The sequence below is a fragment of the Caloenas nicobarica genome, chromosome 5 (genome assembly GCF_036013445.1).
Source record: "Caloenas nicobarica isolate bCalNic1 chromosome 5, bCalNic1.hap1, whole genome shotgun sequence".
In the NCBI taxonomy this organism is placed as follows: domain Eukaryota; kingdom Metazoa; phylum Chordata; class Aves; order Columbiformes; family Columbidae; genus Caloenas; species Caloenas nicobarica.
Genome location: NC_088249.1, coordinates 8,188,443 through 8,332,621, shown reverse-complemented (window position 1 = coordinate 8,332,621; position 144,179 = coordinate 8,188,443). Strand labels below are relative to the sequence as shown.

Here is a 144,179-nt window from a genome sequence, read left to right as displayed (position 1 = left end):
CACGGGCTGCAGGATGTCGCCCTGAGCCTTTCTGCTTCCATGGCCCTGAGCTCACGCGTGTTCCAGCGGTGATAACAGTGCTGCCAGTAAGGATAATGACTGCAGAGCTCTAAGAGTATATCTGATGTTTTCACAGGTGATGTAACTTTTCTTGATATGGAGATACTGCTCAAAACTCTTCAGCTATACTTTTTATTACACTCCATTTTCTTCTATCACCCTTCCCTTTTTTTTTTTTTTTAAATACACTTCTGATTCTGGTATAAAGCAGCTGACACACACGTAGACAGACAAGTTTCCACAAGCAATTAAAACTTTGGATGCAGACGCTAGTGTCCTATAAATGACATTTCTTTTGAGGAAGGGAGGAAACACAATGGGAAAGAAACTATTTTAATTTTTAAAACAACAACAATAAAAGATTGAAGTAATTTCCGAGAAGAGAAAACAATTAAAAGCCAAATCACCACATTAAATACTATATAAATCCTTCATCAGTAATAAAAATCAAACAAAATATCTTGAAAACCCTGGGAGGCTAAACAGACCCTCAGCTGTGTGAGGATGAAGATGGCACCAGAGGGAAGAAGGCGCAGTCGCCATGCGTGATCCTCTCCCGGTGCCAAGGTTGCTATTGAGGCTGCTTAGAAATGTGTTAGGCTAAAGTGTGATCTCAGTTACAGCAGCACAGAGCTGGAGCAGCTACATTGACTTCAGCTACAAATGCTACTCCAAAATTTCTCGAGCAGGAGCTCATACTGTAACACATCACCTGCTGCCTCTAAAGAAATAACGGGAAAATGCACATTCTGCAAGTTTTTATGAATGTTGATGTGACATCACTTTTTGTGACCTCATGAATTCAAAGTTTAGGATATTTGATCTAAAATGTTTGCACTGAGATCTTTCGCTTTCAAAATTGGAAACAAAGCAAAATCCGTATTCTGTCACCTATAGAAAGAAACATGCTCCTGAGGAGCTGCTGGAGGGTGTAACACAGAGCAGGATCCCTCCCCATTGGAACCCGGGGGTAAGGCTGAAGTGACCGCTCTGGCACTAACAAGATGATCCCATGTCATCCTGGGATGAAGGAGAGCCAGCTTGGAGCTGCAGCCTGCTGAGATATCCACCCAGGTGGGTTCCCTTGGGTCTGTACCTCCGAGCCTCTTTGAGGACGTGCCACACACCTTTCATAGAACCATGGAATCATTTTGGTTGGAAGAGACCCTCAGGATCATCAAGTCCAAACATAACCTAACTCTAGCACTAAATCATGTCCCTAAGAACCTCGTCTAAACAACTTTTAAACACCTCTAGGGATGGTGACTCCACCACTTCCCTGGGCAGCCTGTTCCAAAGCCTGACAACCCTTTCCATGAAGAATTTTTTCCTGATACCCATCTGAACCTTCTCTGGCACAACTTCAGGCCATTTCCTCTCATCCTATCACTTGCTACTTGGGAGAAGAGACCATCCCCCAGGAGCCCCCGGGGGATTGCACCCTGTGTTTGGCACCACTGCCAGTGCTTGCAGGAAGCGCTCGAGACAGCGTGGGCAGGTGGCATGGGCCGGCGCGCGGGGGAAGGTATGGCCCCCACGGAAGAGGCTGGAAAGGTGTGCCAGCATGTTGGGCCTGGGCATGCCGGCTCCGTGCCGGGCTGGGGCTTGCTGGGGGCCATAGGGGCTCCTGGGAAACCCCATGGGAAGTGGTACAACGCCACACCATGCTGGACCAAAGCAACCATATGTTCAACCTCCACGCTTCCATGGAGGGGGACATTTAACAGCTTTGCATGGTGCTGTGCCTCTTCACGAAAGCCTGACTCTTTCCCCGGTTCAGTGTTCACCCCAGGTAGAGCCTGGGCATCGCGGCCATTGCAATGAGCCGAGCAGAGGCAACCCATGTCCCTGCCTCACCAAGGGACCCTGTGGCCATCCCTTGGACATCACGTCACCCCGCACCAGCATGTGCGACTGCTACCAGCGTTGCTTGGGCCTCACTCAGAAGCAGCCAAAACTGTGCCTTGAGGGAGCCCATTCCTCCTGTGAGCTCCAGCCAGCTGAGTAACCCCGCAGGAATCAGGCACCGGGATGTCGGCAGAGCTGCCGGGCACACGCCGGTGCCCCGCCAGCACCGTGGTGTGCAGGGCCCCTCCCCGGCACCCAAACGCTGCTGAGAGGGTGTCCCTACGGGAGCCAAGAGTGAATACCAGAGGCATGAATCTTGTCCTAACAGCTCCGGGTTTGCAGAGCTTAATTAAAATGATAAAACGGCTGCAAGGCCGGGCAGGCTCGTTGGCAAGCGGCTGGCGGCAGTGTCGGAGTGATTGGCTTGGCTGGTTTCTCACCGCCAAGGGGTGAGAGTTGGAGAAGGTCTGCTTGTGCCTGCTCCTCTGCTGTGCATGTCTCTGGAAGGAACTCATCTCCCAGTGACAGAGAAGGGTTCACCCAGTGCGCAGCTCCCAACCTTGCCCAGAGCTCGTCTGAACAGATATGATGGGTTTAGCCCTGCTTCTATAAATGCATCTTTGCTCACATGCACATCTGTTTGGGAGATCCACTGTGGTCTTCACCAAGGAACACCATTGTCATTTTTCTCTTCACCTTAGGAATGACCAACTTTTGATGTTGTAGGCTCAGGCCATTGTTGTGGAGGACAAAGCACTTGAGGGATTTGCCTTTTTGCTCATCCAACGCCCACGGCTGCACTGACTGAAGGGATTCAGCTCATCTCCCCTTGTTTTAGAAGAGCCTTAAGATCCACCTCTCCCCTTCCATCAAACCCATCTGCTACACTCACAGAGGTCCTACTCTTACATGCTGTGCCTCCAGTCCCCCAGGAGAGACCCCTTCCCTGGCCGTGGTCACCATAGCCAGGAGCAGCTCCTCTGAAGTTTGACGGCTCTCCTACACCTGAGCTTAAACTCACAGCCTGTTGCATGCACAAATACTTCTGTCCACACAAAATACCCACAAAGTAGTCTCAAGGATGAGAAAACTTTCACAGATCTGGGTGCTCATTGCCACCAGGTGAAGGTGCTCCTCTTCCACCTTTCCCACAGGAACTCCCCTCCCCTCTCCTCATCAACACTCATTTGTAGGTTTAGGAAATCAGGAGTAAATGCCATAGGAAGCATGCTCATGTGGCCAGAATATCTCTCTGAGCCCTCAGCTCTCTTTGTTGCCTGTCTATAGGAATAAATGTTATTGAAATGCAGGTGATTTACAAAGAGCTTGAATTGTTACTCATTTTATATCTGGATCCTTTGCTGTTCTTAAAACTTGGCTGTCTTTCTAACATTTAGCAAGATGTCACAGGAACCACAAAAGCACACATTTCAGTTTCCTGGAACTCGCTGGCTCTTACGGTGCCCTCAGATATTCTTGCTGATCTTCCTCCTCAGGGACATAGCTGAGCTGCTCCAAGGACAAAGATTCCAATTATAGATAAAGTAGAGAGCTCTGAGAGGCAGGTGTTAACATTTAGCTTATAGCTCCAGCTTTTCCAGTGCCTCTTTTGAGTTTTCTAGGCAGCATATATAATCCCCTCCAATTTCTGTCTGCAGGTCTCCTGGTGTTCTGAGTACACATCACTGTCACCTCCTGGTAAAACGGGAAACACCCAAATGACACCTCTGCAACATGAGAGAGGAGATAGAGGCACGACAGGTGTGAGGAGCATCCCAGGTTCACAGAACAGCAGGGGTGGTCACCCCAAAACCAGCCACCGGCCGAAGTAAGGGTAGGATTGCAAAGCTGGTGGCTGGGGAGAGCAGCCAAGGGACTCAGTCCTCATCTCCTGCTCAGCTGTCAGAGAACATCCCTGCAGCACTGGTCTCCACTCTGCCACAAGTGAGACGGAATACCATGGATTTAGCACTCCTACCTACGGGACAGCAATGGGGTCTATTAATACATCAAGCACTGTTGCAGTGAATCTCCCATCCTCTGCAGGTAACTACCGTTTCTCAGTGGCAGAAGAGAGAAAATCAAAATGGTATCAATCTGTTTTCATGGAGCAGAGAACCGTAAGGATTAGTTCCTCTGTAATAACTACTCCTATAAATAGGGATCAAGTAAAAGCCATTATCATTCATCAGTAATATTCTGTTCTGCCATATTTTTCATTTAACTTTGTCCACAGCCAGGAATAACAGAGCATCAGAACTGAGTGGACAAAGTATCAGACAGGGAATGGGGGATCAAGAGAGCCAGTTGCAGTTTTAATGCTATGACCTCAGGCAAATCTCTTATCTGCCTCACTATTTATCCTTCCACACTTTGTCTGTCTGTCTGTCCAGACTCTAAGTGCTTTGGGACAGACACCATCTCTCAAAATGTGTTTGCAACAATTTCCCTTGGAGGGCAATGAAGAACATAATAAGTGCTTAGTATGCTATAAAAATATTTAGTAAATAACAGGCAATTGTGAGTCACTGGCCTGTAACTCCGTGTCTGGTTCTTGGTAAGTATTTTTATACACAATTAAGAGATGTAAGGACCTACAGCTCATCTTCAAAAGAAGTAACCTAAGAGTCTTGACTCACGTGGAGTTAAAAGTGCAACGGCTGAGGCAGATAGACATCCTGCTCAGCCTCTGCAGCAGGAACACCTGTCTTGGATGGGGAACATGAAGAGGACAGCGGGGAGCAGTTCCTGGCTTCAGGGGTCCCCCTGTGTAGTGGTAACCACAAGACCCTGAACTCCCTTTATCTCAATCTTTTGAGTCACTTCTGAAAACATAGCTTCATTTCTTGACGCTTAAGAATTTACTGGTCTCTTGTCATTAAAATATGTACTTATTTTGATGTGTTTGTTTTGCCTTGGTTCTTTCCTGGCATGTATGCAGGACTTTGTCTTCTTTACAGTCTTTTTTCATGATTTAAAAAGTTTTGCTGGAGATCAGCTATGAATCAGCTTTGATCTGCAATGCACTTGAAAAACACGCAGCTGTGGGGACAGCTTCATCTGTGATCACCTCATAAGGGAAGAGTCCCATTGCCCCTTCCTTTCTTCAGCTGCTGCTCAACTTCCTTCATGAAGCTACCTGCTGCTTCCTCTTTATTTCTCTACAGGACCATCTGGCTCAGCAATACTGCAGAGGACGTTCAACTGGTACTATCATGCCAGATTTGGTGCTCCTGACCCATGCAAAGGAGAGCTCATATTGCTGAGGATGTGGTTCCTCACCTCCAAGCCCATCCACTCCTCCACTGCTTTGACTGCTGATCAAGTTTTTTGATAGCCCAGTGAAAAATCTCACACAAACTTGTCAAATGCACATCACAATAAGTTGGATGAGGCCCAGATGTGTTAGAAAGACTGTGCATGTACAGCTAATCTTTGAGTTTGACGTGCTCAAGAGCCATTTCCATACTTGATAATGTTGTTGGGTCTCTAGCTCCTGCTATCAGGTCTCTTTTCCATTGGTTGCCTCAGCAGTGCAAGTAAAACTGCTGCCATCTGAGACAGCAGGAGGTGGTGTAAAGCAGGGAATTTGGTTTGTCTTGGTGAGCACAAAGATCTGATGAGTGTGGCAGCTGGATCAGCCAGATGTTTAATCAGATATGGGTGATCATTAGAAGAGGTGAGATGAGAAAACAGTATGTTCTTTCTTAAAAGAGCTTTGCATGTATCCCCACAGATAAGGGAGTAATATTAAGCAATTACCTGTGATAATCTTGTCTGACCAATTAAACCAACCCCCAGCTTTTGTGTCCCCCCTAGGGACTGTGTTGAAATGAGGACATCTGTGAACTGTGCCAGCAGGAGGAAAAAAATCACTTCTGCCTCTTAGAAATGCATGGAAACATATGACGCAGTGAAAAAACAGGGTATTCAGAAAGGGCCTGAATGCAGGAGAAAGCATGCGCTTCCTGGATCTGATCTGTTCTTTGCCCTCCAAACATCCATGACATCAAATCTTTGATCCGGACCAGTCTATGGGGACAAATTTAAGAGAAAAATACTGCCTTTTGCAGGCCATTGCCACCTTACTCAGAGCCGTCACAACCTGATTGACGGGTCTCTGCTTCTCTGTGATGCCCTTGCAAAAATGCTTTGCAGAGAAAACTACAGATCCTGGGCCATCAGGTACATTTTGTTCTGACAAAACCAACAGGGCTGTTCATCTTGGATCCCAGTGAATTCCTCCTGCTGCTTCTCCTTAAATGGCATCACCCACCTGGTCTGGTTGTGAACATGAACTAAGCAGCCTCGTGCTCACCCTTGCATAGCAACTGCTGGGTAGTGACAGATTTTAAGGGAATTGGTGGTTATCTGATACATAGTTGAGCAGCCACGTTCAAGGCTATAATTGATCCTTGCCCTCTTTTCTTTGCCACAAGCCCACCTGCTAAACTGCAGCTCTTTCCATCAGGTTGTTCCCTAGGAAAAAAAAAAAAAGGATTAATCTTGTAGTATAGCTCAAATTACACAGGAGTTGTTTGACAGTAGTATCTGTGCACTGACCTAAAGAACTGATCTGGTAGTGAAAAATTAAGCAAGGCTGTTCTCTTAACGTTTAAAGCCTAGAGTCTGGACTTAACTGGTGTAAGAGATGATACAGAGGGCAGATTTGCATTTTTATTTTCATTTTCAAGGGGTTCTGTCATGCTGTGACGTGCTCCTGGCTAATGCTGCTTTACCTTAAACTGCTCCCCTTGGCTGAATTTAACAACTAACGACTTGCATGTTATTCCTGCTGTAGGTAATATGTGTGGCACTGTGCTTTTTATTTGAAAACCAAAGTCACATTGATGCAAATAAATGAGGCTGGAATTACTGATGTTGCAGATTATTTGCAGCTTGGGAAGTACATAAGGTTGAAAAAATACCTCATTTGTGAGCAGGTTGATGTGGCAGTAACGATGTGAAATAGAGTCATTGGCCATGTCCTATAGCTATGTTTGGTAACGTTTCTTGAATTACTCTTTCTAGACATAAAAACACTGCTTTCTTTTCTCCCTTTTCTGGTTTTGCGATCACAGAATACATTAACACATATTCATCTTTTTGCACTTTTATAGTTGCCTTTGCATGTTTATGAACATTAGTACAAAGGCGCTTGGAGACACAAACTCATTGATTTACCAGCTTAGAGATGAGTAAAATGACCTGGAGGTATATAGCAGGAAAGGAAAAAATGGCTGGAGGCAGCTGGAATACCAAAGAAGTCCTGGAAGATACAACATACTTCACCAAACTGCTGCCAGGATCTGCTGGTCACCAGCAACTGATCATGAACCCTGATGTCAGCACCAAGGGAAATAATTTGTGAGAGAAAGGATGATGAAACCATGGCCTGGGGTATCATAATTACCGCTGGGCTGCCAGTCCTGGCACACCCTGATGTCAGGGCAACACAACCAGGGGAAAAATCCCTTTGACTCTGGCTTGGACCATACTGTCACTCCATGTCTGTTTCCCCATCTGTAGAATTCCTCTTTTCACAGGTTCTATCTCAGAATCTCAGTTAATGCTCGTGAGGGCCAATGAACCTAGAATAATGGTGACCCAGGTACAACACAAGGATAGCGCTTTTTGAAGAAAAACGTTCTTCCTTTTGATAACCTTACCAACAAATTCACTGACAAGAGACCTGTTTGTTGAACAGGAGCTTGCAAACATTAAAGCCTGACAGTCATGACTATACGGGATGCTGATGCGGTTAATATCACCACAGTTCACAGCAACTGGGAAGTGAATTAAACCTCTGTTTGCAGAAGGGGCTGTGCATTTGTATGCCCCTATGAGCCAGGGACATGCCAATTTTCCAGGTGGAGTAAATTACTACTAAAATGAGAAGAAAGTTTTAAATAATTTTCTCATAAATGTAATGCCTGATTTAGATTTAGTGTTTTTTATAGTCAGTGCACCAGACTTCGAGATTAAAGAAGTTCCTGATTCATGTGTTGGGCTCCCCCATTTGTCATTGCAGCAGTGCAGCCTGTGATGTTGTATATGCTACATTGCAGAACTCATCTGCTTCATGGTCTATGAAAAATTCACTCATAACTGCTTAGAGGTTGTTCGCGCTTAAAACATTCTCTTACCTTTTGTAAAGTATCCAACTGCATCCTGGAGAATTTTAGAGAAGTAATGTCTATAATTTTACTAAATCTAATTTGTATTTTTTTGCTTAAAATGACCTTTCTGCCCTAAATTTGGAATTTCTGTGAAAAGTTTTATATTTTCCTCAATACAATATTTCTCAAAAAAAATCTCATTTTCTGACAAATGTAGAATTTTAGGTTTAATTTTTTTTTCCTTTCAAATTATAGCTTGTTTTTGTTTTATTCTTTCTTTTCTCCATTTAGGTCTAGTACCATACAGTTATTGGAAAGTGACAGATGACTGGACTTTGTCACTGTCCTTCTTCACTGTCTTAGAGGTAGATGTCTAGTGGAAGCTAAGCTCAGCCTTTTGCCCCTTCCTAGAGAGTATGGGATAAGCCGCCAGCTGGGTTTCTCTCTGCCCTCGGTAAAATGAGCCCAGAAGACCAGCTCGAATAAGTAGCTAACTCTCAGATGGCTAAAATTGCGTCAGAATATTTGCACCCAAAGTGACTAGAAGAGAAATGTGACACGGGCAAACAGATGATTGTAAGAAAGCTGAAAAGAAAATACAGCCTCAGATATCATAAAAATCTATGTGACATTGAGTGACAAGTGAGGAACAAAGGCACTTGGAATGAAGAGTAAAAGGGGAAAAATAAGGAAAAGATTGTACATGTCAAGCATTCTAATGGATCAATATCAATATTTTAAATGACTGATATTATTTTTGATACAAAACTCAATATTTCTCATAGGTCTGTCTTCATCATTTTGGGGCTCATTTCTAGTTTTTTCCAAGCTCTTACATTTATTGCTAAATAAAGGAAACTCCTGTGTCTAGCAGAATAGATTCTGGCAGCACAAAACACTTCCCCTGTCTTTCTCTGCTTCTCTTTTCCAGCTTCAGCTGTTATCATCTGCCTTCACACACACTATCTGCTGCTTTTCCTAATTCCAGATGGCCAGAGAGAAGAGACTCAGCCGACACAGTGTGGGCACTACGGGACATCCTCATCTCTCTATAGAAGACACAATCCATTTTTACCTTTCTAGGATCGCCCTGTTACATATCTCCTGATCATGCAGGACAGCGTGGCATGGTATAGCTTGTACTGGTCATTATACAAGGAATTACATGGATAACCCTGTCCTACTGCTTACTCCTACCGTCCCCTCTCTTTGCAGCACAGAGCATGTCCCCATATACTTGGCTTCTTACCAAGACATGCAATGCATAACCTCCATTTCAACCATTTCTTCATTTCCCTAAGGTTGCAGCAGATTTTCAGGAAGTCACACCATTTGTAAGGGTCATAGGAGTAAAGGGTCAACTTGTAGATCTATATTCAAGTCTGGAAGACTCCTAGGCCCATATGGAAAATGCAAGCAAGATGGACATGATTTTGTGTTGTGACAACAAGAAAGAAAAATCCCCCATTGGCACTATGACTTGCTGTTCTTCATAGTACAATGAATTTGGAAGCTGAAAGAAAAATAGGGAACTTTGGAAATCACTAATAGTTATTATGGGAAGTGGTATAGCTGTACTCAAACAAATGTGTCCAAGTTCCAACATTCTCATGTGTTTTCTAATTTTTCTGGAAGAGCCAAGAGAAAATAATCAAAATCAAGTTTTATTTTCTGTTGTTCATTTCTATCAGTTCTAGAAATATCTGCAGAAAACCCACTAAACCCAGCTACATACCCACACAGAGAGCTGTATTGGAGGTATACTTAAAAATACTTCAAGCCAACCCACAGGTTACATTAGCATTATGATATCTCCTACAGACACGAAGACTGGGCACATTGGTGTAGCCCTTCAATAAGTGTGTGTCGAAAATCAGTGCTTGTGCCACACAACTGGCAGCCCCAGTGTCCAAGAAAGTCTAACGGTGGGAAAGGATTGCGAAGCAGTATCCGAACAGGAGGCAGACAGTGTAAAGAGATTAAAACAAAATTCTAGTCTTAATACACCAGACTAAGTTGCCTACTCTTACACTTGTGTTATATGCCAGTCTGCCATAAAGCACTTTATCCTCATCTTCTTCCCTTTGAAATGGCTATAAACCCAAATATCAACAGACCCCTGCAAAGGATCTTGAGCTGTTTCTGCTGGTTTAGTAGCTTCTTCTGATGTATCAATGAGAGCAGTGCATGACTGATTTGATTTGGTGCTAACATGTTGCCACGACTTTTAGTTTCGCAAACTCTTTTCTTCTTTTCCCAAAGTCAAATATGGAAAAGCTGTGACAGCAGCATGAACAAAAGGATATTGGAAATAATCCTCTTCATTCAGCCTGCATGTGAGATTTAGTGGTGCGGTAGCATTGCAAGGATGATTTCCACGCATCTTATAACACTGTGACACCCTATAATAAAACGTATACCTTCTGTTTCATTTTATCCATTTAAGCCCTTTGAGCGACCAGCAGTTGTTGAGTTCCCCACTCCTACTATTAATAGTCGGGGCAGACCATGTCTGCCTACTTAGATTTATTACATTTTAACTAATCTTGATTGAAGTCTTGGTGTGGATAGGCTCCAGAGCAGTCAGTCACCATGGTTACACACAACATACACACACGCTGTTTTTCCTGAAATTAGCTCAGTAGATCTCATGTAAAAAACATCTTATCTGGCAAAAAAAAAAAAAAAAAAAAAAAAAAAAAAAGTTTCGATTCTCTCTTTTGCTTGTGAAACCTGGACAACTGAACACAAAAATCATCTCTTTCACCATCATGGATGAATTCTGAGCTTTCACCCATGTGAAAATCCCACTGAAGTCTATGAGGAGATTTCCCTGAGTAGGGAAACTTGTGCAACTCCACAAGTTTTGCCTTTACTGAGCAGTCATGATTCAAAAGAAATTACATGTGAGAAGACAGACACTTTCTTTTCTGAATATTTTCAATAACAGATTTCATGTTGAGGGATTTGTCAGTGACATGTGAAAATCCGCCCAGGGGAAAATTTGTGATGCAGGTTCTCAGCTGCAAGTATGAGCTCTAACAAGCTCCATGTACATGTTGCAGAGCGATGTTGCAAAGGGCAATGCTCTCCCTATGACTGAGAGAAGGAGATTTGGAGGCTGCCAGGTCCCTGTGTCCCTCTTTCCTCCCACAGGACTGCAAAAGTAAGCTGATTGCCTGGCTGAAAAAGGATGTCTGAAGACTGAACAATTTCGTTTAAAGGCAACCTTGCAATCCCTGTAAGTCAAAGTATTTTGTTTAATTTTCATATTTCAGTTTCTATTACTCTGATAAAAAAGCCAGTCATGCTCACTTCCTAAATGACATGTCACTTCAAACACTTCTCTGAAAAATGTCCAAAACCTAAAACTAAATTAAAATAAAAATACTTCCCATTCTGCGAAGGAGCAATGTCATTCGACCTACCATGAGTGGCTCAGGAACTGAATTTTACAGTGAACAAGCTCTGCAGGATCTGTGCAACACTGGAAGCTCCTGCCCTGGGAGAAAAGGCCATCTCCATTTCATAATCCCTCAGCTACCATTTCTTTTGCCTGAAGCGGATTTGCCCTCAGGGCAGGTGTAGATGCAGCTGCTGCTGTGCACGGTGCTGGATGAGAGCAGGGTGTCAGTGCCCAGGCCCATGGAGGAACCCTGGAGCCATCTCCTGTTCCCCAGACAAAGGAATACTCAACTGAGTAGGACATCTTGCTACAGAGCTCCAAAGTTTCCTGAGGCAAAATTCCAGGAAATCTGATGCCTTCAGCACGCAGGGAGATTTCTGAACATATACAAATCTCCTTCACCGTTTGTGCACAGCAGCTCCAAGGTGTCCAGGTTGCACTCAGATTATTCACTACGTGCAGCATGTACAGCTTGAAGGTGACCAAGGCCAGCCTGTGGGATCTGGGGATGCTGTCAGCACACTGCAGGGCCCTATGTGAGAGTGCACATGGACTGCAGAGACCTTCTTACCTATTTTTGGAAACCATGGGAAGAAACTGTGCTATCACCAATACTCTGCATTTGAGAAGGGGTAGCAAGAGACTGATAAGAAGCTGTTTTCTTTCTAGTTCAGCGAAAATCCCATGGTGAATGATAATCAGGGATGGGCTTGGGCAGTCTGAGGTTTGTTAATGGGATGTGTCTCAAAAGGGACATTTCCACCTATTTAAGCCCTCCTACTGTCTGGGTCCAGAACAAAGTTGACAACTTGTTTCCTCTTGTTTCCTTCCTCTGGCATGTTTGGGTTTCTGGTTTTCCACTGGAAACATGTTTTGAGTGTTGAGGACAGCCCTGACCCTGTGCCGCATGGCCAGGGCATGGAGAGATGGTACTAGAGAGCTGAATGATGCTCATGCAATCGTGGAGGCTGGATTAGATAGTCCCAAATGCCTTCCCATCCTGTGTTGGGTGCTCTCCTCTGCTTTGGACATCTGCTTTGACCTGCGAGCTGCGGGATGGACCTTTGTGCTGCTCTGATGTGGCAGAGAGGTCTCTGCTTGTGCAAGGTGCCTCTGCCTGCCTGGCTGGAGGAGTGTTTCGTGAAGAACTGGTGGCAGGTGGCATTTGTCATCAAGAAAAAAGTAAAAGGGAGATGACAGAGTCAGTGTTAGGTGTGGAGAGGTGATGTGATCATTGCTCCAACTCTAGCATGGATGCTTTAGAGAAAGCAACTGGGTGGTTCAGTGATTTCTGCCAGGAGTAGCACAGTGTGTTTGGCTTGTGGCAATGGCATATACCATACGTAGCTAAATGGACCTCTGCAAATCCACTTGAATCTTAAAAACGTCTGCTGCATTTAATGTCTTTCTTGGCTCAGACAGATCCACAGCTCATCACCATCAGGGAAACCAAAACACTTCTATAAGCGATTTCATAAAAAGATGCTTCTCTGAGCCCACATACGACAGAAGCTGAAACATGGAGATACAAGACAGTGATGAATCCATCCATCACCCGCAATGTATTTGGGACATTTCATGTCTTTTTCTGCCTCACACACTTCTTGAAAAACTCTGTATCTTATCAGTTCTAAACAGTGTCCAGATTTTTTCTGTAAATAATTTTTAATTCACAACCATCACTTTGTAGCTGTTAATGAAATTATTCACAAGACATTTTTATAAGTACCAGCAACTTGACATATATATATGCCAGGGAAAAACTAAGTGAGCAGCAGATGAAAATTTGGAGATTAAAATGTCATTTTAAGAATACTGAGGCACAAAACAGAAGGGAGAAAATCTAAGTGGGAGAAAGGGAGAAACTCTCAGTGACTGTTTGGGAGCAAAGGCTGTGGCTGTGTTCCCTGATGGAGACGCCATGCTGCGGAATGAGCTTTGCTGTTTTCAGCTGGCCAGGAAACCCTCTCCTTTTCCCTTGGTATGGATTTTGCTGAAGCAAGCCTTTGTGAATACAGTCTATTCTCCCAGGGGTTTGCATCGAAGGTGGGAGCCCATGAAGTGATGCTGGCACTGCAGCCCTTCCCCAGGTAGTGGGCTGCCCCAGTTTGGGAGCAAGTGGCCACCCCTGATCCCAGCCTGCAGGGACTCACAGCAGCACCGAGCCCGTGGGCAAGCCAGACCTTGCTCAGGGCTGAGCTCAGCAAAAGCCCTGACTGGAGGTACATTCCCAGGCTGACCTCAGCACACAGTAAGGAGATGTGCCTGGAAGAGCATAAAGGGAAGGGCAGCCTAGCTGTGAGGAAGGGGAGAGGCTGAGAAGGCAAAATCTGGGAGCACCAAGAGCCCAAAGGAAGAGCCCCAGTGGGAAGTGATGGGAACTGAGGTGCGTAGGCCTGTCCAGATCCTGCAGACGCCACCAGGGAAAGCCTGTCACAACCCAGGGAAAAGCCCATCAAGACCTGGCAGAAGTGTTGGCTCGAGCCCTGCTTCTCTGACACTGCTGTGGCCAAAGTACATAGAAATAAAAAATCCCATTTAAAAGAAAGTGAAGGGTTTAACAGAGCGTATCAATTCGGTAATCACAACACTTACAAACCCCTCCACTCTCTGCTGGCCTCCAATGCCTTGCTTAGTTATGAGCAATTACTTAGTGCATTTTGCTTTCTAAGTAGCAAGAGTCCCTCACAGAAAGCAAACCTGGGGCTGCTTCTTGGGAGAAGCCAATAGAAAATGAAGCAAAAGCTCAATTGCTGAAACCCCTGCCATGAGCCAGCACATTGGGGAATGAAAGCGTTTCGCTCAGCTTCTCCTCCCGGGAACCATTTCAGGGGAAGCCTTCAGCACAAAGCCAGAGTGTGCCCCCAGCTTGGGCCTGCTCTTTTCACACGTCACCTCTTTCCCCAGGCTTTGCAGTGGGGCTGAGTGGGCTCAGCTGGGCCTGGCACGACAGGAATTCCTTAAAAAAATGATCCGCGTGCCTTCCTTGAGCCTCCTTGTGCTCCCCCAACCCTGGGGAGGCAGGAGGACTTTGTGAGGCTGCTGTGGTCCAGACAGACTTGAAGCAGCCCCACGGGCATGATTGATGGGCACTCTGGTGGTGGGAGCGCTGAAAATAATCCCAACACATGTTTCCCAGTAGCACCTGGCAGCCAACCAGAAGACAGCACTAGCATTTCCTAAATACTGAAAAAATGACTGTCACCGCAGATGCCTCACTAAATATAGCCCTGGTGAGGTGGCAGCCTGTGAAAGGCTGGAGAGGGGCAGCTACCCGGGATGTACGTACAACTTTGGTCCCATCTGAGCCCTGGCTGTCATCTCTGGGCTGCAAGATCTTCAGCACTGTTTGCTGCACCAGTTTTGAAGTCCCAGACTTGACAGGGAAGCGTCTCTCAAGGAGCAGGTCCCAACAAAATGTTGAAAACTGAAAATATGGAGATGTCTGAGGAGATAAGGCTTTTACTGTCCATGAGCAGGAGATATGATTCTGGGTGTCCCTGCATCTCTGGGACCCTCTGGGAGGCGGTTTGCCTGTTTTACACCAGGCACTTGGGGCAATGGGGCAAGTGGTACTCCATGGCGCTTGCTCTCTGCTTCTGCAGAGGACCCAGGCAAGCCCCTTCACATGGCACCTAGCTAAGAGCTGGGGCAGCTTGCACACCTAAAATTTCATAGTTTTTGTGAATGTTTCGCAGAGTAAAGTGCAACCTGTTGTTGGAGCAGTGGAACAGAGCTTTTAATTTTTAAAGGAGATGGGGATTATTCTTCTCAGTGTGCCACTCTCCCCTTTGCCCTCCGTCCCCTCCTCAAGAATTAGTTTACCAGCAGAGTCCAGTGGTTCCTCAGGTGATGGCACTGCAGAGCATCAGTCCTGGGAGCTGCTCTGTATTGTGTTACAGGGGGAGTCAAGGGATAGTGCTGCCAGTGTTTGCTTTAGCAGATTGCTGGGCCACCAAATGCATCCAGATATGTGGTTCTGACTTCAATACATGTGTCATTTTCCAAAATTGTCTTTCACAAGAGCAGTAGGGTTGAATGGACCTCTCAGGTAATTCTTGAAATCTGGTCTCTGGCACAAGCCCCTGTCAAACTGTTTCATGCTTCTGAGACTCAACTGTATCACTTTAAGAGCCAAACTGTTAATTAATGTGCCTAGATTTGTGTTTCTAATACAGAAGAGTTTGTTTTCAGAAGTTTCACTTGCTTTTCAGCCTACTATCACTCACCAGCATGAAGTGTATAAGATCAGCCCTGGGCACGGCTTCTCAACTGCAGACACAACCTTAAGGAGTTGTGTCATGACTTCTACCAGGGCAGAGCCAAAGTGCAGAAATGAGAATTTTAAACAAGCGGTATTTTTCTTTGCCTCTTATTACCTCCATGGGGTTTGTGAGCCATGGGGACTGACAAATGGAGGAGAGCCTTCAAATCAGGTATCACAGAAAGCCCCTGCTAAGGAGGAGACATTAGCCAAGACATGAAAGCCTGGTTGAGGCCACAGAGCAAGGCAGTCACTGTAACATGCCCAGTTTGTTTCATCTAACTAGCAGGGCAAATGGGACAATGAAAACACCATGGCCCTGCTTTTACCTGTTAGGAGTCCAGCAGGTTTTTTCTCCTGTTACTTGTGCTGGACAAAGCTCATGTCATGGGCTCCTTGCTAGAGATGTGCTAGCGGTGTGCTAACGTGTGTAGCAGTCATAGTTCATCCTGCTGTGTGGGAAGACCCACAGATAAGGCAAAATAACATAACGCATTAGAAAAGTCTTTTTCTGATTTTGCAGTCTATGAGGATGTCTCTTCAGGAAGTGACAGGAACAAGCTTGTTAGACACTAAGGCCAATCTTCTAGCAGGCATAGCCCAAGAACAGTTCTCTGCCAGACAAGAGAAGGGCTAAACAGCATGTTTCCCATCTAGATGCTGTAGTCCAGGTTGGCCTCATTCATACAGGCAATGGGCATTTGTCTGTTGACTGAAGAAGGTGATACCAATATTAGGTGCTATTGCTGGAATGTTTGCTGGTGCAGCAATCTTTGGTTGCTTTTAAGATGTCTGCTGTTGGATGTTTGGTATCTAACACTGCCAGAATTTGAGCTTCATATTGGACCTCAGTTTAGTTTCAGCAATGAGGAAGGAGTGTCCATGTGGGAGATTTGGTTTTTTGGGTTTGGACTTGCCCTTGGATTCTGAGATGTGGGAAGCTGCAAGCAACCCTTTCCCAGCTCTTATTCATGAACAGAACAAAAAAGAATAATGAGCAGCATAGAATAAATAGCCCATCTTGTGAAGTTACTGTAAACTCTGAGCTATGTCCTTTCTATGTGTTTGCATAGTGCCTGCTACAGCAAGCCCAGGGGTCCTGGAGATTTATCATCAGACAGGTAGTTAAAAACGGAAGGCAACTGAAGACTTTAATTTCAAATCTGTTACATAACATGCTGGCAGGAGGGAATTTTGGAAATCGTTACCTGAAGCTGCCATCTTTTAGATGCAACTCCGCACATGCAGCTCTAAACGCCCTTTAAATTCTTGCTTGTCTGATTTTTTAAATGATGCAGGCTTCAGCCCACCAAGATGAACAATTAATTTCTGAACCAAGGAGCATGGGATTTCAGACTTGCAGGTGTTCTCTCTAATAGGAGCTGTCATAGGAACGGTTCCTACAGCAGAGTAGGTAAACAAACAGATATAGAACATAGTCCTCCATCGGACAGCTGGCAAGAAAAGCTGTAAGGGCAGAAGTGTCATTTAAACAAAAATATCTAATTTGGGATCTCTTGTACAGGATACAAGCCCTCATGAGTTGCCAGTGTTTGCCTATACTAGAGCATATGGTTATAGCTGGTCCATTTTGTCTCCAGCATTATCTGTACAACACAGGATAGAGCACAAGAATTTTTTTTATGCAATACTTTTCAAGAAATGGGCAAAATCAATCTCAATAAAAGGGACATGCAGCTTCATTAGCACAGCATGCATTTCTTGGTTTCCTTTTTTTGCTGTGTGCTTCCCTCCAGCCTGGCTGTCTGTGTCCACCTGTTGCCCTTGCTCTTATGTTTCGATTGTAAGCGCTTTGGAATAGGAAGCATTATCTTCATTTGGGGCACTTGTGCTGGACCTGAGCTGCTGTGCTTAATGCTCTGACATTAAACGTAACGGCCTCCTATAGCACTATGGAAAGACTTAGGAGCTTTCTGTGTTCTTAAACCTATAAAGCTCTGTCTGTAGGTACGTATAAAAGTGTGTGCTCACATGCATGTGCGGTCTGTGTGGGGTGGCACTTAGTGACCCCCTTGGAAAATGGTGTGTGAGCACATGGGAACTATTGGGGTAGGACCAACAGGCATGGGGGTTGGATGTGGAGGCTGCCGAAGCAACTACATCCCAGCTGGAGGAAGGGACATATCCTGCCCACAGTAACATCTCCTGGTTAACTCAGGGCTCAGCTGTGTGTCAATCCCTGGGGCATGCCATGGTAGCCCTGGGCAGGCTCTTAGGAGGCTTGCAGCACATGGCAGCATGGGCATGTGGGGTTTAGAGTCTGAAACTCCTGATCTGGAGTGAAGAGTAAGATCTTTGTGAGTGAAACACTCATCTGAGGCAGGAGTGAGGAAATTCAGTCCCCTTCCCAACATTTTCCAGCGTAAATCATCCTCTCAGGATCCTGCTCCCACCCTCCCATTTGTGTCTTTCTATTGTTCATCTCATTTTCTTCCAGTGTCCACCCTGCAGACTTGGTTGTGTTTCACACCCATGTTTGTGGCATGTGGTGGAGCAATGGGGAGAGAAAGTGGCCCTTCAGCCCACCTTTTTGGTTCCTCACTGCCTCTTGTACAGTTCTTCTTCAGGCAATGGGAGCAAAAGCAAGTGGGTCTGTCTCCTGGCAAGTTGTTGGGGCTTTATTCTTTGAGACTTCATTGCACCAAATCTCATAATCTTTAAGAGGTTTTCCGGGATGGTCCCTTGTATCAGCGTGCTTGAGGATGCTCTCAGGTGGTTTTGGAAGAGCAACACTCCATGATCGAGACTGAGAGCTCTGGGTGTCCTCCCTTCAGCTGCCCTGCAGCAGGATGCTGACTCCCGAGAAGCATTAGAGGGCATGAGGAAAAATCAGCTTATCAGAGGCTCCCTAACTCCTCATAGTCATCTTCTTTAGGAAGGCCCATTGTGTGTCTTCCATTCCATCCAGGCTAACAGGCACCTCAGGAGCCATTAAGATTTTAATATTCATGCACCTTCCTAATTGTTCACTTCCCAGAGCTTTTTCTTCCCGCCAGGAAATCTGCCTAAAGTCAGATTCCTCCAGCTCCCTGACTAATATTCCTGCAAATTTTGCAGCAAAAGCAGTTGGTTGGTAGACCTGTCCAACACTTAAATGGTACCTAGGGTGAAATTCATCTTCCTAGCTCCAGGTATCTCCATCCAGCTGGCCACCATGTGGCCTGCTGCTGTCTCTTTAGGGTGAATGGCTTCAAGCAGGATTCGTCTCATGCTAAAATAGATGCGCAAATATCAATTACATCCATCCTTCTCTAGAACAAGTTACATGGCTGTGAAGGGAGCTCTGATGAGACAGTTGTGTTGTAAATGTCTAAAATGCAGTGAGATGAATCCTACTCTTGTGCTGTGAACACTGTCTCCAGTAATTAATGCTGGTTAAATAGAGGAACATAAGGAACTATGAAAAATCCATAGCTGCACTGAAAAAGCCATCAAAACCCCTTACTTCTTTCTAATTGCTCCAGATGAATAGTTACTACTACGTCTTAATCCCAAACATCCTCCTGAACCTCCACATCTCAATGACAGGCCCCAGTAAACTTATATGAAGCTCTCAAAACAGCTTTCTGGGTGTATGTGTACAATTTGTTATCTTATCTGTAATGAAGTGTCCCTTTCTGTAACTGAACTGCAGGTTTAGGTGCCAGAAAGAGCAGCTTTCCAGGTCTGTAGCTGCAAACTCAGTGCAGGCTGATGAGCTGTACATGTGCTTAGCACACCCATGCCCACAAGGTTCTCCTAAAAGCCTCCGGGTAAGGAGGAGAGAATGTTGCATTTCGGTTATGAATCCAACATTTTCTCTGTTCTTAGTCTCTATAAAAGTTCGTAGAGTATTTCATTTAACAGAACTTTGGCACATGTCAAAAGGCAGCCACCTAGTGAACCTCCTTGCTGAATAAAGAGACATGAAACACCAAGGCCCTTTAACGGAGCATTAGTGTTTATTTTAGGTCTTTGGGCAGAAGTTATGCTCTTGCCGTATGGTTGTTCAATGAACTGGAGAGTGCGAGTCTGCAGATACACACATGCACAGACACGCAACTGGTTTGCAAACTATCAATTACTGCACTTAAAAATAAATTAAAAAGTTCAATATCTACTGAAACACCCAGCTGAACAGCAGAAAGAAAAAAAAAAAAGCACAGAACTGGCAAGAGAACTGTCCAGAAGTAATAGGTGAAGTTTTTAAGCTAAGTTTGAAGACTAGCTGCAACTTGCCACACAGGAAAAAACAGAAGACAAAAGCACCATTATGCTTTCTTAAAAATGTAAGAGTACAGCACACACATTCCCTGACAAGGTCATTAAACATCGGTTCAGAGACCCACAGTGGCATATGCCTGGGTACAATGGGTGTTTACTCTTTGATTCAGCGAGGTGCTGGTATGCATAGGGGTTGCTGTCGCCTGAAGAACATAGTTTTTGTCCCTGTGTGGATCATAACTGCTTGGTTTGGTTAGTGCACAGAAAGGCAGCTGAACCCACCTCTTCAGATAGCTAATTTGTTTGGAATGACAGGCATGTCCTGACTAAAAATTAATTCTGCCAGGTGATATGACTTGTTTGAATTTGCAGGAATTTGCCGTTTGGAAAAAGGAAAAAAGAAAAACATTTAATTAGGGATTGGGCTAAAGCAGCTAATTTGGTATTTCAATGGAAAAAAAATAAATTGCAGGTTAAAAATGAAGATTATGTGCTCTGGATGAAGCGCGCTCCCTCCTTTCAGGTATGCTTTGATGAGGCTTCTTCCCCTGCTAAGAAACGCAGTGCACGTTTCTTTCAAAGTGATGGCAGCAAAAACTTGTTGTTGTGTTGTTTGTTGCGCTCCTGCCTCTGTCCCTGAGCAGATGACCCAGCCATGCCAGGGGTTTATCCGGGGAGTTTTGCTCTGCCATTCAGCCCTTTGCACCATGCAGCACATCACCCGTGAGGAACGAAAGGCACCGTCGGCTGCTGTGGCCATGCAGAGCAAACCTGCCTCTCCAGGGCTTTCCATCCCACGCACTGTCCCAGCTCAGCCTGTCCCCTCTCCTTCCTGGGAAGGAGAGTCCATACAGCCCTTCCTGGGCATTCCCTTCTATCCACACTGTTTTATTCCACCCTGGCACAGCCCTGGCAGCAGGAATGGTGCAGTGGGGAGCCAGAGTCGGGTGGGTACAGCGCCACTGAGGTCTGAGCTGGCCCGAGCACGGCCATGAGACCACTGCCCATGGCTTTGCTGTGCTCCGGAGAGACCTGAAGGAGCAGTCGGGTTTGCCACATCACCAGAGCCACCTCAGCCGCTGTCCAGGTGCAAAATGAGCCTTGTAGTTGGGCTTGACCTCAAGCCTGCAGAAACTTGGGCAGATTTCCCGTTGACTCCAGCACTGCAGATTAATAGCACCAGGGATACGTCCCAGCAACAATGGCTTTTGGGCTTCCTTCTCTCAGGGCAGGTTTGGGACTTCATAGCTCCTGCTGCCCGCCCTGGGACACCCAGCCCAGGAGCATGATTCAGGAGAGCTTCAGAGCCCATGGAGTGGTTCGAATGCAAACGGGTTCAGACATTCCCTTCCCATGGCCAAGAGCAAATGGTCTAGACCACTCTAACCACATTTTCTGGAAGTAGGTTCTCAGATGGAGTCACTTCCTGACAGAGCTCTTTGTCTTTTATCAGGAGGAGCATAATCAGAAAAAAAAAAAAAAAAAAGCTAATTATTTACTGGAGGGATTTTTTAAAAATCTTTTCTCTTTTCTTATTAGTGTCCTTCCAGTTTATTACTCATCTGTGGCTTTTTACAAGTTGTCTTTCAGGTGAGGCACAGTGAAGTGGTATTACATTCCATGCATGTAGGGGCTTAGCTGCAGTTTCATTGTGTATCCAACCCTATAATTAAGACTCAGATGGAAGACTTTATGCCTTTAAAGCAGAGAAATTCTAGTTTTCTTGGCAAAACATTTGGCTGAGTTCATAGAGAGCACCTTAAGTACTTAAATGGTCTCTACGTGAGGAAACCCAATGCCAGAAACAATGTACCTTAAAGGCAAGCTGTTGGGAAAAAGCAAACAAACCAAAGCTAAAAAGCTTGGTGTCTTGAGGTGCATTTTTCCTGCGTATTATTTTTTTCTTGGAAGACGCTCTGTGAGAGGGATTGTATGCTCAAAAATGACTCATTGCTGTCACCCGATCGCTATTAATGCGAGCCGCATAAGGCGTGGGAGTCAGCAAAAACCACTCGGCTGCTTTTCAATAAATTATGAAGGACCCAACCATTGCCTTTAAGCAAATCAATATGGTGCTGCTGCAGCGTGCCAGCAGCCAGAAGGACTCAATGGGAGGAAGACAGTGTCTTTCTTAGGGCACTACCGAGCATGGCCACTGCGCCCCGCTCCTCCGAGGGGGAGGACAGCTGGAGCAAGGCACGGTGGCCGTGGGACCATGGAATGAGGCACGAGGCAGGTCAGGTTTTCAGATGAGTGTGGGGTGTTGGCACAGGAGGGTTCTATCCATGATAAAACCTCTGTGGGGAAGAGGAACAGAGTGCCTCCTCCAGCCCGCAGCTTTGCAGGGGACACCCGAGGGCTGTGCCCCTGCCTGGGGCGGCCATGGGTGGGAGGAGATGCTCTGCTCTTGCCCGTGGTGTTTTGCCATCTGGGTGTGTGCCCATTGTCTTCCTCCGCCTCTCCTCTCCACGTGCCGCCCTGCAGCCTTTGCTGCATCCTTCGGGGCCTGCTGATGAGTGACCTGCACCCACCTCTGGAAGAAAAGCTTCAGAGATGGACATCAGCAGAGCAGCCCTGTGACCAACCCCTCCACGGGGAGCACAGACCAGTTGGTCTTTTATTTGTCTGTCTCCTGCTGGAAGGCAGTGAAGATCGGTGCAGACTGTGGAGCTGGAAACAGGAAGAACACAGTCGTTAGACTCACGATAAGCAGCGCAAGTCACATCTCCCCATGCAAATACGATCACCCTGCTTTTGCAAAAGGGAGTGCATGTGCTCAAACACCACGTGGTACAGCATGGGATAGCAGTGTCAATAGCCACCATAGCTGTAATAAAAGGCAATAAGAGTATTAATGCTAATGGTAATGGTGTACAGTTCAGGCAGCTCTTTTTCTAATAGTCAATCTCAAAATATTCCAAAAAGGGATCAATAACATTTTTTTATACAGTGACCTTGTCACTGTCACCCAGCTGGCTGGCAGAAGAGCCAGCAGCAGAATTAAATTCACGACCCGTGCTTTTCTCAGCCTAAAACAAACTCAGCTTTGCCATTTTGACTTTCCAGTGCCATTCTAAAATTTGGCAGAGAAAGGTGCATGTAATCTCCACTCGCCTCCTCTGTGTTTGGGGCCTATCAAGTGCTAAATGAAATGGCAGAACCAGGGCAATAAAGATTTCTATCAATGGGGGACCTCCCACTGCATGAGGAATGTATTTAATTTGACCTTCGAAAGTAAGTAATTTGTCAAAAGTCATCCCAAGGTTTTTAGGGGTATCTGCTCTTCTTTCAAGGAGATGGTCTGTGTATCAGATGAGCCAGAATCATTTGGGATGTGAAAATTACAACAGTCTAATTTTCTTGCTTTTTTTTTTTTTTTGTTATTAAGCATCAGAATACATAAGTATAAGCCCTACATGGAGCATCTTGTTGGGGCATACATTGTATATGCTCCAGGGCACAAATATTTTACACACCCTCCCCTTTGATTTTTTTTAATGGAATATGCAAATTGTGCATGTTTCAGCTGGGATTGTCTCTCTTTGATCTGACTGCTCTCCATCCTGGAATTTCTTGCACTAGGGAGAAACCGAACCGAGGCGTGCAGCAAAAGGGAATCTCACCCTGCACTTTCTCCAAACCCGTTGGGGGCCAGAAAACTCACTACAAAGACCTTGGATTATGGCAACAGATTCAGAATAAAGTGTCTCCAAAGTAAGGGCCAGCGGGCACCATCCCAGGCCATTGCAAAGGATGAGCAGAAGGGCTTGAGTGCCTCCCTCCCTGCAAGGATTCACCTGCAAAGGGGATAGTTACATGAAAGAAAGTCATAATTTCCTTTTAATTGCAATGCGTGTCCTCAGAGTGAGACAGTGGAGGCACCGATAGCTGGGTCCTGTAAGAGTGATGGGTGCATGCTCATGTGCAGCAGGATGGAAAGCAGCATGTGGCTTTCCTGCCCAAGCAAAGACCCACAGCAGGCAAAGCCCTTGCAGCACTGGCCGTTAGTGTTGTTATTGGACTGCTGCCCTTGCCCAGCACCTCTTGGCCCGGCAGGGTCTTCAAAATAACGCAGGGTGCAAACCATCTGTTGGCAGAATCTTCCGCTGTCCTGCTAACCAGGACAGGAGCTGCTTCATCCGCAAGCAAGTCACAGGAAAATGGCTTTAAAAAAATGCACGGGCCAGGGGGAAAGGCTGGTGTGAGAGACACCTGCATCCAGCGAGGAGGCCAGGGCAAGCGGCGCCGAAGAGGTCAGCTGAAACAACAAGCGGTGCCTAGGCTACGCTGCCAAAACAGCTCGCGCCGGGGCTTGAATTACCGCCTTTGTGCAAACACCCCGCGTGGCTGCCGTGATCAGCTCCCTTTCTTTGATGAAGCAGATAGACAGGGCCGAAAGGAAAACAGAACGGGGAGAGAAAGCAACATATGGTGATACGGGTGAATTTGCTGGGCAAAACGTGCTCCAGCTCCTGCTGGACCCAGGAGAAGTTTTGCCTCTGACTCCAGTGATAGCAAAAGTGGAGCTCAGAGGAGCAGAGGAGTGTTTTGGCACACACGGAGATGAGCTGCCGATCGGGGAGGTATCCATTGCCAGGAAGACCAGTCACCTGCATGCCAGGATATGCTGCAGCAAACCAAGCATGATCAGGAGTTTGCACGTATTCAGAGAGAACAATTTGAGCTGTCTGGAGAAAATTGCACTAATACTGGGGAAAAGAGGGAGGGAGAGAAGGTGTCCTGCCTGAATTTGGAAAGTATTCCTGTTTATTTCTGCTTGCCTGTGTGGGAGAGGGCAGCATAATGAATCATGCCAGCCACATAAAGAGCGCAGCTAAGATTTTACCTGAGCAAGAAGAAAGCTTTTTCAAGGCTCATAAATGCTTATTGATTTGTCCTTTTCTATTTGTGTGCCTCTGCATTTCCAGGAGCGCAAGTGGAAAGAAAACATCTCTGATTAAAAAAAAAAAAGAACCTCTATTAGCAGAGGTCTGACCCTCAGTCCCTTGACAGCGATGAAGCTGCTTGCCTCCAGCAACAGATTCAGCCCATCCCCTGCTCACAAAAGCAAACCAGCCCTGGTGTGTGGAGACCCTGGCCTGTAACAGTGCCCTCCTGTGCTCCCAAGTGCCTCTCACCTGCGTGCATTCGCCTTTTGGGCAAGCCCAGGACACTGCCAGGGGTCAGCTGTGGGGTAGCCAAGAGTTTGGCCTGCTGCATCTTGGGGCTTATCAATGGACTGTTGTTCAGCTCAGGATGCCTGAGCTCCTTAGTCAGGTCTTTGCAGGTAACTATAAATCACCTTGTGCAGAACTTGGGGTTTTGCAATACTTGGCCCTTTGCAATTTTACCTCTTCTGCAAATAATAGGAGTGGCCATTTTTTTCTCTGCTTGAGCCAGGCTTTCAAGTTTAAGGTTCTGCGTTCATGAAGAATTAGTTGGGCTGATTCTACTTCCTTGCCAAAGTTACTAAATTTCATTAAAAGCAGCTGGAAACACATTAAGTTCCTCTATGATCTTGTTTTTCCATATAAGGAATTATTGCCACTGGGCTGGAAAATTGGCAAAAGCATCTATAAAAGGACCTCTAAACAAGCTCAGGAAAAAGATTGTGAAGGGATCACATACCTGGTCAAGTTCACATCTCAGGTTTAAGATCTCAACTGGTGGGTGGCCTTTCCCCACAGGTGAGCTCAATTTCATTTGCTGGCTGAAACCCTCCTGCTGTTGCAGTGACTGCGATCAGCTGGGCAGAGGCAGGTAACTTCTGGGGTCCACATTCCCTCCCGTTCAATTCCAAGCATCTCTATGGGTGATGGAGTTTCAGAGGACAAACCCTGTATCCATGCTCTTCCCCTGTATTTCACACTGTGCAGTTTCACGGTGCAGCAGTTGGGCTGGCGGCACGGCTGTAGGGATACACCTGCATGGCTAAATGTGGGTCCTGGGGTAGCACCGACTGATGGCTTAGGAGTGCTGTGCCCATGGCAGGGCCCTGCATGGGACAGGGTGCCCTGCCACCATTCCCAAATGTGCTTTGGGACCAAGGGGATGTGCTGTCTGAGGAGGCAAAGCTGAGCTGATGCCGTGGTGTCCCCCAGCCTTGGGTGCCAGCAAAGCCACCCCAGGAGCACTTGGCCAGGCTCACAGCCTGTACATTGCTGCATGGGATTTTACCACCTGTGTGGGGTTTGGCTCTGAGGCAGCTCATGCAATGGTAAATTATTCCCACTCCCTCAGCCCTGAGCTAATTAGGACAAAAACAAGTGCATTGCAGGCTTTAACATTTACTGCCTCATTTTTCGCACAGGCTCTTTCCCTTACTAGGCAGTTGCTAAAATCATGGAAAAACCCCACGCTACTGCAGCAAACCATCAGCATGGCTGTCATGTCTCTATCTCATGTCTGGTCAGCTCTGCCCGTGAAAGCAGCTGCTGCATCAGCTGCTGAGGCTGCTCAGGGTTGCATTTAAATTTTTTTTTTTTTTTTTTTATTACGGGAATAGATTTGACTTTTCAACTTTTCAGGTTCACTCGCCCTCTCGTCTGTGTCTTTCGCTGTCTCTGAGCTCACTTAATAATGCATGACAAGGAGCACAGGCTGCTTGCTCTGCCACAGCAGCAATAATGCAGCCCGTACTCGCTCCGTGCGGGGTCAGGTTTCTACCGCTCGGGAATTCGACAGATGGAAACGCTGGGATTCTTTCCATGGCCCTCCCGCCTCCCAGGCCCCCAGGATAGCAGAAGATTATCAGGGGCATAGTCACCATCATGGGAAAGTGAGGACCTACACTGAGGGCTGGGGGCAGGGAGAGGTGGTAGAAGTAATTATTTTAATGAAACTACTGAAGATGAGAGTCTTTCCTCTGTCCAGGAAGTCAGTGCATTCATATCTGTATTGCTAATAAGATCAGTTTGGCTGCTTTGAACAGATTTTGTTCTCACTGTCATGACTCAACTAATTAAAAAAATCAGAAACAAGGTCCCCTCACTTCCATCCCCAAACCCATGTGCGTGTTTCCTCTACTTTGTTTTCTCTGCACCAAGTCAGAAGTTTTTTGTTCCAAGGGAGTCTGAAGAAGAAGCCCATCCACTGGGGTCTGCCCAGACTCCATCACCCAGCGGGAATGAGGCCCTGGTTACAAGCCCGAGTGCTTTTACATGAACATCATGTTGCTGTCCCCGAGACACTGCTGCTTCTAGATACCCACTTCTAGAGATGCGGGGACTGGCCCAGATGATGAGTCCCTTCCCCTGTTTGTGCCAGGGACTTTGCTTTCAGATTAGTCCCATTTGTTCCATAGGTGCCAGCATGGTACAGCTGAGGAGGAAAGGGAATTTTGGAAACTGGCCTAGTGGGTAGAGGAATATATATCTGAATTCCCTTATCTCTGTTGTCTGTGAGAACAAGGGTCTTCAGGTGATAGAAGACGGGACAGAAAAACCTGGAATAGGAAGAGCAAAAATGCACATGAGGTCACTGAAAAGAGGAGCAACTGAGAAGGTGTTGCAGCCGAAGCTAAAAAAGAACAAAATAGGACTTATTTGGGCAGGTTTGTATTCAGAAAACAAAACACCAATGGTTGTTTTCTGTGTCACGTCTCTGTATCTTCTTCACGCTGAGAAACATGGATGGCAGCAGCAGGTTGCACAGGCCAGGGATTTGGGGTTTGAGGATTGAGTGTCAGCCCTGCTGGTGTGTATGCAGGTGAGGCCATCCTGAAAGATGGACTGAAATCTGCACTCAGCCTTCAGCCCTGGGGCCCGTCCGGATGCTGCCCATCACCTCTCACATTCATCGGCATTGTGGCACAATGATGTCCAAGTTTGTCCTCAATTCTTTCTATACGGGGAAAGACCTGGGCTTCTTTGTCCCCAGGAGTTATCTTTCCTTCCAAAAAAAACCCCACCTACCTTCCAGATTTCATCCCAGATCAAATGGCTTCTTGTTTCAGCAAGAGCCGTCTGTACTGTAACAAAAGTATCCACCTTAATTTTAGAGTATAAAACATTGCAAAAGTTGAAGATGGTTGTATTTTGCAGTTAAGGCAGAGCTGGCTGGAGCAGTCTCACAGAAATGGTGGTGTTGTCAGAAATGATTCATGGAATATGAAAATGTAGGTGTGGCAGATATTGTGGAGTCCGGGGGACCATTCAACTGCCTCTACAGTTGCTTCCAATGGAGAGTGTTAAATAGGAACCCATTACTTAGTGCCATGTGATATCAGTGTGTACTGGGATGCTCCAGAGGCTGCATCCCCCAGGCTTTCCAGAGGGCACACGCTGTGCTCCTCCTGCATTTGCTACCCTCATTTCATCTCCAAGCACTGCTCCGCACAGTGACAACACATCTAAGTGTGGGATTTAGACGTATCCATAGTGTGAAGACATTGATTTGTGTCTCGGTCGGTGCTCTGGCGGCTGTGGGAGCAAAACGAGCGGGAGTTGTGATGCTCCTGGGCACTTGGGAGGGTGGTGCAGCCCCAGCCCCTGAGGCCAGGAGAGCAGGAGTGGGGAAGGAGGATACGTGCCAGGTTTTCGCATCCTCAGTGCCCGATCGGGGCAGCAGGGAGGAGGTGACGTGGCTGCCTGGGGCCTCCCACCGGCAGTGGGTGCCGGACAGCTGGTGGGCAGGGAAATCACCGTGGGCACGGCGAGCATCCCCTTGGCTCCAGGGAGGAGAGGCATGGTGAAACGCGAAACATCAGGCAGGCATATAGTTTGACTTTATCCCTTCGTGAGGCCACTCTGTGGTCTCTGTCAATCCCAGATGACAAGATATGTAGATGGAAGCCAGCATTTGCTCCATGTCTCAGTTTGCCTGGTCCAGCCGTGCATGGAGGCTTAAAGCGCCATGAGAACAGGGACAAAGACAGCTCGCACACCAAAATATGTCACTGCTAGCTGACGCAATCCAGGCAGGAGACAAGGGGACTTAAGACTGCTCATGAAAAAAATGCTATTAGACTCGCCTTTAAACCTTGCCTTCAGGCTTTCTGACTTAAAAATAACACACACCGTTGGCCATTTATGTTTAGCTCACTGAGAGCTTTCTTTCCTGCAGGAATGCGAGGATTAGGTGGTCTTCTCCGCTTGTGCAGTGACTCCACCAGTGCCCTGCGAAGCGATCATGTTCTCCTCTCCTAAAGCCTAGGCTGGATTGGCAGCAGTGGTGCAACAGCAGATGCATGAATGAGATTCCAGCGCCCCGCGTCCCATCCAGGCGGGAAGGACGGGACTGCTCTGCAGGACAGGCTCTGTGGTGGGCTGGAGGAGGATCTTCAAGCCAAACAAGGACTCCAAGAAAAACATGCATGGCGTTCAGCTCCATTTTATAGGCAATGAAACCTACTGATTGCAGTGTCCTGATTTCTGAGGGTCAGATCCAGCTGCCTGGCTGAAACTGGTGACAAGCTGCTTGCAGGTTTCACTGGAGTAAAGTGACTGCAAATGACAGTAGGAAGTGTCTGCAGGGGGTTATTCATCAAGAAAGTGTTAGGAAGGCAGGTACTTAGCAGGTTGCAGCAAAATCATCAGAGTAGAGAGGTACAACACAGTGCAGCAGTTGGCTCTAGGACTGGAGCTGCAGCTGGGGATGTTGTGGGGTTCAAAACCCAAGTGTGTTCTCAGCTGTCTCGGCTCTTTGCAATACATCAAAATAGGGTCTGCAGTAAAACAAGTGTGTGTCCGGTGCTGGCTCACCTCCAGTTTTTCCGCAGGACAGACACCTGAATCTGAAAGACGCAGCCCCCTGTCTCATTCTAGACAGCAACTTGCTCTTTGATTGAGCAGCAAATATACGCATGCAGTCCTGAGGCACAATCACTCAGCCTGACAAGACAGAGCAACTGAAAGCAATCTCCTCCTGCTCCACAGAGAAGAGGCTGCCCAAAATGGGCAGCTCATTTCTGAGCATCCTGAGCAGAAGCTTGTGTGTTACACAAGTGGCAGAACAAGGTCTTGGACCCCACTGCAAATGCCTTGGTTGCTGCTTGCACTTCCTTGGGGTCTGGAGAGCTGTCACTAGCCAGGACATTTCAAAGAAAGGTGTTCCCTCACCTCACTGGCACATTTCTTTCTTTATATTTTATTTTATTTAATTTTAGCAGCTTTTTGGCCAAGCAACAGTTTGAGGATGGTGGTGAACATAGAAATAAAAGAGGAGGTTTACTAGAAGAGGCCTGGAATTAGCATCCACAGAACCTGCGAGAAGGTTTCCTTCTGAGAGTGAAACTGAGAGGCAGCCTCTGCATCACAGCAGAAGACAACTTGGTCACAGGGAGTGAGACTTGTGTCTTCATTCCTCGGCAGACAGATGAGTGATGGAGCAGCACCACAAAGCAAACCTTCTATGCCTGGAGACTGTCTTGCAGATACAGGGAGTCAAATATTCTTCAGAAGGAATTTCCCTAGCAGGGACTAGGTGCTGGCTGCCAGGCTGGGTATTGCTGAGCTTCACCTGGGCAGTACCAGCCCTCTGTCCTCCTGGAGGAGCAGTCCAGACAGACAGACAGAGGGAGGTGACAGCAGACGCAGCTGGGCTCTGGTCTGTGCACTCCCGGATATGATTCACAGAGGCAGTGGGCTTCCCCAGAGCTGAGGAAACGGTTTCAGCCCAGATAACGCAACACCTCCCCATCCGTCACAGCACCTCAGGATGTCTGAGCGACGCGTTGCCTGTCAGAGGCTGCTGAGGTTGTCATGACTTCTCCCTTCAGACAGTCTCAGGCTTTCCTAGTGCCTTCTTGTTCAGTCATTTCATCTGGTTTGGGGTCTAGTTGAAATACTTCTGTGGCTCCCTTCACACTAGTGCCTATTAACACATTGCATCTCCAGTTGGGAGAAGAGCTGATGCTGTTACCTTTGCTCTACAGAGCTTCTTAAGATGCACTGCTTTTGGAGGCTCTGTTATGGTATCACTTCTACACATGGGTAACAGACACCTCCAAAGTTGCTTCAGCCTATGATCTTTACAGAGCAATTTGTTATGTTAAGTGTAGGACATAGCATAGGGCATCAAGGGCAGCGGTCCTTAAAATATGCTTGTTAAAGAAGGAACATTGGCAAAGGTGAATTTGAGGTAAGAGGAACACATAGCTCGGATGTCAAATGCCAGACTTTTTCAGTGGTTTGGTGGCGAAATAAAGATTGGCAAACCCTCTTGTGGTGGCTGGTTTAAGAGACTGAATTGTGCCTTCAGGCTAACTGTAAAAATGTGGAGCATCTAAAGACACATGGGGGCTACTGAAAGAGGAAAGTGGTGCGTGATCATTCATACCAATCTAATAATGCTGGAAATAATTTGAAGCAAATTAGTGGTGGAAAACAGAGTGCCAAAAAAAATACTAGGAAAGAACAATCTGTAGGTATTGCTAATATTTCTTGTCCTGTATGAGCAAAATTTTTTCCTTGTGAAAACTGGACTCTTCAGCCAAGTGAAAATGTGTAATTGTAATTCATGTGGAGAAGAAACTGTTGGCTGTCATCATTAGTGACATTAGTACTGGATATTCTGATGAGGGCCTTCTGTTGTCAAGCAATTCTGCCTGCAGGGCTTAGCTACAGTCTCTTCCTTTTAGAGAACACTTAATTACATCTAGAGAGACCCATTGCACCTTTAACCAAGACAAATTATCATTGTTATTCTTCTGACACTAAAGTTGCCTATCTGCTGAGCAGCGGTAGAGATCAGGAGACTTGGTAGCTGGTTCCTTAGTAAAGTAGAAATCACCACCACCATCTGAGTATGTCATTAATGTGTTTTATTTCTGCATACCTGCTCATCTCCTGAGTCTGAGCTGGCCACATGACACACATGATTTGCTTTTCTTCTGAGCTCCCAGTCCATTGCGAAGATGCAGTTCCCAAGACGCAAAACACCAGGAGATGGACTACCACAACCACTGACCCGATTCTCGGGATGAAAGGAGGCAGCCCACACAGCAGGTCTTTACGTTACTGAGCACACTATGGAGATTCATTGGAAAGCCTATGTCCAACCATTGCACCTTAGGACAACTCCAGAAGTATTCATCAGAGCACGTTCTCTGCTGTCGAGGGGGAGAGATCATCTCTGCATTATGGGTCCTTTGCAGAAACTAGCTTGAAGAACAGCAAAAACTCATGGTGATTTCTCTGTATTAATGCAAATTAACTCTTAATGGGAAAAAAATATCAAACTTCGGAGTAATTTTTCTGGTGACCTTTCTGATTTGCAGCTACACTGTTTTATGCACTGGTACCTATTAAAATGTTTCTTAAGAGCCGTTGGGGCGGCACTGTTTGGGCAGGCCAGGAAGCATTCAGAGAAGCAAACGGGCTCTCTCAATGCAAATGAGCCCTCTGAGATAGCTGGAAAGCTCTTTCTTGTGGGCTGTGCTAAATACCGTGGTCAAACAGGCCATTATTTGCTCCTTTGTACTGACTGTACATGCTGAATGCACACCCTGGCATGACGTGATGCTGTTTGTCTGGACTGCAGGTTGGGCATCAAAACTAAATGAACGCAGATGCACTGAGCTTGCTAAAACAAGGGATTCAGAAAACACTTTCAGCTGTGCACCAAGTCACACAGATACAGAATCACAGAATAGTTTGTGTTGGAAGGGCGCTTCAAAGCTCATCTAGTCCAACCCCCTGCCATGAGCAGCAACATCTTCCAACTAGACCAGGTTGCTCAGAGCCCCGTCCAGCCTGGCCTGGGATGTCTCCAGGGATGGGGCATCCACCACCTCTCTGGGCAACCTGGGCCAGGGTTTCACCACCTTCACTGTAAAAAATTTCTTCCTTACGTCTTGCCTGAATCTCCCCTCATTTAGTATAAAACCATCACCATTTGTCCTATCACAACAGGCCCTGCTAAAAAGTCTGTCCCCATCTTTCTTATCGGCCCCTTTTAAGTACTGAAAGGCTGCAGATATGGGCCTTGCTTGGGCTGCGTTTGCCCTTGTTTTCTACTGGCACAGCACTGATGACTTCACTGCCATATATAGAGGGTAAGAATCACATGGTGTCTATACGTTTACAGTAGGGCTTGAATATACAATAGTGGTGCAATATGTCTGTCTCCAAAATCAGGTGTGTTTCCTTCAAGAATCTGCATAGAAGAGACCAGAGAGGCACAGTCCTGAGTGGATCTGGAGCTCTCTGTTCTCGTCTGCTGCTGGAACAGCAGCTAAGCCAACTACAAAGCACCAGAAAGCTCTTAGCTCACTTAAAAGGAAAGTGATAATCCCTCAATGGCAAGGAAAATCAGTCAGGCAAGGCCCTGTGGGTGAGGTCCCAATTCAGCAAAGCCTTCCCCCACGGGTCAGCACACGCTCTACTCTAAAATGCCAATACAAGCCTGGCAACGATGTGCGTGACTTTGAGCACAAGGGTTTGCCCAGCTCAGTGCCCATGTGAATGAACAGTCCTACACACACACAAAAAAAGAAGAAACACAAAACCAAACCAAATCAACCAACCAACCAAACAAAACAAAACAAAAAACAAATGAAAACAAAACAAAACAACGAAACCACCAAACAAACATTGCTGAATGTTCCTCAGGCTTGCTCGTCCTGAGCCAGTAAGGATGCACTGACAAGGCTCAAGCCAGCCTGCCAGCCAAACTCTGCTCTTGCAGCCAAGCCAACAAAGCCCAGACCACACATGCAAAGCTTCAGAGAGCTCCTCTGCGCACGTTTCTGCTGGACAAGACAGTCAGGCAGTGGTGATTTGGGGGTTAGCTCAGGGCATGCTGGACTACCACACCGGAGCAATTGTGACATCTGTGGTGGAGCTGTGAAGGGCTGGTGGAGTGAAGAACATTTCCATTGCCATGAGTCTCAGCTGCCCTATAGCATCCGAATGCAAATCACACGTTGGCAAAGAGACATTCTCTGCACTCAGTTGCTTTTTGTCATATTTTCAGTATTGGTTCACATCCTGTTCTCTTTTCACTATACCTTTGAAATCAACGCTCTGCCCTGCCAGGACATTTTCTTGGGAAATCTCCCTGCCCGGAGTCCCTGAGCCAGCCGCTTGCACAGAACGAGGGTACACAGTGATGTTTATTTGCTACAGGGTAGCAGGGCTTGCGGCTTTGGTTTGCTCCTGCTTGCCTCCACATTCCTGCCAGGGATAACACTATTGTCTCAAGGAGCAGCAGGCTTAGGTATGGGATCAGGAAACTTGTTTGGTCATGCCATAATCACAGCAGGAACTCTCTTATCTGCTGTTATCGTGCAGTGCTACGGTGCGGCTTCCCTAACGCTGAGGTCGCTCCGAGGCCTGGCCAGCGCCAAGGGGTCCCACGGCGTGGGACCAGAGACTCGGGCATAGCAGAGCTACTCGGAAATTACTCAGGCTGTGCTGATGGCCACATTCGTGCTCCTCAGGAATCCCATAAAAGCATAGGGGGAGGAGAAAGAGTGCCAGGGTAACCTGTGCGTTCATTGCGGCTTCCCCGCAGCTGGCCACTGCTCCGAGGATGGGGCCAGCCTTTTCGTGCAAGCAGCGCTGTGTACAGATGCTGCACCTGGCCGGGTTGTAAATCCCAATGAAGTGAGTTTTTACTACCCATGAGCCTGTACAGGGGGCATCAGGGCCTCCAGGAAGAATTTCTTGGCATTGGGCACTTTACTCGAGAGAGCACCCGTCAGACAGGAGGTGCCTTATCCCTGCTACAGCCGGTTTTCCTGTGCCCTTGTTTTCTGCTTGTGAGTGAGCTTTGAGAAGGCTAAGCCCAGGTTTTGGGCAGCTTGAGGTGTCCAAAACAGGATATAAACCTCAGCACAGTGTTTGCCACCCCTCCAAAGCCCAACTGGTGCTGTCTGATTAGGAGTGAAGGCAAGTGCCAGGTGTGCTCTGCACTGCAGCCCTTTGCACAAGGGGTGGCCTGTTTCAGGCAGCAGCAACCAGCAGCAGCTAATTAACCCTGGCCTTATTTGAAATAATTGCTATGCAAAACAGACACACGCTGGGCTGGTTAATGCATGCCCTGCTCTGCGGTCGGTTGTCTCCTGGTTCTCCTGGACAGTCGGGGTTTGACAATCATTTCTCTGGACCTCTCCTCTGGAAGGGTTTCTTTGATACAGAGAGTGAAAATCCACACCCTGAGAGATGCCCTGTGCATCCCTGCTGCCCGTCCCATACACGTGACATTATGAGGCAAGAGAACGAAACAGGAGTGGGGATTTCTGACGGCATTTGAGCAGAAGGAGGGACTGGTCTTTAGAGACTTTGGACTCAGTATTGTTTCTGCACTGCCTGTTAAGAGGAAGCGTCTCCAGAATTTTCCAAGTCTGTTAAAAAAAAGCTGGTGAGCTTAGCAGCCGTATTTCAGTGTTTTGTCTCATACCTTTCTCACCATGAAAATCCTGTGAAATCCAAAAATACAGGGGTGTTCCAGCAGTGGCAAGCCTTAGGAGGCTTTGGGTTAGGTCCAAGTGTGGCAAGTCAACCCTGGGCTGTTGCTGTCACAGCACCAATTCTCTCTTCCTCACTTTGGTGCCATTGGGGCTGCTGTAGCTGACAGCATCTTTGCCATCCTCCCCCAAATACAAGAACAGAGAGACCTTTTCCATCATTCAAAGGCTGCCATGATTTATTATAGAATAATCTACCAAAAGCAGGTAGAGGAACTGGGCAGGACTGGAGGGTCATTGTGGCCTGGGCAGAGGCTGAAAACAAATGGGACAAGGGGCTTCAGTGCAGAGCTGAGACATTGAAACTGTACAGATGCAAGGTGTAAACATTAGGTTCAGCAAAGAAAGCTGCTGACTTCAGTTTTGCGCTGCAGGATTGAACCCAATGCAATTAAAATATTGCAGAGGAACGGGCAAAGAATGTTGTGGAAAATAAAGCACAATTGCTTATTTGCTTTTCCTCCAATTCACTACAAGGAGCGCTAGCAGCTAAGCAGCATCTCATGGGTTTATCCTGCATGTGAGGCATTGCCAGCATCTACAGGCCCTTCTTATATATTATTTTACAAGAAATCACAGATCTTCCCCCCAGTGGAAATGTCTGTTTGTTCTTGGATTTAGCAGGGGGAGGCTCACCAAGGGTTGGAGGGGCCATGACTGAATGTGTTTGCACATTCCCTCCCCTTATAGGATTGAATCCCTGTCAGCCCGGTGATGGATGCACTGCTGAGCCAGTATATCTGATAACCAGAATCATTAACTGAATTGTCGGAGGGTCAGGGGTTGGAGGGCCAAACACTGCTCCTGCTCCCGGTTTTACAAGGTTCCTTTGTCGCATTGTGTGCGAGCGCGTGTTGTGTACACAGGGACAGCAACCGCAGAGCTCGGCGATCGTGGCCAAGCTGTGCCGGGAGGTGGTGAGCAAGGGACGAGCTGTTTGTACAGGGGATGAGGAGAAAATCCCGGGCGCTCGGGTCAGTCAGACACCGGATCCGCTGTATCTTTGGAAACCAATGTGCGATTTCCCCACGCTCGCAGCTTCGTTTGAGAATGGTGTTTGCCTTTCCTCTCTGCAGAAGGAGAAACGGCACTGTGGTGGCACCAGCTTCCCCCACTCATCTTCCTCGCCGCCCCCTGCCTCCTCCTCCTCCAGGAAAAGCCATTTATGGGACGCAGCCTCTCTCCGTCAGGGCCTCCCTGCAATTTCTAGCTGTCACACACAAGCCCAGCAACTTTTCTGGAAAATTGCCCTCCGTTTACTTACACCTTATGCACAAATGTGTGTGGATCTTACTTTCCCAGGCAGATGTCTCCAAGTGTTAAAAAAATAATCAGCTTCAAGCTGGGATGCTCCTATTCATCCTGAGGGGCAAATTGCAGTGGAAAGAAAGGGATGTGCCCATCCCCGTCTCTTTATGGAGGGTCTGGTGCTTAAGAGACTGTTGAACCAGATTCAATGCACCACTGAGGCATCTAACAGGGGATTTAGGGACTTCAAATTTGCCTGGGGGCACTGATACACACTTTGTGAACAAATGGCTGCGATCCCCCATAGGTTATCAGGCTGCCAAAAAAGAGGGAAGAAGCTATCAGCTCACGCTGGGTCAGACAAGAGGGAATGGGATGAGATGGCAGCAGGAGATGCAGATGGGCCCAAGACAGGGAGCAAAACCCCCAGGACAAAATTCCCGAGCAGAGACATGCGATGCCCTACAGCTTTGGGAAACACGCTCAGAAAAATGTAGAGGGAAAATGCATGATATTAAGTACATCCACTTCAGTGACCAAAAATACTTTTGATCATCCGTCAGTGTCACAAGAAGACATTTTTGAAATAGCTTATTTAGACAGCTGCTTGCAAATATTCAGGTTGAATCCCTTTCTGTCAGGAAAAAAAAAAATAAAGAAAGTTTTTTTAAAAAATTGAAACTTTCTGTGGGAACATAGAACTTTGAACCAAAAGTCACTTTGCAAGAACATACACTGGCACTTTCCTGCCAGTCAAGGTCAAGATATTCTCTCAGCCTTTTCCAAGAGCCTCTTTCCTTTTTGCTGCTTTTTTTTCCCCTGCTTTCTTTTTTTCTGTTTTGAAACAACTTTTCATTAATTTTTAATGCATGTTCTATTACAAACAGCAGCACAGTTCAGAAAATACTAAGCCTGGAACGAGGAGCATTGATTGTATTGATGGAGAATGTTCTTCTGACATTTGAAGTCGCACTTGTTCCTCTGGAAGCAGTTCAAACATATTTTTTTATTATGTTTTGGTTTGGAACCAATATTTCAAACTCAGATAAGTTTCAAAATCACATAAATTCCCCCTCCCAAAGGAAATTCTTGTCCTGTGTAGCTTTACTCACTTCCCCCGCAGACCTGCAAAATGTGTCATCACCAGAGCTGGCATAAAGCCACTTATGGGCTGTGGGGAATGGGAAAGCCTGCAAGAAAAAAAAATCCATCAACCACCTCAAAACGTGGATGTTCTTAAATCAAAAAGCTGCAGGTATCCAAACAAAGAGCACAGGGGATCTTGCCTCCAGTGCAAATATGTCGATATCCAGTTGACTCAGCATCAAAACGATTGCAGAGAAAATTTATTGGAGAACATCTGTGAGGAGCTTGGAGGGCAGTGGGTTGTAGTGACCCTGTGGGTATCCCCTGGTGAGGGGTCTGCTGCAGGCAGCACAAGGACCTTTTCTGATTTCAGTCCAAATAATGTCCAATGGTGTCTGTGGCCTGGGTTCTGGACCAGGAGGGCTGTGCTGCAGATTTGTGAACGTATTAACCCTCCTTCCTACTGACCTTTGAAAGGAGACAACCTGGCTGCAGTCCCTGGCAAGGTACAGGCAGAAATGGAAATGAGATGGCTGGAGATGGACCTCAGGTGATATCCAGATTCTCAATACACCACACCGGGGGGAAAAAAAAACCAAACCGCTGAAAAGCAGAATGTTCAGAGATGCTTTTCTTCTGCTGCTCTTGGCAGGACTCCACTCCCACAGATGTCACAGGGGCATCGGGAAGCCCCGCTGCAGACTCCATGACATGGTGACACAATTTCAAGAAAGAAGACTCTCCGCAGAGGGTTTAAGAGCCACAGGACCAGTGTGGGCATGCAGTGGAGATCAGATTAGAGGGGACCCAAATTCCTGGGCTGCGGAGCACTTGCCAAACAGGTTCTCTCACCTGTACCACCAAAATTTGAGGGTTTCTGCGGACACGGTGGCTGCACACCACAATGTTTGTGGAAAGTGATGATGCACGGCTGCAGCCCATGCCAGAGGCTGGTCCCACACCAGCAGCACTGAGCTGGGTTGCTGGGCATGCTCTGCGGTCAAAGGCGGGCTGGGGATCCCTCCCCCATGGCCGGCTCCAGACACAAACACAAGCCCAGACCCAAGGAGCAAGCCTGGGAGCGTCTCTGTGTATGAGCAGAAACCAAGCAGGTGCTCTCAGAAGGTCTCATTGACCCTCCATCAAGTAACTCAGCTTCTGGATACATGGGGGAAAGGCAGAAGAAAGAAGCTGCACTAAAGACTGGCCTCATGCAGTAAGTTTTTTGTGCATTTTCATCTCCTATGACATTCTCCATTTTGGGTGAGATCCTGCACAAAAAGCCCTTTGGTTGGCTTACTCAACAGGAGATTTACAACTGGACGATGTCCCAGTCCCATTGCAGATGTATGGGCTCCAAACTCTCCACACTTGACTCCCGATTTGGGAAACCACTTTGAGTTCACTTGGGAGATTTGGTACCTCGAGGTTTCAAAACTGTAGCTGACTCAGAGGTGTTGCTGAAGCTGCTGCCATGAACTTGGTTTGTGAGACGACCGCACACATCATCTCCGACACACGAGCTGATTAATGCCATCTAGGCCATTACCGGAGCGTTTGCTGAATCATTGCATTCCTCTCCCTGAGATGGGTCTTTTTATTGTTTATTAGTCACCAGGAAGACAGGTTTCTTGTCTTTGCGAGCCACGGACTGCTCTATAGCATTCAATTGGCTTTGCAGGAGAAGGCTGCTTGGTCTCCTGTCCAGATTAAAAGCAACAAATATTAAATGTTTCTTCTTCTGAGGACTGAATGATTTACAGCAGGGTATTAGAAAGATGTGAATACTCCTAGGGTGCAAAAAGACTTTACATTTTAAAGGGGAAATTATTTGATAACCAAATAGGCTCTGTGCTCTGACCCCTTTTAGTGACATTATTTTGTGCATCAGTGGATGAAATGGTAAATTGCCCATCTCTAGAGTCAGCCAGCTGTGGGCAAATGATTCTTAAATTGTCATCTGAGATGCAACACTGCACAGAGGGGAAGAAAACCTTTGCTTCCAACTGAGCTAATAATTCCTAGCGAGGAATTTGTTTGGGGAACACGAGAGAGGTCCCTGCGAATTTCTTGGAATTATTTGACCAGGGGACTGGGTTTTTCTTGGTGGGTTGTGGCTGGGGAGTTTTGTTGGGGTTTTTTTGCTCGTTGTTGGAATTTCAGGTGCATTCTGATGGGAAATGTCAGCTGTGGTATATTTTTCTATCCTCTGAGGAACCGAATAAAACTGCAAAGGATCTGCATTAAGACAGGACTTTCTGCAGCAGGAAAGACAATTCAGTGGGGATCAACAATTTTACCCAGGGAACAGAAATGGGGGATGAACTGAGCTGCTTGGGGACCAGGTGGAAGAATAAAACTATGCAATCAGCATAGTTTCTCAGGCAGTCTTGCATTTTTGTATGAAGTCACTCTGTGCCAAAACTGACAAGCCATGCATTTGATCTGCCTCATGGTTCTCTGGTAAAATAAATATTAATATTACTGTGGCTCAAGTGAGGATGTGGTTCTTACCTCTGGCTCCAGGATGTTGAGAGGTCATTTCAACAGGACACTAGCATGCCATTTCTTCAGGTTGTTAGCATGTCATTGATCTAGGACATTGACATGTTGTTGCTCCAGGAGGTTAGCATATCATTGCTTCAGGATGTTCAGATGTCACTGCTACTGCTCACAACCCCTCTGGAGGCCAAGGGAACAGGGAGCTGTGCCATTTGCTTCCTTGGAGGTAAAGGAAAAAGCAGACCTAAAAAGCATAACAGGTTCTTGTCTGAACATCATGAAGTGAGAAAAGCCCAACGGGCTGATTTCAAGTGAGCATTAATGGGGTACGCAGGCTCTGGGGTATGTTCTGTCCTGTGATGAACTAAACCCAGCTTGGGAAAGGAGTTGCAGCTGGACAGTGATTCCTGTGGACAGAAAGACGATTCCAGAAGTGTGGCCAGTACAGATCCAATGTGCTCTTTGTCTGATTTCTTACCTCTAAAACTGGAGGTGAGACCGTGTGTCCAAAACCTGGGCCCAGACTGGGAACGCAGGAGCTCTTTGACCTCCAGCTTTTCTGTCCTAATGGGTACCAGGTCAGGCACTTGCTAGCTGGGGGGTGAGCGAGTTTTCTCCCTGTCCCTGCTGCAAACCACAGATACTCCTGGCTCTTCTCCACCTGAGGCAAAGCCAAAGGCATGGCAGGGTGAGCACAGCTCTTGGGCTTGGCCCTGGCAGGGAGAGAAAGGAGGAAGGTGGGTGTCCACTCTGGACCTCACAGGTTGAAGGCAGAGGGAAAGCTGCATGGGAACCTTCAGCAGAGGAAAGACATGGACCTGTTGGAGAGTGTTCAGAGAAGGCCACGAAAATTATCACCTCTCCAGCGAGGACAGGCTGAGAGAATTAAGATTGTTCAACCTGGAGAAAAGAAGGCTCCAAAGATAACTTATTGAGGCTTTTCTGTACTTAAAAGCAGCCTATAAGAAAGATGGGGACAGATTTTTTTAGCAGGGCCTGTTACAATAGGACAAAGGGTAATGGTTTCAAACTAAAAGAGGGGAGATTCAGGCCAGACATGAGGAAGACATTTTTTAAAATGAGGGTGGTGAGACCCTGGCCCAGGTTGCCCAGAGAGGTGGTGGATGCCCCATCCCTGGAGACATCCCAGGCCAGGCTGGACGGGGCTCTGAGCAACCTGAGCTGGTGAAGATGTCCCTGCTCATGGCAGGAGTTGGACTGGATGAGCTTTGGTGGTCCCTTCCAACCCAAACCATTCTGTGATTCTATGAGGGTCTTTCTTTGGGTGCTGAGCTAAAAAAATACATCATAAAAAGGAAACTTCTTTCTTCAATGAGCAGCTCTGGCAGTCAAGGTCTTGCACCCTGAACCTCCTTGCCCCAGCCTTCTCTCAGAGCTTCGGGACCTAAAAGCATTGTCATAACCTGGCATAAATAGTCCAGTTTTCAGACTGAATCATTTTTCCTATGATGTTTGGGTGCTGTTGGTGTTTTTCTCCTTTTCAAGGCCATTTAAAAAGCCCCTATGCTAACAACTTGATACTGCTCCTCTTTCAGTGTTTGAGTCAACACCTTTCCTTGAGCATGTGATGAACTCAAAACACTACTGATCACTTATCATAGCACTATCATCAGACCTGTCCCAGCTGGCCAAGGATTCCTCTGGGATGTCAGCCCTCATGTCCAGTGCAGTATCACCCCCATCAGCTTTATCAAGTCATGCTATCTCTGAACAGCAATTGGGTATTTTGTCAGGCTTCACCTCGATAAGAGGCTGTTTTTCCATCTTTTAAAATCTGTTGTTTGTTCTTTATTCATTCTGCTGATTCAATCTGCTGCAGAAATGAGCCGTTGCATGGTGGCTCCTCTTCCTCTGGAAGAGCCATGTACTTGGGCAAGGTATAGCCATGCCCCACACTGTCCTGCAGAAACCATCAGCTCCTTATTCAGCATCAGCCGACCCCATGGAGGTGCCTTCCCAGGACCTGCTGATGGGAGGATCTCAGACACAGAGGGGTCTTCAGTTAAACTCATCCCAAAGTGCTTGGTTTGGTCACGAGGCCTTTCCAGAGCTTGACGAAAAATGAAACATCCTCAGTTTTGGAAATTGTTCATGTGATACTAGTTTTCTGATGCAGAATGGCGGGAAAGTTAATTATCTGTCATGGACATAACAGGCATGGTAGCAATACGAGGACAGGGGAGAAGGACTGAGAGACAGCCTAATGTACATGCTTTGAAGGGGTGAACATATTCAGTGCTACTGAGATCTTTCACATTACCGAAGGCATAGGTGGTTTGAGAGCTAAGGACAAGCACATTAAACCAGAAGGAAAGTGCACAACTGAGCAATGATGGTGACCAGTTGTTGAGACAAAGAGATACTCCATCTCCTGGTATCTTCAGAGCAATGTGGACTTCAGAGAAACAAGTTACTGAGCTCAAGCGATTGCGCTCAGTGATCTGGGTAAACCCAGATTTAGCAATTACTTCTGGTCATAAAAGTTATGATCTTGCTGGTTCTCACAGTTTATCAGTGGGAAAGGGCTGAATTTGGTAGACTCGGACATAAATGTTGTGTGCTATATTCATACAAACCAGCGCTGTGTTCTCCTTGTAGGAGAACAGCCTCATCCCTGCATGGCAGCAGTCACTCATCAAAGGGCAGCAGCAGGTCTGTCCATGTCCATCCCAGGGCAATGGTGGTGTTGGCATCACAGACTGGCTTCTCTGCTCCCAGGGAAATGCAAAGGCAGAGAGGGAGTATTTTGCACCCCTAGAAGGCATCTCTAAGGGGTCCAACATTGGTAGCAGCCTGCAGCACCCAAACAGGAGCCTAACACAGAAGGGAGTGCTGCTCCTGAAGATGTCAGATAAACAGCATCTGCATTGCTGTGACTAGATCTGGTGAGGATCTGCTTCATCCCACATCCATGTAAATGCAATAACGAAAAATCACATGGGTTAAAACAGTAAAAGAAATATAAGCTTTGTAACTCTGCAAACCCAGTTTGGTTACAAGGTATTGCTCTTGCAAGCCCAAGGACAATTTCCATTTTTTTTCCTGGAAGGCAACTTCATCTCTTGTGCAGAAACCCCGGGCACCAGCCCTGCATTCCCCCGCAGGGCACACACATGCGTGACCAGAACCGCTACCCCAAGCCCAAAGTTGAGCTTGGGCACTAGATTTTTGCAAGGCTTGTGGTATTAACAAGGCCTCCTATGAAAGGATCTTGAGCAAAGAGGGAAATGCAGGGAACAGTGGGAAACCCATGGGGGAGAGTAACCAGAGCAGCGGCATTGCTATGGCAATGGAGATAAGGGACAGCCACACACCGCGGCTGATGAGTGACATGTTTTCTAGCCCTTTCAATGCCTTGAAGTGTTTTTTTTCTTGACTCAAACTAGAAGTAGCACAACTTAAAAACAATTAATGTCCCCTTGGAGAAAAAAAAAAAAGCCAACAATTTTCCCTTCTATTTTTAAGTCTCACTTCACCACAATAGCTCCAATATTTCACTCCTGACTCAAAGGCGAAGTCTGAGGGAGCAGGATATGCTGTAGGGTATCTCTCTTGCCACACTATTCGTGTTATTTTCAAGTTCCTCTCTCCCGGGTTGATCTTGGCAGCAGATCACAGCGCCGGGGCAGCACAATGTAAACCGGAGCTATTGTTACTCCATCTCCCGCTCCTCATCACTGCAACAACATTTCCCCACACGCCTCCCAGCAAATTGTTGCTGTGTCCCGGCCCGCTTCTCCCCCACCTCGAAAATCCATTAGTCCACTGCAGTTCAGGTATTCATCTAGCCCCCTCAGAGGCACCGAAATAAGATGGTTTCCCTTTGTCAGCTGATATTACACAGGGCTTTGGCAAATGGTCTCAGTGACAGTGGTGATTGTGCTGCAGGGCTGGCCGATGTCTCATGTCATGTGCACCAAGTGGGCAAAAAAGGGCAGTAGAGAAGCAGGCAGCTATCAAAATGGCCTTAAATCTTGTCATCCCCTTCCTTCACCTGGCAAAGGCACAGTGGTGGGTCTGGTCAAGGGTCTGGGAGGTAAGTCCTTCACTGGGGTTAGCCCACTGTGCCGTTCAAGGAATATACCATGGTACGGACCAACACAAAGAGGGGTGGTTTTGCTGACGGAGCCAGAACTGAGGATGAGTTTTGATATCAACAGAGAGCTGAGGGCCTCAGTCTTCATCAGTAAGGAGCAGACAATGGCAGCAGACGTTGTCTGCTGGGGTTATTGCTTACAAATTGGTAGCTAATGATGCCTTGATATACATAAATATGATGTTTTATACAAATGTGTATGCATGTGGGCTCACTCCTTCAACGACACAGACCAAAGGACACGACACAACATCAGCAGGGTGCTGAACCTCAGCTCACCCACCTCGCTTCTCGTGGGTGCATATGGCCCTAGTCCCAGCAGCTGCAGCAGAAGGATGTTCAGTCAGCAAAGCCAGACCCATCCCTGCCGAAATCCCCGCGGCCACGCTCTGCCCAGGCTGGCGGTGGATGGTACCCAAGATGGGCTGTGAGCAGCGATAAAAGTAACGTCTGTGGGAGTTCACCACCGACTTTAGTGAAACAAGATCAAGTCTTCTGTCACTTGGCAACCTCCTTTATCAGCGTGAACTTGTATCTCTCTCTGCTGCTGTTTTTCCAAGGGCTATTCATGGTTCAAAGCTGTAGACAATACCGTTCCTTTCTTCACTCACTGCCACCTAGTTATCTCTGGCAGAGTGTGACTCTGGAGAGAAGCAATTTGAGAGAGGAAATACATTGGAGATGGAAATAGCATGGAAGATACAACAAGGACTTGACTTTCTTGTTTCTGTCTTACTCAAGATTATGTTTCCTGACTGCATCCCCAAAGTCATTCAAGTTGTTCTAAAAACTATAAAAGGAAAAAAAAGTTGTTTTCATGCACATTGCAGAAAATCCAGAATGATTCTGCTGAATTTCACGGTGTGGAAGTGGGAAACGGGGGTTGGCACTTGTCTAAGACATGAAATACAGGAAAGAAGCAGGGGCACGGGAGAAAGAAATGCCGTGTCCCAATCAGACACCTACATGGGAATATTTCTGTCATCATCCCAGTTCGTACCCCATTGGAAAACCCATCTTGGTCTCTGCAAACATTCAGTGTCATAAAAATTGAGTAGGTGGACAAAAAAAAATATTAAAATGGAAAATACTATATGTCCTACTTTAGTAGGGCAGGTTTAGTTGGGAGAACTGACTGATGAAACCCAAAGTCACAGGTGACAAATCTTGGGTGTGCTCCACCTCCCTGGAAGTCTGCTGGATCAGTTCACCTGTACAGCAAGGGAGTTTGTCTTGTCATCCTGGGTTTACCCCGAGTTTCCTAAGTTTACACTGGAAATTTGCTAAGAAGCTCTCACAAATTTCATTCACACAAACGTGAAGCGAAACAAGTGCACACAAACACAGAACAATTTTTATAGTAAGGGCTTTGCAGTCTCAACGAAACTTTCCTTGAAAGGCTAAAGTTATCCTCCCATGGGTAAATCTGATCTGATTGATTTGATTTTCTGAAAAAAATGTGCACAGAGACATCAGGCGAAAGTGTTTGTAATGAATTAGCAAAAAGGCATAATGAAGAATAGACAGAATAGAAAGAAAATGACAGGAAAGTTGTAAAAAAAATAACCTCGAGAAACAAAAAAAAACAATTAGATTTTTCCCCACTTAGCTGACCTGCAACAATGAAGGCTAAAAGGTCAGCTAAGCCCCAGAGGACAGGTACTGTGGCTCTGCTTGGAGCGGTCCCCCAGGGAGTCACCCCATGGGGCAGAGCTCCTGCTGCTGCCCCACCGCCTGGGACCCCCAGCACCGACCAGGACAATGGTCTGCAAGGTGGCACTGGGACATGAGCTTCTCCCTTCTGTAGGTCTGGGGCCATGTGTTGGAAAAGTCTCACTGAGAGAGGGGTTCTGAAGAGATCCCAGGCTGCCAAAATGCCCAAACTGAAACTTTCCGCCTATTTGGATCAAACCCAGCTTGATCGCGAAGCATTTTCCTGCCTGATCTCAAATGGATTTACAGGCAGGGAAATTTATGAGAAATAAACAGCTACAGTTAAATAAACACTTGCAGGCCTTTGGCTATCCTGGCAGAAAGGAAAAAAAAAACCCAACACCCTGACAGCAAATATTAGCAACAGATTTTTAACAGGTGGAGGAATTATTGTATGTATCTAGGGAAGAAAACAAAACAGGCACTCCGATATCACCAGCACTGATTTAAACATGAGCTTTTAGTGTGTGAGCAGCAAATGAGTTTTAATTGAGGAAAGCTTGTAAACAAACAACAGCTTTCATCTGCAGCATCACACGCGATACAGGCTTTGCACTGGGGGCTGGACCATGCTGCCAAAGGCCAGGCCTGGCAGTGAGGATGGCTACGGGCTCTAGTGTCCTTAATGAATTTCAAGGCAGAAGTGTCCTGGAGCAATGAGGAACAGCAAATCTGGACTCACTCTTCTCAGGGTCTGGATGAGCAAGGGGAGCAGCATCAGGCACACGTGAGGATCCCGTGGCTGCTCTGTCTCATCCAGGTGCTGCAGGGAACCAGAGCAATATCTGAAGACAGCCTTGGAGCAGTCAGCCCACTGCGGAAGTCATTTTTAAAGATCACCTTTGAGAGACGTCATTTACTTGGAGGTGAGAAAGTTGAGGACTCTTCCCAGCACCCATGCGTGTGTGTGGGCATGTTGTCCTTGCCACGTTCACTCTTCATCTCGTGCTGTGGGCAAAGTCTTGCGTCAACATCCAACATCTATCAAGCACCGTGAAGAAGTATCTGAGGAGCAATCTGGGAAAGTGGGAGCAGTAGAAAGGAGGGGATGTGGCTGGAAGCAAGCCTCAAAAAGATAGTCAGGGCTGTGGTCAGGAAAGGTCGGTCTGTTGCAGCAAAGCATGAGAAGTTAATGCTCAGCCTGTGATGCAAAGAGCAGGGGAGATGCAGCACGTCAGGAAACATCCAAGCGGCGCAGATACAATCAGGCTAAAAACATGCAGAGAATGCCAAGGAAGTAACCTTGAATGTCCGCTGGTGTTTTATTCTGGAAAGCAACAACAGGATATTACAAAGGGATGGAAACAGGGACATGCTTGCCAGTGCTTACCTAGATACATAAATTACCTGCCTTGGAAAGAAGCATGAAAGAGAGAAGTGTTTATGCCCGGTTCCAGACCAGGGCTCCTTAAAAGGCAAGCGCTGGCTCTGCTGGCAGTGATGCTGGGCCGGGCTGTCGCAGTCAGCTGGAGAGTTTGGTGGTTTGATGGTTGCTTTTGGCCTTAGAGCTCAGTGTTCCCACTGTATCTGCAGGGGACAGGCCATGAAAAATGCTCCCGTTGCAAGAGAGGTGAACCACAGTGGCCGAGCTGTGCGTGCGTCAGGCATCTGCTGCTAGGAAAAAGTAGTCTGCCTTCATTCAGCTTTTATTTCCAGAAATTTTAATCACTGTCTGCTCCAATAAATGATTAATCACTCAGATGAGCTGAACCAGAAACTGGCAAATCAAAGCTGCTCTTGTTTTGAAAACACTTTACCCACAAGCCCTAGTTTAGCATCATAACCCACAGCAGGAGAAATACAAACCCAAGCAGAATATAGCACCCGCACCTCCCAACCCAAGTACCCAAATTTAGGCACGTAGATAGAGTAGCTTAACCCTGAGGATTGCTGGGACCCATATAGACCACCAGAGTCAAGGCAAGCAGCAGGTGCTTGGAAACACTGCAAATCAAAGCGCTCATTTAGGGGACTAAATATAGAGCAAAATTTAAAAAGCCAGGCTGGAAAATGTTGGCCATGTAGTCTCTCCACTGCATTTTGCTGTGGGTCCTGTGCACCTAGGCTGCTGCTGCACCGTGCCCCTAGAAGGTGCTGGGTCTTCACTCCCACCACTGCTGCTCATTAACAGGTTTTTATCCACAGTGACACAGTGCAAAGTAGGTTCTCCTCCTCGCTTTTTTAGAGGATATTGCTGCACTTGAGATAACCTCAACAGTTTATCTGTACTGAAAGCGATGTCAGCGGGCTGTCAGAACACCTCCCGACCAGTCTCGTTCGTGGCGCCTCGGGACATGCGTGAGGGTTGTCCCTGTGCCACCATGCTGGGGACCCTCGCCAGGCTGAGGTTTGCATCCAAGCAACCCCAGCTGGGGCCCAGGGAGCCAAAGCAGCATCCTCACAGGGCACACTCAAGGCTGTCGCAAAAGAGCAGAGCTCTTTGCTACCGAATTTTTTTACTCTGTGTTTTCTTTTTTTTTTTTTTTTTTTTGGCTGTTATTTTGTCAACAACAATGACAAAAAATGGAGAGGACGCAAACAGAGAGGAGAGCCTGCTGATCCACACTCACCTTTTAACTCACCCAAATATTCAACTCCAGCAATGTCTTATTTTGCCTCCTGTTGAGAAGCCGCTGCACTCACCATTTCCATTTGCTTTTGAGAGGTGGAGATTAGAAAATGCAGCAGCAGTTGAACCTTTGTTGCCCTGTCCGGGGGAGCTTGAGGAGTTTCAGCCCCATGGAAGGCAGGCCAGGCCAGGGATGTTACCTTGGCCGGAGCAAGGGCTGGCTTGCACATCTCCTCCGCAGCCTGACCTGGGGTTTCAGCGACAAACAGCCCTTTTTCCTACCCCTTTATGCCTCCTTGTAAGTAATGCATGGAGGATTTTGGAGTGCAGCCCAGTCATGAAGACATACATACACAAAGGGACCACCACAGAGGGAAGAAGTAGATAAGCCATGTGGCAAAAGGAGAAATGGGTACAAAATGTTCCTGAATTTCTAATCCATAGCGAGGTCAGGTCCTACATCTAATAAGGGTACAAAAGGAGGGACCATCTCCCCTTTCCACAATAGCTATCATACACTATCTATGAATGATGCAACACTTATAACAGTATATAAAATTATAGCTCCTAAATATACAAAGCTGCAATTCTGAGCTATTTCTGAACGGAGTTTATGTCTATGTTCCTGCTTTTTCCAGCACTGGTGGGTACCACGACCTAGAAAAGCCCTTTCCTCTGCTCCTAAAACAACGAGCTGCCCGCAGCAGTTCTTGGACATGGGCAAGCTTTTAATACGGGCAGCCCAGTGACAAACAGGAGCTGCCACTCTGCTGGATATCAGTGTGGATGCTGCTCTCCTGGCTTGAGCATCCCCGTGTCTGCCCAGGGCTGGGCACAGGGCAATGGCCACCAGCCGCCACCCAAACCCTTCTTCCTTCTCTCTTTTGCCTCTCCAACAGTAAACTGTGAGTGCTGGTGGTACAGCATGAACACGGACATCTTGGCCTCACCTTGGAGACGGTGGGGCTGTGGACACTGCACTTTTGAGAAAAACCTCTGTCAGCCATGACTCGTTGCACAGGTCTTCAGCAGCAGAAAAATAGAAGAGGGATCAACCAATGCAATGTGGAACGTATCTAAGCCTCATCTCTGGATGTTACTGATGTAGTGTTCCCCAAGACATAGTTCTCTTCCACACTCACTGATGCCCACATCCTTTTCACAGAATCACAGAATGTCAGGGATTGGAAGGGACCTCAAAAGATCATCCAGTCCAATCCCCCTGCCGGAGCAGGAACACCCAGATGAGGTTACACAGGAACGTGTCCAGGCGGGTTTTGAATGTCTGCAGAGAAGGAGACTCCACAACCTCCCTGGGCAGCCTGTTCCAGGCTCTGTCATCCTCACCATGAAGAAGTTTCTTCTCAAATTTAAGTGGAACCTCTTGTGTTCCAGCTTGAACCCATTACCCCTTGTCTTACTGTTGTTTTTCAGCCTCCTCCCTGCTGGAGAGGCTGAAGGATTAGTTCTACGAGCCTTGTAGGCACAAGTCCTGGGCACTGGCACATTCCCCCACTAAACAAATGGGATCAGAACGCCCAGGCCTGGCCTGGACCCCCTCACCCCACTTCCCTGTGCTGCTCCTTGCAGATGATCATGGGCAGAGTGAGTTTCTCCAGAGACCTCAGCACTCAAAGCGGTGGGATTTGGACAGCTTTGCACCCTTGGTCTGACAAGAATCCACATGTGCAGAGCCAAGGCATGAAAGAACCGCCTCCATTTCCTCATCAGTCTTGAAGCCGGCAGGGGCCAAAAAGTAACCAGCCCAGCAGGGGTGGTGAAGAGAGGATTTGAATGAAGTGGAGCACAGTGCTGGCCTGTGCGGGGTGCCCACGCATCTGATGCTGTTCAGTTTGGTCATCCTCACCCAAAAGCGGCAGAGAATAATTTGAAAAGGCACAGAGCTCATAAAGGAGAAACAGCTGGAGACGTGGAACGACACCTCTGCAAGTAGAGGGAGAACAGACTGGGACTCTGAACCCTAAAACTTAGGGAGAGAGGGGTGTCTGCCCTGTAAATGCCAGATGTTGTGGAGATGGCGGAAAGGGAACAACTGGTTGCTCTGTTCACGTCACCTTATCAAGGATCAAGTTCACGACAAACAGAAGGAAGCGCTTTTCCACCCAATTCACGGTGCAGTTGTGGAACTCATTGCCACAGGATGCTGTGAAGGCCTAAAACACAAAAGGGATGAGATGATGCGATGGAGAAGAAGTGCCTATCAAACATGCCTGGCTCAGGAAGCTGCTAAACCGCTGACGGGCAGAAGCTGGGTGGGTATGAGAAGGGCCCTCACTGCAATTTGCTGCTTCCTTGTGCTTTGTCTAAGTATATTCCACCGGCCACTGCAGGACACAGGATACTACAATCGTTAGACCTTTGGTCTGCACCAGGATGGCTGCTGGCTGAATCAACTTCCACCCACAGGTAGGACTTTGTTAATTAAGAGATGGGGCTATACCCAGGGTTATGCCTCCAGGCTGATGGCTGAGCCTTCAAAGGACCTTACGTGTGCCGCTGCCACAGCAGTTTCCAAACCTGCTCCACAGCTCCCTGCTCAACCTTCTTTCATATGTAGCCTATCAGCAGGGCCAATCTGCTGCAGGAAGAAGTCCGCTCCAAGCCAAGCCTCCTTCAGATGGGTGGGAGAAAAGATAGGATGGCCACTAAGAAAGATCTACAAGTTAACAAGGATGAAAGATTTGAATTTGGTGTGGTGGGTGGGGTTTTTTTTGTTTGGTTGGGGTTTTTTTGACAGAACACTTGAAAGCAATAGCCTCTCTTGGGAACCCATGGGCCACGAAGCAGGGTGACTCCCTAGTCACAGTCTTGCATCCTTACACAGTTGTCAGATTTAGATCTGTGAAGTGATCCTTCTGTCTTATCCACCAGAGAAAAAAAAACCCCTTAGTTTGGTTTTCAGAAAAGCACACATTCTTTGTCTCTTTGTCATTATAAAGAGTAATATGGATGGAATATCATTAATATGAACAAAAGCATAACACCTCCTAAACATTACCTGTTCAAGGTTTCCACTTTTTGTTTTGTTTTTGTATTTTTTCTTTTTGTTTGTTTGTTTTGTTTTCCCACCTAGAAATTTTTGAAGCAGCTTTATTGCCACAGAAAGAAATTGAAGTTCCTCCTTTGAGTTTCTAAAGACCCGGTTGTTCTTCACTCAAGCTCATTGATTTGCATATCCCTTGCATAAAGGTATTAGAAAGTACCCTTTGAGAAGGATGTGCTCCATCTGCATAGTTGTAGGAACAGGTTATAGGTACAAACTGTGGGACTTGTTATTGGCTGCAAGAGCCATCAAGATGTCATTGCTCAATCTGTGGGAAATTACGTGCCTTGTGCAAATCACGTCAATTCTCTGCAAACAACCTGGATTCGTTCACTTTGAGGCAGGACAGTTGGGTCCGTGTCCAGCTCACTTGTAAGACTGGCTTGGTGCTATGAATATACACTACCCAGTTCCAGGTCTCTTTCTTCTTGCTCCAGAAGGAGTATATACGGTGTAAAAACGAGATCATACAAACCACCCAGATTTTGCCAGCTTTTGCAAGGGAAAAGGTGACCCAATGGACTATGAAACTTAAGTGATGCTTGCCAGAAAAAAAGATACCCTATTTAAGAATATTACCTATGACATTGCAATCAGATGTTTATAAATGAAACAGATGTTTACAATCAAGTGCTTGAAGAAGAGATATTTTTGCACTTAGACTAAGTCCCTGTCATGCTGAAAGAAATCACTTGTATACAGAGCAAAAGCAAAAAGTTCCACATACCCATATAGAAACATCTTGTGCATGAGAACGGGTGCTTTAAAATGGCTGAAAATGGAAAGGACTTAGTCATACCTCATTCCCAAGGGGACCTTTTGTTCCTTCACTGTTTTATAAGCCTATTCTTTACTCCACCATCTGTGATGAATAACAAGAAGCAGCTCATCAGGGACTGCTTTGCAGCCTCGAACAGAGCAAGTCTGAGATTCACATAATTTTTCCAACGCAAGAGCAAGATTACTACAAATGACTCAAACCCCTACTTGACTGTTGAGAAAGGAGAAAAAGCAAAGGCAACTTCCACCGTCCTCCCTCACACAGGTCACAGCTGGACTGGTTAACAGAAGGGATGCTACTGCCCAGGAAGGCTCAGAGGGTCCCTGAACTCTCCTTCAGGCTCATCCTTTCTCTGGTGCACCCAAAGAACTGTGGTAGCCCCTCAGCACTCAATGACAAGAAGACAGGGAGAGACCGCACGTGTGACTGAATTGCATCACCCCAAATTCCTGTGTAAGGTAATTCCACGCTACCCCTATCCCTTATTGTCCAAGCTGCCTCGGAACTAGCGTTGCAACTTGTGTTCCCTGAGGCTTTCAGGGCAGAGACTAAAATGACTTTCAACTTTTAGGTTGTTCCTGGAAAAGAGTATGGGGCAGCAGCGATTTTTTTTGCTATATGAACGAACTTTTCATCCAAACACAGTTCGATGTCAAGAGGACTAATTGCATGGTCTGATGGAGAACAAACTAGACAACAGGTTAGCATCAGATCCTGAAAAGAGCAGATATGAAAAAAATAATCTGGAATTACTCATTGCTTAGAAAAATCCCAAGGAGAGCCCATTTACTAATTCTCCTCATTACGCAGTTGTTGTAATAGATTTGATTCTGGAAGTAACATAGTACTTAGCACATGTGCACGGGCAAGAAGTTTCAATGTACGACTTCAACATTTCATGTAAAAATAAGACAAAAAGAAACAGAACTACTGAATAAAGTGATGTGGAGCAAGTGGAGAAGGCATACAATTTCAGAGTGGCATAGAAATAAAATCTGTATGAGACAGATAAAGGTTAAACTGTGCAAGTCAAAATGTTGACTTTCTGTTCATACTCCTCTTTTATTCATCTTGTTTCACATATCTCAGTCTACATAACTCGCCCTCGGTCGTCACATGAAGGCGGCATAAAGTAATTCCTGGTTTTGGCAGACAAACAGCACTACCACAGTGAACAACTTGTTGGTGTCGGTTTTGTGAACCCCGAGGGGAACAAGTATCGGATGCGATACCAGCCATCAGGGAACGCTCTCGGCCTTTGTTTAGAACAGTGGGTGATGACCACCGTTGGGACTCTCTTCTCTCTTACTTTATATATTATTTCAAATAAAGTAAAGAAGTAGAAATGGCACCTTCAGGCACAGTGAGCCAGCTCAATACTGCATGACAGAACAGCAACAGCATTATTCTATATGTACATAAAAATCAATTTCTCTTTTTGCCTACAGCCACAACACCCACTGCATTTATTTGTATTCATGCAAAACCTCCTACAAGGAGCATTCTCTCAGCTATTTCAAGAAATACATTGTGACTATCAGAAATCACTCTCTGCAGCAGGTACTCAACAAATAATGCGGTCTCCGGGAGCACCGCATCTTTTAAAAAGACATTTTTCTATCCTGGCGCTGTCCTGAATGGTTGTAGCATCGCTCCCCCAATTTCTGAGGAGCTACTGGCAACCACTAAGTTTCCCCAAGGCACCACAGAGCTGATTTTAGAAAGACATCACTGAAAAAGTGTTGGCTCCCTTGTCTCAGCATTGAATTCCCCCTCCCTCAGCAGCCTTTCATCAAGGACAGGAGACAGTTGAAAAGTGGAAGTCAAAGCTAACAGCTGAATTTGATTTTTTGAGAACTTAGAAACAGCTCAAGATAAAGAAAAGCCAAAAGTCCAAGGGAAATAGTACCACAGTAACTGTACAATGACTGGAATAAAACACTGCCAGAATCTAGAATTCTGCTTTGAAGGTTGATAGCTACAGGAAAAATGCAACTTTATATTCTGTATTACCTTATGTAAGAGTTCACCTTCTACTACAAAAAATACTCAGTACAAAAGCCATTCAAGTCACCATAACAAACAGGCATAGACCTACTAAACTGAAACTGGAGCATGACAAGGTCTGAATGGCTGTAGGACAGAGCAGAAAGGTGTTACTCAAAAATCCAACTCAATTTGGCAAGAAAACTTCAAGCCCCTGCATGCTCAGCCTCTCATCACCTGAGGAAGCAAAACGATGCTGCTTAACAAGCCCTCTGCTCAGCACCTGGGAGGAGAGCCACCGCAAACAAGGCACATCCTACACGCGGTCAGCTAAAACCAGCCACGGTGCTTTGCAAAGAGGCAGCAGAGGGAGAGTCCCAGTTCGGGTACAGAAGGTACCCGTGCCGCTGGAACAGCCGTGGGGACACCAGCTCCTCCGGGAACCGTTCGTGGCGCGGCAGCGGGCAGGGGACATCGCTGCTGAGCTGGCATGGGAGGCGTCGGCACTGCGATGCTGGGGGGCACCGTGCACAGAATCTGGGCTTTCATCCCTCATCACATCAGAACTCCCAGCACTCTGAAAGCAAACACAATCTGAAGTGTATCTTACACACAATGAGGGAATCATTTTATTAGATTATGGAAGACAGCAGCATTACAGTACAAAAAGTTACAAGAGTAGCAGAAAAAAAGTGTTTTTGGTTTAAATACTCAGGATTATACTGGGGAACATGAGAAGGATAGTACCCTTTTCTAAACTAATGCCTAACCAAGTTATCAAAATAAGTTTTGAATATTTAGCACAAGTAAAAAAGTTACAACAAATATCATTATAAAATGCTTTAATAAATAGTTTCTTTTCTGAAAGGTTTTTTTATTTAAGAACATGTCAAACAAAAATGTACTAAAACAGAAGATCCTGCAAAGCAAATCCTGCGTTCCTGTATAAAGTAACTAGTTTCAAAACATTCATGTTTACATTGTTCATGGGCCAGAGTTTATACTCTCAGACATCCGCTCCTCCCACTGGTAGGGTAGCTAGGTGTATGTAGTGTTATGCTTCTTCAGTAATTAAAATAAACTTAGTTTGCCCAGTTAATAGCAATAATAGAGCCTTAAAAAAAAAAAGCACGCATAAGCCTTCCATTACAAATAACCATTTCTAATGAGGTACTCCCATTTTCTGAGCTCACCAGCCTTTTTTCTTTAGAGCAAAAGATGAATAAAGCACAACAGAAACAAGATTGAGCAAAATATTGTTCCCTTCATTAGGCCTGTATTTAAACGCAAAAAAGTAATACCACATGTAATTAACATATTCACAAAAGAAAAAAAAAACAATGCCTCGCTATGTTGGTACTGTACAGTAGATGCACCCATTAGTGTTCTTGAGATGGGCTGAACGTGGGGATAAACAAACATTTCTGGATCTATTTACACATAAGTGGTTATGTTCTGTAAATACAAATGACCAGATTGCTAACATTGATTGTATTAACATCATTTTCTAATCTGGACATAATACCAAAAAACCTCTTATAAACTGCCATAAAACCTCCTTTTCTGCAACATAAATTAAAAGGAATGACACGTAAAAAAAAGACCAAAATATTTAACTTATTAAATCAAATATACAGAGTGATTCATTTAATATGTACATATTTACAAAAAAAGCACTTGCACTATTAGAAAATAAACTGTGTCAGTTGGGGAACCTAGAGTTCTCACAATTTTACTATATTGATATGGCAGTCTTTGACAGTTGCTATAGAAAAAGTTTAATCTCAAGGCACTTGTCACATGCTTCAATACTGCAATTCTAAAGGAATTAAACAGAAATTAAAAGGCCACTTTTAAACCACAGTTGAAAGATCTCTATATTTTTTTGTTCCTATTACAAAGTGTGTAAGGCAAATTTGGAAAAAATATTACAGAAGCTACTAACGTAACAAGTGCAGTGAGCTGCCATTAATAGAGATTCAAAGTCAAGAAAGCAGTTTAAAGTTCACACAATGTCCTCAACCAGGAGGTTTTAAAGCCACCATTAAATTAGAGCAAGTAATAAAAAGAAATACATTCTGTAAACAGTGTACAGTCTTTTGTAATAAACTTTACACATATTGAAAATACAACCTCTCCTCTGCCACACAGCGAGTGTATTATAAGTAAACTTTACAAAAATAGCAACTATCAAAGATTACTCACTTTTTTTCATCTGACAGTAATTGAATAATTTATACAAGGCTAAAGAAACAAAATAAATTTTATTTATTATTATTTTTATTTATTTTTTTACGCAAAATAAAGAAACTATGAACATTTGACTCCAGATATTTTTAGTCCTTGATGCAAAGTGGAGATGTCAATTTTTCCCCTCCCCAGTAAGCACAGGCGCAGTCTGCCTACATTCCAAATACAGGTTAGTCTCTACTGCCTTCAAAGTTTGACGCGTTCACATTTTTTACAGATCTGTTGTCCATTTTGCCTATTTGATGGGATTTCTTTACTGGACTGCTCTCTGACGTGTCAGGTGCCTTTGTCGGCAAAGGCTTTGTGAGTTTGTGAGAGAGGAATTTGTCCATTTCCTCATCTCTTTCCTCCTCTTCATCCTCCTCTTCCTCATACTCTACATACTCCTCTACCGCATCACAAGTCCTTTTTTGAGGAGATATGAAGTTTTTGCATTCATAACGAATGTCTTTGTTACTGTAAGATCTGTCTATAGGGTTTCGTATGGGATTTAAAGGTGCCCACTGGTTATTGGCACCCTCTTCTCTGGGAGGACGACTTCTCTCTCTCTCTTTTCTTCTCTTCCGAGTCCACCACACGCAGATGATTATACAAGTCAGCCACACAATGCTAAATACCACACAAAGAATTGGAACCAAATAATCTAGAAGGCAAATGAAAAACAAAATAAAGTCTTGAGTTAACAAAACTAGATATATAGCACTGGACATCTGCAAGAGAAGTATCCATAGATAACTATAGGTTAGACCTAGAAAGCTTTTTAGGCGAAAGGAAATAAGATGTCATTTCAGCATGTGATAGCTGTCAGTCCATCTAGAAATGCTCTTTGCTAGTTGAAGCTACATTAGAGTTTTCTGTGCTTAAAGACAGGGCGGGGAAATGCTACATCTGAGATGTTTTTTCCCCCTCCAACAGACAAACTGGTTATATAAGCAGCATCTCCTTCTCAAGCACCTAAGCTAAGTTGACCTAGAAAGCCTACAATGACTCTAGCAAAAAAAAATATATAAAAATCTACCCTTGTAGGAGGCAGGCTATGGAATACTGTCCCTCCAAGCTGCTCCAGAAGTAGTACTGGCACTTGCATCAGAAATGTGTCCTGCATTTACCATCAAAAATAAGAGTCCTTTACCATCAAGATCATAGACATTTCTGTATCAACTATCTCAAAACCATTCAGGTTAGACCTATGTAGCCAAATCCATAATGCATTCTTTAGGATGTTCCAGTTTCACTTCAGAGTAAAACACTAGAATATTGTCACTAGAAATAAGAGTCTCCACTGCTCAATGAATAAACAAAAGGAGTTGAGACAACTGCTTTTCTCCACATTCCCAAACACAAACCCCACTAGTGCTCTCCCAGCCACATCAGCCCCAGATTATTTCTCTAGGAAACAATTCCTGAAAGTGTTATGTATGTTTGGACTTTCCCCCCCCCCCCCAAGGGTTTTACTGCTAGGACAGAAAAACAACATTTTCACACTCTTCTTGATAAACAAGAATTCGCACATGGTAAGAGGCAGTAAGACATGAGGTGCTTTGCTTTTTGTAGAGACAGAAGGACTGCTCAAAATCTCTGCAGACAAATGCTGTCAACCTACAACAAACCTGTAATCCAAAAGTAAATTCCATCTGCAGTTTTAAGACAATTGCTTAGAGAAAAACCTGCATGTGGCTGTATAAAAACAACTGACTGCTTCATACCACAGTCATTCATTCTAACATTGAAGTGTCTTCTGAACATATTCTTATGTGGAACATGGAACATCCTCAAACATTTCCTTCCAGTGAAGGAGGATGAATAAACTGCAAACATGGTTGGCCTCAAGGTATCTAAATATCATATTTTAGCAGTTTTGGGAAGGAATGCACTTTTAGAAGTAACTGCTATTCTCTCTCATTTTTCATAAGCAATCTAATACTAAACCACTAAGAGGCAGGGGGAGGGGGAATACTTCAAGGGAAGAGGAGCTCTTCATACCAGCTTCTCCAAGATTAGAATAGAAAGCTTATATTCTCATGACTGTCACATCTATTATTTAGTCATATGACTGTGGATCCAAGTTAACTTAATAAAAGGTTATTACAGAAAGAACTGTCTGTATGTAGATGCCAAATATAGTTTTTCCTTAAAGCTAGAGGAAATTAATGAAGTGTCTAAATGATCATCTCCATCTAGACACTTGAGCGTCCCACAGAAATGAGATTCTCACTGCAGACAGGGCTTTACACCACATTTTGTGATACATTTCCACCTATCTCATCCAATTAATGGGTAACAATAACAAACCAAATTAAAGGCCATGAGAGTCCAAGTTAGTTTACTTCTTCAAAACAACTCCAGTTAAAGGACTATGGGCCAGTGGTCAATACTGAACATCCATATTAAAATGAGGAGTCTGGAAACCATTCTCTAGCACTAGCTACAAGAGAAGTCAAAGTCTATCCACTTTTAGAGAATCTTTGAATCTTGAGGCGAGGGACAAAGTAATCCCCATCCCTTTTGCCCTAGCATTTAACACACGATCAGAAGAGAGAAAGGCTGAAGTATGTCAGAACTTCAGCTCGATTCTTTATCATCTATTCCATTTCTGTTCCAGACAAGAACAAAGCTGGTACACTCCTTCAGAAGAGCTGAGAAAATAGCACATTTGCCAAGGCTTTAACAGATGAAAGCCATTCCCTAAGAAGGGAAATGCAAGGGAAGTAGAACCACACAATTTACTAATCATTTGGACTACAGGTGGAAGATCTTCCAGAATATTATGCTGAGGAGGTCTAAGAAAAAGTTGTGAGAGCCTCCTACCATTGTGAGACTTCCACTTTGGGGCTTAGTTGGACTAGAGCCTACCAGGGGTCTTCCACAAGACTTCCTCCTGCCTCTCTGAGGCAGGAACACGGGCATGCAAATCTTCAACTGCTTATTTTGGTGTAGCTCTTGGAGAGCCAATATTCAGAGATAAAGGTCTCTCCAATCACATCACATCCTCATTAAGAGGAATGTTACATTTTAAGCCAGCTGTGCACTGGTGACAAACATGTATTGAAGAAGAGAGCGAAGTGTTACATTATCAGGCCAAGACACATGGAAGATGCTAAACATCTTTAACTCTTGTTAAAGTAATTAATACATAAGCACTTCAGAAGAGACTTAGTATCAACACCGTGTGTCTTCCCCCCCTCATATTTTCATTATCTTACAACCTCAGTTTCTATAGTGCAGCAGCATCAAGTGCTGAGGTTGGGTAAAGGTTAATGTAGGAGAATCAGAAAGGAACTGAACAGCACACGAGAAAAACTTGTGATCTTGTGCTTAGACTGGAGAACAGGGTTGGAAGTCAAAGCCAAAACAGTGGCAAGGGTAAATGGGGGATATTACACTAGGGATGAGGTTCAGTTTAAACTAGCATGCAAGTACAGAAACTTGATTTTAAAGCCACTTTCTCTTCAGTTAGTGATAGCAATTAAAGAAACAACCCAATGTATCGTTTTCCCCAACGTGCAACGATAAGACAAGACTGACAGTAGGGGAACAACAAATGCCTATGCACACAGAATGTATGCATTGAGAACCTTACCTGATGATGAATTCCCAACAACTATGGTCTCTACTTTGACTTCAGTTACTGCCAACATAACAGTGCTGTTTTGCCGCTTAGTGATTGCATTTACTATTGTATTAGCAGCATTCTGTATGAGACTATTATCTTGTTCATCTCGATGTGGGACAAAAGACTAAAGGAAGTGAAGGAGAAAAACAAAAAATTATTACAATGACCTAACCATAGAAATCTACTTTTTAAAGGCAGCTACATTTTAATTGAGTTCACTAGGTTGAGTTTACCTGACAGTAGTTACGAACAATACCCTAAAAGTTTACGGTAATGACAGCACGGCCGGGTCTATCTGAACTGCAGATGCAATGCCAGACTTGGTGGGTAACACACCTACTTGCTAATCTAGCCTACCTCAAATAAGAGGCAGCTGACTTCCACATTACTTACACTGCCGAGCTAAACTTAGTCATAGTTTGGAGCACTTCAAGACATGTGGATTATCTAGATAGAAACTTGGACTAATAACAGTCTGCTCTATTTATACTCTACACTTTGCTTCCTGCATCATGGCTCAGCATGTTCTTCACAGTACTGGTAGAGACAGAGAGTCCAGCTTCTGCCTGGATAAACACTTCACTACGAACATTAATTCTTTACTTGGAAACTAAGCAATACACAAGCACTGAGTGATTGGGCTGTAAATGCCTCTAAAGCAGTTTTTAAGCTCAGTAGAGCAACAGCTAGTTTCATCTATTCAACTTACACCTTTCTCCACTCCCCATTTAGCACTTAGGTATTTAATGACCATCCCAAAGCAGCCATATTTTAAATGTGTAGCAGAAACTTCTTTACATCAAGACGACCCAGTCCAGCCACCTGCAACTGTATCTCCTTACTGAGAAGGTCAATCGCCCAGGATTTCCAACCGAACAGGTAGGCACTTGTTCACTAATTTGGGCTGGGCTAGTCTTCAGAGTAATTTATCAGGAGATTGTGGTAGCCTTCTGTCATTAATGAAACCTGCAGTTTCGGCTATTTGTGAGATTCAGCTAAATTGTGAGATGTGACAAAAATCGCTTTGCAGTCAGGCTAAGCCACAGATTGCAGTATCTGCATTGAAGTGAAACAAGCTTAAACCACCTCTTCCCCAGCTCAAACTAATAAGAAAACATTCTTATATATCTAACATATATTACATATAACAATACAAGTCTCATACTTACAATAGCAACTTCCACTGCATTCTCTGTGGAGTAAGACAGATCACATAAAATTATCAGAGCTCTGTCCCTAGAAACAGTCCTAGTAGCTGGTAAATACCGAATTTCAGAACAAATATTTTCAGTTGTAGTGCCCTGTTAGAAGCAAGGGAGATGGTATGACTTTAGTTCAAGTAAAAGATCGTACATAAAAACAAACCTCTTCGGAGTTTTTGCAGTTACTGAGACCTGATAAAGGTGGCAAAGAGGGCAGCAAGAAAGGGCAGAAAAGTGAAGAACAGGGTTTTGGAATGAAGGGTGAGAAACTGAGCTTGCATGACTATCATAGTACAGTCTGAGCATATCTTGAAATGTAAGAAGATTCAGTTCTTCAAGATTTAAAACACAAAATATTCAGTACGAACCCTAATTCTGCCCTCCCCTTTAGACAAAGCACAATTACTAGCAACAGAGGAGTCTAATAATAAAATTTGCAAGCTTATGACAGCAAGAAGTCATATTAGAAGTATTAATCTTCCAAGCTCTGACATGGAATATATCCCTACATATATTGCCAGACTTCATTAATAATTCTGTTCTCACCTGGGGGACTTTGTCTCCATTAAAAATTAAAGTAATTCTAGCACAGTCATTGTCCAAGTATCCAGAATTAGGCAGACACTTGATATTGGCAGGTAGAGGTTCAGAAGCACTGCATTCGCCCCATTCCGTGCACGGTGGCTGGAAACATTTCATATACTTCTCCTGGCATTCTTGACCCATGGGACACTGGTTATTTGAATTATCCCAGTGTCTGTGTAACAAACAAGGTTTTTTCCCACACCACACCTAGAAATTAAAAAGAACAAAGTACTGTTACAGTTAATTGCTCTTATGCATCAAATCAAAATAAGCAATTCACATAAGATGGTCACGATCTACTACTGGCTACAAAAAAACCCCACCACAACACATTTTGATACTGCAGTACCAGATGGAGTTGCTCTTCCACAAAACAAGGACATTTTGTATAGACAAAAGAGTAAAAACTGTAAAAAGACTACCCAAGACATCAGTGACTGGGCATATCTCCTTAGAGGCTTACAGATTTGTGCCACAGAACTGAGTTACATAGAACTTCGAGCGTTTATTTTAAACTAGTCATTTATGCTTCTGTAATCTAGAAACACCTTCACAATGATTAATTTCTCTTCAATATTTATACTGAGATCCTTGCCACAGAATGCTGAAGGTGTTAAGAGCTGATGCACGTCTGTGATAAGCACTGTTCACTCCAACCACTCTCCCAAAAGCAAACAGTATGCTGATGCCTCAAGCGCAGCAAGCTTCCAAGCACAGCTCCATTTCATGATGGACCCTTTAAGATTCTGTATAATACTACACAGCTATTGGTTTAGGAAGTTATGGATTTCTTAAACCACAACTGTCAGCAAGAAATCATATTTGTTCCCTTACGCATAAAAGAACCAAACACCATATACAGATGAGTTGCATTTACTGCACCACCATTTCTGAGATTCTAGTTACTGTCATGTGCTGTTATCTTCTGAAGACATTTCAAACTTGAAACTACAACACCATAAAGGGTCTAAAAAGAGCATTTCTAAGTGAGTAAGTGCAAGAATAAGTTATTTCTTTGCCTACAGTACATACCTAGCTAGACAAAGATAGATTAAGGCTGCATAGATTAAGACAACCCAGAGGTTCTTTAACTGGTGCTTCTAGTGAAACATGGGAGACTGCAGCGTGAGGCAATGTTTTTAGTAATATTAGTGCCCATCTGAAGCCACCCACCTAGCCCTACAGCTTGTAAGGAGCACCAATCTTGTCTCTCGCCAGCTGTGATCTGGAGCCACACAGGTACCACAAATCCACTGAGAAATTATATCTCGGAAGGGCTGAAAGGCTTGGTGCACATATACTAACATGTTCAATCTGTATTTAGGCTAGTCCTATTTTTAATAAGTCACAACCACCAGGATATAGTCCATAATAAATATATAAACATTGCAGTTTGACAATTTGTGAACATACTGAAGGGCAACACAAAATGGTAATTATTACCCACTGAAGAAGCTTTCCTTCCTATATATCCTTTACTTCAGAACTAATGTTTCACAAAATTAGGAGCTCTAAATCTGTGTTTGCAAAACTTTGGCAGAGTGATTTATCTGTCCTTCCAAGGATCATTATTCCATTCCAGTTCATGTTTCCTTTTCTGCAGAAAGTGCCTGCCTGCTTCTAGAGAGCTTGTTCTAGCAGGTAGAGAGCAGGACAATAGCTTGTGGTTATAAAGACAATCCTGTAAGTGTTTTTAAAGGAAGTGATTAGACTTTTTTTTAGACTTTTTTTTTTTTTAAACAAAAGGCAGTTTGAGGGAGACCTATGCAAGAGTCTAGATGGAAAAAAAAAACAAAGATTAACTTGTGCATGAAGAACAATTAAGTTTCAGTCAGAAGGATTTAAGAAAACGCGTCAAAATGCCCACCTTGGTGCAGTCAATACAACCATCCAAACAGTGGCAGTGGTTGCATTCTTGATCCCACCTGCTGCCATGGGGAAAGGTAATTCCTTTAAGCCAACAAGGCTTTCCAACTCCAATCACTAAGAAAAAAAAAGCACATTCAGACACTTCAACTCTTCAAGTTACCGAAGCTATACAAATTTAAATAAAAAACTACTAGCTACTGTTCCTTACACTTCAAAACTATACTGGCTACATTGTATACTAGTGTTTTTTGGGTAAAAGTTGACCAAAGATATAGAAGTACCTTCTTGGCACCTAGGACCAATTCTTCCAGGGGGACAATTGCATCGGTATCCATTTATTTCATCTATACAAGTGGCACCATATCCACATGGGGAAGACTGGCATTCATCAATATCTAGACAGAAAATGGGTAAAACTCAATAGCAGAAACATAAAACACTGTAATTAAACATTTCTTGAGATGTAATCTGACAATATCTGCTTTTCTAACAAGAAAGGGACAGTTTGGCTTCAGAATTAATCTCCTAATTGGATAGTTCTATCATTTCAGCAGTAACCTCTAACAGATTTCTCACAATTGCACTCTAATTGAAGTTCTGGTGATCAAAGAAGTGGTCAGATGTTGACTCATCTCACAGAACAGAGGTGTTGGACAGTTGAAGGTGGTAATTCAGCTATAGAACTCAAGTCCCACATCCTGTTCAGGTGCTAATTTAAGACATTCAGGCTTCCTAGAAAAGCACATCCTTTCATGAAGCTGTGACAGTGCAAGAACCGAACAATGAATTGGCTCAACAGTGCTAGAGAAAAGTGACTTACTGTAATACAATTTTCCATAAGGAAGAAGAGTAATAGCTTAGTTTGTAACAGACATTTGATGTAACTTTAATAACCTCGGAACAGTGAGTAGATGAATCTAGTACATACATGGCACAAAAACCTCTCAAAAGAAGAACCTTCAAGGATTCAAAGACTTAGCCATGGAAGTCTATCGAAAAAGGCAAAGGACCATAGTCTATTCAGATGCACAACAACGTGTTATTTGTTATCCTGGGGAAGTGACCAAAGGCAACAGAAACCCACCTGTCAAGTTGTGAGCCATGGGCACCAACTGCTTCATTTTCAACCCTAACTATTCTCTTTCAAAGCATCTTTCGAAAGCTCTCCTGCCACTGAAAATGAGTGCCCACTCCAGCCCCTCAGAAAAACTGTTTAAACACCAGTCCTTGACTGATGCACAGTATCAGCTCATGTTCTGTGCTTAAAGGACAAAACTTAGAAAGTGAATGTGACAAATAGTAGTTGTGAGACTGTCATCCCATGTAGGCAACAGAAAATGCCAAAAGGAAGTAAGAAGGGCTTTTGGTTTTACTCTAGTTTCTTTCAAAAGTGCTCTAAGATGAAGTTTTATGCAAATACAGAAGTATCTAAACTACTACAGGGTTTAACTACTATTTCCTCCTCTCTTCAAGCTACATTGCTGTAAGATTTTCCATCCTGTGTATGCTGAGAAAAGTGACTTAACTCTGTTTCTGTTATCAGGGGAGCTGAGTTTTTGTCCAAGCTACTCACATTGTCTATACCAGTCTAAATAAGAAAAAAAAGAGTCTGCAGTCCTATTACAAATGCACAGTATTTGCCTTTGTCTACAAATGGTCCTCTCTGCATTTCTTGTCTGGAAAAGGAGAATTCAATATCCCTCACTGCGTGTCTGGATCCAGATACATGATTATCTGCCATCCCTGGTTCTATATCCAGAGATCACGAACCTGATGCTACCACAAGTGCTACAGTCACCATCTGACTATAGGTGTTGGCTCATTTACTGTTGCCAGGATGAGGAAGAAATCTCAACTTGAAAGCAGATCACCATACTGATGGAGTGAAAAGACCAAGTGCAACGGCCTTGAGGCTACAGAAGACTCAAAGTCTGATCTTCCAAAGAGGGAGAAATAAAATCAAGTAAAAATAAGGTACCACATTCAAGTCAAAATGGTAAGATTCCATTAAAACAAAACAAAAAACTTCAATCAAAAAACAAACAAACGAAACAAACCACAAACCAAACCAAACACACAAACAAAAACTATACGACTCTTCCACAACACTTCAATGCAGTTTTAGGGTCTTTTCAGTTTCTATCTTTCAGGATAATTGCAGTGTAACAGGTTTGTTTCATAGCTTTGAAAGACATTTATCGTAGTTCTCTATGCTATTCACATGCTAGCACTGCACCTCTGATGTTTTTGTTCTCATTTGTGATGTCTCAGTAGCTTTCTGTTTCTAATACTAAACACTTAGTGATATAAATAATCTTTAGGTTGTTTATTGAGAAAAATATTTAGAACTTAATAAAATTCTGCAAAGCCAGCAGCCCAGAACCTTCAGAGATGTCTGACAAAATACAACAACCAAGTCTTTGAGTATAATTTAAGCCAACTTATTTCAGTTCCATATAGTGAAACAAAGAGAAGAACGTAAGTTGCCATTATTTATAAGGTATCACTACCTGGCTGACTGACAGGTGGCTTCTGCTTCATTATTTGGAATTCAGCTAACCAAACAAAAATGGTCACGGTGTGTTCTTTCTGATTTGTGCATCGGAATGGTACAACCTTTCAGGTCTTTGCCTGCACAGGTACTTACTAATTCTGCAGTCAGGACCAGCAAAGCCAGGTGCACATTCACATCGAAACCAGTTCACACCATCAACGCAGATGCCTCCATTGTAACTGCAAAAATAACAAATCCATCATTACAACGAGAGTTCTCAGGATTGAATCACTAGTCTAAAGATGAGCAAAACCCACAGGTCTCACACACTGTGTTCACATGCAAATTTCTGTTGTCTCTGCTCATGGTACTTTCTCACTATTCAACAATGCAGAATTAAAAAGTGCTTGCTAATTCATAATACGAGTCTATTTAATAAGACATCTACACTGTTTCATTGGTCTCTAATTAAAGCTTTGTTAATTAAACCCTCTGCTGCTTTTTAGGGGGATGATCTGCTCCCACCAACAGAGAAAGCGTACAGTTAGATAAACAATATTGCTTAGTAAGTCACCTGTTAAAACAGCAACATCCTACACAAGTATGTGCATGTGTGGGAAACTGTATCAACAGAACTCAAGGAGATAAAGCAGCACTGTAAAGTGAATATGGAGAAAGCCCGATCTTTTGCAAGGCATGTTTTTAATATATGAAGTACAGGTTATTGCATCAAAATGGACAACAGAGAAAGATAAGGTAGATGGTTTGCTTCATATGCATATCAGTATTTTTCCCCTTCAACCATAAATATCAACCTCTATTTAGAATACTCCCATTTTATCTTCCAAAAAATTATTTTTTAAACACATTTATACATAGTATTTGATCCAATAAGACATTTTTATATTATGTAAAATTATTTACTGTAAACTAACAGATTTTGATTTCTCATTTTTTATTCTAAAATTCAATTGTAGATGCCAATTCGTATCACAGTAATTCACTAGTCAGTTCTGGCACAAAGACTACACCAACATACTTTTATCTGTTCATATATGAATTAAGTCAGGATTGTTTTGTGGTCTTTGTTGCTATCAAGAAATAAGGCATATAAAAAAATTGTTTTAAGATTTTTAAGGAGGCTGGCTTCAATTATTTTATGGTATAATTAGTTCTATCTGGAATGGAAATCCATATTTCTGTGCTCGCTTTCGTTTTCACGTTAGGTACAGAACTGGAGTTTGCATACTTACCATGGGTGAGGGTTGCAGTCATTGGTATCTATAGATAAAGAAATACAGATTAGTGTAACTCGTGGCATATTTATTTTCTAACGTGTAATATTATAGTTCAAGAGACATATTTGATAAGAAAAGCCAAGAAAAATAATACAGAACTGAACCTTTTCTTCCATACTTGCAAAGAAAGTTCAATTAGACCTAACACACCACTGAAATACCCTAAATTTTATGACTACACTGACAAATGCAAAATTTTACAACTTTGGTGTATTTTGATACATCAACAGCACAGACTGAGATGCAGCATGATGGCAACATAAAAGAAAGAAGACAGGGTATTGCCTCCATAGGTGGTGGATAATTCAACCAGGCTCTAAAAGCTTTCTCAAGGATTACTACTACTTGGGCACTTCATATGTATACGTGCAACTAGCCAGATTTCATAAATCTTTCCCATTATAAATGATGCTGAATTATTTGTTAGCATTTATACTAGCACCGTCAGCTTTAGAACAGCTAATTACGGCATACATCAACACAACAGTAATTTCACAGTAGAGAAAAAACAGAGCTCAAATTTAGATTTAGGTTTTTTCCTCTGCGTTACACCTTGGATATAAAAAAAAAAAAATAATCAAAGCTGCAGGCTTTACTCCACCTAACCAGTTCATTGTATTGGTATGTCAAATTAGTTAACTGTTATCCTCAGAGAAAATAATGGAATATATGCTACTGCCTACCTTTCCACATACTTTTCATTATTAAAGTATGTATTTCTATGAGGGTTTTTTTTTTCTCTGCACATGTTCATAAATATTATATTTCTATAGAAGGTTGAAAGTCTTGTTTTGGTAGAAGCTAGGTGCAAAAAAGACCATGACAAGTTCCTCATTCATTGCTCAAGCATCATTTTCTTTATCTACCTCCCACCCTGAATGATTCAGATATTTTGGCATAGGAACTCCATAAACTTGTTTTGTTTCAGTTAATAGTTCTGTGACGGACTCCTAATATCCCAGGGTAATGCAGGGGAAGAAAGGAGAAAAACCTTACTCTGTGTGCATGTACGTCCTTCCCATCCTTCTTTGCAGATACAAGAAAAGGAATCTCCACTGCCAACACATGTTCCACCATTCATGCAAGGGTTTGGAATACAGCTGCTGTTTTTAGCTTTGAAAACAGAAAAGGTCTCTATTTAGCACAAAAACCAGAAAGTATCTATCATCTGAATATGTCAATATCACAATCCCGAACAGCACTTAAGTCAACAGTGCGAGACTTCCAAGAAGGCCAAAAGACTCCAAAAATAGTCATATCACGTGATATAGTCTCTCACCTACTTTCACCATCACCCCAATTCAATTGTTTGAACCATGAAGTTTTATTATCCCTATCTTTGCAAGCATTCTTCAAATACTGCTAAATTCCTACTTTGGCAGTGAGTTACCCAGGTCGTGAGATGTACTTCATAATAAAGCACTAGTATTTCAAGTTCAGATTTCGATTAAATGCTGCAATTGTATCTAAAAAATAGAAAAACTAGACTAAATTACCTTCATCTAACTTGGTTATAAATGGAAGTTTCATATTCAGAAAAATGTACCATGAAGATTACATTAAATCCTCAAGAAGATCAAGAGTAGCTCCCTACAGCAGGCAGTAACCCTGCAAATCTCCCTGAGTATGTCTGCTCATACACCTCTTGACCACAAAGTTAATCACATTATGAACCTTCAAGCAACGCAGGGGGGCTAAGTTCCCGAGAAAACTCTCCAAAGACTAACAGAGAAGACACAAGACCAAGTGTTCCAAATCTGCTTAGGAGAAGCTACGTAAAAGATCATGTAAGCAGCCTGCAGAGAAAAATCTTCAAAAACAAACGTTATCACTTCAGGTAAGTGGAAGAAATTATTCTAAACTTCAGTCACCAGCCAACTGGAACAGCTTTGAACTAGCCAGCTGGAAGAACAGTGTGCCTGTTTACTGAACAGCTAAGTATTATTTAAATATTTCTCTACTTCTGGCTTCATCTGTAGACAATTTTAAGAAAACTTACCAGTGTTGCAAGTACTTCCTATCCATTCTGGAGGACACGAACAGCGGAATGTATCTCCATCATCATAGCATGTTCCACCATTGCTACAAGTATTTGCATCACATTGGTATTCACCTATACATCACAATAAAACAGTTTTAATTTCCATTGGCCTTGCTAAATTTTAAGACCAGGTACTTTTTAATCACAAAATTACTTTTAAAGAGACCTCATATTTAAATGCAACAGTACTAGAAAAGCATAGTTCCACTTGCTGTATTACATTAAGCAACAAAAATAATGGAATCTAAGGGCATCTTTTACAACACTATTGCACTACATGAAGGAATAAATTTTTGAAATGTTCAGTTTTGCTGCTGGGAAACTGGGAGAGGTAATGAAAATATGCCTATTATTTCACTGCAATTGTTTTATTTTAAATTTCAGGAACTCTAGTCTCATGAGAAGAAAGAAAACAAATCTTTGGGTAAACTAAAGATCAAAGTAAAGAACACTTACGTGAATGGCAAGTTTTGCCTTTCCAGTCATTCTTACACTCACAATAGAAGTCATTTACCAAATCAATGCATCGGCCACCATTGTGACATGGGTTAGGAGAACAGTCATTGAAATCTAGAGAAAGAGTTATTCAAATTAGATGATCTAGCCTAGCCAAGCCCATGAGAAAGTATAAAATAGTTCTTTATAAAGTAAATAAATTGTATACTACAGTTTTCTTAACTGTTATATAAGACAAAACTTTCTAGTAGGGACCCACAATGTTCTGAGAAGAAGCCCCAACCCAGGACATCCACATGAGACAGTCAAGGCTCCCTCTCCTGCTTTATGTCTCAAAACACAGAGTTAAAGCCTTTATATGGCTTAACCATATATATACACATACATTTAGTGCCAGACTTAAGTTATGGTTGGGACTTGATGACCTTGAGGCTCTCTTCCAACCAAAATGATTCTACAATTCTATAAGTGTGTATACACCCAGTAAATATATACCTAGACATACATGAATTTTAGATAAAATTCTTTCCACTGGAGACAAACGTTTTAGTAGGTAGAACAATATTCCAGACTGAACTTCATCTAGACCATAAAAAAAGCTCTTTTGACAGTGATAGCTGCCAAAGGTTTCTCAGTCTTTATTTCACATCTTAATTGGTGCATGTCCTGTAATAAGTCTCAGAAAGTCCTTGCTGTCACATTTTAGAATGAGCTTCATTCAGAGTAGAAAAAGAACCAACTGCAGTTTCCTCTGAGGTAACTTAACCATGAACTAGCCTAGTACACTTCTTTGTCAGCTAAGGCCCAACATGTCTCAAGCCAAGGCAGCAAGAGTAAAGAGCTGCTCCCATTGAACCCAGAATACCAAACACCAACAAGTAAAAATTCAGGCTTCAGCAGTTCTTTTCTTACTAAAGGAACAGATATTAAATTCACAAATTCCTTCAATAAGGTGGAAGAACATTATAGCTTGCACTGGCTTAAAACTAAAAGCTTTTCAAGTTTCACAACTACTACGTATGAGTAGATTTGTTAAGGGACAAACTTTTATGCATAGTAACTACGCTAAGAAATACATATGCTTATACATATAGCAATAAAAGCTACCTAATGAGTAGATTCCCAAACAAGGTATATTCACTTTTGCTTCTCCTCAGAAGAAAAAGAAGTTCTCTCCTCCCAAGATATGCACTATACTACACCAAAGAATCTGACTACGGTCCTATTAAAGCAACTAAGTCTTTAGATCTGCTACTGAAAAATCTTCTTGAAAATACTTCTGCAAACACCACTGGGTAGAGTGTAATGATAAAACAGAGAAACCACCCCATTATTTTTAACCACACACCAACCATCACTAACTATTACAACAAAGCTGTAATATTTCACCCTGCAACACTTAGTAGTACTCACTTGTGTCACACAATTCTCCTTCCCAGCCACTTGAGCAGAAACATCTAAATGAATCAACTTCATCGATGCATGTCCCACCATTCTTGCAAGGTTTCCCGAGACAATCATTGATATCTATAACAAAAAGTCAACAATTATTGCTCAAGGCTGTCCTCACCTACCTAGAGGAATAATCTACACTTGTGTCTCTAGAAAAGCAGCACAAAGTTATATTCCATTTGTACATGTGTAAGAACAGCTCAAACATCAGTTTTCAAGCCTGGTAAGGTTTCTAGATGCATTCTCTCATATAAACCAAGTCAAACCAGAGCATTAAGTTTATCTGGCAAAAATATCCACGTGTTAAAAAAATAAAACAACAAACCACACCTAGAACAGCAATACACACGCTCCTAAACTGTGCTGTCAATGTGTCTGTCGCTTCTTTATCATTCCTATGTTGGAGTAATCCATGGCTTCTTGTAAGACTGTACCTAGAGGTAGCAGGTACAGACATTCACATTGCAGCTGGAAGTGTGAGCCACTAGAAAGACAACTCTTACCAGAAGAAACTGGATTTCGAGCAGTATACCTGCAACAATGCTCTATGCAACTTTATTAAAACCTTAAAAGGTTTATTTTATGTTCTAAAGCTTCAAAAAAACTTTGAGAAAATAATTTAGAAGAAACTCCTACTTACTTTCATGACAGTATATTCCAGTAAAACCTCTTTCACAGGCACAAGTAAAATTCCCTCCTGGCTGACTGATACACCGTCCATGAGGCCCGCAAACATTAGATGAAATGAAACGGATTCCTTCTTGGGTAGCATTAGTGAAGACTTCTATTGTACAGCTGTCTATTACTAAGAATGAGAAGTGTATCAGACTAAGAAACTGCATCACCAGTTTTTTGTTTTAAAAAAGTTATCCAGAAATTAAAGCTACTCACAATTTAAAAGTTACAGTAACTACTCTGTTTCCCCCAAAATAAGACAGAGTCCTATATTAACTTTTGCTCCAAAACTTACTTTTTTACATGTATAGCTGCCTGAACACTATTTAAATTGATTTTTTTTTTAAATGAACTGTAACTAGGGCTTATTTCTGGAGTAGGGCTTATATTTCAAGCATTCTCAAAAAAACCTGAAAAATCATGTAGGGCTTATTTTTGGGGTAGGTCTTATTTTTGGGGAAATGGTATAAGTTACCCTCTACCTCCTTATAAATAAGGATTGTTACGATCATTTCTTATCACTGTCTCACTATTTCATAAAGTCCAAGTGAGTACAATAAAAGTGTCTCTGCATTATGCTATTCTCAGAAATACTACTTTCCATTTTTAATGTACCACCAGCACATTAAGACAAGTTCCTGGACAACAGCAGGTACCTTTACAAGAATTGTTCTTGCAGTGGTCCTTGAGATGAGAACAATTCTTTCCATCATAGTCATCAGGGCAGGCACAGTAATAATCTCCTCCCAGATCATAACATTTAGCCCCATTCTGGCAAGGGTTAGGTTCACAGAAATCAATATCCATCTGTAAGACAGACCATAGTTAGCAGCAGCTGCTTCATTTCCCAGGAGTAAGCAGCATTATCTCTCCCAAAGACACAGATGAAGCTAATGTACAGGGAACCTCAAGTTTTAAGAAGGTTTATGAATCATACGTATTGCATCCCATGCTGCAACACAGACAGAAACTTCAGGTTACTTTAGCCAATCCTAATACAAAGCATTTCTGATACTGCTAAAAGATATTCCTTTGCAGGAGGCTAAATAAGCACATTTGCAATAGTTAGCAAAGAACAAGCCATTACGAGATTCTTACTGTGACTATTCTGGATCATTTTAAGTCACTTCTCTGTCCTTCATACCCACGTACTAGGTGTTATAATGCAAGTTAAATACCGGTGCACTTGTTACCATTGTGTCTGCAAGACACTTAAAATACACAGAACTTTAAAAAATCCGATTCTCCAGAGCAACTTCTTTTCCCATCTCAATTAAGACATAGAATTTATTATAGAACCAACATAGCTTGGAAGGGACCTCTAGAGGTCAGCTACTCCCCAGCCTCCTGCTCAAAGTAGGACTAGTTACACCAGGTTGCTCACAGCCTTATTCTTACAAATACTATCACCATGGCAATTTACACACAGAAATGCTAGGTATATTTTGAACACTTGTTATCATCTGATTCAAAAGCAAAATTTAAGCCTAGCTTTCATAATAAAACCCTTAACACAGCCAAACTGCTGTAGAAAGGTAATTCTGCTTCTTCTGTATCTCAGACTGACATATGAGAACACTGACTGGTGAAGCCCTAAATTGGCCTGAAAATCCACAAAGTAGCCTCAAAAGGGATATTGATACATCACAGCATTTTTCCTCCAAATTGTTATTCTCAAGGCTTGCTTTCCTCCCATTCAAGTGAATTTTTCCCTCCTCACATCTCTCTTGTGAGAAAGGCAGCTTTCTCAACCTTACAGACATAAAATTAAGTCCAATGGTGGATGTGGTCAATATTTTCAGTAGTTCTGTAGTTAAATAGGAAAAAAATTCAAAGCTAACCAAAACAGAAGGAGTGCAGATAGTGTTAAGTATTTAAATTCAGAGAAGCACGTTGAATTCCAGTTGCAACAGAGATATTTTTCAGCAAGGTATTTTGTGCTCTCGTATGGAACATTCAAAGCAAACTACAAAACATAAGTAATGTCTGAGAAAGATTCTCAGATCTCCTCTATCAGATGTCTCCATTTGTTTCCTTCCATTAGTGTAAATTTCCCCTTCCCAATGCAAGTTCAGTAGCTGGTACTTTAGCATCTGGAATCAATGGTAGATATTTCCTGCAACACACAAGGCAAGCAGCCAAGTCCCCCCTATTATTCAAACAGATTTGCTAAAACTTTAATTACACAGTATGCTATGAACCAGCCAAGAGTAGAGCACTCAAGCTATGATCCTTATGCAGAAATAGTACATCAGCTATTAGGTACTACACTGGCTTTATTAAACCGGTCAGTATCTGCAATCCTTTTTAATTTTCAATAAAAGGAGAGCATTGTTTCTTTAACAACACAAATAATATAGAATAAAATTACTTCAGCATTTAAAAGAGATCACTCCAATGCCCTCCATGAAAAATTCTGGAGCAAATCCAACAGAATTCTAACCGGACACTTCCAGCTGATGCTGTCCTGCTAACCATAATACTTACATGAATTTGGCTATCAGTGCAAGCCCGAAAGTACATACTTCGGGCAATATAATTTTACATTGAAAAGTATAATGTCCTCCCTAGAAAAAGGGAGATCTTTATCATGAAGTACTTTATGAATTATCACTAGCAGTTCGGTATTTCAAATCTGAATCCTTATTTAAGCACTAGAACTACATGTTCCTAAAATGATCTCAGAGAGAAAGATGACTTGCATATCTGCCTGCCTTTAATTATGTGGATACTCCTGCCAACAACAGTAGGACTACTTGAAAAGTAATTCAATTGTGTACTTCAGAGTTACTAGGATGAAGATCTAAAACATTCTAGTGTAAAAAAAAAGGACACAAGTCCTGAGAATGGCAAAGGAAAATGTTTCAAGCTTAAAGAATACTTGCAGTCTTAACACATTTAGGAGAAGCAACACCTATGTGCAACAACTTGCAGTTTATCAGGCTGCAAAGTCAAGTGTTACAGCTACTATGACAACACTGCACAACAAATTGGCTTAATTCAGAGTATCAAGTAACAGCTACATTAGTCGGTAATGCTCTAGAGCCTTGGGTTACTCCCATTTAAACAGAGAGATGTTTCTTTCAAGAATTCAATCCATGAAAGGTATTGCAGTAACGTCACCGTTGCCCTCACCTCACAGAAGACTCCCGAGAAGCCCTGTGAACACAGGCAACTGAATCCGTTCACCAGGTCTTTGCAACGGCCCCCGTTTTGGCACGGATTGCTTTCACACTCATTTGTTTCTATCTCACAGTTTTTTCCTGTGAAACCACGAGGGCATAAGCAGTGGTAACCATTCACTTCATCCTTCACAGAGGGGGGGGAAAAAAAAAAAAAGCAAAAGTAGAAAGATTTATGTTACACAGAAGAATTCAGGTTATTTCTGTATTTTGGATTTGTGAACAGCAGTAGCACCCCATAAACTTTTTTTTGTGAAATAGTGCAGGAATCTGCAAGTGCAACACTACACTTTTAACATTTAACCTCATTCAACCAACCTGTAATTCCAAGCTATACAATTCATAACGAGCCATAACAAGATTAAATTTCAACATAGCATGTAATAAGAGTTACCTTACAAGTCCCTCCATGTTGACATTGTCCATGACAGTCATTAATATCTACGGATAAAATATGCAAGGCATCAGAATTTATACTAGAAAACTAAGCTGTAAAGTGCAGGTCTAGCGCAAAAATGGAGATAAATTATTTTCAGAAAGGATTTTACTAGATGTTTCAATGGAAAACATTGATGCTTGATGTCTAAAGAGATTCTTATTTTTAAAATTATACAATAGAAAAATCACATTCCATACTTTATTATAGTGTAATAATAGTAATTAAATCAAATGTTATCAGCTAATTTCATATCTAACATTTTAGCTAAAATATATTTCAAATTCAATCAGTACATGACATAATTCAGAATCAGGGATAAGTGAGATTTATTAGTTATGTAAGTGTATATCTAAGCTCATTTTAATACCAATTAAATCTCTGAATTTTCAAACAGTATTTTCAATTTACATTGCTGGAAGCAGGAAAAATCCTGACAACAGGTATTTTTTCCTTCTACAAGTATGTGTACTATCATTCATTATAAAACTTTTTTTAAAGAATAAAGCATCCTATGGTCAACATAGATACTAAAGAAATACTAACTGATATGACAATTTACTCCTGTCCATCCTGGAATGCAGTCACAGTAATATCCACCAATGAGATTTTTGCAAGAGTAAGCATTAACACAGGGTTTCCCCTCACACTCATTAGCATCTGTGAAAGAAGATAAAAGAAAGAAGAGAATAAAGAACAAACCAAGAAACAGATTACCACCGCACCAAGCAAAGTTTCCATGCAACCCAAGCATCAGAAGCTCATATTATACATTGGTAGGGTGCTAAAACAATTTAACATACCACAGGTTTTTAATGCACACTTGTCTATAGTAGCACATGCATGTTATCTTACTTTTCTGTTCGCCAAAACTCAAAAAGGTAATATGTTAGTCAGGGCAAATCCCTTCCTTGCCTCCGTAAGCTTATAGTCACTGTTCTGCCACCATGAAGAAGAAGCTACCATCACCAATGCTGTATTTTGAAACAGAAAAGTTATCGGGCATTCTAGAGGAACTATTGTAAGTAAGCTTAAGTTGGGGCTTAAATAGTCACAAGTTCACTTGAAAATTCTGGCTTTAGGATCTACTAAAGAGCTAAGATACCAATACCAACACACATCTTCAATGTTCTTCAATAAATATAATGTCAGAAACACACTTATGCAGAATAACTCATTATTTACAAACAATCTCCAGTGGTCTTCAAAACTTTAGAAGGTAATTACTTACCAAGCTGACACGTTGCTCCAATCCACTGTTGTGGACATATACACTCAAATGCATTAACACCATCAATACAGGTCCCTCCTTGAGCGCAAGGGTTAGATGCGCATTCGTCAATATCTGGAAAGTCAAAGTGTGCCTTCCATTACATGGGTTAAAACTTGGCTTAACCTGTGCTGTGGGGGGTGTGTGTTTGTTTTCTGTGGTTATTGCGTGCTTGTCTTTTTTTAAAGTTATTTCGAGATGAAAGGGGAGAACGTACAAATAACCTTAGGAACAGACTAACATTTCTAACCTAATTTTTACTTGGGCTTTTCTCACACCTTTGACATACGGGAGTGAGGAACTCTGAAATTTCCTATCTGCAAACAGCAAGAAGATTCAGTTAATCTGCCCAACAATGAACACGTTAATTGAAAGTCATGTTCCTAGATCACAACACAAGTTTAGCCAGAATATATATATTTTTTTAATATAGATGCTGTCAAAAAACAAACACAAAAACCCATGATCCAAATCACGGGCAACATGCAAACCAATTACATGGGTCCACAATACATTTCAACTACTTCCCTGTCTTCCAAACCAGCCACTTAAGCAGCATTTAAGTCATCTACTCTTCCACTCCTTTAAGAAGAAGAGAACCTTTCACGTTCACGTTTCTTAAAACAAATCCATTTTGTATTTTGCTTTAGACTCGCTAAAAAGTCAGAAATCGTCCTACAAGCTTTGGCAAAAGGGCATTTCTCTGGATACAGTCCAGCTGTGCTTTTGATAACCTGCAGATCTCAGCTGCAGCAAACAGACACTGCTGGCTGCACAGTACCATTAATTTTTTTTTTTTAGTCTCCCAACACATCGCTGTTAAAAGATAGGTAAGAATACCACTAAATTTCATACCCGCAGAACATGATATTATCAAGCAAGCTGTATCAACCCCTCCAACATAACGGGTCAGTCATCAGCAAATGCATACCCACCAATAGCACATGTTGGTCCACTCCACCCTGATGGGCAATGACACTTGAAGCCTGATGAAATTTCATGACAAATTCCACCATTAGCACAGGGGTTAGATACACAAGCATGCTCCGCTGGGAAGAAAGAGGGAAAGAAATTCTTGCTCAATACTCTGCCAGTATCAATTAGGGGGAACTTTAAATCAGAATGCAATTTCTGACTGTATAAGTGACCAAGAGCATGAGCAGTGGAGAGGTACCCATAGAGAAGCTTGAAGCCTCCCTCTCCCAGCTGCAGAGAGGAAAATTCCCAGTAGTAAACTGAGGCAGGATTTTACTGAAGGTGCATCATACTTCATATCTACTGGCTAGAAAGCCTAAAGGTAGACAGGTCGCTATCTCAATATCCCAGGAGCCAGAGAGGTTCCCCATTAACCTACTGCTTCCAGCCACGCACTCCCACCTCTGGAGTGCTCCAGCACTTTTTTTTTTCCCCTTCACTGACACAAAACAGATACGCTTTATGCAGAGGTCTGAACAGTAGTAGTAGTTTAAGTATCAAAGGTCTGTTTAGCTTCATTCTAATACTGTTCCTTGGAAACAGTAAAGAATAGAGCTACTTGCAATTATAGGCAGTGCTGCTTGTTGTCGCTCCATGTAGGGCTGTAACTTGCAGAAGCTGCACTAACAGTCGAGTTGAGGAGGAGCAAGGTGTATGCCATCACTTTTGATACTTTCCCTCTCAGAAAACAAGGAAGCTTTTGGAAAGAATAGAACAATCCCCTTACTGGGTAAGACTTTCTAATCACTGCTAGCATTTATATTTTGGAATCTTGCTTTCAGTGATGTTACCCAGTTCGCAAGCTAAATGTACATTGTCTATGATGTTAGGTACTACTACCTAAAGCAGCTCATATACCAATCTACCAATAATAATCAGTACAGAACTTGTCATATGTATGGCTCACTTTATCCCTGTCTCCTCATCTGAAGAGCCAAGGTGCTTCCCCACAACTTTTGGGGCAAGCTAAAACATTCTTTCATCCATTTTTAGCCAAAACTTCACATCACATTCTACCAGCTGAAGTAAAATTCAAATTTTGATAGTATCATTAATATCATATAGCACTTTATAGTTCAAAGGTCTACACCCTGATAAACGTGAAAACCTTCTGCCAATAATAGTTTAGTGAACTTAAAGCCAAACCATTGAGTGAAAAAAAAGGGTTCTTTCCATCTGCACTTATAACTATCAAGGAACAGCAAAATTCAAAGTGAGAAGACTGAGAATATCACATTTAAAAAAAAGGATTTAACAATCCATCATGGCAAAGAAAGTCACTGCAGAACACCCAGCTGAATACTACATGTGAAAAGGTTGAAATGAAAGCTTTTATTTTTCTATAAACATCAAGTCTTTAAGCAAAATAGGAAAGAAACAGAAATTGTGCACTCGCCCCTTTATCTCCAGAGAGACAGAATAATCAGGGAAAGTCTCCGAATACCAAAATTGTCTCCAGCAGGTGAAAATTTTGGTCTTTGTGTAAGACATACACATATAAAGATAAGAAGCAGTTTTTCATCTTGGATAGACACAGATCTGTTAGACTCCAGTCAAGAAGGTATACTTAGTCAGAAACATGATTTAAAAGCTTTCCTCTGTTTTGCCAATGGGAATAGGGAAGAAACTTTTTGTTTAGACTGCTCAAGCTGACTCTGTAAGAGGGCTCGAGCACATTTCCATAGCAGTTAACATCAGCATTATTATGTATTAACAGTCCTATATGATATGACGACTTTAAAAATCAAGTTTCAGAAACCAAGCTAGAATTTGGAAAGGAGAACATAGCTCCTCTACTCTACAAAAATATACAACAATGAGCATATAAAAATGCCACCTGGCTAACAAGAATGTAGCCATGCCTAAAACAGTTTCAGATTTCTGAAATATATGCAATATCCAGAGGTTTACCAATTTCGCAGTTCTTTCCAGAGTAGCCATCTGGGCAAGCACAGCGATATTCATCTGGTTCAGTATTCATACAGGTTCCACCGTTCAGGCAGGGATGGTGATTTCCACAGTAATTTAGATCTGTACAAAGAAAAGTGTCAATTAACATGGAACACAGATGTCACTGTTTTAAACCCTAGTCAGACATACAGATGCCTTTCTGGCTTGAACATCGTTCACCCACATCATCCCCATATTCCATTAGCTAGCCTGTCATCTGGTAACTATCCACAGAATAGAGAAGGATGAGCAAGAGAAAAATGTATGAGTTAGAAGAATCAGGACCATTCCAAGTCCTTTATCTTAAACTTCCTATACTTGTGGTATTTAGGCACCACCTGCCACAAAAGAATTAGGCACAGAAATACTCAGCTGCACACCAGCAGAAAAATAATGTTAATAAGTTATCAGTTAATCATGCAACTTTACTTATTTTTCCTGTACATTAATGTTAAGTACCTTTGTTACAGAGCAGGCCACCCCAGTTGGTTTCACAATTACACTGCCATGGTTCATTACAGCTCCCATGAGCACAGCCTGGGTAGCGGACACACTCATCACAGAACTGTCCTTGCCAACCATAATGACACCTAAGATGTAAGTTCACATGTTAAAAGTTAGCAACGTGATGCTTTAATTATCAGCATTACAGGTATTTAGAACACTACACTTACCATTCTCAACAAGGTCAACTGTTCAATGTGCAACAGGTAACAAAACTTTATTTGTCCTGTTTAGAAGGGACATACTAGTCCTGTTGAACATCCTTACCGGAATTCATCTTGCTCAACCATATCATATATCATGGCGACAAACACCACCAAGCACTGAGTTATGACAAGTGTGCATAAAGTAGTTGTTCTTTCACAAAAAGTCCCATCTTCACAAAATCATCTGACAATTTGTTTTCGTTTGTGGTGGGTGGGGTTTTTTTTGTTTGTTTGGTTTTTTGTCTTTTTTTTTTTTTTTACATATATTTCCCACATGTTTTAATAAAAAAAAGAAATAGTAAGCTTGTTCTTTTGGGCCAACAAAAAACACCCCCCGCCCCCCCCCCCCAAAAAAACCACAACAAAACACCAAACACATTCTGCCTGTTATTTTAAGAGTATTTCTTATAAACAATCTAAGAACCATAGTAGCAAAGAGATACATAAAAACACGCTGAATGGACGCTGGGCACATGCGTGCCAGTGCAGCCGTAATGCCATGGGGAAAAAGCATTAGGAAGGAAACCGTACTTTTATATTTAACACCACCATTTTATTATCAACATGCTTTGAATACCATAAAAGAACAGAAAATAATTTAAGTCTTTGGGGTGTGGTGAGAGAAGACAAAGAAAAGCAGTACAAACAAGGTTCCTCGCGAATCGATCCGCTTCTACCATTTCACAGTGAGCTCTATCAGTCCCCAGGGGCACAGAACGGGTTACGTGGCAGCACATTACGGCAGAACAAATCTAGGTGCAGATCTTTGCAAAACAGTTTTATATAATATAAAGTTTTAGACCTGTGAGTTCTTAGTCCCAGTATCTGCCCCTCTCACCTGAGGGATCCCTAAGGATCAGAAGCCTGGGGAACACCCGTATTTCAGAAGCAGCTTGCTTTGGCTCTATTAGCAGTAAGAGGAAATAAATACTGCTCCTGCTAAATTTGATCTCTTCCTTCCTCCTCAAGGACAGAAAATCTTTTCAGGGGCTAGTAATAAACAATTAAAAAAAAAAAAAAAAAAAGCACTGCAACTTACTTTACTGGCCCCAACCCAAATCTCCATCCTTGCCAAAGCTGGCACTACTGCCAGTGATTCACCATGGCTACCCCGGCGAAAGCCAACTGCCCACCCACACATAACAAGTATTTTCAAGGGCTGAAAGTCTGCATCACACAGCAAACAATCACAATTTGTTTTCTATACCCAATGGATAACAAGTTTTTGTTTAACACTGCATCGGTGAATAAGAGTGCAAAAAAAAAAATACAGCCACCTTCTTAGAACTTGAAGGCATCTTAAGTACCTACTTGAGTTTGCATGCTTGGCTGCATTAAAATTAGTTCGGCAGAAAAAGGATTGGTGCTTTTTCATGATATTCACCACAGTCAAATTCACTGCTAGAGTTACCACCAAGCCTGAGGGAAATAATTTCTAGAAGCTAAAAGCAGTCCAAAGGAACACAGTGTTTACAAGTCAAAAGGTTACTATGTGGTAAGCTGATCAGCCTTTAGTTTACAAGGAAGAGTAAATTAGGATTTCCTCTTGAACAGGAAGTCTGGTCGCATCCTACACTAGCAGGTGCTAGAGCAGCTTTAATCCCACTTCCTTCTAAAAAGATAATGTTTGCATGGATGTCAGCTCACCCCTAGAGCAAGATGTGATCAATAAAGTGAACTCGACTCAGAAAGTCATGTTGTCATTTATGAGAACAGTATCAAGCCAAAACACAAGGATGAAATAAGGTTAATGATCCACCATGAGAAGCCCAAATGGTACAGATACAAAGCAAGATCTTCTATAAAAAGAACCAAACTAAAATCCCTTTTCAAGTAACAACCACTTGTGTAAAAGCCAAAAGGAAACTGCTAGTGCAGTTAATGGTGGGATATGGTTACTTCTTCCCTGCCTCACCCCAATTGAGAATAATTCACTGGAAGTTCCTGCAATCCTAAATTTCACACATCTGACTAAATGAGAAAGCCAAATTTAGAGAATTCATAAGGATTTCCATTGTTCAACAGACAAAGAAAATTCTTATTGGAATCAAGATTCTACTTCCTTTGTCCTTCCCCTCTGCTGACTTCATCGGCTCTAACGCAGCTTTACAACCAAACACACGCAAAACAAAATCAGAGATGGCTTAATCTCAGCCCGTGCTGGGTTACTAGCAGTACAAAAGAGGCTACCATAAATAGATTGCTACAGTTTAGTAACTTCCTGATGGAAGGTTGAAGTACAGGCATCTGCTCCCAGAGCAAAGCATCCTTTCAGGTCAGGATTAACACCAGGAGAGTTCGATTGGAATAGAAGAACAATTGCGAGTTATCTTGAAACCAATAACTTGCAGAAAAGATCCTGATAATTCTACAGACATGCTTCACAGCTTCCATTTTCCTCAGATGCACGTCTGGCGGCAATAGAAAATAAGAATTTAAATACAAAGCTGGAGGAAGGGGAGGTGGCAGGAGTTAACATTAGCAAAGCTTCTAGATAACATTTCAGTCTTGAGATTAGAGAAACTGCAACTGTGCAGGAAAAATACTGCTGTCATTGACAAGCAGATAAAGCCACAACAATTCAACTCATAGCATATATTTGGTCACAATAAGCAAGTGGGGCTTCAAACAGCTAAACTCCAGGACAAGGAAGTACCTTCTGAAGTAAATCTCATGTGTTTAAAGAAGTAAATTTAGTATCAAGGAATTCTACAAAAGCACCCATCACTAGGCACAGTTCAAAGATACATATGTACTCCGAGACAGGAGTTGGGGGAAGAGGGGAAAGAAGAAAGAATTATTTATTTTTGTTGCTTTTCCTGGAACTATTAAAAAATCTAAACTGGTCAAGTTCAATAAAATAGAGATTTTTTTTTTTCCTACAGAACTATACTTACCCTGTGTTCTTCTGAAACAGTTATGATTAAGGAAAAAGCCAATACTGCTATTTGCTTTCCTCTGAGGAAATATTTAGTGAAACTAGGTTTAAATTGAGCATTTCCAGTTCAGATGGCACAAAGTGATCAAAAGATCACACTTTGCCACGGGTTGTGAGGATAAGGCCCTGAGCAATCTGGTCCTTTGGACAGGAGGTGGGACTAGATGACCCTGGAGGTCCTTTCCAAACTCCATGATTTTATGAGAAATCCCACAACGGCAGTGATGGAAGTGATGTGGAAAGGTGAGGAGATGTACCCGGACCCTGATGGTCTGTAACCATGTAAATAAATCAGCACTTTGCGTGATTAACTCCTTCTCCAAGAGGAAGGTGCATGTTACAAGCTGAAAAGTTAGGGTGCTCTCAATGGTCAATTTAGCTGCTTTGTACTATCTCTTCACACATGGTTTACTCTCCCGGTTCAATCACTTCTGGTTATTTGAGAGTCCTGAACTTTTCTGTGCAGTAAATTCACCTAAGAAACTTTGTATCTAGGTCTCAACCAATCACTAATCTACTGTGGTTAACCTTACAAAAAGGTTTGTAATGCAAGAGAATGAGAAGACGCCTAAACAAATTATGTTCTACCCCTAGCTACAGAGCTTTGTCACAGCCTTTACGTGTAAGTACACCTAAACCACCGATGTGAAGGAAAGCAAAACTAATCTACTCCCAAAATCTAGGTCAAAATATGAGGCCTAAAAATAAATTTAAAAAATCCTAGGAGGATGTAGGCAATGTGGTACAAACCTTTAATTACCAAAGGTTACATCTTACTGATATCTTGCACATCCTACAAAGGCCAAAGTAACGATCATTGTGATATGTTTACATGTCATTTTTAAGCAGGCTTTTTGGAGAGAGCTTCTCCAACTCATATTTCAATTGGAAGCTGTGGCCAAAACACTCAACACAGGAAAACAAAGCAAACAGTGACATTAAGAGCAGAAGCAAAATGCATCATTCAGGGGTGGGGGAGAAATAACCCTCTTAAATGGAAAACCACTAAATTTTCTAATGACGTGAACAGGATGGCGTTGCATAGGCCAGAACAATAGCTTTATATTAGTTATTTACTTAAAATAACTATAAGAAAGTCTGTTTAATCTTTTAAGAGATTAATTGTTGCATCGCAGGCAGCAATATGGTCCAGCTGTTGGATCCTACAACACTGAGCATGCAGATTTGATGTTATAGCTAGTATGCCAGCCACTCACTAAGATTTGTCACAGAAGTGCTTTCTTCATTTTCCTATCTTTGAAATAGGCATGATAGTTTTGTGAATAGGGAAGGAAAATATGCTCGTCAATGAACTCAATTAATTTAAATACCTGAAAGCTTGTCATCTTTTCCTTCTCACCCCCAGCATTCTTACTAGACCAAAAGATACAAACCTTTCCCTACAAACTTTTTTCTCCTCTAATAAAGGAAGTTATTGAAAGCTAACGTTCTCACTCCAGTACTTTATTTAGAATTTTGTGAAGGAGCTGATAGAGGGGGTGGTTCAAAATTGTTTACCCAGAACATATGGCAAAAGGTGGCCCAGTTAACTTGCAGTAAGTGGCTCTCAGGTGTGTCAATGTTTGCATTAGTTCACACCAGAAGCATGCTTTTTCAGTGAACTGCCTGATCACTCCTGTTGACAGTGTGTTGGTTCATATCACGGAGCTGTTTTGGAACAAAGCAACTGGATTCCTTTTAGGTTAAACTAAGGTAATGTAACACAACATATGCCAGGAGCACACCTAATGTGTTCCAGCTGCAAACATGCATTCAGCCCACAAGAACAGATTAGAGCTAGTCTAAAATTTAAAAAACTGAAGCGTTTTTAGTATGAATATTGGGTTCTCAACACTGCTTTGATCTCCTGTTTTAATTTGTCTGCACTACCTGCTATTGTAGACACAGTTGAGAAGTACTACATGTTTTTATTTCCTGAACACCTGCTCATATTCTCCTGGAAGGAGCATCCACCTTTTTAATATATCCTGTGCCTTCCTACGCACTAACCATCCAAAGAAATGAGTGCAGAGTGTGCCTCAGTTCCTTGACCATTAAAGAAACAAAACATGGGATTCTTTTTTGCCTAAGTTAATATGTTTACTTGTGAAATACTTGTCAACAGTCCCAAGACGCTTACCACTAGGACATAAAAAAACATAATAAAAGCATACTGTTTATGATAACAGGCAAGAGAACTTATGAGACACAGCAATTGTAATAACTTTGCAAGTTCTTTGAAACTCAAAAGCTGTGATACAATATCTTGCAAAGACGTCCAGGTACCAGTACCAAGTGCATTCCTACAGGGCCAAACAACAGCCCTACGCTCCTTAGGGACTATAGCTAGTCCAAGACTGCCGGAGTTGAAATGGTACAATCCACAGCAGCTAGCACACTGCTCAAAACAAACAAGACTTTTTCTATTTTACTGTTCAGAGCAGCTTATGAGATATCTTATAATTCCCTCCTGTAACAATTGTGGAAGAAAGCCATATTGCTTAGATCTGGCTGATCTATCCTATCTAGCTAGTATGGAAGTTCCCCATCTCTTACCTTCTCCCGATATTTAGAAGCAGGAATTGTATTTCCTTCTTTTTTCAGTTCTCTAAGATTTTTTCTTAGTCCTCTACAGTCTTTCAATAACAACCTGCTTTGAGATGCCTCACCAGATCCAGGTCCCCTTGTACCCAAATAATGAGTTCACAAGAATCCAGAAGTTTGTGGGTTTTTTTTTTTTTTTTTTTTAAGTTTAGGCAGAGTTCCCCAATGCTGATGTTAACCATGTTATCCAACCAACTGTCATGAAAACACAAGTGAGACATTAGCGATGCTGGTCAGCCTCCTACTGAACAGGACAGAAAGCCTATGCAAGCCTTTAACAACAAAGGATGTCTAGAACACTATTACATTCCCAACACTCCAGGTAGCTGTAGCTCATTTTGCGACCCAAACTTTTGTTCCTGCATCTCTATAAAGAAAGTACTGAATAATAGTTGAGCAGGGTTCTGGTCCTCATAGCGACAGATTAAGGGAGCAAAATCACTTGGGAGAGGCCTAAAGCATCTGCAGGCATTCCTGGACACAAGAAATAAGCCTCACAAGCCAGGCTCAAATGGAATACAAGGACTACCAAAGGCATGGCACTGGACAGGAAGTTTGAAAAAACTGTTTCAATAGCACAACCATAAGATATATGATTAAAATTTAAAAAAAAACCAACCCAAACAAAACCCATAAACAAAATCACCAACACTGTAAAACCAAAATTTTGTCACATATAGTTCAAAAGTAATTCTAGATTAAGACAGTTTAAAGCAAACAGATTAAACAATTAATTTACTTTAAAAATTTTAAGAGCTATACGTTTGCTTTGTTCACCTTTCAAGAATTCACATTAAAGTACTATTAACAATCCCATTTCTAATTCATTTCAGTTAGTCTGGACACTCTACATAAATCTTTGTATCACAGTTGTGTGAAGCAAGACTTGCATTTCCGAGGACATAACCTGGGTCCTACCACAGCTCCAGAAGCTGAACACAAGCCGAGCAGTGTTGGGGATTTGACCCCTTTTGTTTTGCTTTGCAAGATAAATTCAAACACTCAAAGGCAACAGGAAAAGTAGAAAAACCTCTGAAAAATACCATTATCCTGGCAGGAATTTGACAATGTAGCCCAAATATGAAGCATATCTGAACTTCTGCCCAACCCATACCACTCTGGATCAAACGGAAGTAAAGATTAAGCCATTAAGCCCACTGACAGTATATGGCTGGTACCAAACATACTCAAGTCAGCAGTTTTAATCAAGGAAGGAGACTGTCACTTGTTGTATTTTTATGTTCACTTTGATAACTTCATAAGGTGATTGAGCCTAAGCCAGTATTAAGCTATCAGATCAAAAATCATTCTTGACAGTTTAATGGAATTTAACAAAGGACTTCAAATGATGCAAAAATATACAAAAACCACTGATCATCATGCCTTGGCAGCGTTGCTACTTTGACAATCCTTTCTACTACTTTGGGCTGTTGAAGTCAATCAAGGTTGGTTTTGTTTTTCTTATTTTAAGTTGATTCCAATTTCCCATCTTTGCAAGATCCAGTTAAGCTGCTTTTGCTTTCCTCAAGGATGTAATTTTGCTCGTTATTCAGTAAATTATTACTTTTTCTGAACTGCCTCCACAATGGCAAAAATGTGACACCTAGGCCAAGCCATACCACAAAAGTAATTTCCAACATCAGGTCATTTTGAGACATCGGGTCATTCCCTACTTATTTTCCATTTCTTTGACAAGAGCTCAACAAAAGAAATGCCAAACTTTACAACACTTGAACTTCCTCAAAACAAGGGGTACACGAACTTGCCCAACAGATGATGTACAGTTACTGCCAATAGCATATCCTTTATTAACAGTCTTCAATCATTTAGCTCCTTTTGAGATGTTTTTAGCATAAAGAACAGCTCTAAATTACTTTGGAACATCAACACATGGAGGACAGAATCTTGCTATGAGAGTTTGGCCTCAGAGCCATTGCTTAAGTTACCTGCACATTCATACAAGTTGAAGACAGAAACCGTTTTCCAGCTGTTCTATTTATAAATACCACTGCAGATTTGGGCACCTAACTACCTATTGGCACCAGTAGATTTCCATACAACTCACAATCATGTTTTTCTCACATTTTCATTTTCTTTCTGAATTAAAAAAGGGACATTGTTTTCACCTGTTAAATGACAGTGGCAACTGTCCAAAAACAAGGATAAAGGAACCTAGATTATAATTCAATAGCACCAAACATAGCAGTTTCTTTTAAATAACAGCTTCCTTTGTACTGCTGAAGATAAAGGTCACGTCTGCAAGCCTTGCTTATTTATAGTTCAGCATCATTTTTCTACAAAAAGTATTATCCATTTGGGTTAAAAGCAACATTTCTAATGTAGCCTAATAACTATTGCAGAATACAAGCTAAAGATATCTGTGTGAACAAGCTCAAGCTACCAAATCTCATTTAAAGAGGTAGAAGAGAACCTTCTGCATTACTGGAAACAGAGTGGCCATACATAGAAAGGCCACTGTTTTCCTTCAACCTGCTGATCGCATATCTATCACTTCAGCAGGTGTTGAGAAACAAGGCAAATAGCACATGCTCCACCTGAAACATTAAGTCACTTACTCCTTCACCCAGTACTTTCTCTCAGATGAGACAGTCCACCGAACAAAATAACAAGCTTTCTGGTCACAGCCCTTCAATAAACTCAGTGTTATTTTCATGGGCTTCATTTAGCTGGGCAGGCTTGGAGGTGACACCTCAGCTTACATTAGATGCTTCTTCACATCGGTGACATACTGTAAGGAAAAGTGTGGCTCCTGTGACACTACCTATTGACAGACACCTTAAGAAAAGGTACCATAGCTACCCAGCTCCCCATCTTCGAAAAGGTTTGTATTCCCTTCTTTAAACTTTCCTCCTCCTCCCCAACTTCTCTCTTCCCAGATACAACTGGTATCACAGAGAAATGAAAGCTAAAAAGGAAACAGCACCACTCCCTCTCCCCCCAAAAAGGGTACTGTTTCGCATTTGCCTGAGCTCCTTGGTTTTTTCACCTTTATTCAAAGGCTCCTTGTGTTCAAATTCGAACATTCCCAGGCTCGTAGGGCACTCCTTTGATACCTACAGAGCTCCAGAAACACTTACATGAATCAAAATTCATTAGAGTAGGTTCTCAAGGGGAAAAAACGTATTCTTGGGAGGCTCAAGGCAAGGAGGGCTTCTTACTCAGGCAGAAGTGATACTGCCCAGCTCTCAACCACAATCTCTGCTTGTAACCTAAAATATCACCAACAACAGCAGGGGCACGCTATACTTGAAATCGCAAGCAAAATACTCAATGATATGAAAAGTTCCCAAATAACATTAAATAGAAGTATTCTTTCTTAGAAAAAGAAAGCCATGGTTTAAACATCTGCCTTGAAAAAACTTTTAAGAGATGTTTTATAGCTCTCCAGGAGTGAAACTGTACATGAATTGAAGCGCTGCACTTCATATACTGGAATTTACAGTTTTCAGTCAGATTTGAGAGCTACAACACACCAAATCTTCTAGAAGTCGGAAGTTTTGAGATGGTAAGAAACTACTCTTGTGGTGCAATGACTTCAGACTAACTTTGTTGTCTGCCATACCACACTGTCGGAAACTTCAGGCTGTCCAGCAGGATGTAGCTGTCACAGCTCAGACTAGCACTTCAGTCCCAGTTTAGCTCCAAGTCCAGCAAAGCTAAGTGACCTGCATGCTATTTCTGCCACTTCTGTGACGGTTGTAGTAGTTACTAGAAGCAGGATGAAGCGGAACTGACTTGAACTATCACAGCTTCCCACAAATTTGTCAGCTCCCAGGGGTTCTGGCAGCCAGTTCAGTTTCACATCATCCCAAGCAAGCAGGTTCGATACAGCTTACAAAGGAACCACCGCACAAATCCAGTCTCACATTGATGCATGTAACTCTGACCAAAATAAACTCAGTAACTTACACAGGATCCCAAACTTGCAGGTAGACCTGTCCCATTTCTTCAACAGCCAGAGTAAAAATAACACACATTTCTCCTTGACCTACTATGTTGGGTGCCTGAACTTTCACAAGAAAACAATGAACTTCTCTTGCTATCACAGAGTCTATTTCAGCTTCATCACAAAGTTAAGGGAATATTTTCAGGCTCTGTTCTCTCACGTTTAGGGGCCAAAAACCTTGGGGTAGTATGTTTAGGTTGGGGTTGCTACTGCTATCTTCATTGCTACCAAAAAAAACCCTTTCTTCTTGGAAAAGCTAAGTTTACTATATTTTGATAATCAAATACATATATTGAGCCTTCTAGGACTGTGAGTATTTCCCAGTGATAATAGTCCAAAAACCAAGTTCCCCTTTTTATTTGAGTGGAATAGTATGTAGAGATCAAAGCTCCTATGGATTTTTAAAAGAAAGGAGGAAAAAAAAAAAGAAAAACATTATTCTCATTTGATAAAGGCATAGTTTTGGATTACACGAAGTAAATCTGTTCCACCCTAGATGCGCAAAAAAATAGAATAGGATTGCACAGCAACATGAAGTATATGCAGTTTTTACACACGTGCAATCTACTTCAGATCTATTTCCACCCTTGTTTTGTATACATTTTTTTCCATTTTAAAGTAGACTTTTTAAAAGTAGCAACATACATGGAAAATACTGGAAAGATCAGTAATCTTAAAAAAAAAAAAAGAGAGAATCTTGCAGACTTACTTGCATTCCCCAGGTACACTGCAACCTCCATGGAGCAAATTACATCCTTGTTTACATACAGCTGTAAACAGAAAAAAGTTTAGGCATCAGTCTGGGCAGCTACATACCCACTAGTACAGCAGCAACCTGGGACTGTTCAGGTAGGGCTTCTGTCATTTAGTCTATTTGATGGTTGTGCTGACTGCCTTGCCACGTTCCAACAGTTGTTGCTTCCAGCTTACGATTTCAGAAAGCAGAACCCCATCACAAAGCTTTATGAAAAGTAACTTAAGGTAACTCATTGTAAAAGTTACTGTCAAACAGGTTTGCAGCAAGATCGTCGACACTGAAACATTTATCAAATACAGTTATTTTTTAAACCTGTCATTAGATTGCTATTATGCCTGAAATCCCAAGCTTCAAAAGAGACATGACTTTGAGAAAGACCTAAAAAAAAAAAAAAAAAAAAAAAAAAAAAAGTCTCCCCTCTCATTAACAGGGTTTTTACTGAAAAGGAACAGAAATCAAAACCAAGCAGCCCTCAACAGAAAGAAGAGTATGTCAAGCAATTTTAGCACTAATTACTTCTCCAGACTGAAGGCAAAACACAAAGAGATTTGGTTGAGTGGCACATTAAAAAGGATGACTATACTTGAATTTCTGTTCACATTAAAAGCTATCAAAAAGCTTTCAGCTTTGCACACGTTACACGTAAAACTCTCTCATTTGTTAAAATAGTGTCATGAGGGCATTTTTACAGCCTGCAGTATCACTGATATCATCACTTTTCAATAAAATCTTACATTAACAGATGTAAAATACCATTTTGCTGTGAAGTAACACTGCCATTGAATCAAGTCCATTAGTAAAAAGACGCTGCGCTATTTCAAATCCTAAATTTGTTGTGGAGCCTCCACAGCACACACCTCAAGCAACACCATATCCTGACCTGTGTTCCACTCCTCACAGAGGATGTTTCTTCTGCGTTGTTTAACCACCATCAGTTTCCGAATTCATTTCAAAAGGAAGTAACAAGATGAAGTTATAATTATGCTTTGACAAAGACTTTGAATAGGACAAAGTCTATATTTGTTAAAATTAATATACTACAGCATTGACACTACAGCAACATCTACTGCAGTTTATACCTATTATATACACATTAGAGCTAATCTAAAAAGCAGGAAACAATACTACCTTGTTTACATTCTTCTCCCATCCAGCCTTCCATGCAGGCTTTGTTTCCATTTTGATCACACGTGTAATGACCAACAAAATCATCTCGAGGGCCGCAAAATTTATTGCACAGAGCACTGTAGTAATTTTCATCACACTTCACTCTTATTTGTACTTCAAAATGGGCAACGGGACCATTGAATTGTAGTGTCTTCCATCGATCTTCTGGGTTGATCATGCCAGCGTGTGCCACTCGTTCTATTAACAAGTCTTCACCTTTTTAAAAAAAATAAAAAGGTAAATTCAACAGGTGATAAGTCTGATAGCACACGAGCATATAAAAATCAGATCAAAAGCATTCAACTGGTTAAGAGAAAACCTAGTAAAGAAAATGTTAAGATGATAAAGATCTACTGTATAACTGAGTTTTCCTTTGCCTTGCAAAGTTCATTACAGGAAGGCCAATTTTAAAAAGTGTCCCAAAGGAAATATTAAAAAACCCTGGAACATAATCCATAGGAAATAGCTAATTTTTCAAGGCAGCCAACATACCACACCCACACGCTGACAACCAGCAGCTTTATCTTGATCTGAGGCTCTTTTTGCTTCCTTTTTGTTCTTATAAAATTGCAAAATCTGCATAACCTAGCAGATGAGATATTAAAGTTCTCTGGTGCAAGTTTAATTTCAGAAATAAAGCAAAACACATACTCAGTTTGCTGCAAAATTACTAAGCAATAGTAAATGCTCTGGTAGGCTTGCATTATGTACATAAAGTAGCTTATTTCCATTTTACCATTCTCCCTACAGTAAAGGCAAAACATCTTTAGCAAGCATTTCATAGAACATTTTGTGCAGCTCGTATTTGACACTTTGAGAAGAAATATACAAGTGAACCTGGGATCATCAAGGGGCCATTTTCAACTCTGTATCCTGCTTATCCTTATCCTCAGTGGAACTACTGATAGTTATGATCGCTGTTGCAATACACTCTACAAGCATCCTGCCTTACCCTGCTACTGCCAGGCTCCATTAACTGAGACCAAATGTACACAAAGTATTAGCAGCCACATGGGAGTAGAGGATTCTAGTATACAAGATTATGGAACTGCCAACACAAAGTAATTTCATTTTTATGAATATCCATTCTGTATTTTTATCTATTTTATTCTTGGTATAGAAGCTTCAGTACTAGGACATGAGGTGCAATTGTACTGAGTACAATGAAATTATACAATTGCTTCAGTAAATGTTAAGAGTAAGCACAGCGCAGTAAGGATAAGGGTAGATGGTGAATAACCCCAGGGATAAGTTTTCAAAGGTTTTCACTATTCCAGTCTGGTAAAATCCCACTGCAAGACTTTCTAGGTGACTCTACAAGATGCAGCTGGAACTCCAGGCACTATTTAAGGACCAAAAAAAGCTCCATTTGTATGCATGAATTTCATACCCATTTATGAAATAGCTATAATATTGCCAGCTCAGAGCTTCAGTGTCCATTTTCTTTAAGTAGTAAAGATTCTTTAACATGCATGTTAAAAGAAGAACCAAAACCGTGCACACAGCAAGAGGCTGTAATGATAGCGAGATAAAGTCTAAACTTCAGATTCTTAATAATACAAAATACACTAAGCTGGTAGCAACCAACACTAAGCTACCATTTTCGGCAAATGTGTTTCACCTACTTACTTTCTAGAATTCATTAACCTAATCTGTTTAGAAAATGAAACCGGAAGTGACTGTTTCTCACCTAGTAAGTTACTGACAGCACAGAGGCATCTTGTGCATCTGTCACCAAAGCTGCACTTCCCTCTCAGCACGTAAGAGGACTTCAGCAGCAATTTTCAGTCACTCCAGCATTTAATGAAAATGAAATCTATAGAAGCAGTGGGCTCTGCAATGCATTTTGTCATCTTAATGTCTTTCTTTCAAGCTTGCTTCTACTATAAAAGTCTTTCCTCTTAAAATTAAGGTATATTGAACTAAAAAAAAAAAAAAGGGTGATTTAATTAAACATTGAAAGGTTCTCCAATTATTAAGAACTCAAAGTATATCTCTGCTTCAGTACTAAAAGTGGCATTGCTAGGTATAGGCTACAATTCATGCTTGTCTGGACTAGTCTGCATAAAACATATTATATAGTTAGACAAGACACATTAAAGTCTCTGTTCTTTAACTCTCGAACTCCTATTTGTGAACTCCTATGTCATCCAGCAGCATGTTGTCAGCAGCAGAGCGGACAAGAAACCTGCAAGCTAGAAAAGACTGCCTGCATTTTAGTTTTGACTGAACAGGATATGTAATACCAGTCACCATTAAAAGCTTCGTTATTAGATTCAACATCTTTTCATAATCTCATTCTTCTCTAATGGCTATTGATCTGAAAACCTTGACAAAAAACTCTAAAGGAAAAATGCTGCATCATTGGATGGTCAAGGAATTGAAACAAATAGCAAATATGCATTACAGAGCTAGATGGTCAAGGAATTGAAACAAATAGCAAATATGCATTACAGAGCTACTTTCCGCTGTAAGCAACACAAGCTCATTAAAAAGGGCTGCAACAGCCACTGCTATAAAAGCATTTCCTCAGAGTGCATCAGATGGACTGATGAACAGGTCTTAAGATTAGAGGAGTGGCTGATACAATAAAAATCTTATCAAGCATCTCCAGGCTCATGCAGATTCATCAGATACAGTTAAACAACTGGAACAAGCATTACAGCTATTGCAAATACACCTATGCAGAACAATCCTCTTAATATCTTGGGTCAAGAGCAGGGGAAATAACCCAATAGCAGCTTTCTTTTTTAAAACACTCAAACTTTATCTCACGAACTCCTGAAATAAAGAAATTGTATTCTGAGTCTGAAGAGCTATTCCTCTAGCTTGTATCAGTGAGAGTAGGGCTTAGCAGCCTAAATAAGCAAGCCAAATAATTTAACGTGAATCATAAAAGGCATCAGGAAATCTCCAAGACATTTAGTTTCTAATACTAAGTTCTTAAGTACCAGTGTAGGCACGAGAATCCTGCTTTACTTCAAATTTAAAACTGATCTCAAATAGAAGGTGCATCTTCCAAATATATCTGTAATCGCAGGCAGGAACATGTTTGTCAAGGTTCCTCCTCCCTCCCCCACAATACCAAGGGGTTTCTGAATATATTCAGTCTCTCACATTTAACTGTTTTGATGAAAGAAGTCTGCTCCCTGCATTTGGTTTACCATTAAAATTCAACTTACGAACTCACACACATTACTTTTAGCCCTCAGTAAAGACATCAAGCTGCATAACTGAATTTGTCTGATTATTAGTCAAAAAAAGCATTATACACTACTCAATCCTCCCCTCACACACACCTCAGAAGCAATAAAGCTGCTTTTTCTTGGTTACTACTAAGTTTTCTACGAGCCTCCCTAGAAAAGCAGATAGTGGCACAGACATTTTCACAAAAGGAGCTGATGGCTAAAAGGTGTTTCTTAAATCAGCATTTCGAAAGCATCTGATCTGAGCCACGACTACGCTTAAGTAAGAACCCTGCTTACCAGCAGCCTAACTTTTAGCAGAGGTCAGACATTCCCAACAAGCCGCTCAGAGGGCAATGCAAAAGGTGATGCTGGTCGCTGTTCACAAGGAAACACACACAGCAGCACAAGGACTTCGTGCCCAAAGGAACAGGAGGTGACCATCTCGGGAAGCACGTTCTCCTCGGCCTTTTCCAAGTCACCATTTCAAAAAGCCGTAAGGACAGATTAGTCTCCTACAGACTGGCACGAGGGAGGAAGACAACCACTGCATCTCTGCAGTAGACACGTAGCCAAATGAAAAGTTACTTTACACGTGAGGACTTAAAATAGTCCCGCGTCACGATGGCAGCGCTGGGTTAGGCGTTGCCAAGACCCCTGCTATACAGCTCAACGTTTGCCAAGTCAAACGACTTACCTGGAAAGCGGCACGAACCGCTGTGACAGATGACAGAGCACAGGCCCCTCACCCTGGCTCTGTATCTAACGCAGTTTCCTCTCCTCCTCCTCCACCCTCACAAAGCAAACAAGCGGTAACACAAACTGCCACAACCTCCCCGCCGAGCCAACCCTGCTGCACGTGGGAGGGGGAAAAAAGCGCAGGAGTCGTTCTGGGAATTGAGGGCTGATCAGCTCCTCTTAAAGTTTGCAGGTTGAGGTGAGCGCTGGGGAAGCGTTTGCCCTGCAGACTTGTTCTTGCAATGGGCCCTTCACAGACCTGCTCTGAGCACCCTCGCCTTGCTTTCCATGGGTGCGAGGAAGAACAGAGGATGCTAGGACACAGAGCGAGGGAAGAACGACAGCTGTTCTAAAGCCTTCAAGTCGTCCAACGAAAACTCCTCCTTTCCAGGTTTCAGAGGGTTTTGTTTGTTGGTTTGTTTGGGGTTTTGTTTGTTTTAAATATCCACTTCAAAGTCCAAGTGGGAACAGAGGACCTGCATTTAACTTTCAGCCTTTAACTTTCAACCCCATTAAAGGAAAGCAAAACCTGACTCTGGAACTAATTAATCAGCTTATAGACATACTCTAGCAATTACTCTGATTAATCTTTCTTACAGTAGCAAAAGACGACACATGTAACCTGATCCAGAGATGACCTCAGTGTTCAGGATACGAGAGGGAGCTCAGCTTTCCACAGATATTCTCTTCACTCCTCCAGGATGCAGGTATTGTCTGTGTTTTCTCTGGAGGAGTTGCCATATTCCCTTTCCTATTCTCTCACATACGAGTTTTTACTGATCTGTTCCTGTTTGGCAGTTCAGCAGTCCTTGCAGAAACAAAAGGGAAGCATCTTTGCATTTTGACAGATTCACAAGGCAAAACGTATTGGAGGACTCCATGCCAAGACCACTCAAAAGAGGGAAAATAAAACAAAACAAAAACAGCAAAACAACAACAAAAAACCCACAACCAAAAAAACCCCCACCAAACAAAACAACACAACACCCAAACAACCACCACCACCACACATGACACCTTCAGCATTAAGGCATTCTTCCTAAGAATCCTATGCAACTCTAAATTGGAGCAGGTCTCAATCATGAAATCAGTAAACAGACTACGGAAATATTTCACCAAGACAAGCTAGTCTTCTGCTGAATTATAGGCCAAGAAAGCCTTTCTAAAGTAATATGAGAAGCCTTCGAAATTTCAGATGCAATACCTGGCAGCCTATATTAAAGGGAAGTTATCATTCCATTAGTAGTTTCTCATGAGCACTAAACTGTAACTTGACTCCCCTAGTCCATGGAAACTGTTAAATTAAGGAGATGGCCCACTGGGCCTCCAGAATACACTACATAACCTGTTGGCCTGAAGTTCCGGGAAAAAAATGACATCAATGCAAGTAAACAGATTTGTTAGGGCATGTTAAAAAACTAAAAAGTGTAAGAAAGACTTAACGCAAGCCTAAAGTGGCTGTTCCCTTATCAAGCATATTTAAAACCTGGGTTTTAAAGCTACAGGTTTGCAAGAGGATTCTGCAGATTCTAAGACATAAACATAGCAAGTTACAAGACCATTATTTGTTAAGTAGCTTATTGAAAAACAAAATTCAGCACTTAAATGCATACAGATCTGTTTTGCAAGATAGGTTCTTCATGTTCACCCCCTTCTACACCATCTCATGTTCTGCCACCTAGAACTAGGGCATGAATATTTCAATATTTGCTGTATTAGCTGCCCCTAGGTAAATTATTCCCAAGCTGGAACCTCTTTAAAGGAATTAACTTCATGTAGTACTTTTTGATTGAAGCATTCAAGAGGATGCCTCCGATTTGTTGCTGTGTAGGATATCTAAACTTATTCAAGATTCAGGCTTACTCTGCTCAGCACACAAGATCTCATTTTGAATACCATGCCCAGCTTTTGGAAGTGCCATTCAAGAAGGCTGTGAACCAACTGAAGGGTTGCAGCAACATAAATTACCAGGGATCTAAAGAAAACATACCTATTAGAAAAGGTTGAAGGAGCTGTTAAGCATGAAATAAGAAGCTTAACTCTAAGAGAGGGTGGGCTCAGGAACAAAGTACAAACTCATCATTACTTTGTCTATCATCGGAGATGGCGTATGTCAGGAAAATCTCTAAGTTAGGAAAGTCTGTCAGGAAATGCAAGTGGGACTGATCCAAATACTTCAAAGAAAAGTACCCTGAAACTCTAACATAGCCTTAATATCAATATCAACTGAGCTTTGCCAATTTTTTATGCTTGATGCTTGTTAAGGATGGTCAGGGAAGCAGCAGAGAATTGAACCTATAATTAAAAACTGATGATGATTTGGGACATAAACCTTTGTTATCTCAATATCGAAACCCTTATCTTCCTCTATATTGATCCCAGACAAGATTAAGTGGTCCATCATTAACCACAATGGAAGTTTTAAATTCACTTAACACTTGTATCCAGAAATATTATTTTAGACAGATTTGTACATCATTACCAAAGAGTAGATTCAAAAACTGGAGTCCTACTTGAGCAAAAATATGGCAACCAGCACCTTCATATGACTTTGAAGTATTTATGCAATAATCCTGCTTTTCCTTCAGATCAATAGCCCTGCTCTGCTACTGAGACCAGAAACGCAAGGTAACTTTCAGTACTGGAGAAGAAACAAATGGAGAAGGAATCATACCATGATTTAGAACACTTCCATCAAAAACATCAAGCATGGTTTCTTTACAGGGAGGAAGAATGCTTATTTGTTTACCTGATCATGAAAAGTGTTGTACAATGTGGTTACCGGTAAACTGAAGAGAATTTAAAACGTAACTCTACAGCACAGACTTTTTTCTTTCTTTTTTTTTTAAGGAAAACAAAGGGCCTACCATGATTTTTAAACATTTTTGAACACTAATGATTAGGAGTCATGTTTTACAACCTTCACTTACTACTGTTCATCCTTTCTCCTATCAGTAATTTTTCATAGTTCCTAACCCAATATTCATTGCCTGGATTAGTACATGCCCTTTACTTAAATAGAAGGCTTGCATTCAGACTGATTTAGAGGAATGGCTAATTGCAGCAGCATACCAGTCCCCCTCAATCTCCCCAATCTGTGTACAAACAGGACAGAAAAAGTGAAAACTGCAAGTTTTACATACATACTCACCAGATTTTGTGTCATTATCCCAATCCCATGCTTCTATTATTAACGTGAATGATCTCTGAAAAGAAACAAAACACCAGTTAGATAGTAATAAACTACTGCTACACACCAGACACAAGCAGTGATTTGCAATTATTAGGTTGGTGCAAGAGTAATTGCAGTTTTTGACCTTGAATTTTAAATAATTATAAATAGGCTCAAACACATCTTTATTAATCAAAATAGGAACCGTTACAATCAACACATTTCTGCCAACAAGAAATAAGTTTGTTTATTCCTGTAGCACAAAAATCCATGCTTCAGGATACAACAAACTCTTGGAAAGCATTTTCTGCATCCTGCTGGCTGTAGAAGCGCTTTCCCCGCAAAAAGTTGTCAAGATGCTTGAAGTAGTAGTCAGTTGGCGAGAGGTCAGGTGAATATGGTGTATAAGGCAAAACTTTGTAGCCCAATTTGTTCAACTTTCGAAGCGTCGGTTGTGTGACGTGCGGTCAGGTGTTGCCGTGGGGAGGAATCGAGCCCTTTCTGTTGACCAATGCCAGCTGCAGGCGTTGCAGTTTCCAATGCATCTCATTGACTCGCTGAGCAGACTTCTCAGACAGAATGGTTTCACCGGGATTCAGAAAGCTGTAGTGGATCAGACTGACAGCAGAGCACTAAACAGTGACCATGACTTTTTTTTGGTACAAGTTTGGCTTTGGGAAGTGCATTGGAGGTGCTTCTCAGTCCAACCACTGAGCTGGTTGTTGTCATATAAAATCCACTGTTCATGGCACGTCATCATCCGATCAAGAAATGGTTCATTGTTGTTGGGTAGAATAAAAGATGACGACACTTCAAAACAACATTTTTTTCTAATTTCGGTCAGCTCATGAGGCACCCACTTATTGAGTTTCTTCACCTTTCCAATTTGCTTCAACTGCCAAGCAACCATAGAATGGTTGATGTTGAGTTCTTTCACAACTTCTCATGTAATTGTAAGAGGATCAGCGTCAATGATTGCCTTCAACTAGTCATTGTCAACTTCCAATGGCCAGCCACTACGCTCATCTTCGAGGCTCTCATCTCCTTTGTGAAACTTCTTGAACCACCACTGCTGTCTGTGCATTAGCAGTTCCTGGGCCAAATGTGTTGTTGTTGTGAGTTGTCTCCGCTGCTTTACGACCCATTTGAACTTGAATACGACAATCACTTGAATTTGCTTTTTGTCTACCATAATTTCCATAGTCTAAAATAAATCTAAGATAAATAGCAAGTAATAAGTCAGCAGCGAAAAAAACCCCACCTCCCACAAAGTGAGAAAAGCACATTAAAATGACGTATAACATAACCACATTTATTTCAGAATGTATTCAAATATCAAACAGCAAATTTCAACAATGCAAAAACTGCAATTCCTTTTGAACCAATGTAATAGCAAACATTGCTGCTACAAGAAAGCCAACTGAAAGTAGTTTAAGTTTTACTTCTCTGCTGTCTTGTGAAAGCCCTTGAAGGCATCTTCTCAAAAGCATGAAATATAACAGCATTAAAAATTGTGGGTTGAAGTATGCTAATAGCAAAACAAAAACATCCCCCCCACACAAAGCAAGGACTGAATTATTATTCTCCTCCCACTGCATCTAATTTTCAGCTTTGCTCAGCCACAGAAATCCTTTTCAGAAGTAGCCCTAAAAGGTTTGAATGAAGTGAGGGGTTCTGAAGACTGGGAAACAGCTAGAATATTTAAGACTTAAGCAAATGAAGACCATAAAAAGAAGGAATAAAATCAGAGTCATCCCTTCAGAAGTGCACAAAAAAAACCCAGTCTATATAACAGATAATTTTGCTGTTTTCTAGAAAAAAACATATCTAAAGAAGAAACACACAAAAATCCACCCTGCATTTATCGAGAACTTAGACTTCTTTCTCATGAAAGGGGTAGGGTGAAACACGAACCTGGAAAAGACACGGCAGAAACACAATTGTTAAAGGAAGCACACTTGGTAGCATACTTTCCCCTGAAGAAAGAAGTTTTAAAATGATTTGGAAAAAACATGAAGGCTTTACTTCACTAAAGCAAGGCTTCGGGTGTTTTTCTTGGGTTTATGACCAAGTATGTAGGATAGATATTGATATTCAAATACTAAACTTATTTAGGAAAAAGTTACCTTATGCATACATGTAATGTTTACCTGTTGAGTTTAACAAGAGCAGATGTCAAACCCTTCAGCTTTGATAGCTTCCAGCTTGACCAAGTTATTATTGAGATTCTCACACACATTTAAAACCAAGGAAAAAACCTCTAAGAACAGAAACTTCTTGCACCGCTATCATAAAACCCTCATGTATACATCTTTAGGCTTAGAGGCAAGCCACACCAAAAACTGAAGCTCATTAAACACAGCAGAGCCAAGCCTTAATGTGCACAAAATTCACAGGCTAATAATCCATGAATTCACGTGGACTTGGGGACATTCAGCCAATAAATTGAGAGCACCGTCTTAGGAAGAGGATTATTGACGAATTCAGCTGCCTTTCACAGGGTGCTTAGCATCATTTTGCTGTTACATACAGACCCTCCCCACCAAGGAGGGTTGATCGTAACACTGAAATATCCCTATTTCAGAACAGCAGCAGCAACAACAACAAAAACATCAGTGCAGCGCGCTAAGCAGAAGGGCTCTTTGCTTGAGGTCCTTCATGACTACAGCAAGGGATCAGTCTATTCAGAAATGAACTTAACTGAATGCATATTTTTCAATTGCTTAGTTACATTAACATATAAACCACAAACTATGCTTTTGAAATACTTTTCTGTACTTGCAGCTTCAGACATATACCAAGATAGATAGTTTTCTATCATCGAAACAGATAAAGGTTTAGCGGTAAATCACTGAAACGGATAAAGGTTTAGTGGTAAATAGATTACACTCAAGGGAGGAGGGAAGAAAAGCTCAGCAGTGACTACACTGGACAGAGGCATATTTGAATTCCTTTGGAAAAGGGCAACTGATCGAGACCAGCTGAGACAGTGAATGCCTCTGCTTCTGAGGTACAACAACATCACAGAACTCACAACTCCACAAATATTTTGAAAACAAAAGTTAGTGGAACATCGCAGTAGCTTCACCCTCCAACTGTGCGCTCTCCCCTGTCCCCCAGTCTCAGCATTTAGGGAAGCAGGATAGCATCCTACTGTATTCTGAACACACTACCTGGTACTCATCTCCTAAAACTGTATCTGAAAAACCAATGTGACCAGTATCAGAAAATAAGCCCTCGAGTTTGATTCTGTCAATCTCAAGTCCCCTTATTTTGGGTCAAAATTAAGAGTGCTAACCTAGGCAGAATTCTGCAAGTCAGTGCATGATCCAAAGCTCTGTTATCCACTTCCCCTGCTTTTAACAACCAATCTTCTAACATCAGTTTTCCTGTGTTCCATTGATTTGTCTTAGAAGTACAAAATAGTGCTCAAGTGCTTCCAGATGTCCACTTACTCATCTTATGTAAGTGCTGGTCTTTCCTACTGCAAATTGGCTGCTGCATCTGGCTGCCCACACAGGCTAATATGGGGGGGGGGGCGGAAATTAAGCTGGACTTGCTGCCTTAAGAAACATATTGGTCAACTATGCTTTCCCATCATTGCCCTTGAAAGCAGATTTGTATCTTCATCTAGGATGCTAGAGAAGTTCTGTGGGTAAAAAGAGCTCCATGCAATGCACTGCTCCAGCATGCACGTGCTGGAAGGTGTGAATAGGGGCAGATAGGCATTCTACCCATTTTTACATGCTTAAAATTAAGAGTTCCATAGCTCTGGTGGCAAATCTGACCATCTAAGCTAGCACAGACTCTGCAGTTGAAAAGATTCCTCTACTGCCTTATAGAAACTTAATAGTACATGACAAGTAACCATGACTCTGGCACACAGGTCTTCTTCCAAGATGTGGAACAACCGAATTTCTGGCCAAATAACTGACCCTGCAGCCCACGCAGCTCCTGCTGCCTCCCGCTGGCAGGCAGTGCAAGGACATGGATCTGCAAGCCCCAGCTTACACAGGCCTGGTGTAAAGCATTTGTTTTTACCCTCCTCCCACTGGTGACCATCAAGAACTATAAGCCCATCTATAAAAAGCTTAAAGAATACACGCAACAATGACAAGACCCACACTATTAAATCCTTTCACTTACTGGCATCCCACAGCCTCACTTTGTCTACTTCTGGTCTAACAGTCAAGCACTTGGCCCTTTACACATGAGCAACCATGCAGAGCGTAACATTTTAGGAAGAACTTGTAGTCACACTTTAAGAAATGAGATGTTATTCAAATGGCAGTAAATGGTATTGATAGACAAACACACATTTACTGGAAAATCAGTTTCAGCTGGGACAGTTCTCAGTTGTGCAACTTCCTGCTCTCTACACCAACAGTTACAGTCACCCTTAAAAACCCCCAACAGACACAGCAGGAACGTAACCAGAAAAACTGATTTTGTGGCTATCCTACCTCTAGAGAAGACAATTATGTTACCAACCCAACCTGTCACCTCTTCTCACTTCCAGCTAGTCAATAACTACAAAGAGGAATTCCTCTCCACGGTAGTGTGAAGGATAATCGTGTTACAGTTTCTACACCTCAAAACCAGAAACAGATCCTTAATCTACCAGTTAAAAAAAAAAAACACAACACCACACAAACACACCAAAAAACACCAACCAAAAAAAACAACAAAAAAACCCACCAAAACACAAAAACAACACACACCACCACACAAACACACACCTCTCCACCCTGCCTGCCCCAAAGTACCAAGCCTTGCAAAGTATTTGCTCAAGTTGTTTTAAAAAGAAATGCAGAATTCAAAAGAACAGCCGAAAACTTAAAGCACCACTGTTACCAAATATGTTCATGGTATGCTGCACTGACAGCTTTCCAGTTATTGCTCAACTATCAGAAACATTTGTTTGACTACCAGAAACGTTTATTAGTGAAAATTTTAATATCCATACACTCACCCACACTGTAACCCTGCCCAATAACCAGAGTAAGAGCTATAACCTGAATAATGGATAAGAGTTCTGAAGGATACTTTTAGCTTACGTAATGGACATACTCATTTTATAACAGCTCTACCACTGACTTGCATTAGTCACGTCTGTACTCTTCAACAGAAAGTCTAACATAGGCAACCCAGCACAACCTGCAAGTAACTCTTCTACAGTACAGATGCTTATACCAGATAACATCTTTCTTAAATTACGATTCCAGACAACAATTACAGAACTTGCATTAATTTAGCTCTTGTCCAGAATGTAAGGTCTACCCATACTGTGAATCTTTAAACCCCTCACATCATCAGCAGTGTACCAGCTCTTTGACAGATCATGAACAAGAAGGGGCTAGCTTATAAGCTATTTAAGGTAAAAAGTTATCCACAGGGGTCACTGATTAATATAGATGTGTGTTTAAGTTCCGGCATAAATTTAACAGAAAACTCCATTTTTCCAGCAAGCACCCCAAGAATGTCTCAAATTCATGAGTATTTTATGCATAATACACACAAGGGGGTGAATACAGAGCACTGAAAACATACTTGATTCTACAGACTTTGGTGTCTAGGTTTATCTTCCATAGAGAATTAAACACAAGGCAGCACTTGTGCTCATCAAATCAAACCCCAGATGATGTTAAAGGCTACGAGTCAGAAGAGGACCATCAGCATACTTCTGCAGAAAAGCTCAGCTTTACGAGGGAACCATTTCGTAGGAGTTAATTAAATAGATACACCAGGCAGTTTGGAAAGATAGAAATTAAGCCTGTTTATCCTGGCTATGCTGTTTCAGTTGTGTTTCTCAGGATTGGTGTTGGCAAAAGCAACTTCAAAGCATTATTCCACTGTTTACATTAAACAAAACACTCCCCATACTATCCCAGCTACCTCCTTACTGGGAAGGGGGGAAACAAGACCTGCAATATCAGTTTGGCATTTTCTTTACATGAACTATTACTACTACCTTGATATTTGCAATCAACATTCAAAAGTGGTGTTTTTTGGTTTTTGTTTGTTTTGGTTTTGTTTGTTTTTGGCAAAACAGACATGTCAGACTTTTTAGCCCAAGAAAGATGATCGATCTGCTGACAGCATTTTCAATCAGGTATAGAACTTACGGGCTCCAACTCAAAGCCTGAAAACTACAAAAAGTTGAGGTTAAATCAATAGTTGATATTTTCCACATCAATAACAAGCTATTGTGTATTAAAATACTTCTATTCTAAACAAAGAATTACCACTTTTGTGTGAATAAAAGGACTTTGACTGGAGTTTCTACATGGAAAAACCTCAGAAAAAAATCAGGAACTGGCTATGAATTATCAAAAAGCATAGCTCCTAAGCAAATCCAGAGCCCAGATTATCTTCCTGTTCCAGTCACACAGTAAGCACAGAGCCTCATCACCAGTCCATACCATTTCCTTTCAAACCTCAATCAAGGATATGCAACATTTCTATTCGAACATTTCAACAGTAAAAAAGAAAAAAACAAACTGGTCAAAAGCCAGCAGCACATCATTAGCCTTACTGCAGAGGTTACAAAAATTATACCACTAGTAAGTCATCACCAGTATTTCTTGCAACCAAGCACATTAAGTCTTGATCAGCACAGTCAACTCTGAGATTTGCTTTCCTAAGAAACTTCTAGACAAGTCAGACAAACACAGGTCTGAGGACTTCCCCCCCTTGCCTTCTTTTTTTACCCCCCAGCACCTCTCTCCCTCCCCCAAGCAGCATGCTTGCCATGGAAAAAGCTGACCTGAAGGCAGGCATATTCTGTTTCCTTCTCCAGGAGCTCTGCAGCTAGGCAAGCCCTTACAGCTTCCTCATGAATAAGCCAGAAGTGCAAAGGGAATAAGGGAGAAATGAAGAAATATTCTGAGAAGGTCCAGGACTCACTGTCAACACAGCTCTAAAGGCAGACAGATGGAAAAGGCCTGCAGGTTGATCTTTTAGAAGCAGACGTTATAAAGACATAACTGAGACCTTTACTGAAGGAATAAATGTTCCCCATTTGTGGGGGGAGAGGGAGGGGAAGGTGTTTTCTGAAACTTGAAGGATGTTTCAGCCACGCTCGCATGCAAGAACTCATCTGCTGAACGCAAAGGCCATTCCATCACACAAAATAATAAAAGCACCCATCCTCTAAACCCTCATTTTTCATTTGAGAAGTAAGCACCATTGGCATAACGAGTCCTAAACAAAAGCCTTCCCTTTGGAAACCAGGGCCAAAAAAAAAAAAAAAAAAATATATATATACACACACACACACATATTGTTAGGAGTGCTGTGGAAGGCCAGGCTAAAACACTGCAAACAGCAGAGAGCAGAAAACAGTTGAGCAACCTGCAGCTTTCTGTTTGAGAGCAATTACTGCAGTTAGACTCCTCCCAGCCCAGGCACAAAAGCAGGACAGTGTTTACAAGCTTTGGAGCCCTCCTGTTGTTTGAAGGGATCTCTTCACGAATTAGCCCCACCTGACAGTCTTTAGGAAGTCTGCAAAACCAGGGGAGGAGAGGGGGGTATTTTTTGCCATGGTTAACAGCCAACAAGCTGATATCTCTCCGCCTACATGAGTTTGAACACTTCATTCCACTCCTCCCCCAAACTAAGCAAAGTCAAAACTGGAGGAGTGTGTATGTGTGTACACATATGGGGGTGGCAAGGGGAATATCTAGATGTCTAGACTATTAAGACTCATTTCATTGCAAAAGGAGCACAAATCAAAACAACAGGTGAATAAGTCAGAGTCAGTCTTGGAGTTAATATATCAAATTTAACACCCAGGTAGAGACTAACCTCCCATTAAATAAAATTACCCAGGATCTGGGTGGAAAAATCCTACCAACCGCCAGCTGCATGCATCTAAAAGATAAAACAACTTCAAGGAGGAACTCAAAGAGGTATTACAACATCTATCTGGAGTGCCTAGCGCTTTGTGAAACAGGAGCAGAGAGTGATTCTCTCCAAGGGGATCAGACTACTAGATCATTACATACTTTACCAGATGATACAATTTCAGGAAGATCTTCAAGTGAAAGTTTGAAGATACTCTGATCCTGCTGCTATGGCCGAATGCAACAGGAGTTTCTTGATACAAGGGTGTCTTGGGACAGCAAACATTTTAGCTGTGGACTTCTAAAAAACACCTGAAGTCACATATTAGCTTTAGCTTATGCCTGTAGAAACAATGACTCATTTTCAGGTAGCTCACAGGAGGCCAAAATGCCATGCCTCCGACTGGAGCTCCTCGAGGGAGAACATTAACGCAGCCGCCTCACACCACATACAGAGCAAGGAGAAAGCTCTCCGGAGATCTCCACCTACCTATGAGAAGCTAAACTACCAGCAGACAGACTCCCAAAGCTTCTTGTAACTTGGCACCCTAGACAAACTCGAAGCAAACCTCAGCCGATTCAACCCTGTGACAAATGAAAGGTCTTAGAGACCTGAATATTTGCTCCCAACACCTCAGCACTGGCCCTGACCTTTGGTCGCAGCCTGTCAGACAGCTGCTGCAGACGGAGCAGCATCCTCCTTCAGTAAATAGGAAGCATCCACCTCACTAACAGTTTTCACAGTGCCAGGAGCAAATCACTAGCTGCTTAACTCAGAAAAGCTGTGGGAGACCTGACCAGGCAGTAGTTATGTCAGAAGAAAAGCTGATCTGCTCGCTACTCCCAGCTCACAGAACACTAAAAGGTTCTATTAGAGAAGAGCTCGACCCTATTTTAAAGCAGTGCCTTTCACCATTACACGCACAGCAGAAGCGCTAGTCCTGTGGAACAGCAGTAATTCCTGCCTCTGATTTTTACAGCTGTCTGCAGTTCATCCCCACCCTTCCCGCCCCCTCCCGATTCCAGCACACACACACCTCTGCTGTACGTGGGGAGACCAAGTTCCTACCCTGAAGTCCAAGCTGTCAACTGGGGCCACTGAAATTTAAACAAACTCCACAGGATTGGCTTCCAAATCATTTATTTCCCTCATACTTCCAGAACTAAACAAACAAAACAAAAAACACCCCACACCAGTGAAAATTTAGCTATTCAGGTAGTAATCATCCTTTACTGCAATTTTCCAGTAAGAAATGAGAATAATATCAATGGGTAATACCAATGCAAGGTATCAGCTACCACATTTACCCATTTTATTGACACACTTATTTTACTGCAAATACCTTCTGCTTATGCCACTTCTAGACACCTCCTGTGTACCACAAATCTCAACAAAAGTATTGGTTTATAAAAATAATCAATACATCAAGGGTGACATATTTTTGTTTTGCCTACCAGATGAGCAAGCATAATACTCATGAAAAAAATAATCTTTTTAATCTTAGGTGAATTATTAGTAACTACAACTTTACTGTAGTGACTAGAATAGTAGCATTCCAGGAGGTCTTTAAACCAGTTCTCTTACTAATATATACACAATTTCATCTTACCAATTACTTCTTTCTCTTTCCATGGTATCTTTAAGAATTCTTCGTACCAACTGTCATAATGGGAGTACAGTATTTCAAATCTTGTCATTTAAACTTCCAACCTTGATGAATATAAACTAATTTTCAGAGAACCTCATATAACCCTGAGTTAATGACATCTGTGACTTTGTTCTTCTGTGCAAGCTTTCATTGATAAAGCAAGGTATCACAAAATATGTCTTGTGACTTGTCAATTCCATAAACAGCTGGTCCTTCAACCCACCAAAGCCAACTTGTTTCTCGCTAAGCAAGTTGCCTTCACAAGCTTAACGCAAGTTCTTTGATAAGACCACAGCAACAGATCTGCTTCCCACTCTCATCCATGTCTTGACTACTTAATATTCAGAAGTCAGTTGGGAAAGTGCACCCTGGCTAGATGGGAGCCTGGAGAACGGGGGGAAAACAGGGATTCTGTAAATGCAGGTGGAAGGAAGCAGTGTGGGAGGGACAGCATCCCCCAAGAGGGGGATGTCAGAAATCAAAGGTCCAGAGAAAAGCAACAAGAAGGAAGAAAGAATCAAATTATTTCCATGAGAGGAATTAAAGAGTTGATCAAAACTCCACACGGAAGAGAGACAACTGGAGTATGCAACAGAAGTTTAGAACACTACAAAAGACCCTGGAGATGGTTAGGAATAGATCAACCATTTTCTTGTTCTCGACAAAAACTAAAGGGGATCAAATCAAGATAACAGGAACCACGGTCGGAAGAAAAGAAATAAGATGGCACTTCATGTAAAGTTTGGCAAAATGTTACACAGGTTGCCTAGGGGCAAAGTGGTTTTAAGAGCCTTGTGGGTCCAAGGGCAGACTGGCACAAATACTGAGCAGAGACCAATCAACTAGTTCAGGAAGTTCTCAGGCTGAAAATAAAAGTTGGGAGAATTACAATAAATTCTCTATATTCTTGCTCTTAACCTTCCACAAGCATTTGCTTATGTTCCCTGGACTCTGGTTTCAGTACAGGTGCTTTTCTGAAGCAAGTATTCCACTTTTTCTGATGGCCGATATTAAAACAAGAGAGTACTTAAACTCAATTACACTGGAGGATCTTGCATGCCTGCCTGAGCCATTGGTATGTATCCCAGGGTAATCAAAATAATGACCAAGGAATGTTTGGAGAAAATGTAAGCCAGAAGAAAGAAAACACAGTTCTGAATTAGATTTATAATTTTCCCAGAACACCTCTTTGAAAGCCATGTCAGAGGTCATAACTGAAAAACCTAATCAAGATTCTTCTTTCTGCCATACTGAAATGTCACGTGAAATAATTGAAAAGAAATCACCAAACCATGTATGCCATGTAACTGCTGCAGTACATGCCACGAATGCTATTCAGGGAAAAGACAAGCTGAGCTAGAGCATTTAACTGGGAGATCTTACTATTTGGAATAAAGATTTTGAGGACTATCGGCTCTTCTGAAACTTCCCCTAAGGAAAAAGTAATCGCCCCTGAAAGGCTGTCTGGATTAATTGAGGTAGCACAAAGCAGAACATCCTGTCATCCAAGGCAAGATAGGAGAAATGCACAAATACAACAAGATTGACAAGCGTCAAGTGAAATACTAAGCTTACTGATTTAATAGCAATTTTTCAACACAAAAATTTATCAGCACGTTTGCGATACAGATCCTGGTTTAACTATTAAAAAGCAGTATTTGTCTTGGGGAAAACTAAACTGAGGTTTACAGAGAAGGGTAACCGAAATAATTAGGCAATTAATCTTCAGACTCTAGTTATTATACATACAGTAGTTAAAACCAGTCCCTACTGGCTTCTATGTAACATAGATGAAGGCTTGTGCTATTCCTAGTTACTCTTACTCCACTAGAAGTGCTGCTGCACTGTCTATATACATCACTGAGTCAAGTATCACAGGTCTAGACAGACATGTTCTTCCACGCTATCTGAAGAACACCTCTCCCATTAAAAGCCAGACCTCTCAGTCACTCAGAAACCAGTCTCACTAAGAAGGAACAAAACAGCTTTCAAAACATCACCTATACTCTCACTCTCCGGGGGAAATTAGGGGAAGAATCAAACAGGCATGGTGAATATTGGGTTAGCATAACCAGCACAAGTGTTGTAAAGGCAAGAGCACCTGTGACAGGCTGGAAATATCAACTAACAAGAAAGAGGAAGTGTTAGACCTTTAAAGCCAGAAGGGGGGGTGGAAATTAAATTTAAAAAAAAAAAAAGAAAAAAGAAAAAAGAAAATCATAGACTTACTGCAGAAGTTTCCCTAACTTGACTGAACCACCTCAAAAGCAACACTGCTATATGTAAAACTTATCTTCAAATACCGTAAGGAAGCATTGTCAGCACTCAAGACCCAAGACACAAACTACAGGAAGAAGACCCAGTCTCTTCAGAGCAAGCCAGACTGATTGCTTACGTTTCCAGAAGATGCTCCCTGATACTCTGAACAGCTACCCTAAGTGCTCCTGATAAAGGGAAACGGTAGGTATATCTGCTTGGCTGCTGCAGCAAATCCAAAGGGCTATGGACTTGACAGTCACTATAGGTTCAGTCCAGGGCTCAGACAACACAGATCTAGAATTTGAGCTAAGATCAGAATCCTTAGTGACCTCAGGAAACATGTTTTAGACCAAAAGGAACAGGGGTTCTATCGCAGGCCTTTTGGAGCCACACCTATGGAGGTAAACCTATTTCAGGTAAAGTTCTTGATTTGAACTTTTGCACACTGTCTGGGAGGGAAAACATGCCTTAAACACCTTGGTGAGTACCCACAGAACACAACCTCCTTCAGGTCTCTAACCAGTCATGGCAAGAGACTTCCAGAAACTCAGTAAAACTGCTTTTATTGTACATAAAGGCAACGCACCCCACCACACACGTTCCAATCTGCAAAGAGCATGGCGGATTTTGCCTGCATCCTGCAGATGGATTGTTAGATCTGCTGGACACAGGCCCACCTAGAACCCCCCCAAAAAGCTTTAGGCACATGTAAAACAGGCCTCAAAAAGGACAGCTTCTCCCAACTCCGGCCAGCTCTTCCAGATACCAGAGCACTGCAATGCTCTGCTTGCTCATACACGACCCACTGTGGAAGAACAAACTGCACTATAAGGAAGGATGATGTGCACACAAACTAAAATCCAACAGAAAAGAGAGTCTTAACAAATCATCTTGCTTGTCACTTAGCTTTGTTTCAGTAGCTCAGAGCTAATGATGAGCGCAAAACACGAAAAAGTTAACACAACCAGCAAATACCAGTGCTCAGAAGCAGCATTAGTGACCCTTCCTACTGCCACAGCTCCCCTCTGCTAGTTAATTTACCTAACACAACTCTATACACTAAATCTTTAGACAATCTGCTTAAAAGTTAACCAATCTTTAATTATCCTTTGATATAGGTGTTAATATATCTTGCTCCAATGAGGTTTTCTGGAAAGCAAACTGGGATATAAAATAGCATCAGCAAGCTTCCCTTCCATACCTTAGAAGAACTCAGTATTATAGAAAAGCCAGCCAATTACCAAAACAAAACTAAACATAACAGCTACCAAAGCAATAGAAATTGGTATGCTATACTACAACCACACAAAAAGAAGAGACAACATCCTACTAGTTTACCCAAAGGTAGTCAAACAAGTGCCACAGTTTGTATTGTACCTGCCTCTCAAATGGGAGAACCCAGTGTAACCTCCACAGGTTTTGTTTCTCTTTCTGACAGTTCTGGAGCAGACACAGCACAAAGGAAAATGAAATTAAACCCCACGTGCATCAAGACTGCAAACACACTAGAACCTCAGGTTCTAGCCTTCCCTTCCATCCTATTTGGGTAGAACACAGGGTGTTGATTTTTAATTGAGATTAAATCAGAAGTTATCTACAAGAGAAAACAGTAGCAATTCCAGCAGATGTTTCTCCGTGAGTATCTGATTCTAGTGGACAGAAAGAAAAGTCAGAAACCTATCAGAAAACACCGTTTTAAACAGACTCACGAGATTAAGTTTCAACAGCCATTTTGCCTGATCATTTCATAAAAGGAAATAAACAAGCTATTTACATCATGGATACTGTCATGAGTTCACAGCTATTAAGACAGTCCTCTCTACCACTATGGCAGCCAGTACTACCAGTTTCCAGAAGTCCACTAAGTTAATCTGACAGCAAAGAACAGAAGAAAGTATTGATGAAATTAGAGAACAGAGGAAAAAAAACTTTTAGGAAGAGATGTACAACACCATGCAGACAGTTGGGTACCATATTAACATCGTTTTATTAGATTTAAGCAGGAGCTTTCAGCCTTGCTACCACCTTTGAACTGTTTCAGACAAACTTGATATTAACCAAGTATCCATGCCCTCCTCTTCTCCTAAGGTTTTGGAAGAAGTCCAAGATAAATTAAGCCCATTATATGTACTCTTTCTTGTTGCATTAATGAAAATGTAGCTAGATTGCCTCTTTTGAAGTGTATGTAACAACAATGAAGACCCATTAATGGTTAGTGCAAGACTTGTTTTATGCTAATATTTAGAATTCAAAGATGAACTGGTAATTAATACTGCTCTTCCCCTCCCCTCCACGCTCCATGTGGCATGGATATTAGTGTCCTCTGGGCACTTCAAGCCATGCATCATTATAATTTCAACTTGAAGTCGAGAGGGAATTAAACTAACTATGTAATAACAGACGTTAATTATTGTTCTAAACACAGAACACCTGCATGCACTCTCTTTTGTATTGGAAATATGCATACTAAGAAGGTAGGCAAATATGGAAAAAAAAAATAGATATGCCTCAAAGTTCTATGTATGCAAATTTCCCAGGAAGAGAAAGTAGTGTTTTAATCTTCACCCGTTTAAATTATGTTAGCTGTTGATAGCACTGCAGTCTCTTTGTTTTTGAAAAAGCAAATGCCCACAAAACCACCTCAAGCTAATGAGCCTGGATGTCTTGCCCTAGGAAGAGGAGAGGCCCATACTCAACCTCTGTTCCTAAGGGAGCACTGTTTTTCTAAATCCTCTTCAACTCTCTCATCAGTCCTACCCAAATGAGTCAACTCTAGAGCTAGTTGGGCAGCATCCATCACATTTGAAACCCGACACACGAGACAAAGGCTTCACTGGCCCACAGTGATGGCAACAGCTGACTGACCAAACACTTGTGTAGCTCCAAGCAAGATGCATCACTTTTCTCCAATGGCGTTGGCTCTGAGCACAGGTGTCATCATAGGCCTTCTCACTATAAAGGAACACGAATGTCTTAAGTTTTATTGCTACATGAGTTGCACAACCATTTTGGTCAATTTGAATTTTGCATCTTCACAAGAGACTTATCAAATAGATTGTACATTTCCTGACAACTAATAACATGTCATTACTCCAGAAAAAGTGGATAACGCCCTTAAGTTGTCCTTCATTTTAGCCCCAGACTGAACACCAGCTCGGTTTTGAATTTCCATACATGATAAAGAAGCTGGCAGAGAAACAAACAGAAGGAAAATGCCTTATTTCAACTTCACAGACAGCTGCACACCTTCCCTTACAACCTCCTCAGCTCTCCGAATCAGGACACTGCAGACACAACCAAAGCTATATCCGTATCTTCCTGTTCTCCATAAATCTACAGGAATAAGCTGAGAAATAAGAATCACCATTATAAGAGATGGTACAAGTTCTTTTATCAAGACATGCAAGGAGATTGAATAAAGGATTAAACAGCGACTCTGCACAGACACGCATACTTAAATATATGTGGAAACACCATAGTTTAGTTGAGAAAAAAGTTCATAGTCATGTTCCTGAAACAAATGCTTGTATCGTATTCCAGCAGCAGAACTGAATCTTCTGAACAGTACTTTGTGGCTACAGTAAGTCTTTATCACATGCTTGCAGCACCAACCACTACACTGTATTTAATTACCATTAAAAATGAGCTGCTTACAGCAGCAAATAAACACAGCATACAATAATGTATGTAGCCTACAATTCCAAGGTACCTATTGGAATATATGTCAGCAAAGATTTGATCAATCCCACCATAACAAAGCAGCATCAGAACTTTATCAAATTATATCTTTCAGATTAATGTAAACTGGAAGGGATCTGACCCCTACTTACTTCTCTGGTGGGCACCAGTGTTATAGCTTTCCTCATAAGGACAAGTATCAATGGAGAAACAGAATGAAGACACGTAAAGAAAACTAACATTAAAAAACCTGGAGACTAATTCTGCTAGTCCAAAGCTGGACTCATAATTCAAGAATGTGTACTAATGAATACTTTTCAATTTATTTGGTACTTCATATGCCACCGACTCTTTCACTGTTCTGTCTTCTCCAGATTCCTTGGCAAGCTGAAACTTCACAGACTATCAAATCTTGAAAATCCATCCTAGGGGTTTAGGAACAAACAAATTATCACTGAACTGCAAGCTGCCACAAGTCAGACTATCTTTTCCTGCAGCTAAAGCTTATTTTATATACCTTACATCTGTGGTGATCTGGGAGTAGATATGAACAACTTGCAAAGACCTGTTGATATGCAACAGTTTGTTTTTCTAAGGCATGTGACAATTAGGTTCTGACAGTCCACACTAACTCCAGGACATGCAGTGTTAGAAAAAAAGATTTGAGTTCCGGGAATCAACTTCTAAAGAATTGCCACCAACTGGGTTTGAGCAACCACTTTACCCTTCACCTCTCGCAGAGCAAGAGGAGATGTGCAGTGACTGCAAGCTATGAACTATACAACCCTGAAGTTATCACAGCTTAACAGCAAACATCAGAAGGTACTGCAGGAGCACAAACTATTTGACAGCCAACATCTTAAGTATGCATGCAAGTCTAAACATTTCAGTTCCTCTACTTCCTTCCCTTCCTCACCTTCTGATAGAAGAAAGCACTGGTCTGTGTGGATGAATCATGGAAACAATACTCTGCTCCACAAAGGTCTCCAACAGCCAACCACAACACTAAAAAATTTTGGGCCTATTTATAAACACATGGTTTAAACAAGAGTTTATAACCAACACAGGAAGTGTAAAAACTCCATGTTGTGATACAAGGAAAATCATGCTATTGTAAAGTAAAAGGTAATTAGAAATATCAAAAGCACGCAAAAAAATTTTTTTACATTAAGAGAAAGGAACTGCCACTAAAACCTATTCAGCAGCAGCACAGGTGCAATGCTATTAAAATTGCCCTCAACCAATAGGAAGAACAGTAAATGGTACCAAAAATGGCACACCCTAAAATACTTCTGCTTCAGTCTGGGAGTAGATCAATAATTAAGCTATTTACATTTTTCTTAACTTACTGCTTAAAGTACATGTCAGTCAAGGCTTCCAAGTATGAACAAGCTCCCTAATTAGAACTTAAGTTCACTAGCTGGAATCCTGGACCTTCAACATTCAAAGTGCAGATTGTGTTTTAAGGCAGATATTTCAACTTTACAAATGCTATAAACAGAATTATAAATATTCAAGGAAAAAGAGACTGAAATAATCCTATTTGATGTGTTAGGTTAACTGTCAGCTCATACAATATTTCACTATAATTTGCATGTACAGAACTGTTTCGGAAGGAGCAAGGAAAGCTAACTCTACCCAAAACCAGCATTTTCTGCCAACTGTAAGATACTGCATCAATATTCATACTAATTCCAATTTGAACATTAGATGCTTGAAGTTATTTAAGCTGGTTTGTTTGGAGTACTAGAAGGCATAGGAGAAACTAGAGACCTAGTGGACTACCTGGAAGTAGACGAGGCATTGCAAGAACAATTTAAGTGGAATAGCAATCAGAAAACACCAGGAACACATGCTGCTAGAACAAGATATATGTAATCAGGACTTTCAAGCCCAAAGCAGGATGCAAACAGATTGCAGTTTATGTACTAATACTTCAGTCTTATCTCAGATTTAAAAAACAAAACAAAACAAAAAAAACCACGCACAAACTTCAGAGAATGAGCACCTGTGCATCTGTCCAAGGGGCATATAATTGGTTACTCAAGGACTATTAGGCTGTTTCTTAGCAACCTCTGCAAGCTCTAATCAAGTAAGACTAAGATTGTCATTTAGCCTCGAAATGCCTTGCCCTTTCCATCTAATATAGCATTCTAACTGCTACTGAGGAGCAAACAGTCATTTCAACCACAGATAAAATCTGTTTCAGCTGAGAGTGCCTCTTAACATCTGCTATCAGGGGATCTTCATGTCAAATATGCTTTTTTACACTTAATTTAGTGTCCGAAACAGCAATTAATAAAATAAACCTTTAATTTTCTTTTTATACGAAATAAAAGCTAACTACAACTCTAAAAAAAAAATGGCCTTGGGAACAAAGTTTAATATGTGAAGCTATAGAAGCTATAGCTCAACTCTTAAACAACAACATTTTAACGGTAAAACATTCTCCGCATATAATTACCAAAAAAAAGTTTAATATCAAAAGCAGCAGTAGAGACATTTCAGGTAAACAGCAAGCATTTATCTCAGAGCTCAATGGTATTTAAATCTTTGGTGATGCTGAAATATATCTACACATTGGATTTCTAAAAACAAATATCTTTGAGCAAAACTCCGGCCATCAGACCAGGAAGAAAACAGCTAAAGGCATCTGAGTAAATGAAAAATAAATTCATCTGTTCAGTGTCATTGCTCACCTATAGTATCAATGGACATGTGATAGTCTCCACTTAAGACAGCAGTCTTTAAGTTTTATATAGAGTATTTTTCCTTACACAGTAAGCAAAGGCACCAAAAGTCTATGGTTAAATCAGGACAGTCGCTCCTCCCTGACATGAGATCATCTACCGAAGAGCTGTAACACAGCTCTCTTCAGCTCTCTCCCTCCCAACAGGTCTCCAAGGTTGCACAGCAAGGGAAGGCAGCAGCTCTAAGAGGGTCCCACCGCCCCATAAGGAGGCAGAAGCCCAGCAGGTGCCCAACATGACCTGGCACGGATGGTCTTAGCCATCCATACTGCTTCATTCCCCAGCCCTGGGGGCAGTGGACAGGGTACACGTTCACCTCCTGCTCAAATGACAGCCGAACAGGCAGCTCCAAGGCCACCAACTGGACATGGCAGATAATATGGCCAGCGGTCACCTCCGGCCAAAGATGGATCAACTTTAGACACCAACCAGAAGCCAGAGCAGCTTTCTAGTGAGAAGCCCATCAAAGGCACATCTGAGTGCTGGGGAGGTAAAGAACAGTGGAGTCACTGCCAAGGAACAGTAGCAACTACCCTTTGGGTAGGCATCTGGCTAAGCATTAAGCAGCCAGAAGCAATGCCTGTATACCCTTATTCCTCGCTTCTTGAAGTAGCTTCTCTCGTCCCAAATTGCTGCTCCCAAGCTGCTTCTAGATCAGAGGATTACTAGCAGCTAGGACTGGAGAGGACCAAGGAAAGTAAACGATGTGCTAGCAGGAAAGCGCCCTCCCTTTTTCGTCTCTTCAGTAGGCTGAGAAGCTCTGAACTAGAGTGAGCGATGAAAACAGGACCCACACAGAGTTGACAACACATCGGCTTTGTTTTCAGAAGAGGAGGGATGGAAGCTTTCAGGCACACAACAATTTAAAGCTTCTGCAGATGACTAAGTATACTATGTGATCATAGCTGCTTTATGAATAAAGGAGTTTCTAAAGTACGTTCATAGCATGCATTTCAGAGCCAACACTCGCAGAAAGCAACACCTACAGGGACAAGTGAAGGAGTCAGACTACACAGGAAGGATGGATTCCACTCCTCTCACCTACAGGTGTTGCTCAAGAGGGGCCAGGCAGCTACTGGCCCACAGATTCAACATAAACAAAAGTCATTTTAAAAGTTAAAGACAAAATCATCATCATTTACCTTGCACATTTGTCTCAAATACAATTCTTCTCATACAATAAAAACTTTGTTACAACCGATTAATGACAAACAGATTAAAAATGCACTACACCATTTCTGGCATTTTTTTTTTATACCCAGAAAACAGTTGGGTTACATCATTTATTTTTCGACAGAAACTTTTTTTTTTTTGCAGCTTTTGTGCTGGCAGTGAACTCAGTAACTCAGAGTGAGCTGGAGTTGAACAAGGAACACAAGCAGCACCATCAAACACAGAAGGCAGCTTTTACAACACAAAGCTTCTCAACATCTACACCACCAGATTTCCTTGAACTTCACAGGACTGCTCAGAAAATCTACAGTGCAGTGGGAACATGGCCCAATTAGGCCAAACATCACAAGTCTGATATAAACACAACCAATTATGGTTTTACCCCAAGCAACTATGTTAAAGATAAACCTGATTGTTTTAAGATTAAAGCTACGAGTAGTCATGTTTTTAGCAGACCCCTCATATGCAGACTTACTTTTTTTTTTTTTTTTGAGAAAACCATGTTTGAAACATCTTCAAACAGCCCAAAGAGAGTGCTATGGAGCCTTCATCATGTTGTGGTGAATGGAACACGCTCTGTTTCTACCTCGCCCTGTTCTCCTGCTCACATCTCGAGTGTAAGAGTAATCCTGACGGCTTTAGTACCTATTCCATTTTCAGTCGTATATTTAATGCCCACACCAGCTGTGTGGCTAGGAGTGCAGCACTTACTGATTGGCGGGAGTACCTTCTGGAATAAAGATTAGAAAGTTGATAAGAGGTGTATAAGCATACCACTCTCAGTGTCTGGGAGGTAAGGTTATTTGTTTGCAAGTTTTGAGTTCAGCCTCAGTGTTTCTAATAAATAAGCAAGTATTTATTTAAGGAAGCTTTGAAGGAGTATAAATAGAAATGTTCTTTACTATCTGACCAACCCTGTGACATTCAAAAACCTCTCAGAACTTCAGGGTATAAAAGCTTAAATAGTTAGCAAAATACTGTCTTCCGAGGCCTATTTATTCCAAAGACATAAGAAATTCTAGATCTAGTGACATCAATGTATGAAAGATTAGGAGTGCAAAGAACATTTCTGCTTAAAATTAGAAGACAGATTTTCTATAGTTACATGAAACTTAAGTCTTTAGGCTTTCTATTCTAGGCAAGCTGCAAATAGTTGCTGGCACACACAGCATGCCAATAATAAATCCCTTTTTCAAAGGGTGGTTCTGAAGTGCTCACCATGAAGGCCTTGTTTCTTTTTTAGAGGTGACACCTGCAGCTGCTATTGAAATCAACCGGAGTTGTCACTATCCAGCATTGCTAAAGTCAGTCTCTAAAACATCACCCAATTATGTTCTTTTAAGAAAGAGCATAACAAAACCTGCAAGCTACTCTTTGCATTTGTGTAACTTGAAAATAAGGGATATTATTTATATAACAAGCCATTCTCCCAACCTCAGCCTTTCATTTCTGATCAAAAAAGTCTGAAGGCAAAGACAGCATTGAGCAGCTGAAAGACAATTCCCTGATCTACTTCCCCAAGGCTGAGGAAACACAGATCCACATCTTCTGATCCACAATATACCTGTCCATGAACTGCAACAGGCAGGGAGAGGTTTTATGAGCACAAGGACTACAGGTGGTTTTCTGGAAACAAAGAACCAGTTTGGCATGCCGGCCACCACAGCAGTCCCGGGGTCTGCTGACAAGGCAATGGGGCAGAGTCCATGAGCAAGCACCAAGTTTGGGGCGCGGGGTGTGTCGGGGGAGCGGTCAAGTATGAAAAAGTAAGCTTTGTGCTATCGGCAGAGTTTTCCACCTGGGGAAAAACAAAGTTAAGCTGCAGGCAAGTAAGACATTACACATAGTTAACCAATATATGGCTATCAGCTACATGATTTTTTTTTTTTTCCATGCTGACTTCCTATGCTAAGGAGGTGTGACATGTCTGCATTATAACCCATCACTACACCGGGTGAATTTTACATTTTGGTATAAGGTCTTGGTCTCACTCATTATTCCCTGTCCTTGGGCCTTGCCTGGGACATGTGTTTGCATACGTTTATTTTAAAGGGAGCCTTAATGGAGCAAAGAACAATCATTTAGAGGTAAAGCTTCCTGCGTACCACTTGAGGATGCTTCATTTGCGAAATTCTGATTTTTTTTTCATTAGAAAAGTATACGCACCATTCCTCAGGTACAACTGTGTACAAATAACTTTTTCAGTGCTAAATGGCTTAACTTTAAGCACATCTGTCACAATGGACTGTCATTCGAGCTGACAGGATGCACGTTTTCTCTTTTGGGGAGCACAAAGTAATTCTAATCCAGGATGTTTTCATTACAATGCCTCAAGATCCTGATCAGAGAGTAGCAATGGCTGTGCTAAGACAGACCAACTGTAGACCTACCAGCCACACAAAAATAGACAAGAACATATCCTACAGTGAGGCTACCTAGTTCCCTACAGGCACCAAGGATCCCAAATGATGTGCTTCAAGGCTAAATGCCTTCCAGGGCCTAGCCACCTTCGTGAAATACAGGTTTTTTCAAATTAAAAGGATTGAGAGAGCTTGATGCAGAGTCCTAAACTGAAGTAGACAACATCTGAAAGAGCCAAAGAGAACACTGTACCCATTAAGTAATAAAAGCTATCAGGTCAAGTATTCCGGCTCAGGTTTTGGCAGGGGAGGGGCTGCTTTCTAAGAAATCCAACATTTATTGCTGCAGCCAAGTTATCCTCTCAACAGCTTTACATATTTTATAGTTCGTGCTCCTGTGTATGTTTTAGATCAAGACTGAACCCTTCCAGGCATTTGGATGAGACTCACATATGGACTGCAGGTGGATGAAACTCACACCGAGTCTGGATACTAAGTTTATATACTTCCACATATTTTTATCTACCTGAAAGTTAACAGTACTTTGGAAATTTAGAAAGGGGTGCCACAATCATGCTCTAAATAGGAAAAATTTAACATCAGTGCTTAAAAATGGATAAAACGAGTTGCCCACATTCTAGTGCAGAAGGCACGCTTTTACCCAAGCAAGCTGTGAGGGTTGCCTGAACCTCTCCTACCCCTTCTTCAGATAGATACACAGAGCCCAGCTAAGCACCATGGAAAAAGTGAAATTTCTGGTTTCTGCTACTTATCTCAAAGGCCTTGAACTGTGAAGTTCACCTGGGGAGTTCAGAGTATACTGTCTTCAGAAGTGTACTGAACTCTCGGTCGCACTAGAATCTCAAGAACAGAGGGGCTGAAGGGAGAAAATGATGCATGCTATAACACAGGATTTCAACATCCACGACTAGTCAGAACAATTCCTCTATATGACTAATTAACTGAAGTAATGGATGCCATACTTGTATTTATGGTGCAGGAAGAAGCTGCGAATTCCCTGAAGGAAGGAACAGGGTGGAGGGAAAAAACCACACAGGCACAACTCCATTTCATGCCATCTTGCAAAGGAGTATGAAAAATGTTTCCACACAATACATCCAGCAGAACTCCTGTAACTTTAAAACATCTTCTTCAGAAGCAGCCTTCAAAGCAATCCCTCTTTTATTGAGCCCAAATCTAAAATTCTGCCAATAACCTGTTATTGATAAATATTGCTGTGCAAGGTGCTTCTGAAGCTTCAGTGTCTGAATGAACAGCTTTGTGCTAGGAAGAAAAAAAACCAAACAACAAACCAAACACGCTCAAGTCTAATGAACCTGAACTGTATAAGTGATGAGAATTAACTATTCAAAGCTACTTGAATTCTTCTTTTTTTTTTGTTTCAAAGTGGTACATAAATTTTAATTGCATCATTTGTTAACTTAACATTTGTTAAATAAGCATTAAGCTTCAAGTTTTACAGCAGGAGGCAAAGGAAAAAAAAAGTGAGGTAGGTGGGTGAAGACGACAGCTGTATTGTTCTAGCTGTTCCTCAGTCTCTCCCACTGCCAGATTTCTGTGGATGATATATCCCAAGGTAGCAATTTTAAGAATTTTTTGGCAATATCCCAAGCTCCTCTTCCAAATCAGAGATCAGACTAATGACATTAAAAAACAGACAGGAAATACGAATAAACTGGATAACTGACACTGTATCAAACAGTGGAAGCCACTGAACTCTGGTACTGCAGCTTTACAGAAGACACACTTGTCCAAATTTTAGAGTAAAATTTCACCATGTAAAATATAAAAAAAAAAAGTCAGTATAGCAAAGCCAAGGCAAAAAACCCCCACCTTTCAAGATACTACTTGCCTTACAGCTACTGTTAACTCAAGACACTGCAATATCAAACAGACATCAAGAAAACCTCCCTCGAGCAATTTAAACGTTAATGCGTTAGTCTCCTTAAGTGAGGGAGTTATTCAGATGAGGTTCAGTAAGAAGCCCACATATACCAGTGCTGGCTTTCATTAGGGATGGATTTCTCAGTCTTAAAAATCCAGCCTAGAACTACTGAAGTAACTCCTTTGCTGACTGCTGGCACCAAGGCAAATTTGTTTAATAACTAAAGGACACACTTTCTGATCCTCTTTAGTATTGTCCCATCCCAGCATGTTAAATAAAGGATTGTTAATTTCATTATTGTTGCATCGCAAAAAAAAGAAAAAAGTCTATGAAAAGACTATGTCTGTTGTTTCTTGTTTGCAAACTTGTGCAGAGAGAATATTACTTGAGAATAATTTTGAAATTACTGCAGGGAGTTGAAACTTAACCCAGGAACTGAGTCTCCTTCAAAAAACCCTTCCACAAAACTAGCATTACAATTAAGCCTCTCCTTCCAGAATCTGTACAGCTTATGTACAGTTGTAACAAAGATGCCGTGTTCCCCATCAACAGACCGAACATCCAGAGTTCAAAATGCTATTACAACATACAGGAGGGACTCCTTCCCATGAGCACATCCATGGACTGCAATACAGGGACTGTTTTTAAAAGTACAACTACTCCACGGCTTATTTTTAGAATCAAAGGTGGGCAGGGAGAGTATTCAGTAAACCTTCCAAAAATCAGCCAGCCACCCACTGAACTGCAGTGGTACCGTTTAAATAAATTACAGGCTGCTTTGCAACAGCTGCAAAAAAATCGCTGCAAAGAAAGACCAAAGACTTCCAACCCTTTAAAATGCTGGAGGCAATGATACAAGAAACAAGAGCAGACTGGGCATTGTATGCTAGAGACACTGTGGTAATTTACCTGCAAGAGGTAGGTCAAACAGGCCTTTCTTAGGACTTGATAAGCATAGAACAACAATATCCGGCAGCTGCAAGGTAGGAATGTGCTTATTCCAACAGAGAAAAACCAAAGAAGGCTGGGCTTAGAGATCTGCATTGCAAGGATTATCAAACTCTCCTCTTGTTTCGAGTAGCAACACCAGAAACTGGCAAAATAAAAGTGTGAGTCAAGTTAGCCTTTACTTCCTCACGCAGGTAACATATACAATTTGAGGTGCTAATGTTACTGAAATCTCTTACTGAAGAGTTTATTATTTCATAAAGCCTGTATTAAACAGCCAATGAAGAGGAGAAAGAAGCTTAATTTTCCCTTTGATCTTTTAGCTTCAGAGCAGAGTTCTAAATACCCTGTTTTTATAGTATTGGATATACCTATTAACAGGAATCTTTCTGCGTCCAACAGGTCACAGGACCAACAAAAGCAATCAAAACACCCCAATTTGGCAAACAGAACCTAAGTGTCCCTGTGCAGAGAAATTTACCATTGTACCATTTTTATTTTTATTTTTTTTAGCCATCTAACTCCAGCAAAACCCCTACCACTAAGTAACATTCATTTCTTAATTTGAGGTACGGGTGCATCAGGCTGGAGCTCAGAAAGTTAAGAGATTTACGTGGACTAGAAACACAAGCGAGCAGTTTTGTTCATGACCACTCCTAGGAGCGGTTTTCCAGCAACAAGGATGCCACCAGCTACGTCTCCCAAGAGGTCAGTTAGTCACCAGGTGCCAAACACGACCCACAGGTACCGGCGCTCCCGATCTCCAGCGCGGGCATTGCACCATCCCCATTCCTCAGCGCCTCACGACTCGCAGCTTCCCCCCCGTGCCCCACTTGGAAGCGCCCGCGGCAACAGCTGCGAACCTGCCGGCAGGATCCTACCTGCCCGCCGCCGGGCGGCCAGCCCGCGCGTCCCGCCCCGCACCCGAGGGGCGCATGAAGCGCCCCATCCTCCGAGCACCGGGGCGAGCGCAGTCGCGCCGCCCCCGCGGGCAGGCGGCGCAGGGGAGGTGGGGGCTGCACTGGGGAGCGGCGCGCAGACACCCCCGAGATCCTGCGGGGAGGGACGGGCAGAGGGGCGCACAGCGGCTCGCACGCCCCCGGCTGCCGCCGCCACAGAGCCGAGGCAGGGAGCGGGTTCCGGACAGGATCGGGGCAGCGCTCCGCTTCGGGCGCTGCCCCCCCCGACTAGCGCGCCTGGAGGCGGGCAGCTCCAGCCGCGCCTGGGGGGCCGCAGACCCGCGCCCACCCCCGCGCAGGTGCGCGGAGCCGCCGCGCTCGGGAGGCCCCGCCCGCCCCCGCGCGCCGCCGCGCGGCCCCGCCCGCGCCCCAGGAAAGGCGGCAGCTCGCGCCCTTCGCGAGCCGCGGCACGCGCCCCGCGCCGCGCGCCCGCCCGGCGGCGCCCCCTGCCGGGGACAGCCCCGCGCCGCGCGGAGCCGGGGGGGCGCTCCGCGGCCCGGGGTGCGCTGCTGCCGTCGGGCTGCGGTTGTCGGGCGGGTCTCTCCGGCGTTATTATTGATTTCTTAACGTTTTCGCGCACAAGCCGCTGAGAGCCGCACCTGCAGCCTGTACGGGAGCCCCTCGCGCGGCCAGCCCGCAGCCGCTCCTCGGCAGCAAAGCCCTGCGAGGCTGCCGCGGCCCCCACGCCCCTCGGCGGGGCGAGGGCTGGGCACAGCCCCCGCACCCCCCGCTCCGCCAGCCGTGCCCCGCAGCTCCGAGAGGCGACCGGCCCCGCCCGGGCCGCGCACCGGCAGCTCGCCCGGCTTTCCAACGGAGGAGCGGGCAGCCGCTGCAGAACCGACCGGGGTGGGGAGCGGGGGGGAACAAAAAAAAGGGGCGATAACAAAAGCGCGATCAACCACCTACCGGCCACGCAAACTGGAAGGGAATAACAATCCTGCCCGTCTCGGGGGTTCTGCCTTGATGGGAGTATCTGTTGTTGTTCAAATAGAAAATATTTCCACCGAGAACGGGGGTAGATCCGAATCCGTAGTTGCAGGGTCCGACCGGAGTGATCTTGGCCTGATATTCCTTGAGGCAGACTTTCACGTAAGTGTCGCACTCGTCCCGGGTACAGTCCTGGTTCTGGGGGCTTTTCATGCCATCGCAGCATTCCCCATTGAACAACTCGCCGTTTACATTCCGCACAGAGTTAAGCTGCAGCTCGAAATAGCCCGTGGACCGGGACACCTAAAAATAAAAATCAAAGGGGAGACAGCCTCATTACTACCGCGGCCGGGGCAGCGCCGGGAGCGCGGGGCTACGGCGAGGCGCTCCGCGGCTCTCTCCCCGCTCCAACTTTCGCCGGCTGCGGGCTTAACCCCACCGCGCCGGCACATATATATATTATATATATATGAGATATGCGCAAGGTGGAAACGCAGCGGGGAGGAGGCAGCCGCGCCGCCAGCAGCAGCGCCCCGCGGAGCGGAGCCCCCCGCGCCCCCCTACCTGCACGCAGGAGGCGAGGAGCAGCGCCAGGCCGAGCGCGGCGGCGCGGGGGGCCCGGCTCCGCCGGCCGGCGCCCCGCATGCCTGCTGCTCCGCGCGGCCGCCTCAGAGGAGCCCGCCGAGCCCACCGGCCACGGACCCGCGGCCGCTCGCGGCATGGGCGGCGTGGGAGCCGCCCGCAGCGCGCCGGGGGGCGCAGGGCATGAGCTGCCGGCGGGGCCGCCTGGAGCGCTCCGCCGCCGCTCCCCTCCCGCGGGCTCCGCTCGCCCTCTGTGCGCCTCGGCTCCGCGGACACCCAACAAGTAGGTGCCGGAGTGACAGCTTCATTACCCATTCGCCGCCGCTGCCGCCGCCTTCATATTAATGAGGGGGACGGCCCGGCCCCGCGGCCGGCGGGTGGGGCCAGCGCCGCTCCCGCCGCGGCTCTTAAAGGGCGGCGGGCGGTGTCCTGCCTTGCCTTGCCGCGCCGGTAGCGGGGGGATCCTGCCTGCCCTGCGTGGTGCGGGACGGGGGAGCGAGGCTGGAGGGGCACGAGTGGGGTATGTGCATCCACGCGGGGTGGGAGCGCCCGCAGCCGCGGAGGAGCACTTGAGGTGCGTGCGCCCACCCTCGCGTGTAAGTGGGTGGAGGGGTGTGTGTGCGCACATGCTGTCACGGAAGAGCGCGCAGGGTGCATGCACCCACAGTGTTGGAGGAACAGCCGTGGGATATGTGCACCCACGGCTGTGGAGGAGTGTGTAGGGTGGATGCATCCCTAGCCATAGAGGAGCATCTGGGTATTTGCATCCACACTACTGTAGAGCTTCACAGGGTGTGTGCATATACAGGTGTGGAAGAGCACGTGTTGCAAGCACACACACAGGGAGAAGTGTTTGGGGTGGGACCACCCCAGCAACGTAGGAGCATGCACCCACAGCTGTGGAGGGGTGCACAGGGTGGGAGCATCTACAGCTGTAGAGGAGCACATAGGGTGGAATCACCCACAGTTGTGGAGGAGTACATGTGATGTATGCACTCATAGTCATGGAGAATTGCACCAGCTGGGAGTGCCCACAGCCATGTAGGAGCACACATGGTGCATGCAAATATAGCTGTGGAGAACACAGGGTGGAATCACTCACATCTGTGGAAGAGCATGCATGGTGCATGCACCCGCAGCTGTGGGGGAGTGTATGGGGCGGGTTCACTCGTGGCTGTAAAGAAACACAGAAAGTGAGAGCACCCACAGCCCCAGAGGAGTGTGTGGGGTGCATGCGCCAAGAGCTGCGGAGGAGTACATGGGATGCATGCACCCGCAGTCATGTAGAAGCACAAAGGGTGCACGCGCCCACAGCCGTGTAGAAGTTCACAGGATGGCTCATAGAGTTCTCTCAGTGACATGCAGTACATGGAGCAGATGGCCAAGTGGTGGGATCATGTCCTCCTCCAGTGGTGGATCAAGCAACTCTGAGAGTCACTGAGCAGAGATTTGTCCTTTAGTTTAAGCACCCTGTGATTTTGATCCCTGCTGACAACTATGAAAGCTATACATCCAGACAACTGCATGCTATGGATATGCTATCAAAGCCCAGATCTGCATTTAGGACTTAAGTTTTCCTTCTGTTTCTCTCCCTCCCCCCCACCTCCCCATTTTAACTCTTTAGTACTGATCATCCACTGGACTGGACAACTGAAGAACAAACAGCTCAGAAATCAAAGGGCTGTCATGTTCCCCTGTGTGGAAAACCTTTCACAGAGCCTCCGCCTGCCTTTTCAGCGCCCCGGCTGCCTCCCATCCCTCCAGCAGCCAGCCGACACGCTGCTCCTCTGCTATTCATGGCCAGTGTGCAGCTGCAGCTACTCTCCTAGGCTGACACAGCAGCAGCTGCTATATGTGTGCCAGCTGGCTAGCTGCTCTCCAAAATCCTCTTGTCCGCCCCACTCCCCTTGCTTTCCCGCTTCCCCACCTACAGACCTGCTTCTCCTTCCCCACCCACATCTCCCACTCACCACAATCTGCTCTGTTTTCCTACCTCCCCCCTGTCCTGAGCCTACCCCTCTGGTGTCCTGATTCACCTTACTTGCTCTCCAGGAAGCATTCCCTACTTTCCCTCTCATCCCTCCTGAGCTCAAACAGGATCTCTCTGAAGTGGAGTGGTGAATATTGGTTTTAATTATTTTATGTGTCCTCTCTTTTAAACTGTGCCTTCCAACATAAATGCATTCAAGCATTTTTTTCATTAAGGTAACCTCTGGTATAACCACCTTTAGAAGGCGACAAAGGGAAAGCAGGGGAAACTGAGGGATGGCCAGTACGTTAGTTTAATGTGTTATTTTAAAGTTTTGCTAATTTTGCTTCCAAATGGACAGACAAATGCTCTTTAGTTTTTAATTACTTTTTCTGGTGGCTGAAGGGAAGGAGTTTCTTGGACTTGCTTTCTGCCCAATGATTACTTTGTGGTGGATGGCAGCCAAAATATTTTGCAAGACAGGTATTTTGTTTGCATATATCATCATAAACAAACATAAAACCCCATAATCTACCTTCAGCATTATGTGGTCAATATGCCTGTGGAGGAAGACATGTATTTTTATCACCAAGCTAAGCAAATGTAATACAGAAGAAAGGTGATCCAGTAGTTACAGCATATGCTCAGTCTCTACAAAGCCAAGCTCGGTTATCTGCTGTATCACAGAGTTTCTTTGTTACCTGGAGCACGCTGCATGCTCTTTTCATGCTTTGGTTTTGCCTTCGTAAATATTCTACAGTACTCAAAAACTCTGGTGCCATTTTAAAATGCCTTTTCCTGCTGTAACCTGACTTCACAGGAGCAGAGAGGGGAGGTGCAGCTATTTCCAGGCATTCTCTCTGTTCAGAGAAATTTTCATTTTATTCTTCTTGGTACTGCAGCCCCATTTTCAGACTGAACTCCTTAGTTCTCTCGCTGTGGTTATTATTTCTCAAGTGCCATGGACTTTCATTCTATTCTTGTTCAGGTATGGAAAGTTGTTTCATTATAGCTACCCACAGATAGTGACGGTTTTCAGGAAATGCAGCAGAAGCATTTCTTAACAGATGAACTCTGAGCTTTTAAACAAACCTGGTGGCCAGATCTGGAGGTGAATGCTGAGTGAGGGTAAGAGGAGCTGTTCCTTGCAGCTTGGACAGCCTGCATTGGACTGTCCCTATGGGACTGACTGCCCGTGAAGGGGGACAGCCCAGCCTCCCGTGTAGCCCCTGCCTTCCCATGGGGGCTGCCTCCCGCTGGCATTTTGGAGGAGATGAGGTTAGGTAAGATGAAAAGCAAAAGGTCATCTGCAGCCCTTGGGGTGCCTTGGATACTTCCAACAGGCCACCAAACTCTGCTGCATCCAGGAGTGTGGTGGGAGGATTTGCTCCTTTCTTGCTCCAGCATTTCCCAGGATGTGGACCCCCACACAGGACAGCTCACAGGACCAGGGTTTCCAGGCTCTGAGCAAGCATGCTGGAGGCGCTGGGCTCCATAACTCATTCCCAATCAGCTGCGCTCTCCAAGGCCTGCTCAATGCCCTGGCTGCCAAGTGTAACGTGTCTCCTCTTACACCCACGCCTGCAGCCCAGCCTGCTGTCACCCAGCCTGCTGTCACCCAACCCGCCGCCCTTCCCGGCCATCCTGTATCTGGCTGCATCTTCCCCGGCGAGTGAGGCTGGGACCTCCCCGCTGCAGGGTCATGGTCCCCTCACTTTCCCCAGAGAAGGGTCTCTGTGCTCTTGCCTTGAATTGTGGGGCTGTCCATGCAGCCCCGTGCAGGCAGACACCTGCCTGCTGCTCAGGGGAAGTCAGTATGAATTCCTCTATGCCCAGCACAAGCTTTGAGCTGCTCTTCTTTCATTCCCTCCCCAAGAAAACAAGGGTTGTCAAGATCTGGATAAAAGAACCCTATAAATATCCTCCCGTTGCTGCTCCTTCACTTCCTCCTGTTGCTCCTTTCTCCAGCAACCCCTGCTGAGGGTAGCGAGTGGGAATGGGGGGCCGTGCAAGAGAAATGGGTGGAAATGGGGCCGAGGAAACTCATGCCTGACTTTAACCGGGGTTTGAGCTTGCTGTCAGTAGTTACTCATCCTGCACAAGGGATGCGACTGGAGAACATCGGTCCCTCTGGCAGGGGAGGGACACGCTCACCGCCTGTCTTGGGCAGGGTGGAGTGCCGGCATCCCACACCTCCTTGTTCCCAGCCCTCTGGGCCAGGATTTTTTGCTCTTGTGCTCTGGCTGCACATTTGAGCTAAGTTTTTGCCCGTATGCAAATCCTTTGCAAGTATATTCATTAAATCATTTGCATAAAATATCCCTGGAGGATCATAGCAGCTAGGAAGGGGTAGGGTTTATCCCATGCCTTAGAGACAGCAGAGGTATAGGGATGTCATTTATCAGTATGTGTGTGGATATGGACATATATCTCATTTACCCAGGCCAGAATGCGTCTGCTTGGGAAAGTTAAAGGCAAGAAGATCATTTTGGATGTTGTCCATCTGAAACTTGGCAGGATAGGAGTTAACCCTCCCTTTCTGGCCAGAAAGGCTACAGCTGCCTGTCCTGAGAGCAAGGCATTGCAGGACAGAACCAGCTGTGAAGAATTAATTTCTCTCCTTCCTCCTCCATGAGAAGCCTTGTGGGCCAGGGCTAACACTATGAATGGAGAAGACTGCTCAGGAAGAGAGCTAGAGGGTAACCAGAAGAGAAGGATTATTTTTTATTCCTCTCTCTTTTTTGTGGAACTTGGCTGGAGCGAGGTATTTTGAGCTTTGCTATGGGCTTGGCAGGGTAAAGACATGTCTTCTCCCTCGACTTTGACTGAAGAGCCCTGTTGGATTTGTATGGCTCATGTAATGTCTTTAATGAGTGTATACATGCATACACATGCTCTTCATGGAAGCAAAGCAGACTTGAACTGCAAGGATGTTGGTTTTAAATATCTTCCAGTAAAAGGCCTGGGAGTGGTTTCTTTTAGTTTGGATTGAGCTGCTAATACAGCCCAAGAGAAGACCAGGTGGAGAAGGCATAAGGTAGTGCTTATATCCATCTTCCTTCCTGACTACTATGGTGAAAGTGAAGTTTTACTTGATGGAAGTTGTGCCAGGAAAGGAGATGAGATCTTGGCACCACCCTTTCCTATTTCAGTGGTTGCCCAGCTCTGAGTTGGTGCTGGCCTCTGTGGGCTTTAGAGCAGAAAGAAGGTGGTTTCCTACTGCTTCAACTTTGCTGCTTTCTGCTTTTGGGGTCTGGCGTTCTGCCAGCAGAAGCATATGCTGAGTCTGACCTGAGAAGTCAGTTGGTCTCAGTTTGTACAGCTTGGTACTAAAGGCCAGCAACATGAACAAAATGAAGGAGATCCACTGAAGACAGATTTTGAGAGCTTCTCCCAGCTGATCACCTTGTATGTATCAAAGCCCTGCCTAAAATGTTGACACCTGGGATGGGGGTGGAGGTGTTAACTGGTCACTTGGGGGAAAAAAAAAAAAATTAGAAAACCAGCTCAGCTGATCTGACTTCTGAGACTTGATCCACTCCCTTAAAAGTGAAGTTCATGCTTTCCTAGTGGCTTATCTTCTTGGTGGATTTTCAGAAGACAACTCATCTGAGAAGCATTGATAAAACAGACCGAACCATCCTATATTTGTTATCCATAACTGGCTTTTCCTCTTCAGGTTTGTTGCAGTCATCCTCAAAGAAACCTCTACCTATGACTTTTCTCATGTATGAATCACAGAAAGTAAGATCAGAAGGGATATCTATAGGTTATCTAGTTTATTGCATTCCACAAAGAAGGACAAAAAGTGCCTGCTTCTTGCATAACAGATGGGTATCCAACCTCTTTTTAAAAGCATCCCCAGATAGAAATTTCTTAGCTACGATAACCTATTCTAGTGGTTAACGTTCAGAAAATGTATGCTACTGTATTGCTATGCTCTGATCCCGCTTTTTGACCTGTTTGTAATGGATGTGGAGCACAGCACATTCCCTTCCTCTCTGCTGCTACCCTTTATGTATTTGAAGAATACTATTGTGCCTCCTTCTGATGTCTCTTCTTTACAATGGCGGGGGGGGAGAAGGCATTTTTCAAGTGTTGTATGGTTGTAGCCCATATTTCATAGACCGTTGATCATTCCTGTGATCCTACTATAGTGTCTCTGCCCTTGGTCCTTAATTTTCTTAAAATTCAATGCCCCAAATTGCACACAGAGTTCCAGTGAGATCTTAGCAGCACTGGATGATATGAGAGGAACACATCACAGACGAGACAGAAGTCACTTCTGGTTATGTGTACAAGCATGATGCTTGCTTTAATATTCTTCCCCTCCCCACCCCCCATTCCCTTCTGTTTTCTTTCTTACAACAGTATGATGTTGTTGACTTCAGTTTGGTTTGCCATCCACTGAACATCTTTTTAGCCTTGGAGCTTTAGATCATGTTTTCTAGTTATGAGAATGCCATGCGAGTGTCCAAAACCCTAATAAAAGATAGGGTTTACTGAATGTACTAGTTCTTGCGTACCCTGCTGCCCCAGTGATAGGACGAATATCTGGATGATTTAAAAAATTTGTTTTAGCCATTACTCGCTTCCTTGTTATTTTCCAGGTGTTTATAGAACATTTCTATGTTTGTTCCAATTCTCTCTGGGAATTCAAATGAGGTTGTCTTTTGCTTTATTCTTCAGCTCCTCCCTTTTCCAAAAAGCTGCTGTGTCCCTTCTCCAGTCTTCTGACAAATTGCTGGTTCTCTGTGGGGTCCCAGAAAGCTGCTAACAGCTGTAAGATTGCTCAACAAGCAGTCTAAGCACATAATATTTAATCTAGGTAAGTATTCTTCACTTACTCTTTCTTCTTTCTAGACTGAGGCCTTTCTCTGTCATCTATGGCACTAATTGTGTTAACCATTTTGCTGTGAGTGGTCTTTTTACTGAAAGCTGAAGTGAAAAAGCTAAGTACTTCCACTGTTTTCACATCATGCATTACTAGCTTTTCTTGCATGTTTGGTAGTTCTTCCATGGCCTTCATGTCACTGCTGATGTATTTTATATTTTCTTGATGCATTGTTGGTCCTATTGGTTACATTTCTTTTTGCATCTTGACTTTTCTGGTTTGGTCCCTACATCTTCAGCCTGTGCATTTACATTCACATGCAAGTGGATTTATCTTCCTTTTTCTGAATGCACTATTTCTTGCGTTAGAGGTCAATGAATTGATCATGATTTAAGCAGATCATCTGTCTTTTACAGTAGTTGCTTTCCCTTCTCTGCTGGCATTATTTGAATTGATGCCCCACCATTGTTTTTTTAAGGTGCCGTAAACTTTCCTGAATTCTTTTTTCTCTAAGAGTTGTTTCTCATGATTATCAGTTCTATGAGTTTTTTGAAATATGGTTTCTGGAAGTCCATTGTATTTATTTTGCTGTTCTCCTTCCTTCCTTTCCTATGACTCGTGAACTGTGTTGTTCATAGCCATTCTCATCCAAGCTGCATTCCTCTTGCATGTTATAAGCGATTCCTTCTCTTTGGTTAGAGTCAAATTTGGTTCTCATTTTGATTGTGTATCAACGTTTTAATCTTTTATTTATTTCCTATGCTGTTTGCATTATTTAATTGGGTGATCCATTATCCTCTTCAGCCCTCCTCCAATTATTTTCTTCTGAGTAACGGTATTTCCTCTATTTTACAACACCTCTGCCCAAGTACCTGATGCTTTTATTTACCTGTTCACTTTTGAAACTAATCCTCGCAGATCCGAGTTGCATTAATTCAGCAGATCAGGGCACAGAGATGCTCTTTCTGCCTTGTGAGTTGAATGCTAGTTTTGATCACCAGTTCTTTTTGTTGGAACATCCATCCAGGTTCAAGCAAGTCAAAACCTTCCTGGTGATGCCACCTGCACAGCCATGCATTCATTTCCAGGAAAAGAGTTATAAGCAGCTGATGCCACTCATGACCAAAATAGCTAGTGCTTTATTCCTGGAAGGAATTTTCCCTTCCTCCTTTCATACATGAACTGCTCTGATCAATGCTAAGGAAACGTGCTCTGGATATGTTGATTCTAGCCAACTGGCAACACATCAGATCTCTAATTCCCATGGAAAATTCATAGAGAAACTATCCAAGATACAGTTGGAAGTTTATCTAATTGAAACTCAGTCTAGATTCAGACTAAGCCATTGACATCTTGGATAATCTGCTGTCAGAAGAGGGAGGCCTGACATCCCGCTCCTGTGTCTGGACCACTCGGCAGAGCAGAAGCTGTTGTTGACCAGGAGGTGCTGTTGTCCTGCTAAAGGGAGGCAGCAGAATTCAGGAAAATGCAATAAAATACTCATGTCTGTGGAAAGGACGTATTCACTGGGTAGGGAGGAAAGCAGACATCTATCTACACAATGAATTGTAAAGGTGCAACATATTGAGATATCAGATATATGTATATAGATATAATCGCATGTTTCTCTTCATACAAAGAAATTCTTTTTACATTAGCCATGTGATTGGCCTTGACCAGCTCACAGCTTGTTAAACTTAAATGTGAGTATGATGGAGAGTATGGTAGATGACAAAGAAAAAAAGATGAGATATTTAAAGCTATTCTTCCGTATTTTTTTGTCTGAAAGCATCCTACTCACTGTCAGTGGAGCAGGGTTCATGCATTCCTCACTGATATCAGACTCTTGCACAGCAGCATCCTCAGCTGATACTGCCCAGTATTTCTGGTCACCTGGAAAACCTACCCAACGCTGAAGGACGAGGGATTGCTTTTTATTAGAGCCCTCTGTCATGTAGGGACTGCTGTTACACAAGGTGTTTGGATGTAAAGCAGTCAGGCCTAAGGAAATGCAGATTTGTACATGGCACTACTAAACACTGGTGATGTCCCAGTGTGAGCTTCACGCCAGTCCAGCCTCAGCACCAGAGATGCACAAGAGAAGGTGTTCCAGCAAAAAGGTCCAATAGCACACTTACACAGTGACACTTTTTTTTTTTTTTAAGATGGCCAATAGCTACAACATTCCTATAGATTTTTTCCAGTTACTAATGCATTTATTTGAATTGCTACTTGATGCATAATTTGATCTGATGTGTGTGTTCATGCAATCTTTCTTCTCCATCACTGGCACTTCCAGCCCCTTGCATTTTGATAGATAAAATCAGATCTCTTTCTAAAAAATTCTCTCTCTGAGCTTCTGTGTAGCTGAAGTTATTGGAAAAGCGGTCATTCACATCAGAGCTCTTGAACTGTAATACTTGTGCCCCTGTCTCCATTAACACTTGGATCTCGGTCAGTCTTTGACTTTTCTTTCAGCCGGTGCCTTCCAGCACTTTCCATAAGAAGGTGATGTGCAGGAGCAGACCTCTAGCTTGCAGAAGACAGCTCAATTCATTTGAGATAAGTGAGTCAGAGCCAGGACCATGCCATCCATTGTGCGGAAGCAGAGTCACATTCACAATTCATCTGTTTATGCCCTGATTAACCATTCAAATAAAATTTTTATCACTCCTAGTTAAAAGCAGACATGAATGAGAGCTTCCTCTTCTGAACAAGAGAACTTGCTCCGAAACAGAATTCCTTCTTCCTGGAGCCAGGCAAAATAACCGAGAGGGGCAACAGATGATTCATCTGCCAGCGTTCTCCATCAAAAACTGTAGCTAAAACAAGATTACTAAGAAGAAGAGTGCTATTAAAGGAGGAAACTGCTGCTGTAATTTTGTTAAGGAACATGAGGTTATTTAAAAGCCTTTTAAAAAGTGTGTTTGTTCCGGAAGAGGAGGGGTGAGGGAGGATTTTAGAGGAAGGGAGAAGGGAGACACATTATTAGTCTTTCTTGCCTATAAAGATTCATGCTGTTTTCTTTGCCCTAGCCAGCAAGGGTGGTGATTTCAGGAGCCATAGTAAGTCATTACTCTAGCCCTAATGAATAGGACACAACCTGCACTGTAGCTTTGTGGAGGCTGAAAACATAGAAAAAAAATAAAAAAAGATTGTGGGGTACAGAGGATTTTGTGCACTACACTGCGCATAATTGCAGGTTAAGATTTTTTCCAGCCTGTGTTTTTGTTCCTGATGACGATGATCCCCAGCATATCCACACAGCAGCAACCTCACGTCGTTCAGTATTGCTTTATAAACCCTCAAAGCCATGAACGAGCAAGACTCAAACCTGTGCCTCGCTTCACTCACTGACAGCCAGTTTTGTACCTAACTGCTCAGCAGCGATGAAGCGGGTAGTGAAACAGGCTGCCACCGCTTTCGGCAGCCTTCACTGTGTCTCGTTCACAGCGAATTACACAGCAAATGGATGTTAGTGCAGTGACCCCGTAGGAAGGAGCGCAGGGACCTACGGGGCAGAATCCCAGAGCTGGATGGAGAGGGGTTTGGGTGAGTCTGCCGGGATGATGCGGTGCTGGCTGCAGACCTTAGCTGGGGCCTGGTGCCGGACTTGGTCAGCCCTCCGTGCTCCTGGGTCAGCACAGCTGTCCCTTTGGATCAAGGGCAGACCCCTCGCCTGGAAACCTGGAGATCCCATTCTGCTTCCGAAAGTAGCTTCTTCACACACCGACCGGATGAATTGTAGGAATCATGGAGAGAGACAGAAAGAGGATTTATGCCCTGCAGACACAGGTTGCTGGCCAGGAGTTACACGTAGCCACTCCAAATGTGATTCTGCATAGAAAAAGCTGAGAGACCAATGGGATCCATTAAAACAGATGCTTCAGTTGTACAAAAAGCATTTTGTGTACAGTGTCAACTCACAGTCAGAGCTGTGCATTTTGATCAGGTCTTTCAAGGTCAGACAGAAACTTCGTGGTTACCTGGTCTGACCTCAACTGGCTTTCAGGCTTTTGCTCCATTTGCTGTTATTAACGGAGAGGTTCTGCAGCAGAGCTCCCCACGTTCGGTTCAGGAAGGGCCACTCGCTGGGCAGGATTTGGCCCGGGGTCTGTGTAACAAACTGAGAAAACACCCGTGAGCACCAGAGAAAAAGCTCTGAGACATGCCATAGGTTGTGTCTGTGCATTTATCCCAAAGAAAGAGTGCTCTGGAGTGGAGCTGATACCTGTTCCTTAACTGTGTGTGGAAGTTGCACTGCTATTGTAAATTAATGCTACGCTTTAAATGCAGAGCTCCACTGAGCAGAATGCTGTAAAACTTTGGCTTTGTAGTGTGGTGGGATGGGGGGTTTGGGGGAACTGCAGCAGTTCAGGACTTCAAAAGAAATAAACGTTACACAAAGGAGCTTGGAAGCTGAGAGAGACATGAACAGTAATGAACAATTTTGAATGAAAAGATTGAATTTGTGATGCAAAAGAAAATGTTCAGGATATGTCTTGTTTTCTGTAGTTAATCCCTTCTAAATACTTAAGGGAAAAAAAGAAAAAGAGAGGGAATGGAGATGTTGCTTTGTTTAAAAATAGGATCAGAGGTTCTACTAAACACATCAAGAAACCCCACATTTATTGGACCCTGGGGTCTCTCCCTTCATACAGGCTCATCCTGTGTGATGCGGTCCTGGAAGACTCAAAAATGAGTTTGCATTTTGACAATGCACATCTGGGATTTGGTAGCCTCCAAATTTGGTTTTAGCCCTCAAACGGTGTGTCCAAAGCGTATATCGCACGCAAGCCATGATGTATGTGTGCAAAGAAACGGGGAATCAGACCTGCTGTTGCTTTAATGTGCAAACTGACCCCAGTGTGGAGAGGGACCTCCCAGCTCCTGTGTCAGACCCACCATACAGCTGGCACAGCCTCCTCTTGCTGCCGTGCAGTATGAAACCTCCTTCCACAGGCCAGTAACTTGCCCAGGGCCTCTGAAACCCTGGATCCATCCAGCATGGACCAAAACACATGGACCTGGCTGCACGCCCGAGCACAGGGTTTTGTGGGTGTATTGTGTCCTTGCATACATTTCCAGGCAAAACATATTACACCTAGCTTCAGATGCCAAACTTTTCCAGTTATGAGAGAACAATAATTCACCAAGGAGTAAGTATACCTTCAATTTCCTTTGCTTGGAAATGATACCGAGAATCTGTTCTGAATGGAGGCAGATGAAAAATGCTACATGTTAATGCATATTCTGAGTTAGCTGTCTTTGTTAAATTAGAATGAATGCTGCTCATTTCCCATCTGGTCCTCTTTGACATTACTTCCAGAATATATTCACAGCTCTTATTTGTACAGTACAAATGGCTGGCTGTAGTACCAACTTTACCTTTTATAGGCTGCTAAAATGTTGGTGCCAGATCGCAAAATAACATTCTACTTCTAGGAAGCATCTGTGGACATAACTTGCTCCAACAGCTTTCTTTTTTTCTTCCTCTTATTTTCTTTAAATGTGACGGTATATGTGAAGCGAGTTTGTTGTCAAACCAAGTGAAACTTGACGGCTTGACAGCCCTGGAGCCTGCAATCTTCCTTGTGCAGCGGGGACGCAGCAGGCAGATCAAGCAACGTGCTATCAGCCTTCTCATCTCTCCTGCACAGCCTTCCCCGAGGGCTGAAAGAGCAGATATTTCTCCATCTGCAGCTGCTCGTTGGTGCCTTTGCTGGCTGCTGTGCTGGGGGATTTTGTGCTCTGGATCACTTCGTGCTTTGGATTGCCCTGAAAAATACTAATGCGACAGAAACCAAACAGCTCTCAGCCAGCGCTGAATCCAGTGCTGCCAACCTGAGCTGCTTTTCTGATTATTCCTAAATCTTCCCGTCCGCAAGTGTTACTGATGGTTTCCTTAGCAGGCTCCCGTTCCAGCAACCTCCGCCCCTGCCCTCCGATGTGTTTCAGACCTACCTTGGTAAACAGGGTGTTGTGATCTGAAACGCCCACGTTTGTCTGCCCGGAGTGACCAGGAGCTGCAGTGCCGCACTGGGAATTCTCACCATGGCAACTACCAGCATTGACAGAATTTGGTACTTATTAAATAGGCTGTTTGTTTACCTCTCGGGCTGCAAGAGTAAACTACAACCTGCAGTGAAACACCGTCAGCTGAACAATGCTGGGCTGCCGCTAGTATCTTTGTGTGTAAAACAGATAATTACTGTGTTCTGTAAAAGAAACAGATAGAGAAAGCCTGCGTGGGGTAGGAGTATTGAAGATGTAGGGTGACACGCTGTTATTATCAGAAGATCAGCAAACATGCTTGTCAGATGCTGCTTGGCGGACTTGATGGATCCAGCAGAAAGTGAATCCTGACGGTCACATCTCCTCGACAGATGATCTAAGTGACCATGTTCATGGAGGTCAGTTCACGGGCTTAGCAAGCAGCAAATGCATGAGGGGGGGAAAAAAAAAAAGAAAAAATTTTTAAAAAAAAGAAAAGAGAATTATTGGTACCTCAGCAGAAAATAAGCAAACTTGCAGATAGAAGCTCAGCGCTCAGCCTCTCAGGGATCAAATGTAAGGAAGTAGTTTTTAAGATGTTTGTAAATGCCCAAAATACAAAATCCCATAACACTGCAAAAGTGATTTTTCGCAAAACACCTACCATCATCTGTGCAACTGTTTCAGTTCCAGCAACGCGGCATCTGCCAGCCTCCATGCAACCCCATGCTTCCAGTGGGCCATCACCTGGGGCAGGGCTGCTGTAAGCTACATTCAGCAAAGGATAGAGGTGATAAACACAGGATATATGAGGAAGCACTCAAGGCTGAATTTGTGATGCAGAAATCTCTTCTGCCCACTCCAGAGCTGCCCAAACTCCCTAGTGGTATCTTCATTGGGGTGATGGCTTTCAAGGCCAGCACAGGGGTGCTGCTGGACACCCACCACTGCCTGGGTGGGAGCGAGTCAATGCCAAGCCTTGGCACAAGATCTTTGAGATGTGGTGTCCAGTGGGTGCTGTGCAGTGGGTGCAAACTGCCCATGCATGCACCCTGGAAGCAAAGCCATGGAGCAGCCCTGTAAAATCAGCTAATGAGTCCCCAGAGCAGACAAATCCCTAGAGAAGGACCATGTGCAGGCATGGCCCGAGCACAAACTGAGAGAACTGTAGAATCATAGAATGTCCTGAGTTGGAAGTGACCCACAAGGATCATCGAGTCGAACTTCCGCCCTGGCATAGGACAACCCCTAAATTCACACCATGTGTCTGAGGGTGTTGCCCAGTCATGTCTTGAATACCGTCAGGCTTGGGGCTGTAACTACCTCCTTGGAGAGCCTGTTCCAGTGCTCCAGCACCCTCTGGGTGAAGAACCTTTTCCTAATATCCAACCTGAACCTCTCCTGGCACATCTTCCTGCCATTCCCTCGGGTTCTGTCATTGGTCACTAGAGAGAAGAGTTCGGCGCCTGGCCCTCATCCTCCCCTTGTGAGGAAGCTGTAACCACGATGGGGTCTCCCCTCAGCCTTCTCTTCTCCAAGCTCAACAAACCAAGTGACTTTAGCAGCTCCTCATACGGCTTCTCCTCCAAACCCTTCACCAACTTCGTGGCCATCCTCTGGACACTCATCGAGCATTGAGCATCATGCACTCCATGGCACACAGCTGCACTTTCTGTTCAGCACCCAAATGTGTTGCCCACTCCCACACGTCATCTACAAGCATGCAATCTGGGTGGGAATTCCTGCTCGCCTCTGCCTACCTGCTGCCTGAGCCCCACTGAGGTTTAGGATGTTGTAGGCAACGAGGGGCCCAATGCAAGCAGCAGAAACAGCACTTGGCTGTAAGAGACTGAAAAAAGAAAGAGAAGCCATTCTGCATAACCCGTATCTGGCATCCCTGTTGAAAAGGGACCGGGCTGGTGCTCAGCTCCCTACCCTGGGCAAGGAAGAGGAGGGAGGTGGGCTGGGGTCACTTTTCCTACCATCACCTAATCAGAGCACTTCTGTAAGAGGGGACAGGTTCAGCCCCACTCCACCTTTTAGGGGAGCACTATAGCTGTCTGGTCAGAGATGAGATGCTTAGGACTTCCTGCAGACAGGTGCTTGTAGGAAAAGAGGGCGAAGGAAGGAAATAACTCTGTGGCAAAAGTGAGCCTGGAAACCAGACTCCATAGCTCTGCTGACTCAAAAAAAGCCAAGGACTCCACAGGCTTTTATTAACACTTAACCTCAGATCTTACCTGGAATTAACCTCTCTCCCTCCCTTAGGCAGTAATTCTTGCTCTTTTTTTTTTTTTTTCTAACCTTATCACTTTGCTAAGAGTTCTCTCTTCTATGCAGGTGCTAACCCTTTTCAGTTACCATAAGTAATTAACAAAATGAAACTCAAGAAATTATGCTCAAAGATCCCTACAATGGAACTGCCGCTTCTCTTTCAAACCCAAAGGTCTTTTAGACCTGAAAATCTGCCTATTTTCTCCAACCATGTGAGCTTGTCTGATGAGGGATATTATATCTCCATACAACCCTGGTTTGCCTAAAAGCAGGGAGAGGAAAGTCCTGTGCTCTTGTCCCTCTTCCCCCAACTCTTTCAGCATCTATTTAATTTTAAATGCAGAGTGCTTTCCTTAGGGGTGCCCTGAGCATGAGGCTGGGGAGCTGTTTCCTCTCCTCATCTCCTGGCTAATGAAAGCCTCGGTTATTTTTGATTCAGCGTCAGTGGGAGGAGGGATGGAGAATGTCTCTGTATCCCAGCCAGGCGTGGGTGCCCTCCTGGGGGACATCCAGTAGGTTTGGCTCCTCATCTGAATGTGCCCATGGTGGGAACCAGGGGGTCTGGTCCCCACAGCTGGGGTCCTCCCTGCTCACAGCAGCAAGGAGATACCCCAGAAGGCAATGGGGAATAAATTGCTGCAGCAGCAACAGTTTCAGCTGGTGGGATCTGGGGAGGGCTTACGCAGGCTGGGCCACCATGGCTTGGCTGCCACCACCCAGGGCACTGTTCTGAGCATGGCTGATGTCACCCAGACCCACACCTTGGTGTTGGGGGTAGCATTGTGGTTCACTTGGACACCACAGCCCCTCATGACTTCAGTATCTTCCAGTTACGGGTGCTTGACTTTAGATGGCAAAGATTTCATTTTCTGAGATGCTGGACTCTCCTTGTTGCTGCACTCAGGGCAGAGCACAGCAGAAGTGTGGAATTAGAGCTTCCAGTTTGGTTAGAGAATGGGGACAGCAGCATACCCAGAGGGGAGAGTTTATTGCTTTCCCTTTGAAAGGGCAAGGATGGAGTTCAGTGAAGGTATGAAGATTAAGCAAATGCTAATGGGGAGCTCATAAATGGGTGATCAGATTAGAGGGAGAGCTGCAGGCTGGTACGTGTGGGGACAAGCAGAGTTGTGGGGCAGCTACTGGTCACAGGGCTCTCGCTTTGGCTGCTCCTGCCTCTCAGAGAGGTCCTGCTATGCCTCGTTGATCGTGGCAGTTTGGGATGGTGCTCTTGTTCCAGCCTCACCACTTACTATGGCTAGGCACATTTCACATTTCCAAGTATTTTTCTACTGGCTGTCATATGAGTGGGAGTATGACCTAAAATGTCACCTTGACTATTTCAGGGTGACCATATGAAAGACCTTAAACAGCTAAAATTTCTTCAGAGTCATACATTTGGTGGTGCTTGAAGATACAAAGGTGTTGAAAGATGGTTTCCTGCCATTCAGTTCTGCAAGGAGAGGGGCAATGGCATGTGTCAGGCTCTGATGGGTTGGTAATTTCTCCCTTCCCACAAGGACCTTTCCATCAGCCTTATGTGGGACTTCCTCACTACAGGATAAAATCATGGTCCCTTTGAAATTCACCGTGAGTTCCCATAGACACTTAGAAAGTGTTATCTTTGCTCAAGAAGTAAGCAATGTGAAGAATTAATTACATAAAAAGAAAATAATATTTGTATGTGGATTTTGTACATGAATTAGCTAGGTAAGAGTGATTTTTTTTTTTTTTACCAGATTATTTCTTTCTGCTTTCCTACTTCCATGATTTCTGACAAGCTGTAGTTCCCCAACTGCACTCCAAAACTTTAAGGAGAGGAGTTGTGGACAGTGTGGAGTTGAACACAAGAAGAAAACTGGCCCATTTTTCTCAGTTAATAAGGAGGTCCCAATGTCTTTTGCTGAGCTCAAACCATCACTGAACACCAGCAGGTTTTTTTTTTTCTGGTTACTGTGTTAGAATGACACCGGTGGCTTTCCTGGGAACCTATCCAAAGTAGGGACTTCTCTGCATCTGTACATGCAGGATTTGCCTGTGAGGATGGCAGGACCTGACTCAGTGCACATGAACCCTGCTATGCCCTTCTCCCCAGCCGCAGAACTGGGCTGCAAGTGATGCAGGGGTCTCAAGTCCTGAGCCATGGGACTGCCTGCACATCCTTCTGCCCATTTTAAATATGTTCCTTCCCACTGTGAAGCTGCATATCCAGGATTTGGGGCTGAATCAAAACCGGGCTTCAGGGGAAGTTGAACCTGAACCCCAAAATTTACCCTGGTTCAAATACCTGGGAGATCGCTGCTATGAATCAGACAATAAATCCCTTTGTTTCCTATTTCTGACTCGTCCTCTTTTGCTGCCTCATGTTTCCAGCCACAAATGAGTCCAACTGCCAGTTCGGAGAATTATTTTTGTGGCAGAGCATGCCTGATGGAAGAGACGCCCATTGCTATCCATTTCCATCAGCAGCCTGTCAATAGAAATTAAATTACACGAATAAGGCTCTATCTGTGCCAACATCACTGCAGGAAAACATTAATTAATCCTCATTTACATTAGTCAGTGCTACCATCAAATAGGCTCTTCTGTTGCTACAAAAGACATTTCCACAAATGATTGTTGCTGTCTGATAAACAGATTCACAGAACCTCACTGACTCACTTATTGGGCACTCGCCATTGCATTCAGGGTCTG

At 43.3% G+C, this 144,179-nt stretch overlaps 1 protein-coding gene across 2 annotated transcripts; it reads right to left on the bottom strand.

Moving 5' to 3' along the window:
- Positions 1-54,996: 54,996 nt before the first annotated feature.
- Positions 54,997-126,732, bottom strand: JAG2 (jagged canonical Notch ligand 2). Of its 2 annotated transcripts, XM_065636164.1 has the most exons (26): positions 126,400-126,732; positions 125,815-126,138; positions 99,362-99,416; positions 92,249-92,503; positions 91,073-91,133; positions 80,604-80,734; positions 80,106-80,225; positions 78,155-78,268; positions 77,181-77,294; positions 76,496-76,609; positions 75,908-75,954; positions 75,467-75,640; positions 72,988-73,138; positions 72,297-72,461; positions 71,618-71,731; positions 70,205-70,318; positions 69,707-69,820; positions 68,704-68,820; positions 67,663-67,690; positions 66,563-66,648; positions 64,197-64,310; positions 63,914-64,029; positions 62,008-62,253; positions 61,429-61,560; positions 60,227-60,383; positions 54,997-57,289 (listed from the first exon to the last, which is right to left on the bottom strand). In XM_065636164.1, exons 1-26 carry the CDS (start codon positions 126,730-126,732, stop codon positions 56,817-56,819), a joined length of 3,969 nt encoding a protein of 1,322 aa, XP_065492236.1. In that variant the 3' UTR covers positions 54,997-56,816. The 2 variants fall into 2 exon arrangements, with proteins under 2 accessions (XP_065492236.1, XP_065492237.1); XM_065636165.1 differs by lacking the exon at positions 76,496-76,609 and having other exon boundaries at positions 126,400-126,536.
- Positions 126,733-144,179: the final 17,447 nt, after the last annotated feature.

Bases quoted from the DNA above. Each gene is read 5' to 3' on its own strand.
- JAG2 (XM_065636164.1), bottom strand. From the start codon at position 126,732: ATGGGTAATGAAGCTGTCACTCCGGCACCTACTTGTTGGGTGTCCGCG. The intron at 80,735-91,072 runs GTAAGTCTGCAA...CTTACATCTTAG, and splicing joins AGTGTACCTGGGGAATGCAA to GTGTCATTATGGTTGGCAAG. The intron at 71,732-72,296 runs GTAAGTAGGAGT...TTTTTGTTATAG, and splicing joins TGGAATATACTGTCATGAAA to ATATCAATGATTGTCTCGGG.